General features: G+C 44.7%; 2 protein-coding genes across 2 annotated transcripts in view; both read right to left on the bottom strand.

Moving 5' to 3' along the window:
• LOC106546708 (serine/threonine-protein kinase pim-1) overlaps positions 1-3841 on the bottom strand; it is a 14183-nt gene extending 10342 nt beyond the window's left edge. The window contains exon 1 of the mRNA XM_087708718.1: positions 3677-3841. Within this exon, the coding sequence (XP_087564844.1) occupies positions 3677-3761 (85 nt within the window). The 5' untranslated portion in view covers positions 3762-3841. The remainder of the gene's footprint in view (positions 1-3676) is intronic.
• Positions 3842-74606: 70765 nt separating this feature from the next.
• On the bottom strand, positions 74607-140108 carry LOC106549253 (G protein-coupled receptor 22-like). Its single transcript, XM_014066852.2, has 2 exons — positions 139939-140108; positions 74607-78403 (listed from the first exon to the last, which is right to left on the bottom strand). Exon 2 carries the CDS (start codon positions 78331-78333, stop codon positions 77038-77040), a length of 1296 nt encoding a protein of 431 aa, XP_013922327.1. The 5' UTR covers positions 78334-78403; positions 139939-140108; the 3' UTR covers positions 74607-77037.
• Positions 140109-144179: the final 4071 nt, after the last annotated feature.

Here is a 144179-nt window from a genome sequence, read left to right as displayed (position 1 = left end):
TCAAAAAAAAAAACACAATGCAAACAAAACATATTTTTTTAAATTCTGGCAGATGTGAAAAGAAGGTAAAAATAGAATGAGATTTGTTTCCAGCAAGTTTTCTGTCAGTCAAGAGGATCTTGCAAAGACATTTGTTTACAATGCTTTACTCACAGACTTAAGCTTATAAGCTGGAAACATCAAAAGACGCACAGCAGCAAACATCTTTCTGCTGTCATCTGGCTTGGTGGCTTTGGATCAGGCACTATATCCCAACTCTAGTTCCCCTTTAACAGGAAAATAATTGCCATTCTATACAACCAATAATTGTAATAAAAATCTTTTTCTTCTTGATGAATGTATTTTATTCTTTTTATGTACACTGAGAGCATATGCACCAAAGACAAACTCCTTGTGTGTCCAATCACACTTGGCCAATAAATAATTCTATTCTACACTATGCTATTCTAATTTTTATGAGAATTATTGGTTTTTTAAAAATATTTGTTTTATATCCCATCTTATTTTCATAAATAACCCAAGGTGGTGAACACACAATCTTCCTTACTCCTCTTATTCTCCCCAACAACCCTGTGAGATGAGTTGGGCTGAGAGGGAGTGAATGGGCCAAAGAAGCTGTGGGACCCTGTGTTCCACGCCTGTCTTAGGCAAGAAAGCAGCTGGGTGACTTTGGGCTACTCATTCTCTCCCTCAGCACAACTTAATGCAATAAGCTAGCAGCCTAATGATGAAACTTAAACAGTGGCAAGATCTACATTTTTAACGGCACAGTAACATTAATAAACATGATATAGTGGGTTGGGTGAATGTACTGTCTATAAAATAACCTTACCCTTACAAGTACTATGTAATACAATATTTATTGGCTGCCCAGTTCCATAGGACTCTAGGTTTTAGCGTGACAAATCCTGTGCCTCTTTGTCTTAATTATTTTTTCCTCTGTAGCAAGTAGCTCTTTATCTGATAACCCATATTATTTTATGTATTTCAAGCCATTCTAGCAAAATCTATAGAGCCCAAATGCCCATCTAGCACCAAATCATAGCAATTGTATGGAATGCTTTAAAGGAGAAGAGGGTTTTTTTTTAAGGACATCTATTTATAAACAAATTGGTTGGCAACAAGTGGCATTCAAGGAGATGGAAGAGGGCAAAGTTTGCATCTGGGCAGGTAAGGCATGATTGGAACCCTGCCCCGCTTGGAAATATATTTATCCACCCCAGACAAACAATCCAGCAGAAAACAATTCCCTAATCAAAGGACTACTAAAGAAAAAAAATGTACTCCCACTAATACCAGCAGGGCAAACTACTGTATGTAAACAGGGAGCAAAACCCATACTCACTAACACAAATGATATTACTTAGTTGGGTAATGAAACATCTGCAAGGAAAGACCAAGAAAACACCAAAAACTCCACAGTTCAATTCAGGTTCTCTTCTATAAATATGGTTATGTTGCACACATACAAAAAGGACAAGATTTTAGTATCTCCATCTTTCTCCTGAAAAGCCTGCCTGTATACATCTCAGTAAACTGTAATTTATTTATTTTTTTACAATTGCCACTAATGCCAGAAAATAGGTGCTTTTTTTGAGTCAAGGATATATTTGGAATTTTGGAAGCATTTGCAAAATAGCTACCATGGGATCTTTGTCTATTAATGAAATCAGTGACATGATGGACATGACCATTTATAACAGAAGGAGAACCAGTCCCAAGGAGGTTCTCCAATGGGGTATTTGCAGATTCCAAAGGTATTGGTGCAAATAAACACAATGGTACAGATTTTTATTTGCATTCCGGTATAAAATTATAACCGAACTTGCGGGAATACCATCCCAAAAATACACCAAGATGAGAGAGGATAAGATATAAACACAATAACAGAAAAGGAAAGGAAGAGAGGAGAAGAGAGGGAAGGAGAGGGAAGGGAGAAAGAGGAAAGAAGAAGAAGGCTGGAAGGGATAGAAAGAGAAGGAGAGAGGGTAGGAAGGGGAAGAGAGGAGTAGGGGAAAGGTAAGGGAAGAAGGAAAAGGAAAGGAGAGGAGGAAGGAAGGAAGAAAGTAGAGGAGAGGGAAGGAGAAAAGAAAGGAAAAGTAGGGTGGGTGATAATATAAAATAGGTGCATGGGATGGTAAGCAAAGTAACCCCGAATGTATATTTTAATTTTTTATATGGAAAAATAAAAGTGATAAAGTGATAAATCTAAATAAGAATAATAGCTATGTAAATGTATACCTATAATTGTATGTAGGAGACTAAAAAATAAAAAAAAACTTTTTTTTTTTTAAAAAAAAGGATTTTTATTTGTATTCCCCATCCCAATATCCTGTTTCATTTTAAACCATTAAAAGATTAAAATCAAATAGTAGCAAGATTCCCAACACAGAAAGAGTCCAAGGGCATATTTTGTATATACTTCTGCTCTGGCCACTCAATTCATTGAGCTTTGAAAACCTGCTGCTACTTACATATATTTTAACTAATCCAAACCTAATCTGAATTTAAACCAGATTTAATAGCCAGCTAGAGAGATCACAACCCTCATCCCCAGCCACTCCTGTTGGCTTTGAGGGATGTGAATTGTAGTCCAATACTAGTTTAGAGAAAGTTAACCATAAACCTTAAAGGAGGTAGGCTAAAAAGCTTGCAAAGCTGGCAGCTGCTGACAGGAGTCAGCACTGAGCTAGAATAGCAGAGTCTCCTTTACATTTGGCAACAAGCAACCTGACGGAAATATTTCAGCACTGGTCTTCAAACTTTGTTAAGAACAGTGGTAGTCCAGTCCAGGAAAAAAAACCACTATTAAAATGAACCATATTCAGGCATCAAATACAGCTTGCACTCGAAATCCTTAGCAAGTATATGAGAAGTTGGGGTGAAAGAAAAGATAGAAGAGGGGGAATTTACACAAATCATAATCAGATGTAAATGCTTGGGGGAGGGGAATACCATGGCCTCCAGATTGTTGATATTTAAGACACACAATCCACCCAGTCCTCCCCAACTTGTTTTGAGACCACAACTACCAGAAAGTCTACCCTTGTTGGCTAACAAGTTGAGGAAGGAGGCTCTTCAGTTGCCATTATATATCTACAGCTGCAGCCTCTGGTGGTCACCAAGCTCCCATCTGAAGCACTTGGCTAGGGGGTGGTGGTCTCCAGAGACACATCTACTTACTACCTGGGTTTAAAAGACATCCCATCTCCCCACGGAAGCTTGGAAACGTAGTTCACTTTGGGGGGAGGGTGTCAGCCCTCCTGGACAAACTACAGGTCCTAAAACTGCAGGGGAAATCCTGACAGCTAAATTAAGGCCAGTACAAGGTCGTGGTGCGGATACGATAAGCCCCCCCTCCCTTGATCACAATAACGCCCCCTCCGAACATGCAGAACTTTTGGTGGAAGCCCCCCACCCCCAATCCCACAACCAATGGACAATTTGAAGGGACTCGGACGAAAGTGGTGGTCGAGCGTCCACCACAAGGAAGGATCGAGCCTGCCTTTGCCTCCTGAGCTAATGATCGGATCGAAACGATCCATATGCAGACTTTTGTGCATACCCCCAAACTACCCAGGTTTTTGGGGGGGTAAAATATCCCCCAAGCAAGCAAGCCATCCCTCGCCCCTCGCGATCCCCCCCCCCCACGGCAAATCTCTCCTGGGACGCTTACCCTGAGTCGGTTCATCTTTGAGGCATCCCGAGTTAAGCATGCTGTGATGAATCTTGGGAGGATACAGAACCTTCACAGAGGACATCGCGGCCCCTTCGACCCCCGGGGTGATCGACGAGCAAAACTCTGGCGAACCAGAAGCAACGAAACGCAACTCTAACGACCTCCCCCCCGCTTTCCCGGAGCGGAGACTGGAATCCCAGCGAAGCCTCCAGGATTGGGAAAGCGATCTCCGCTCCGCCCCCCGTGCGGTGAAGCCCCTCCCAGCTGTAGCTCCAGGCCGGGCTCTTCCCTTCCCGTTCCTTTCTTGGCGTAGTCTCGGGTCGTCTCTTTGCGAGAAAAGACCCAACAATCCTCACTTTTGCTGCCCTTTTGATGACCAGCAAGATATTTGCTGGTCGGAGAGGGGGTGGGGGGGGCGGGGGTGTCAAGCTATTTTCCAAAGCACCTGAAGGCCAGACAAGGAATAATGAACAAGGAGAGATTCGATCTGGAAATAAGGAGACATTTTCTGCCCGTGAGAACCATCAACCAATGGAACAGCTTTGCCTTCGGAAGTTGTGGGAGCTTCATCACTGGAAGCTTTCAAGAAGAGATTGGGCTGCCATCTGTCAGAAATGGTGTAGGGTCTCCTGCTCGGGCAGAGGGTTGGACTAGATGACCTACAAGGTCCCTTCCAACTCATCTGTTAATCCTATTAACTTCCCCTGCTCTTTCCTTTTCTGGATTCTGCTGCTGCTTCCCAGATGAAGAAACGTCTGTACAACAGAGAGAAGGGAGCATCCTGTATTCCCTTTGCTTCTCTGCTTAAGGTCCCGGGAAAGACACTTTTACTCCATAGTGTTGCCTAGAAGCAGAGACTGACTACAGGTTACCCTCGATTTACCACAGTTCATTTAATGGCTGTTCAGAATTACAATGGCACTGAAAAAATGTGATCCGACCATTTTTCACACACCGTTAAGAATATCCTCATAGCCACTGACTCATATTTATGATGATGGTTGCTGTGTGCCGGGGCCATGTGATCAACCTTTGTGCCCTTCTTACAAAGTTTTATAGATTTATTTAACAACTGCAGTGGTTCAGTTATCAACCGCGGCAAGAAACATCATAAAATGAGACAAAATTCACTTAAATGTTTCACTTAGCAACAAAAATTTTGGACTCAATTGTGGTTGCAAATTGAGGACTACCTGTAGTTTTAATATAGTTGGCACATTTATGCCTTAAAAAAACAAAATGAAAACCCGCCAGTTTGTATTTGTATTTGTATTTGTTTATTATTTATAGGCCGCCCTTTTCCCTGAGGGGACTCAGGGCGGCTTACAATTTATGGGGAGGGGAATACAAGACAAGACATGAGACAGTACATAAGTAAAAATAGAACACAACATTCATTCATCATTCGGGTGGGGACGGGTTAGAATCTTTATCCCCAGGCCTGACGGGATAGCCAGGTCTTGAGGGCTGTGCGGAAGGTCTGGACGGTGGTGAGGGTGCGAATCTCTACGGGGAGATCGTTCCAGAGGGTCGGAGCTACTACTGAAAAGGCTCTCCTCCACGTAGTTGCCAGTTGACACTGACTGGCAGATGGAACTTGGAGGAGGCCTAATCTGTGTGATCTAATAGGTTGTAGGGAGGTAATTGGCAGGAGGCGGTCTCTCAAGTAGTTCTGGTTATCCAACAAACCATGGATAAGCAAACGATAGCATAGTGATGTGCATTAGCAAAGTGAGTAGACAGCTTCCTTCCTTTGTTTGTTATCATATGTTCTTGGGAGCTGCCATATTTGAGGCTGCCATATATGTCCTTCTGAAGCCAATTTCTCACTAATGATTTACAGGTAGTCCTTGACTTCATTTAGTGACTGTGGAAACTTACCAGCAGCACTAAAACAAGTGACGTATGATTGGTTCTCCCGCTTATGGCCATTGATATACAATCACAAAGACTTACGATGGAAATTCTGGACCCAATTTTAGTCATATGTCAAGGACTACCTGTATTAGTGCTATGGTTTAAGGTGCTTTGCTGTTGTCTCAGGATCTGAATGATTCAACCACCATTGAAGTACAGTGTTTTGCACCACAGCTTTCTGCAGGAGGATATCAGGCCATTAGCTGAAGCAACAAGACAATAATCCCCAAACATTCAAATCTACAAGGCATCACGGCTGAGAGGTTTCATATCGGAACCAGGGGTTTGGGGGCAAAAGAGAGCCATCACACATTTTTTGCATTAGCTGCCTCCCAAGGGCAGCAAATAAATCCAGTCAAATATCTGTTAACAGGCAGGAAGAAAGAGCCTAGTGTTTGAATACTGGAGCATAAACTTGACATAAATGCTCTTTACTTTTCAATGACAAATCAACATTTGCATTTAAGGATCCATTCTTACTGGCAATTCGTTTTCTGACCTAGTCCCGCCATGTGTGAATCTTCAGAATTAAATGTTTGGAGAAACTGAGATTTTCTATCAACCCAAGTCTGACAAGACATGGTGAAGAAGAAGAAGAAGAAGAAGAAGAAGAAGAAGAAGAAGAAGAAGAAGAAGAAGAAGAAGAAGAAGAAGAAGAAGAAGAAGAAGGAAGAAGAAGAAGAAGAACAACAACAACAACAACAACAACAACAACAACAACACAGATGTTCTGGATGATAGACCCTATAGCTATTCTGTTGTTGTTGTTTTTTATGCTACCCATCTCCTCCTCCATGAGATGAACTCTTGGGTGGCTTACATGTTGTATGGTTGTGCTTGCCCATGGCAGGGGTGTCAAACTCACATTGTCACGGCAGCATCACATGATGTATTGGGGCTTTTTCCCACTTTGCTAAACCGGGCATGGGCATGGCCAGCATGTGACACATCTGGCCTGTGAGTTGGGAGTTTGACAGCCCTGGCCTATGGCTACCAAGAAGCATGAACAAAGACTTTAGATTGCGGGAAGTTGTCTATTCTTCAGCAGTGAGCTTTAATGAGCAAATACTGAGGCATAGTTAGAATCGGACTTGCAAGATTCTGTTAGTACAAACAGTCTCAATCAAAGTACTTTTAGTCTTTCTATGGAGTTATTTTCTTGGTCTGGGCTATTTAGCGGGGCTAACAGTGTTAAAGATTACAGGATGCTGGTTTGCTTTCCTTTGTTCTCATTCAATTTTGTCATCCTATACCTTTACCCTTCTTTTTGTCTGTTTTTCTTGTTTTTATAAACTAGCTGATAACCCAGCATTGTCCATGTATTTATTTATAGGGGGGAAATGTCTGGACCTAACGTAATTTCTAATGTTGGATTTTCCCCCTTACCAGAGGGAGCACCTTTGTGGAGTACTGTGAAGCTGTCACCATGACAACTCCACCGTGCTGTACAGTAGAATCCATTTTACAGCAGTACAGAATAAGCCATTTGAAGGCACAACAGGCTGTATCGTAACAGAACACACACCCTGAGGGGTGTTAGGGGTGTCTTACCACCACAGTATTTGTTTCTGGAGAATAGGTCATCTGTGTACCAAGTTTGGTTGAAATTGCTTGAGGACCTCCAGAGTTATGCTGGAACACACACACACACACGCACACAGACACATTTTTATATATATGGATTCATCCTATGGGATGTCTCAGGACTTGATGATGCCTGGTCTGCATTGAATGAAGTGTCTTGGATGTATTTTCTATACATAGAAAATATATAAAATAGTAAAAAAAATCCAGACAAACAAAAAAACAATCACCATATAACAATGTTCATATCCCATGGGGCCATATTACTAGTTGTTCACATGTGTCTTGTAGGCTGCATTTTGTGGTAAGGATCTAGAATGAGAGAGAAAATTTTCAAATATTCTTGACTTGAAGTAGTTGGCGAAAAAGAAATGGGCCAGAATTCCTCCCCATGAAAATGAGAAGCAGATCACCCATCCAGGAAGTGTTTCCTTGCTGTGACTGCAAGTTAAAAGTGGTGAAACCAGTTAATGAATCTCGAAGGGCAATCACTTTTTTACACTGACCCACTGCAGGCTGACTGATGTTGTTTATGAAATAAATAAATAAATATAAAAAAGAACTGGCACCAGGTGTTGGTGCTGTTTGTTCGCTCATCTTGTATATATCAATGGTTTTACAGGGATCCCTGATACTATTCAGTGACAGAGATGTACAAACATATGGAAAACTCAAACGAGGAAAATACACGTAGCCTATGACTTCCAACAGATCATTTAGTGAACCATTCAAAGTTACAACGGCACTGAAAAAAAATGACTTATAGCCTCTTCTCACACTGATGACAGTTGCAGCGTCACATGATCAAACTGGCATTTATTTATGACCGTTGCAGTGTCCTGGGGTCATGTGATCACCTTTTGTGACCTTCTGACAAACAGAGTCAGAGAAAACCAAAAGCTCACTTCCAAACCTCTCAGTTTGCTTTCTCAAACAGTCATTATATCCTCCAAAGAATACATTTTTAGCATTGTTGGTCATTATAGGTAGTCCTTGACCAGTGGTGGGTTTCAAAATTTTTTAGAACCTCTTCTGTAGGTGTGGCTTGCTTTGTGGGAGTGGCTTGTCAGCCATGTGACTGGGTGGGCATGGCCAACTTGTAAAATGTGAAACTCACTTAACAATGCTCTTGCTTAGCAACCAAAAAGTTGGCTCAGAAACTCTGGCATTTGAAGCATGCAAGTCTTAAAGCTGTCAAGTTACAAGACCTTTGCACCCGTAACCCTTTAGGAAAAAAAACCCCAAGGGTGTTCAAACTTGGCAGCTTTAAGACTTGTGGACTTCAACTCCCAGAATTCCTCCTCCAGTCATGTTGGCTCAGGAACTCTGGCACTGAAGTGTCCAAGTCTTAAAGCTGTCAAGTTACAAGACCCTTGAACCCCTAACCCTTTAGAAAAAAAACCCCAGGGGTGTTCAAACTTGAGAGTTTTAAGACTTGTGGACTTCAACTCCCAGAATTCCTCCTCTCACTCTTCATCTTGATGATGTGCGGATGGGCGGGGGGAGGGAGCTGGAACCGGTTCTAAATGGCATTGTAGATTTGTGGAACCTCTTCTATAGAAGAGGTTAGAATTGGCAGGAACCCACCCCTGTCCTCGACTTACAACCATTTGTTTCATGACCAAAGTTACAGCCAAAAAGTGACATGATCGTTTTTTCATCCTTTGCAGCATCTCCATGGTCATGTCAGAGGTGGTATTCAGCCAGTTCTCTCCAGTTCAGGCAAACCAGTAACAGTGGCTGTGGGAGACTCTGCCCACCCTCCCCGATGTAATGTGAGAGCACTACGCGTGCACAGAAGGCAGTGCGCATGCGCAAATGCAGCACATGTGAGCGAAGCAAGCGCATGCGCACACTCACATTTACGAACAGGTAGGGAAGGTAAGTGAATCGCACCGCTGGGTCATGTGATCAAAATTCAGATGCTTGGGAACTGACTCATATTTACGATGGTTGCAGTGTCCCTAGGTCATGGGATCAGCTTCTGCGAACTTCTTGCAAGCAAAGTCAATGGAGAAACCAGATCCACTTAACGACCGTCTTACTAACAACAACTGCAGTGATTCAGTTAACAACTGCGGCAGGAAAAGTTTTAAAATGGGACAAAACTTATTTAACAATTGCGTTGCTTAGCAGCAGAAATTCTGAGCTCAAGGGCTACCTGTACGCTTTCATAGAACTTAAAGCTCATTATTATCAACCCAACTCAAGATGGTTAAATGATACTGACTTGGATTCTTTGATGACTGTTTGCCATTCCCTTGCAGTACCAGTTGAGAAGAAAAATCACATTCCTCCCCGCTACTCATCCTCCTTTGTGGTTTTGATTAGCCAGGCTATTTTTAGATGCAGGTTTAGCACCCTTTCAAAAGAGGGCTATACTTGTGTTCAGAAATAGCCTAATGGATCAACAGCCATGAAGGAGGGATTGCACCAAGCAGGAAAACTGGGGCCATCTTATCCATTTCATCCTGTACACCCCTCTGCACTTATGGATCTGTTAGTTGAGCAACTTGACAAGTGACTAAATCTGTTGTTCTGTGCAATGGCCAACTTGCTCAGTCTCATTCCATCCTGGGTTAAGGAGAAGATAGTTATTTTCTTGCCAATAGATTGGAGAGGGGAAATAATTGGATAAAATCTTTTTTCTAGACTTTGTCTGCTAAGATGCATAAGGTCAGCACCCTTTGTCAGCCTTGTTAGAATTAGAATTAATGCTGGCATATTTTTTGGCCAGCTCAGAGACTGATGGATGGCACTTTAAATGAGGCCATCTGGAAAAGCTGTATAAGATGCTACAAATCACTGCTAATCACCAGGTGTCATTAAGGTGTATGACTGGGCCCAACTAAAACTGGAGGAAACTGTTCTGTTTCATTCACCTTTGTGACTGGATGAAAATGTGGAATAAAAAACAGGTTGCTATTCCACATTACTGGATATGAACTCACACATCTGTTACTGCCACAAGCAAAGACCATGCTCTCTGGTGACGTTTAACGGATACTTAAAATTGTAGTTATTTCCCTAAGCAAAGGAATAAAAGTGGATTTTATTGGAGCAATTTATGGCTGGAATGCTAAGCACCTGTGAGACTTCCTGATCCTTTATTAGAAGACCTGTAAATCAAGCAACGGTGTGCAGTTTAAATCAATGTTATCTCAAAGTGGCTTCTATCAAATGTGAGTGTGAATTCTTACTCAGCCAGGATATTGAGGATGGTATAGTATCGTTAATTTTCCTTGCAAATGTACAAGGAAAACATGGGGCTACCCTTGAAAAGCGTTCGGAGACTACAGCTAGTCCAGAATGCAGCCGCGCGAGCGATATTGGGTGTACCGAGATACACCTATATTACACCTGTCCTCCGCGAGCTGCACTGGCTGCCAATTGGTCTCCGGATGCAATTCAAGGTGTTGATTATTACCTTTAAAGCCCTACATGGCTTAGGACCAGCCTATCTGCGAGACCGCCTACTGCCACACACCTCCCAACGGCCGATATGATCCCACAGGGTGGGCCTCCTTCGGATACCGTCAGCCGGGCAGTGTCGGCTGGCGGGCCCCCGGAGGAGAGCCTTCTCTGTGGCTGCTCCGACCCTGTGGAATCAGCTACCCCCAGAGGTCCGGACCATACCCAATCTCATGGCCTTCAGGAAATCCGTTAAAACCTGGCTGTTCCGGCAGGCCTGGGGCTGTTGACCTTAGTGTTAAGGTCCAGCCCCGATTAAAACGTATGTGTGTTGTGAATTTTAAACTATCTTTTATTTTTTGCTTTTCTTCTTTTTTCTTCTTTGTTGTAAGCCGCCTGGAGTCCTCCAGGATTGGGCGGCCTATAAATTTAATAAATGAAATGAATAAATGAAAATCTCTTAAAATTAATCCTTGATATTTCAGAAGGACTCAAATGTTTTTTGAATCTCATCTACTGATGTCTGATTTTTCTTCTCAACCAAAAACAAATTATAGTAATAGAAGAGATACTTATTTGGTGATGCATTAAGCTGAAGGTCATTTTTAACCAGGGGTAAATGTTTGATAACTGGCCGGCTCCCCACCAAAGAGCTGATTGGAGCACTAGGAGTCAGGACTCTCAGTCGCTTACAAAACTCCATAAATCTTTAACACTAGGTTTTCACAAGCTGTATGAGCCAGGTTTAGTACACCACTGTTTTTAATTCTTTATTAGTAGATATGAATTAATTCTTTCTTTAGACTGGTAATCAAGGCGTTGTCTGGATATTTATTTATAGGGGGGAAATGTCCGGACCAAATGTAATTTCTAATGCTGGATTTCTCCCTTACCAGCAGAAGCCCCCTTGTGGAGTACTGTGGAGCTGTTACCATGGCAACTCCACTGCGCTGTACAGTAGAAGTCATTTAATGGCAGTACAGTAGAAGCCATTTGAAGGCACAACAGGCTGTATCATAACAGAACACACACCCCGAGACGTATTAAGGGTTACTTACCCCCACAATATTTGTTTCCAGAGAGTAAGTCAACTGTGTATCACATTTGGTTGAAATTGCTTGAGGAATTCCAGAGTTATGCTGGAACACATACACACACACACACACACACACACACACACACACACACAGACACACACACACACACACACACACTTTTTTATATATAGAGGTAAGGTGCTCAGAGTCTTTGGGAATAGTGTGGCATAGAAATCACAAACGCACATACATACCTTTTGGTAGCACAGCCGTTTCCCCAGGAGCACTATCCTCTGACATTCTCTGACCTCCAAATACCTTTCTCCAGCCCAGAAGTGAGCCGGCCTTAAATTGTGCTTAGAAGTATCAGTGTTAGAATAGTATTTTTTCTCTCATACTGAAACTATCCAAGGGTTGGATGTCACTAGATTATGCCACCTGGGAGGGAAGTCAAGTGATTGGGGACAAAGATACAAGAGGGATCATTGAGGGAAACAACTAATGTTATGCCAGCATACAGTATTTTTCTGCAGATCCAAGAATGAGTAATGGAGGAAGGCTCAGGGAATCACTAACCCAACACCATCCAGTAGATTTTCATGGCCATCAGTGAACCTCAACCTGGATATCTTTGATCTTAGTTTAATGCCTTAACCCCAACAATTGGCTGGGTTTACACAACAGACTAAGCCATAAATATTGGCTTACTAAACAGTTTATGTATACAAACCATAGTAGGTAAAGGCCAACAGACCACACTGTGGCTTAATGCAATGTATGAAACACAGTCATTACATTGTTGGCAACTTTTATCATCTATGCTTCATTAAGCATATAGAATAGAATAGAATAATAGAGTTGGAAGGGACCTTAGAGGTCTTCTAGTCCAACCCCCAGCCTAGACAGGAAACCATTTCTGTTTTTTAAAGGTAATAATGTTTAATAAAAATTATATTAAAAAAAAAAACTCAGTTTCATTGAGGGGCGCATCAGGGTTGCATTTGACCGTCGGGGAGCAGGAGGGGCGTGGCCAGCTCAACATCACTTGTGTCGGGGGCACTTGTGGTGTCCCGACCACTTTGCCAGAGAAAACGGGCTTTCAAGCTCCATTTTCGGCTGTGATGGCCTCCTACAACCAGAGGTGGGTTCCTGCCAGTTCTCACCAGTTTGGTAGAACCGGTTCGTCAAATCTACCGAACCAGTTAGGTTCCACCAGTGGACCCAGAAAGCGGGCCACACCTACAGAAGAGGTTCCAAAATGTTTTGAAACCCACCGCTGATACACACACACACACACACACACACACACACACACACACACACACACACACACACAGAGAGAGACTCACACACAGAGAGAAAGACAAAGAAAGGAAGAAAGAAAGAAAGAAAAAAGAAAAAAAGAAAGAAAAAGTGAGAGAGAGATGAAAGGAAAAAGGGACAAAGAGACAAAAGGAAGGAGAGAGAGAGAGAGAGAGAGAGAGAGAGAGAGAGAGAGAGAGAGAGAGAAAACATGGCCGGCAAGCCTCTCCCACCAGGTCACATGGCCGCCAAGCCACTCCCACAAAGGAGGCCACACCCACAGAGTAGGTTCAAATTTTTTTTGAAACCCACCACTGCCTACAACTCTCCCCGAGCTCCGTTTTCACTGGCAGAGGCACGGCGGGCTGGTCCTTCGCAGTTTCCAGGGTAGCCCTGCAGGTCACATCTAAGCACCCCTGGGCCTTGAGTTTGACACTCCTGGGCTAGGAAATTATGGGAACTGAAGCTAGCATATCTACAGAGCTTCTATTTGGACCTTGCAGCTGCTGAAAGAAAGCTATCCCATCTCTTTCTTTAATTAATCAAAGTTAATTTGATTAACTTTATAACTGGCAAAGCAAACATAAAATTGATCATTGTTGGTGTCTTAGGAAGAACAAGTTTACATTTTTAACTAAATGGGGACCAAGAGAAATTCCTGGGGCAAGGGCCTTTGTTTGGGGCTAAAGATACACGAATGGGAGCCAACTGTGGCCCTCTAGGGAAGATGTTGCATAAGCCAAGATGACCTTCTTTCCTGCAAGCTAGTGAGGGAAAGGCCCACTCATGTATGATACAAATTCACAGGCAATAGCACTATTGGTAACATTTATTACTTAGCATATGGTGTTGGTATATTAGCCAGGAGACTACAGTGTTAATGCAAAGTAATTGTTTGGCTTCCTAAGACTGCTAATCCGTTCAGCTCACCCTCACCCGCTGTTTAGAAGTGCACCACAGGAGGTGAATAAATTCCTCACTCTCAATGGCTAATGGCGTTCTGCAGCGTCATCCAGGACATTTTCCCTCCTCCATTGTTGCCTCGCGTTCAAGTATCGTATTTAGACAGGTCTGGCACCAGTTGGGTTTGTCCTTCCTCACAAAGCGCTGTCATTTTTTTCCTACCGAAGTGGTGGCACCTAGTTATCTACTCGCATGTGGCATGTGTCAGGCCTGCAATTATATTCCTTTTAGAATTTTGGCCTGCCACACTTTCTCTTATTTCAATATGCTGTTTCATTAGTATAGTTGATGGGAGGGGGGAATAGACAGGAGTGAGATTGTGGAATGTATTGTTTTCATTCTTTACTAGAAGCCAAGGTCATCCTTTGTCTCCGCACCAGTACACCTGACCGGAAGCAGCTGGGTGTGGATGCCAGCGTGGAAGAAGAAGATTGGACCACGTGATGGATTGTGGGTGTGGGGACAAGATCATGAACTTTTAACTGGGTGGAATTCTGATGTCATTTCCAGTATTGGGATTAACACAGATGTGCTAAAATGTCTGCTTTATTAAAGTGGAACTTTAAGGATCGTTTTGCCTTTGATTCTGATTTAATTCTACATGATACTTGGAATGCTGATATTATACTGTTGAAGTGCTAGGTTGGCAGATGCCAGGGCAAGCGATGGGGGCTCACTCCATCACGTGGTGCTCGGACTTGAACCACCGGTATACAAATCATCTCGGGCATCGTTAAGCCACTGAGCTACTGTGCCTCTTTATTAGTAACATAAAGGATAATAATGGAATGTTCATCTATGACAGTGATGGCAAACCTTTTCAGCACTGAGTGCCCAAACCGGAAGATGTGTATGTGTGTGTGCAGGCGCACCGGAGCACCAGAAACCTGAAGACCACCTGGCCATGTTCATGCGTGCGCCACACACCTGATTTTCAGGTTTCTGGCACATGCATGCACACCAGCCAGCTGGTCTTCGTGCACGCTGGAGCACCAGAAACCCGAAGACCAGGTGGCCAGCGCATGGATGGCAGCTTGTCTTCAGGTTTCTGGCACTCCAACATGGCCAAAGACTAGCTGGCATGCTGGAAACCGGAAGAGCAGCTGGCGACAGCGCGCATGCCCACAGAGAGGGTTCTGCATGTCACTTCTGGCACACATGTCATAGGTTCACCATCACGGATCTATGAAGTCAATATCAGTTAACCACTTGTATTACAGGTAATCCTCAACACAATTGGGAACAGAATTCCCCTTGCTAAGCAAGGTGGCTGTCACATCCAATTTTGCGACCTTTGTTGCCACAGTTGTTAAGTGAATCACTGCAGTTTTTTTTAATGAATCACACTGTCATTAAGTGAATCTGACTTCACCCATTGACTTTATTGGAAGCCGTCTGGGAATGTCTCAAATGGCCACGGAATGCTTCAATCCTCAATACCCACCAGTTGCCAAGGGCCTGAATTGTGATCACATGACCGAGGGGGTGCTATGACGGTAGTACGTGCGAGGACTAGTTGTAAATCCCTTTTTTCAGTGCCTTTGTAACTTCAAGGGGTCATTAAACAAACAGTTGTAAATCAAGGACTACCTATGTTTATGTACATTCAAGAATTGGCTCCAATATAGTATAGGTAGTCCTCAAGTTACAACCACAATTGAGCCCAGAATTTATGTTGCTAAGTGAGAAATTTGTTAAGTGAATCTTGCCCCATTTTATGACCTTTCTTGCAACATTTGTTAACTGAATCATGGCAGTTGTTAAATTAGTAACACTGTTGTTAAGTGAATCTGGCTTCCTCATTGACTTTGCTTGTCTGAAGGTCGCAAAAGGGGCTCATATGGAGATTGCAACCATCATAAATACAAGCTACTTGTCAAGCACCCAAATGTAAGTCATGTGACCACAGGGATGCTTTAACAGTAGTAAGTGTGAAAAATGGTCATGAGTCACTTTTTTCAGTGCCGTTGTAACTTCAAATGGTCATTAACAGTCCTTGTTGTAAGTCAAGAACCACCGGTATAGACTTTGATTAGGAGATACAGCTTCAAATCCTCCTTAACCATAAAGTCAGTGGTGGGATTCAAATAATTTAGCAACCGGTTCTCTGCCCTAATGATTTCTTACAACAACCAGTTCCCCAAACTGCTCAGAAAGTTAACAACCGGTTCTCCCAAAGTGGTGCGAACCGGCTGAATCCCACCACTGCATAAAGTTCACTGTATCCAACTTGGAACAGCTTAATCAACCTTACAAGGTTGTTGCAAAAATAAAATAGAATGAACTTTTAGAAGAACAGCTGAGATCAACACAAAAGTCATTAGATTTTTTTCTTTCTTTCTGTTTTCACCGCTATGCAAGTCCCCAGGCCAATGTGGTGATCTTTGCTCTCTTCTAAGGGACTGTTTATTGTGACATTCGTTGGGTTCACTGACACCGGAGAGTCAACAATGCCTAAGGATTTCTGAACGAACCTGATGGCATGCTTCCTTTCGGATCTGCATAAATAGAGATTGAGCTGCTGTAATTCAGAAAAAAATCGCTTTAGTGCTTGCTGCGACCCAAAACAAAATCCCTTGGGCCAAATTTAGGATAGAAAATTACAGGTAGTCCTTACTTTACTGCTCACAACGGGGACCAGAGTTTCCGTTCTAAGCAAGGCGATTTTTATGTGAGTCATGTCTGACTTTGCAACATTTTTGCCATTGTTGTTAACCAAATCACTGCAGTTGTTAAGACAATCACGCCATCTTTAAGCAAATCCGACTTCTCCTACTGACTGCTTGTGAGAAACCAGTAGGGAAGATCTCAAATGGTGATCATGTGATCCCGGGACACAGCAGCCGTCGTAAATACAGGCCGGTTGCCAATCGCTTGAATTTTTGATCATGTGACGGTGGCAATGCTGCAATAATTGTAAGCGCTTGGATCAGTCTCTTTTCAGTGCCATTTGAAAGATCACAAAACGAATGGTTGTAAGTTGAGAACTACCTGTGCTGTTTCCAGTGCTAGTAGTAGAGCGAGAGAAGGAGCAGTGGAAGAACTCCCTTATTATTAAGAACAATTTTGTCTGCTCTCCTAGTTTTGCTCTTCCTGGATCAGGTGGAACTCACTACAGTGATCTAAATCTAAATGTTAATCTCTTATGTGGAAGTTACCTTTTAAAAGTGTTTGGAAAGTAAAACTAAACAAAATGTGATATCTAATCTTTGCACGAGAAACACTATTTTCTGTTTCACTTCGTCCCATAAATGTTGTTTGCCACTCTTCCAACTGCCTTTTTAAAAAATTAATCATAAGGAAAAAAAAAACCTTGTCAATAGATTGTAAGAATAGAATAGAATAGAATAGAATAGAATAGAATAGAATTTTTATTGACCAAGTGTGATTGGACACACAAGGAATTTGTGTTTGGAATTTGTCTTTGGTGCATATGCTCTCAGTGTACATAAAAGGAAAAAAAAGGAAAAATATACATTCATCAAGAATCATAAGATACAACAGTGATAGTCATAGGTTACTAATATGCAATCAAATCATACTAGGAAACAAACAGAACAATATAAATTGTAAAAATACAAGCAATATGGTTATAGTCATGAGTGGAAGGAAATAGGTAATCATAAGACACAACACTTATTGATAGTCATAGGTTACTAATAAGCAGTCAAATCATACTAGGAAACAAACAGAACAATATAAATCATAAAAATACAAGCAACATGGTTATAGTCATAAGTGGGAGGAGATAGGTAATAGGAAGGATGAGAAGAAAAATAGTAATACACTTAGTAAATAGTTTCACAGTGTTGTGGGGATTAATTGTTTAGCAGAGTGATGGCATTCGGGGGAAAACTGTCCTTGTGTCTAGTTGTTCTGGGTGTGCAGTGCCCTATAGCGTCGTTTTGAGGGCAGAAGTTGAAACAATTTGTGTCCAGAATGTGAGGCAGGGGTGGGTCCCTGCCAGTTCTAATCTCTTCTATAGAAGAGGTTCCACAAATCTACAGTGCCATTTAGAACCAGTTCCAGCTCCCTCCTCCCGCCCGTCCGCACATCATCCAGATGAAGAGTGAGAGGAGGAATTCTGTGAGTTGAAGTCCACAAGTCTTAAAGCTGTCAAGTTTGAACACCCCTGGGTTTTTTTTTCTAAAGGGTTAGGGGTGTGAGGGTCTTGTAATTTGACAGCTTTAAGACTTGCGTGCTTCAAATGCCAGAGTTTCTGAGCCAACATTTTGGTTGCTAAGCAAGAGTGTTGTTAAGTGAGTTTCACCACATTTTACAAGTTGGCCACGCCCACCAGTCACATGACTGCCAAGCCACCGCCACTCGGTCACATGGCTGACAAGCCACTCCCACCCGGTCACATGGCTGACAAGCCACTCCCACCCGGTCACATGGCTGGCAAGCCACTCCCACAAAGCAGGCCACACCTACAGAAGAGGTTCTAAAAAATTTTGAAACCCACCACTGATATGAGGGGTCTGTAGATATTTTCACAGCCCAATTTTTGACTTGGGCAGTATACAGGTCCTCAGTGGAAAGCAGGTTGGTAACAATTGTTTTTTCTGCAGTTCTAATTATCCTTATAACAATGTGCATTGCTATAGGTCAGTGATGGGCAACCTTTTTGGCGTGGTGTGTCAAAAATCGGCAAAAAATCGAGCATAACTCGCGTTGTGTGTCACTTCGACAAAAACATAATTTTGCGCAACTTACAGTTTAAACTACAAAAATGTATAATTGCAATATATAATTGTATTTAATAAACCAAAAACAAATTATTTAACATACCTGCTTAGTAACTTCTTTGTTCATCAGTCGATTTCGTATGTTGCCCTTGATATTATTGAACTTGTTTGGGGTGCCGTGAACCAGGGCTGTGGAGTCGGCTGCTTCCAGCTCCACGTCCTCATCAACATGCTGCTCCAGCCCGCCCCTGCTATGAATATTCCTAGTGACGCGAGCGGCATGTTGATGAGGACGTGGAGCTGGAAGCAGCAGACTCCACAGCCCTGCCGTGAACTGAGATAAGTGAGGGGGAGGGCGAATTCTTTAACTAACCAGGAGTAGACTCTCTGTGCCAGCCTGACTGGAGAGAGGTGCGCACTGTTCCCGCGCTCCTCTCCTGCGGGTCCTCCCTCGCCGCGCTGATGATGTGAGTGCGCATGGCACGCACGCCTTACCAGCAGCCCCTGCGCTCAGAAAGGGGCGGCGGCGATACAGTAAGTGAGTGTGGGCGGGGGAGATCACACGTCCCGCCCCCCCGTTCCTCCAGCACAGATTCTTTCATCCTCGGCGGCCGTGCAGGAGCCGAGGATGAATCGCATGAAATCCTGTGCGTGTCACCCCAAATGGCTACGCATGTCAGCACTGACACGCGTGTCATAGGTTCGCCATCACTGCTATAGGTAGTCCTCAACTTGCAACCACAATTACGACCAGAATTTCTGTTGCTAAGCAAAGAGGTTCGTAAGTGAAGTGTGCTCATTTTAAGATCTTTCGCACCATGGTTGCTAAATGAATCACTGCAGTTGTTAAGTGAATCATGGGGTCGTTAAGTAAATCCGGCTCTCCACATTGTCTTTGCTTGTTGGAAGTCTACTGGAAATGTTTCCATCACATGATTTCGGGACTGTGCTACTGTTGGAAATGCATACTGGTTGCCAAGCACACAACACAAATTTTGATCATGTGCTCATGGAGATGCTACAATGGCTATAAGCGCAAGGACCAATTGTAAGTCACTGTTTTCAATGCATTGCAACTTTGGTCATTAAACAAATGGTTATTTTTTTCATCACCATCATAATTGCAAACAGTTGCTAAACAAGACAGTCACTGAATGTGGACTACCCGTACATCTACCTAATACAGATACTCCTCAACATATGAAAAGTGAACTCAAAATTTCTTTTAAGTGAGACATTTGTTAAGTGAGTTTTGCCCCATTTTATGACTTTTCTTGCCACAGTTGTTAAGAGGTAGTAGTTGTTACGTTAGTAACCCGGTTGTTAAGTGAATCTGGATTCTCCATTGACTTGGCTTGTCAGAAGGTTGCAAAAGGTGAACACATAACTTTGGGACACCGCAACGTTCGTAAATATGAACCAGTTGCCAATTTTGATCACATGATCATGGGGATGCTGCAAAGGTCATAACTGTGAAAAACAATCCTAAATCACATTTTTCAGTGCCATTGTAACTTTGAACAGTCACTAAACGAACTGTTGTAAGTCGAGGACTACCTGTAGCTTGATGACTGGAGCAGCATAAGCCTGGTAAAAGAGAATACATGCAAGCAAAGCAAATCACTGATTAAATAAAGGCCTGTTGAACCCAGGTCTGAGGTCTCCTACACAAAACTGATGTTCTGAGAATTACCGTATTTTTTGGAGTATAAGATGCACCTCCCCCCCCCTAAAAGAGCATGGAAATGTTGGTGCGTCTTATACACCGAATACAGCTACACTATATTGCCAAAAGTATTTGCTCACCTGCCTTTACTCGCATATGAACTTACTGTAAGTGACATCCCATTCCTAATCCGTAGGGTTCAATATGACGTCGGTCCACTCTTTGCAGCTATAACAGCCCTCAACTCTTCTGGGAAGGCTGTCCACAAGGTTCAGGAGTGTGTTTATGGCAATTTTTGACCATTCTTCCAGAAGCGCTTTTGTGAGGTCACACACTGATGTTGGACGAGTTTACGTGGCCTACCACTTTGTGACTGAGTTGCTATCGTTTCCAAACACTTCCACATTCTTATAATACAGCTGACAGTTGGCTGTGGAATATTTAGGAGCGAGGAAATGTCACGACTGGATTTGTTGCACAGGTGGCAACCTATCACAGTTCCACGCTGGAATTCACTGAGCTCCTGAGAGCAACCCATTCTTTCACAAATGTTTGTAAAAACAGTCTGCATGCCTAGGTACTTGATTTTATACACCTGTGGCCATGGAAGTGATCGGAACACCTGAGTCTGATTATTTGGATGAGTGAGCGAATACTTTTGGCAATATAGTGTATTTTTGGCTTCCCGAAGCTCCGCCCCTGCATCCTATTTTTGTGAAAAATGGGTCATTTTTTGCAAAAATTGGGGGCGGGTTTGCCTTCCTCCCCCACCCAGAAGCACTCTGCAGGCTTCAGCAGGGCTGAGGAAAGGGAAAAATACCCCCGTTTTGGTGAAAAATGGGGGCATTTTTGCCTTCCCTGCTGAAGCCTGCTGTGTGCTCCTGGGGGCCGGGCAGGACAAAAACTTTTTTTCCTGACTTACTTCTTTGAAATCTTGGTGCGTCTTATACACCGGTGCGTCTTATAGTGTGAAAATACGGTAGCCACTTATTAAATTATCTCTTGCACCCCTTCCTCAACTTTTAAACGGATTCGGAAGGTTCGGTATTGGTAGATATAAAAGGAAACCCAACTAAACATCAACTCTTTGTGCCCTTAATCCACGGTGGCCTTTATCACAAAATACTCGGCGTGCGAAAAAGTCACATGCCGAACTTTTTTTTTTTTAAGGTGACCTCCAAGGTCTGCCTGCATAACAGTAGCAAAGCCAGAAATAGCACCCTCCCAGCCTTTCAAGTCAGGATGTGATAATTTCATGTCACCAGACCTGATGAGGAGAGTGAGAACAGGGCTTCCTGAGGCCAAGGTACAGCTGCTGGTGGACTTAAGGAATCTCTGTCAGGGCCACAGAGTCGAAAGAATTCAAGATGGGCGCAACTGTGCAGTCAAAGTCCACCTTTTGCCTGTATATAAAAAAAAAGAAAAAAGAAAAGGAGGGGCAGGTCTTTGATACCAAAGAGATGACCGGCCTCTTGACTTTTTTGACTCCCTTGCAGGCACTCTTGAGTCTCCTGTAACTGAAGGGCCTTAAAGGATAATTTTCACAATTATTTGCAGCAAAAATAATACCGAGCCTTCTTTCTTCCCTAAGCGATCCTTAGCGCAACAATGAATGCAGATTTTCCCACGCTGCAGCATATTAGAGGCATTTTATTACTAGAGCACATAAAAATAAGCTGCTAAATTCCCTGTTATATCATTCCCATCCAATGTGAATATAGTAGGAAAAAAATGGCTTTTCTCCTCTATTATGAAATCAGAGAGGCGGGGAAGGGGAGGGCAATGTTCAGGAGGAAGTGTTAAATTTAGAATCAAAGAAACCACAGAATTGGACATACCTACAAAGATAATCTAATCAAACTCCTTTCCCTTAACCTTCTAGAAATCTTTTTTTCCCCTTCCTGGTCCAGGATCACTCAGCAGACTTCATGCTCAAGCAGGAGTAGAACTCCCCTCTCCCAGTCTCTAGCTTGATGTCTTCTCTACTACACTCAGAGGTGGGGTGCTGCTGGTTTGCACCGGTTCAAGCGAACCAGTAGTAAAGATTCTGTGCAGTTTGGCGAACTGGCAAATCCTACCACTGGCTGGCCACGCCACTGCTCATTTTTCGGCCTGTTTTCCAGGCTGTTTTGGGCTGCTTTTCGGGCCAAAAATGGCTGGGAAACCGCCCCCAAACAGGCAGAAATAGGGCACGGATGGGGCCAGCCAGTGGTGGGATTAGCCCCTCCCTTTAAAAAGTGGCTGGGGGCTGGGTGTGATGAGTGATGTCACCCTCCCAGTCACATGATCAACCGGCCATGCCTACCCAGCCAGAGAACCGGTTGTTAAGTTATTCAAGTCCCACCACTACGCCAAGCTGGCTCTAGAAACCAAATAGTCTAGAAACAAGTCAGAATTCTTCTGGAAGGTTTTACAGTGTATGTATGTGTATATGTATGTGTGTGTGTGTGTGTGTGTGTATGTATGTGTATATATTTATATATGTGTGTGTGTGTGTGTGTGTGTGTGTTGTATTTGTGCTGATAAATAAATAAAGGGAGACTAGTATAAATCTATTTCAAGCTATTTAGCTCTCATCATGTATGTATGTATGTATGTATGTATGTATGTATGTATGTATGTGTTTGTGTGTGTGTGTGTGTGTGTATATAAAATCTTCGTAAATATTCCCACAGTTGCTCCATTTCTTGGATTTTAATTTTTTCTGTTTTTCATATCTCATATTTTTGTAGTAATATCAACCACAATATCAGTTGAATTAATGAGTAAATTTTAAATCCCTCCATTGTTATTCCTGACCATAATATTTCATCCCACCATCCGTCAATCAAGCTCCGGAATTTTATTTCATTTCAGATCATTCTCCCTTTACCTTTGCCTCAATCTACTCAAGAATATAGTGGGGAAATAATTTCAATGCAAAACTGTTTGGTAGTTCTTAAAAAGTCAGTTCCATGTTACAACAGTTCCTTAGAAGAACATTTCTCAACTTTGACAACTTTAAGAAGTGCGAATTTCACTTTCTAGAATTCTCTAGCCAGAATGAAGTCCACACATCTTCAAGCTGCTAAGATCAAGAAACACTGCCTTGGAGAAATTCCATATGGTCTCTTTTCTTCTGCTACCCCATTGCCATAAAAGATTAAGCAGTGTTTGACCTTGAGCGGTTCTCTTACTGTTTTGTTTAATGTTCACCAGCCAACCTGGTGTTGATCCACATTTTAAGCTGTCTTTGGGAACAATAGATGTGCCATCCACGTAAAAAAGAAACTGGCTGCTGAAAATGAATCCTTGAACCATAAGGAAACCGTGACCCATCAAAACCGCGGAGGACAAAATTGCGCTCGACGAAAGGGCGCATGTGATGTCATCACAGCGCGACGAAAAAAATTAAAAATTGAAATAAAATTAAAATTAAAGCAAGCTGATTCACATAAAGGTAAGGGTTAGGGTTAGGTTTAGGTTAAGGGTTAGGGTTAGGTTTAGAGCGTTAGGGTTACGTTTAGCGTTAGGTTAAGGGTTAGCGTTAGGTTTAGCGTTACGTTAACTGTTAGGTTTAGGGTTAGATTTAGGGTTAGGTTAAGCGTTAGGTTTAGGGTTAGGTTTGGGGGGGTTAGGGTAAGGTTTTCGCTTTATTTTTACATTTTTCAATCACAGCGCGATGTTTTCGTTGCGCTGTGATGACGTCAAATGCGCGCTTTCGTCGAGCGCAATTTTGTCCTCCGCGGTTTTGTGGTGGAACCAAGGAAACCCAACTTTCATGCTACACTATTGAGTCTTATGGAAATGAACGAGATAACTAATGAGAATCTGAAGGAGAATGGGGCAACCAAGGGTGCTTGAGACCCTACATCAGTGGTTCTCAAGAATGATGGGTTGCCAATATTTTTACTACCCGTTTGGGTGCACTCCCGCATGTGCAGAAGCGTCCGGGCAGGTGGGCAGAGCATCTCGCCACCGCTACTACCGGTTCGCCCGATCTGGGCCAAACCGGAAGCAAACCCACCTCTGGTTCTCAACCTGTGGTCCTCGAACACTTGAGGGCCACGATGTCACAGACACATGAAGAAATGTTATGATTTAAATCTTGAATTAAATCTGAGTGGTGCATGGCCATGGTCTGTGGCCATAAGAGGTATTTAAAGAAGGTCTGTGATGAAGAACAATTGCCCTACATGACATAAAAGACTGGGCCATTAATCACAGCTGCCATCTTTTTTTTGATTCCCTTTCTCCATTGATGTCTCTGGGAGTATGGAAATTTGTGTCCTGTATTTTTAAATTACTTTGGAATCTTTTAAAAAAAAACCTTTGTAGGTAGTCCTCGGCTTATTAAGGAAACCGTTGGGACAGTTTGCCCCATTTTACAACCTTTCTTGCCATCGTTATTAAGTGGATCACTGCAGTTACGTTAGCAGACAAATTAGTGGCACGGTTGTTAAGTGAATCTGGCTTCCCCATTGATTTTGCTTGCCTGAAAGTCAAAAAAGTTGACCACAAGACCCCTTGTCTCAGTCATACGTTTCTTTCTTCAGTGCCGTTGTAACTTTGAACGGTCCCTAAACAAATGTTGTAAGTCAAGGACTACCATGTAATCGCTCCTCTGCTTCGTGTTGGCATTGCCCTATCTGCAGGCATGAGAAAGAGTGGATTCCTTGTAGCTCATGTCACGGTACAGCACAGTGGTGAAATTCAATTTTTTTTTGCTACCGTTTCTGTGGATGCGGCTTGGTGGGCGTGGCAGGTGAAGGATACTGCAAAATCCCCATTCTCTCCTCACTCCTGGGGGAAAGATATTACAAAATCTCCATTCCCACCCCACTCTTGGGCCAGCCAGAGGTGGTATTTGCTGGTTCTCTGAACTACTTAAAATTTCCACTACTGGTTCTCCAGAAACTGTCAGAACCTGCTGAATTTCACCCCTGGTACAGCACCAATATGGCAAATATGGGAATAGCATTTCTCTAAAATGCCCGTGAGGTAAATTGCAGCAGAGAAATATACAGCTCTGAAAAAGCATATATACACACACAGTTCTCAGGAAGAGCAAAGATTTCCCTCAGTGGAAAGAAGATGGTATCTGTATTTAATCATATCCAAGAGGTGTCATATTGCCACCCACGTGGATGATTACAAGGTCTTTGAATTCTTCCTTTTTCAACCTTTGCTTCTGGTTTCTTACCCTGGAATCTGGCCCAGGTTTATGAAAAACTGTCATAAGATGCTCTGGTCCAAAGGCCATTTGAGTTACACTGAAACATTTCCTTCTACAGACCTAGTTCGAACACTTTGTTCCTCCAGACTTCACGGGAAAAAGGTATTTATTATCTGGCAATAACTACAGTAAATTATGGTAAATTCATGATATGAACTTGCTCAAAAGAGGCTCATGAATTAACGGGCTTTCCCAAGCAAACCTATGCCTATGCAACAACACTGGCCATTCTAAAAGGACCCCAAAACTAGAACCTCATCTCCTCCTAATTTAATTGCTTTTCACTTCAAAGAAAAAAAGAAAAAGACACAGCATGACCAGTGATGGGTTGCAAATCCCGTTCCAACTGGAACAGGGCTGGCACCGTTCTTATGGATGTGCTCAGCATGCACATGCGTTCAAGCGCCTCCATGATGCTCCAGCTGCTCCGCGGAGCATCACGCAGATGCCGTACGCCCCATGCGCCTGCATGGAAGCGCAAAAGCTTTTAAACTCCGGTAAGGCCCTCGGATGGGCGGGTGGGCTCTCTGGAGCACTGTATTGGAATGGTATCTGGTGCTCCGGGCTGGCGGGGTGTACCACCTGCAACCCACCACTGAGCATGACCATTTCATTCATGAGAATGAAAGGACCTTTCTTTGGATGTGAAATTTGGCTTCATCGTCTCCTGGGTTAAGAAGGTTGTTCAAACACATTTTCTTCAGTTAGCTTTTAATAGCAGTAGCAACAGCACTTAGACTTATATACCACTTCGTAGTGCTTTTACAGCCCTCTCTAAGCAATTTACAGAATCAGCCTATTGCCCCCAAAAATCTGGGTCCTCATTTTACCCATCTCAGAAGGATGGAAGCAATGGTGGGATTCAGCCAGTTCGGATCGGTTCAGGTGAACTGGATGCTAATTTTACATCTGGTTCGCCGAATCAGTAGTTGAAAGGACTGGCTGGCCCCACCCAACCCGTTCCACCTCTTCCAGGAGTCTCCACGCGACCCATTTTGGATGCCAGGTAAGTGCAGCGCCCATATGGAGGCTCGGGGAGGGCGAAAAACAGGCCTTCCGAAAGTCTGGAAACAGGCCCATTTCTGGCCCCTGGAGCCTGTGGGAGGCCATTTTTGCCCTTGCAGAGGCTCAAGGAAAGCCTCTGGAACCTGGGGAGGGTGAAAATGCCCCCCCCGGCCGCCATGGTGCAGGAGATCCAGTAGCCCATGCCCACCAGCAACCAGGTAGAGAACCGGTTACTATTTTTCAATCCCACCCCTGGATGGAAAGCTGACCCAACCTTGAGCCTGGTGAGATTTGAACTGCCATATTGTAGGTAGCTGGCAGTCAACAGAATTAGCCTGCAGTTCTGCATTCTAACCACTGCACCACCGCAACTCTTTAGTACTTGCTTTAGAGTAAAGTAGCAAGTTGCTGTGCGCAACGTTGTTTGTCTGCCTTTGAAGCAGGGCCAATGATAAAGTGGCAATTTTAAGATGTATGGACCTCAACTCCCAGCATCTTAAAAGTTCTTCAGTCCAAACACTGATGTAGATGTTAAAGAGCAGAGGGGAAAAAACATATGAGGAACGGTTGCAGGAACTGGGTATGTCTAGTTTAATAGAAAGAAGGACTAGGGGAGACATGATAGCAGTGTTCCAATATCTCAAGACTTGTCACAAAGAAGAGGGAATCAAATTATTCTCCAAGGCACCTGAGGGTAGAACAAGAAGCAATGGGTGGAAACTAATCAAAGAGAGAAGCAACTTAGAACTGAGGAGGAATTTCCTGGCAGTTAGAACAATTAATCAGTGGAACAGCTTGCCTCCAGAAGTTGTGAATGCCCAACACTGGAAGTCTTTAAGAAGATGTTGGATAGCAACAACTTACCTTATGTGCGGCCAAAACGGAAAAATAACATTTAACCCAGCACTGTACTTAAACAAAATGGTTCGGTTGAGATCTGCATATGTGGAACTGATTGGGGTAGATTGCAGGGTTGACACCGAAATATTATTTTATCATATTTTATCTAAATCTTAAATTATTGTATTCTGTTCCAATTTCATTTTAGACTATTTTTTCCAATTCCATTTTAAATCATATTTTATTCCAATTCCATTTTAAATTGTATTTTATCAAATTCCATTTTATATTGCTTTTATCAAATTGTAGTAATAGTTTATTTCTGGAACTTTGCACTTTGATATGGCCCAAGGGCTAGTCAATAAAGACTCTTTAATTAATTTATTGTATATTTGGAGTTTAGGGTTTTTGATCATAAATGATAATGATAATCAACAATGATAATAATTACTCCCACTGTAGTTAACAGGGTTTATTCTGAAAGGTTTCAATACAAGTAGTCCTTGACTTATGACCACAACTGAGCCCAGCATTTCTGTTGTTGAGCGAGACATGGGTTAAGCAACCTTTCTTGCCACAGTTGTTAAGTGAATCATTGCAGTTGATAAGGTAATTGCATAATTGTTAAGCAAATTTGCTTCCCTGTGGACTTTGCTTGTCAAAAAGTTGCAAAAGCAGATCACATGACCTTTGGACTCAGCAATGGTCATAAGTATGAATCAGTTGCCAAGCATCTGAATTTTGATCACAATCAACATGGGGACGCTACAAGGGTTGTAACTTTGAAAAATGGTCATAAGTCCCTTTTTTCAGTGCAATTGTAACTTTGGTCACTAAATGAACTATTGTAAGTCAAGGACTATCTGTACTGTGCATTTTGTAAGGGAATAAGTCTTGCTGAATACTTTGGCGCTTACTTGTAAGGAAAAATATAAGAAGGATCAGAAGTACTAATGAATTTGAAACATGAATACTCTGGTTCAGTGCTAAAAAAATATGTGTGTATAATGCAAAAACAGACAGGTTTCATTCACGCTATTTTTACAAGAATTCCCTTATAAAAATTCAGTTGTCATCCCAAGCCAAGTGGAGAGCAACAAATTAGGGACATCTGCTTTTAATAAATCATAAATTAAATTTGTCAATAGGGTGGTTGCTTTAGAGGCCAATTGGGAGTGCCCTTTATTGCTTTATAATTTTGGTGAATTTGTAACAATTAAGTAGATAAATGATTTACTTATCTTTTGCCAAAGAGGCTCATAAAAGAGGAGGCTAACAAATCCCACACTGTTTCTCTACTGTAGTGCAGAGCTTCTGAACCTTGGTAATTTTTAAGATGTGTGGGCTTCAACTCCCAGAATTCCCCAGCCAGCAGGTTGGCTGGGGAATTCTGGGAGTTGAAGTCCACACATCTTAAAAATTGCCAAGGTTAAGAAGCACTGACCTAAAGGTAACGTTGGTCTATCTACAGCTCTGAAATTGCAACATGGTAGGGAATGCAAATACTTTGACCAAACTCAAATACTTTGGCAATCCTAATGAGAAGGAAGGACTCCCAGGAGAAGAGCCTAATGCTGGGGAAGATTGAGGGCAAAAGAAGAAAAAGACGACAGAGAATGAGGTGGCTGGATGGAATCCCTGAAGCAGTAAGCGTGAGCTTAAATGGACTCCAGAGGATGGTAGAGCACAGGAAGGCCTGGAGGAACGTTGTCCATGGGGTCATGATGGGTCAGACAAGACTTTGCAACTAACAACAACAACAACAACAACAACAACAACAACAACAAGAAGGAAACACAAGATCTGGTGCTGTGGATTTCAGCTCACTTGCAACAGGCCAAGTCTTGATGGCTGCAATCAAAACTACACGGAGCAACGATTCAGCAGAGGTTGTTGTTAAAGTGAGGTGTGTTTTTGTCTTGGGCTGTGCTGCTGGAAACAGCAATCTAAAAATAGCCTCTGTGCACTTGCGCGCAGGTAGTCAGCCACTTGATGGAAAAGATGAGTCTGCCGATGTTTACACGGCCGCATGAGCAGACACTGTTCTGCTGATAGCTGCTGCTTTTCTGCTCTCCGGATTGAAAAGAATTTGTCCGGACACATTCCGGTCTCTTTTGTGGTTAAGGGACTAAATGTACTGGGGGTGGGGAGGTGGGGGAGTGGGGAATAGTTTGGGGGGTGGGGTGGGGGGAACCAGAGGTTGGTTGCTCCCCTTTCGGCCCAGATCGGGCAAACCAGTAGTAGCGGTGGTGGGAGGTTCTGCCTACCTGCCCGGACACTTCTGCGTATGTGGTAGTAAAAAAATTAGCAACCCACCACTGGAACCTGCTCTTTCCCAAATATTTTTCAGGGCTTGGAGTAATCTGCTGAAATAAGATGGCAAGGATCTTTGTACTTATCTAATTAGCAGCTTTGGAACAGATTAGAACAGGGGCGTCAAACTTGATTTCATTGAGGGACGCATCAGGGTTGTGTTTAACCTCCGGGGGCAGGGGTGGGCGCGGCCAGCTCGACGTCTCTCGTGTCAGGGACATCTGTGGTGGCCCAAGCACTCTGCCAGCAAAAATGGGCTTCCGAGCTCCATTTTCGGTTGCCACAGCCTCCTGCAACCCCCTGTCAGGGAAAACAGAATTCGGGGGGGGGCACGTGGCCCTCCCAACTCCCTTTTCACTGGCAGAAGCACTCCACTCCTTTGCTGTTTCCCAGGCGGTCCTGCAGGCCGGTTTTAAGTCTCCCGTGGGCTGGATCCGGCCCCCAATTCTTGAGTTTGATGGATTAGAAGAAGCATTAGTAGCAGCAATAACAATAACATTTAGGCTTATACAGGTAGGTAATCATCGGGTTACAACCACAATTGAGCCCAAAGCTTATGTTGCTAAGTGAGAAAGTGGTTAAGTGAATTCGCCCCATTTTGCAACCTTGCTTGCCACAGTTGTTAAGTGAATCACTGCCGTTGTTAAGTTAGTAACACGGTGATTAAATGAATCTGGCTTCCCCATTGCCTTGGCTTATCAAAAGGTGGTGAAAGGTGACCACGGGACCCTGGGACCCTTAGAACCGTCATAAATATGAACCAGTTGCCAATTATCCAAATTTTGATCATGTGACCATGGGAATGCTGCCACAGTTGTACGTGTGAAAAACAGTCAAGTCACTTTTTTCAGTGATGTTGTAGCTTCGAACTGTCACTAAATGAACTGTTGTAAGTCAAGGACTACCTGTATACCACCCCTTAGCACTTTATAGCACTCTCTGGGTAGCTGACAACGTAGAAGCAGTATTTGCATATAAGGGCCCTAACAATCTGAGTCCTCGTTACACCGACCTTGGAAGGATACCTTGAGCTCTGTGAGGATCGAACTCCTGGCAGTGGGCAGAGTTAGCTTGCAATACTGCATTCTAACCACTGCGCCACCAGAAATCTAAGTAAGGGATGGAAGGGGTCTTAAAGAGATCTATTCCAGCACGATGGCTGATGCAGGAATCCACAATGATTCTACACTAATCCTCGAATTGCAACCATTCATTTAGTGACCGAAGTTAAAATGGTACTGAAAAAAGTGACTTATGACCATTTTCCCCACTTATGACCATTGCAGCATCCCTGTGGTCATGTGATCAAAATTCAGCAGCTTGGCAACTGGCTCGTATTCATGGCCATTGCAGTGTCCCAGGGTCATGTGATCACCCCTTGTGACCTTCTGACAAGCAAAGACCAATGGGGAAGCCAGATTCACTTAACAACTGTCCTATTACCTTAACCACTGCAATGATTCACTTAGCAACCACGGCCAGAAAGATCGTAAAATGGGGCAAAACCCTCTTAAGAACTGTCTCACTTAGAAATTCAGGCTCAATGGTGGCCATAAGTCGAGGAGGGCTACCTGTAGTAGGTATGCCATTAGAAGTTGCCAAGGTTGAAAGTCCCAGCTCTAAAGGAAGCACAGGCGGAGACTCTTTCTTTCTTGATTTTTTGAATTTCTCTTGAAGTAAAATCAGGAAGATGCCACAAAGATAAACTTTGGGGAGGGAACTCATTAAGGCCCTTTGGACGCCTCCAAATCTGGGTCTACGACAGTGGTGCGAGTTATGAGGAATCAGGATGCAGGCCAACTTCATTCAGTGACCACAGTTGGAACCGGCAACTCAGTCCTTAAGTGAAGCAGTCCCTAAGTGAAAGCACGCATGTTCATAATCTTATTTCAGCTTTCCTTTCTTTTATAGACCTGTGTGTGGGTCGTAAATGTGAGGATTGGTCGCAACGTTGCTTTTTCATCCCCATCATAACTGCCAACAGTCACTGTCCAAGACAGTCAGTAAACAAGGACTATCTGTGCTGCTTTTATCATTTCAGCAATAACCAAGAAAGCCCTTAAGCCTGGATGTGACACTGTTTAGGCCTGTGACACTGTTTAGGCCTGCATCCCTCTGTCTCCTGCCTTGGGCTTCTGGATGTCCCCCATTTCAGAAGACTATAACCCCATATCGAGGCATCCTACACAACCCATCTGAAGAGCAGCAGCAGCGGGCCCCGGAGTGGGTCTGTTTCATAGTTAACTCATTACGCAATTGCCGTAGAAGCCGGTAACCTTTATTTGCCATTTGTAAAAGCCAACCTCCAGGATCGAAACGGGGGTTGCCGACAGGCCTTGGCAAGCCAAATCCTGCAGATTCAAAGGCCGAGCAAGAGGAGAACAAATGCTTTGCCACCAGCACGTGCCGATTTGGATTCTGGCCCAGCGGAGTCTGGAGTGCGGGAAAGGTCACCTATTTATAGAAAGGGGGGCTCCAGCCTGGCACGGGGCTTGCTTAACGGCCCGAGTGAGTCACTGGCCCAGTACAACAAACCCACCGATTTGCAAGGCTCCCCTGCCCTTATCTGGCTCTGAGATAAACAATGGCATTTGTGGGAGAGAGCAGGGCCCCCCTCTGACCGAAGAGCTTCACATCCATCGCAGGGGCAGAGCTTAAAATGAAGCCATGCCTTGCATTGTGTGGTGTGTAGGGCTTTCTGCGTTCTAGGGCCAAGCATGGGCTGGCACACGTGGGCTGCAAAAGATGCCATAGGCAGATTCCTTCTCTTCTAAATCCGAGATACAGTTTTCCAAGCTAGCCCCCACCGCCGTTCGGGTACAGCACGTAAAGAGATTTTGGACTGGACTGAAGTCCCCACCTGACTCCAAAAGGGTCATTCCCCTCTCAGAATTCTCAACCCGAAGAGACTTCCTTTAATGACTGACAGGCTCTCTGCCTCATCTAATTTTATGTTTTAAAAAGGGAGTTTGTTATACTGCACTGTATTAACTTAGCTGTTTCTTTTTGTTAGTTTTATATATGTATTGCATGTATATATGCACGCATGCAATTATGCATATATATAAAATAAAGCTAATAAAAAGAAACAAGTGTTTTCACTTTTTTTTATTTTAAAGGTAAAATAGAAAGCAAGTTTTCTGCAAAGCGTGGGCCTTCAACATCATCTTCATTCTAAGAATGGCTAGGGTAGTGATGGATAACCTTTTTGTCAAGGAGTGCCAGAAGCGGGGGGAAGTGGGGGGGGGTTGCGCATGCGTGTGCCCAAACCCATAATGCAATGCCCTCCCCCGCACATGTGCGCACAACCCCCCACGCATGCGCACAGGCCACACTGAAGCCTCCAGACTTCCGGGAGGCGTGTTGGGCCGTTTTTCTCCCTCCGGAGGCTTCAGGAGGTTTCCCTGAAGCCTCTGGAGGGCAAAAAAACAGCCCAAGGTGCAAACCGGAAGTCAGTTCCCGAACTTCAGAAACCCTCCGGAGGGCAAAAAACGCCCGAAAATTAAGGCCGAAAACCATCTTGCCAGCGTGCACATGCGCGCTGTAGCTGAAAGGGCAACACCTTGCGTGCCCTCAGAAATAGCTCCACATGCCACCTGTGGCACACGTGCCATAGGTTTGCCATCATGGGGCTAGAGCCTCCGTGATAAAACCAACAAAGGACTGGACCTTTTCTAAGAAAATGAATATTTGGTGGGAAAGCAATTTCACTCTGCCCATGTCCAGTGATGCTAACTACACCACACATTTTTGAGGCAACACCGGCCTTTCAAAACACAAACATTGCTTCAATGGAAGAGTGAACATTTTACTGGTAATTGCCGTTTCGCTGAATACAAATTCAAGCATGATTTTGGACTAGCTTGGAGTCTAAATCAGTGTTTTTTAAAATTTTTGGCAACTTTAAAAAGAGTGGGCTTCAGTTTCCAGAATATTCCCAGGCAGATGGTCCAAATCAATTGCCATTCGGGAGGTAAAATATTTGATTGGGACCATTTACAGACTTTTTTTCCTTAACAACTAGTACCAAAACAGGCTTACTGTCTGCCATTGGTTCACAACTGTGGTTGGTCCAGGCTAGGGTGTTTCATTTGCAAATATGTTTGCATTCACAGATGGAAGAGCTGAACACTTACATTATCATGAAGCTCTCAGAGCATTCTGAAATTTGAATAGGTTTGGACGTTTTTAAACAGCATTGAGACTGGTAAATGGGTGGCTGCCGAGGGGTTAAAATGGCATGTGATGAAGGTTTGGGAGCATTATTAATTAATTCATTCATTCATTTAATCCCCTACTTACAACCACAATTGAGCCAAAAAATTCCTATTGCTAAGCGAGACAGTTGTTAAGTGAGTTTTGACCCACTTTACGACTTTTCTTGTTCCACTTGTTAACAGAATCACTGCAGTTCTTAAGTTAGTAACATGGTTGTTAAGTGAATTTGGTTTCCCCGTTAACCTTATTTGTCAGATGATTGCAAAACATCACTTGAGGACACTGCAACCGTCATAAATATGAGTCAGTTGCCAAGCTTCTGAATTTTGATAAGGTGACCACGGGGATACTGTAAGTGTGAAAAACTTCATAAGTAGCTTTTTTCAGTGCCGTTGTGACTTTGAACAGTCAATAAATGAACTGTTTTCAACATTTCAACATTTTTCCATAATATAACAGGAAACAGCAATTGGATGCAGAAAGTTCTATGTTCCAAGAACTGGGCAAGTCTTCATATAATTCCATGCCATCCAGACGTCTCTCTGTAGCTGTTATTTGAATTTTACAAATAGAAGAGAAAAGCTCCCTTAGAGCCACATAGACACACTGATGTGAATTGTGTAAAGGTATCCATTCTTCAACTGATTCAAATGACGTCCTTTGCTTAATTTGCAATGTAACACTGTGATACCTACAATGCAGTGGTGGGTTTCAAAAATTTTTAGAACCTTTTCTGTAGGTGTGGCCTGCTTTGTGGGAGTGGCTTGCCGGCTATGTGACCAGGTGGGAGTAGCTTGGCAGTCATGTGCCTGGGTGGGCATGGCCAACTTGTAAAATGTGGTGAAACTCACTTAACAACGCTCTTGCTTAGCAACCAAAATGTTGGCTCAGAAACTCTGGCATTGAAGCGTGCAAGTCTTAAAGCTGTCAAGTTACAAGACCCTTGCATCCCTAAACCTTTAGGGAAAAAAACCCAGGGGTATTCAAACTTGACAGCTTTAAGACTTGTGGACTTCAAATCCCAGAATTCCTCCTCTCGCTCTTCATCTTGATGATGTGCGGACGGGCGGGGGGAGGGAGCTGGAACCGATTCTAAACGGCACTGTAGATTTGTAGAACCTCTTCTATAGAAGAGATTAGAACTGGCAGGGATCCACCCCTGCTACAAGGTTATAGCGGTTTGTATCCGGCATCTACGTGGAGAGCCCATTTCATCTCAAGTGACTTACAGCATCTTCAAGTGCATCAGTGCTTGATATAGATATACTGTAAGAAGGATATAGGGTTTACATTGCCCTGGAGATGGCAGGGCAATGTTGGAAGATGGTATCGGTGGCATTTAAGAGAAAGCACGTCTTAAGTTTTGGCAACAAAAATGCTTGAACCGTCAATGCAAACAGCCAGCTCTTTATCAGCTAAACTATTAAGTTGACTTCTGACACATTTTATGTTTTTATTGGCTAAAGAGGTTTGGAAGCAAACTCTGTCTAAAACTGTGTTTGGGTTGTTTTGAAAAAATGTAAAACTGAGTAGTGCGCTGATTTTTAATCACGTAGAAATGTTGTCTTCATCAGCTCATTAGCCCACTCAGCTGCTACCACTTTGCCTCTCCTCTGCGGTTAAGTGCATTTAGTTGTATTCTCTCAGAGTGAAATGGATCCAACAAGCAGCAGATATCTATTTCGGCACTTGACCCAGAAATAACGATGTGATTCTAACTGATAACAGGAGCAATCCTGGAGGTTATGTGGCCTTCTGTTTATTTACTACTAAATGCATGAAATAAATAGCCAGTCGCCGTTATCAGCAAAAGCCTGCCCAAGGATTTTGTGTGGGATAATCCCAAATAATAGTAAAACAAAAATAATTTGCAAACATCTGTTTGAAGCAATACAAAAATCTGAAACAAAACTGCACTTAAAAATCATTTTCTAAAAACTAAAATAATAATAATAATTCTGCCTCCATGACAGATTGTGAGCCACAGAATAACAGAGTTGAAAAGGACCTTGGATGTCTTCTAGTTGAACCCTGTGCCACTTCAGACAAATGGTTGGCCATTTGTCCAGTGACATCCAGTGATGGAGTGCTCACAATTTTTGGAGGTAAGTCGCTCCACTGATGAATTGTTTTCACTGTCAGGAAATTTCTCCTTGGTTCTAGGCTCTAGAAATGAAAGAGTACTCAGTATCTTTTGGGTGATCACTTCAGAATTTTCCCTGTCTATAGGTGTATTGAGAGAAGGGATAATCCTTATAAAATAGGTTCTTCCAGCCTCCAGCATGTAAAGAGCAAGATCCTGAAGATACTGTACAATCATATAAATTTCTCTAAACTAGTTCACTTCTAAGGGTTGTTAGCCGTAACATTCCTGACTGCCATCCCCTTGGCTTTATAACTTCCAGGTTAAATATAGTAAGGGGAAGAAATAGTCCAAGCATTTTAAACAGGAAAAATGCTTTAGCATTGGCTGGAGAAGACTACCCATGATGTTAGTCCTCAGCAGGGAGCATATTCCAAGGTTTAAGAAGATTCATAAAAAGGGCCCATATTGTTGAAAAATGAAGGAATAACATTTTTGTTTGAATGTATGACGTACAAGGACAATAATGGATATAAGGATACTCGATGGATGATTGCTGGGATTATACATAATTGAAAATAGTGATATATAAATATAAACAGTTGGTAAATTCTTTTATACTGTAAAAATATTTAGAATGGGATAAGTGATTATATAAAGGTATATGGTTATTAAACAGACAATCAAGAATGTAAGGGAATTAGGTTTATTGAAAAGAAAGAAATATTAATCGTAATTGAATATAAGTTGTACAATGAAAGTGAGGTATCTAGTTATATTAGATGGAAAATCTGTGATTGTATATGTAATTGAGAATATGGATGCAAAAACACTTGTAACCAAACGACATGCTGTATGTAATGGATGAGAATATTTTTTTATGTTGTTTTTTATGTCTAAAAATAAAAAAAGGCCCAAATTGGGTGGGAAGCAGTGGGGAAATTCAATTGTTTTTACTACCAGTTCTGTGGGTGTGGCTTGGTAGGTGTGGCAGGGGAGGGTTATTGCAAAATCTCCATTCCCACCCCGCTCTGGGGCCAGCTAGAGGTGGTAATTGCTGGTTCTCCAGACTACTCAAAATTTCTGCCACTGGTTCTCCAGAACCTGTAAGAGCCTGCTGGATTTCACCCCTGGTGGGAAGTCTAAATGATAATCCCAGTATATCTGGAGAAAGGAAAAGATTCAAGAATGTAGTTGCATTTAATTTTCATATACAGATAGTCCTTGACTTACAACAATTCACTTAATGACCGTTCAAATAGCAATAGCAATAGCAGTTAGACTTATATACCGCTTCATAGGGCTTTCAGCCCTCTCTAAGCGGTTTACAGAGTCAGCATATCGCCCCCAACAACAATCCGGGTCCTCATTTTACCCACCTCGGAAGGATGGAAGGCTGAGTCAACCCTGAGCCGGTGAGATTTGAACAGCTGAACTGCTGAACTGCAGTCAGCTGAAGTAGCCTGCAGTGCTGCATTTAAACACTGCACCATCTCGGCTCTAGTTATAATGGCACTGGATAAAGCGACCTATGACCATTTTTCACAGTTACAACCTTTGCAAGCATCCCCCTGGTCATATGATCAAAATTCAAATGCTTGGCAATGGTTTATATTTATGACAGTTGCTGTGCCTGGAATCATGTGATTACTCTTCTGACAAGCGAAGTCAATGGGGAAGCCAGATTCACTCAACAAACGGATTGCTAACTTAATTAAAACTTCAGTGATTCACTTAACAAGACATTGGCAAGAAAGGTCATAAAATGGGGCAAAGCTCACTCAACAAACATCTCCCTTAACAACAGAAATGTGTACTGTTTTGAATTTCTAACTAGAAAAACACAATATATTTTGTACGATTGCATCTGTGTTGCAGATGCATGTATGATCTTGTACGTACTGATAGAACATCTCCGCTCTCAGACCACTGGAACATTTTAATTTTGTGAGATCCCTTTCTTTTAATCACAAACCATGAAAGGAAAAACAATGTGTAGCAACAAAGCCCGGTCTGGGGTAAGGTCAAAGGGCTATCTGAAAAGATTCTTTGCGATCTGACAAACATGTAAATAATGTGACTGAAAGCCAATAAAATCAATAGGATGTAGCTGTTGACATCGGCACACAGGATGTGAACTTTGACCAATGTTATTTTCTAAACGCCTTCCATCCTCCCAGTTTCTTTCTTGTTTGTGAAGAAAGTGGGTTGTGGCAGCCAGCCTTCCCCCTCTTTGGCTCTTCTTCGTGTTCACAAACCATAGTGAATGCTAATGTTCATGCTTCTCCATTTATAGATAGAACTGCAAGTTGACCCAGATTTGTGACGTAGATACTAATGGATGGACAATCTTCCAAGAATCTGAGATAAAAGGTTGCTTCCGACTATCACGCGTAGCCATGTTGATCAAAAAGTGGAGACTCTAGAAAGAGTGCAGAGAAGAGCAACAAAGATGATTAGGGGACTGGAGACTAAAACATATGAAGAACGGTTGCAGGAACTGGGTGTGTCTAGCTTAATGAAAAGAAGGACTAGGGGATACATGATAGCAGTGTTCCAATGTCTCAGGGGTTGCCACAAAGAAGAGGGAGTCAAACTATTCTCCAAGGCACCTGAGGGTAGAACAAGAAGCAATGGGTGGAAACTAATCAAGGAGAGAAGCAACTTGGAACTGAGGAGAAATTTCCTGACAATTAGAACAATTAATCAGTGGAACAGCTTGCCTCCAGAAGTTGTGAATGCCCCAACACTGGAAGTCTTTAAGAAGACGTTGGATAGCCATTTATCTGAAACAGTATAAGGTTTCCTGCATAGGCAGGGGGTTGGACTAGAAGACCTCCAAGGTCCCTTCCAACTCTGCTATTGTATTGTGTTATAAAAAGCCAATGGTTTTAACCTTCACCTTCTACATTTGCAGTTGCACATTAGCCGTTTGAATCCTCATTTTTCATTCTTGTGACATGACGTCGAAACGGGAATGTGGCAGGACAGAAAGCTTAATGTTTGGCCGCTGTGCTGTGTGGTGAGCATTTTTCGAAATACACTTTTGCAGAGTGGAAATGGAGAGTCTATTTTGACTTCTCAACGTAAAAAGTATGATTTGATTATTCAGAAAACATCTTGAAAAGTGGGGAGGCACTAGCTTAACAGAGGTATTGTTCCCTTTTCTTTTTGTTAGACAGAAAGGAACAGCAATTCGTTGAAGATTATGCTAGGAGGGCATACAGATGACCAAGGAGCAAATAATGCCTTTTGCTTTGTAGGGACAGAATGATGGTTCTATACAGGCAACCTGCACTAGGCCATCTGTTGAAATTGACTTGAATGCTGGATTGATTTTACTGTGATTGAGAAACAAACACTTTCAACTTTAGCAAACTGAATCCCCTCACCCCTGCAAAACTCAGAATATATGCACTGGATACATGGAGGCTAAGGTATAAGATGCAGGCAGGAACAGCATAAATTGAAGAGCACAACCAAGTAGCTGGCATTATGCGCAGGAACATCTATGCAGTGTATGGGCCTAGAATCTAGACACCCATAATGCAATGCGCCCTACCCCCGTACATGCACTTGTCTATTTTTGGGAGGTTTTCCCCTCTCTTGAATGAGGTCCAGCCCCACTATGGTTGAGTGTGTGTTGTGTTTTAACCTGCTTTGTCTTCTACTTTTTTTAACTTTTTAGTACTTCTTAAATTGTCTTTTATGTAAGCTGCCCGGAATCCTCCGGGATTCGGCGGCATATAAATTTATTAAACTTAAACTTAACTCTCCCTCCCCGCCCCACCTTCATAGGAGTCCCAAATTTTTTTGCCACATGGCTTGGGGGTGGTGGTCATGTGACTGAGTGTGCATGAGTGATGTCAAGTTGGCCATACCTGCCCGGTCACATGACTGCCAAGCCACGCCCACAAAATAGGCCACACCCACAAAATACGTTCTAAAAAAATTGAAACCCACCACTGATGCACGCATGACACCCCACGCTCCTCCCAGCCCCCACACATGTGCGTGATCCCTCCTGTGCCCCCCCCCCCGAGCATGAGTGTGACCTACCGGCATCCCATTTTGGCCTAGCAGGCCTCCCTGAAGCCTCCTGAAACCAAAAACTGGGCACAGGGAGGTGCCCCCCATGCTTCCCTCTACCCCTGCACATGTGCACGTGACCCCCCCTGCGTATGCACGTACGTCTCCCACATGCACAGTGGAGACCAAAAAATCAGCTGCCTAGCAGGAGGCCTTATGCATGCGTGGTGGACAGCTCGCATGCCTGCCGAGAGGCCTCCGTGTGCCATAGTTTCGCCATCACAGGTCTAGACCCTCCCAAGTCCAGATGGGAGATTTCATACAAGGTCCTGGAGAATAAAAGGGTTAAGATCCTCTGGGACTTACAGATCCAGATGGACAGGCAGGTAGTGTCTGCTGCCTGCCGGCTGCCTGCAATTTGACAGTTTGAGTCTCACCGGCTCAAGGTTGACTCAGCCTTCCATCCTTCCGAGGTGGGTAAAATGAGGACCCAGATTGTTGGGGGCAAGAGGCTGACTCTGTAAACCACTTAGGGAGGGCTGTAAAGCACTGTGAAGCAACATATAAGTCTAAGTGCTATTGCTGTTGCTAGTGGCCAATCAACCAAATATGGTGGCAATAGACAAGGAGCAGAAGACAGCAATGGTGATAGATGTAGTGGTGCAAGTGACAGCAACACCAGGAAGAAGGAATATGGGAAGCTGGAGAAGTACCAGGGCCTGAAGAAGGAACTGGAGAGAATATGGAAAGTAAAGTACAGGAGCATTCAAGGAGCATTTAATGCTGTGACTCCTGAGCTTGGAAAATGGTACCAACAGATGACAAGAACTACTTCACAGCTCTCTGTTCAGAAGAGTGCAGTGCTAGGAAGGACAAAGATACTGCACAGAACTGTCAAAGCTTCCAGGCCTCTGGTAGAGAGCCCAAGACTGAGGAAGACAGAGACCATTTGTGGTGTGAAAAGTGACTTTGTTTTTTTTTTAAAATGTTCCTTATTGTGTAAAGGTCTATTTCTGGAAGGACTAATAAACATGGCCCAGAGGACTGGGATTCTTAGATGACAAATGGAAGCCATCTCCTTAGACCAGGCAACCGGATCTAGCCTGGGGTTGCTGAGATCCCGCCCGTGGGACCACCCTGGAAATAACGAAGGACCATCCCGGGGTGTCTCTGCCAGTGAAAATGGGCTGGTGAGCTCCGTTTTGGGCTGCTGGTTTTCCCTGGCAGAGGGTTGCAGGAGGCCATCGCAGTTGAAAGCGGAGCTTGCCAGCCAGTGGTGGGTTCCGGAGTCACCAACATGCACGCGCATGTGTTATAGCATCAAATGATGTTTCTGAAAACCTCCGCAACACTCTAGCTGCTTGGCGGAGCATCGCGCAGGTGCCATATGCGCCATGCACATGCGCAGAACCGCCAAAAGCTTAAAGCATAGGTAAGGAGCTTAGGCAGGTGGGTGGGCCCTCTGGAGCACCATACCGGAATGGTATCTGGTGCTCCAGGCAGGATCCGGTACATCTATACCAGGGTGTACCGCCTGCAATCCACCACTGTCGCCAGCCCATTTTCGCTGGCAGAGCCCTTGGGCCACCACAGGTGTCCCTGACACGAGTGACGTTGAGCTGGCTGCGCCTATCCCGGCCATGCCCACTCCGGCCCCCTGAGGTCAAACACAACCCTGATGCGGCTCTCAATGAAATTGAGTTTGACACCTCTGCCTTAGACGGAATTCCCTTTCTGTTTGTAAGCAGCATGCTCCCTCTCTTGTCTTCAGTGGCTCAGCTTGATTGCTTTGCAGAGAAAAGGGGTTAATTTTCCCTTTCTGGAGGAAAACCCAAGTCCCTTTTTCTGGCCATCCCTGACCCAGAAAAGCCGTCCCCGCTGGACGTTCTGCTGGGATAGTCTCAGCATTCCAGCCTTAGGTTTTTTGCATCCAAAGAATGCAGAGCTGGATGGCTCCTGGATTATATCTGAAATGGAGAGAACAAGGTGGAATGGACGAGGATCATAAGGTCGCGCTGCTAAAAATAGGGCCAGGGGCTGGGAAGGGGAAAGTAAGCAGCAGGCGACGCTGCCCCCTCCCTTCCCACTGGCTCCCCCTATCTAGAGCATTCACAGGCAACCTAGCACCGTGCCCTGCCCCCCTCCTCTTATTGGATTAAATAACAAGACGTTGGAGACATCCAATGCCACTGAAATACCAAGGAGAGGTTACCAAGTTGGCAACTGGGATAGAGGTTGCATTTTGTTGATAAGGAACAGGGAACACATGGAAGGGGTTCCTAGCACTGAGTCAATGCAGAGTTGGATGCTGCCTGAATTATTCCTTACCTTAGGCCAGTGATGGCAAACCTTTTCGGCACTGAGTGCCGAAAAGGGAGCGTGCGCATGTGCTCATCTGGGCCGCAACATGGAAGAGGACCTGCCAGGGGGCATGCGCATGATGGAAAGTGAACTTTAGGTTCATTTTGATTACTGGCACGCATGCACTCGTGACGATCAGCTAGCCAGGTCTTCTAGTTTCCGGCACAAAGGCCAGCTGATCACTGCACTCGTATGTGCGCCAGAAACCCGGAAGAGGAATGGGCGACGCCGCATGTACCATAGGCTCGGTGTCACGGCCTTAGGCTTTCTGTTTTTCTCTGTTTGCAACTTGAGTTTGCTGAGCCGGAGGATGTTGAAGAAGATCAACTTAGTATTATTTGACCCAAGTTTACTGAGCAATGGAATGGGCCCAGACCAGCATTTCTCAACTGTGGAAGCTTTATGCTGGCTGGGGAATTCTGGGAATCGAAGTCCACACACGCTTAAAGCTGTCGAGGTTGAGAAATGATGTTCTAGACTAGAGGCAGCCCAGGTGGATTTGGTTTCTTGGAATGAAAGATTATTGGGCAAATAAGCTCTGCGGATTGATTGAGGAATAAGTGCCCCCTGCCATCACTTGTGTTAATTTCTGAGCAAGCATCTTCGTGACTCTTCTCACATTTTTGATATCATATCAACAGCTGGGTATTCTGAAATTCCCCAGACAGGTAGCCAAGCAGCTCTGTCATGCTGTAACTCCAATCTTCACCTATCAGCCTTGGAGAATGGCCAGGCCGATATCTTTCAAACACCACAATACTTGGCAAGAATGCAGGAATGAACTAATTGTCTCCTTCAAACACCCCTCCCTTTTTGCTCCTCTTTTATTCCCTATGGGAGGGGCCATTCATCGTCCACCTGTGGCCTTACTCACAAGTCCACCCCTGTTCCTTAGCTATTCCCTTCGTCTGGCAACTCCGCTCATGTGCACACTGGGAACAGGCTCCAGCTGTTCCTCTACCTCACTGATGCCTGACTCTGAAGGCAGCTGATAACTGGCATACGGCCCTGGTCACCTCTCTGCCTCCGACACAGAGCCCTCCTCAGAGCCTTCCCCAGACTCCAGGACTGGCCCATGTTCCTCCCCAACTTCCTCCTCACTGTCTGAATCTGCTGCTAGCTCTGCTGGACACTGGCAAACCACAAAAATCACAGAGAGATCTGAATTCCAGCTACAGCCACATTGGAAAATGAGCAAGCCTTATTTTTTCATGGATTGTAGGAATTTGTCAGCAATTGAAAGCAGGGATCTGGGAAGGCTCTGGAGCTTTGGAACAGAAAGTGGCTCAGGCTTGACCTGGGTCTCAAACGAACTCGTTCTCCCGTGATTGTGATTTTCTGCTGCTGCAAACCTAAGGATGCTGAGTGCTGAATCTATCCTTGCCTTGGTGAATCAGAGGGCCCTTAGAAGGAGACTTCCAATAAGTCAACCATCAGCAGGAGTCCTTTCATTCCATTCACCCCTTCATTATTTTTGGTCACTGGGGAGCAGAGGTGGGTTCCTACCAGTTCGCACCTATTCGGTAGAACCGGTTTGTCAAATCTACTGAACCGGTTAGAAGAGGTTCCACCAGTGGACCTGGAAAGCAGGCCACACCTACAGAAGAGGTTCCAAAATTTTTCGAAACCCACCACTGGTCCTTGGATATGATTATTCTACACTATCATGCTCATATTTATAAAACTCAGCGCCTCTGTGAAAGGTAAGGATGACTACTGCGTTTGTGGTGCAATCAGAACATTGCGTGTGTTGAAGTTGTTTTAACGCAAACCAAAGATGCCTTTTAAAAAACAAGTTTACATCATATTCTTATGCATCCCAGTGCTGTGTGTGAGGTAATTTAAGGTGGTTCTGACAAGTGTCGGCGGCATCTTCATATCCGGTCACATGGGCGGCAAGCCACTCCCATCCGGTCACATGGGTGGCAAGCCACTCCCACAAAGGAGGCCACACCCACAGAGTAGGTTTGAACAATTTTTGAAACCCACCACTGCTGGGGAGAGAGGGACTTTGTTGAAACAAACATACAGGGAATGCTCAAATTTACAACCATTCACTTAGTGACCGTTCAGAGTTATACCAGCACTGAAAAAAGTGATTTATGACTGACACACACACACAATCGTCACAACCTCGCCAAGGCCATGTAAACAAGGAATAATGGATGGAAACTGAACAAGGAGAGATTCAACCTGGAAATAAGGAGAAATTTTCTGACAATGAGAACAATCAACCCATGGAACAGCTTTGCCTTCAGGAGTTGTAGGGGCTTCATCACTGGAGGCTTTCAAGAAGAGACTGGGCTCTCATCTGTCATGAATGGTGTAGGGCCGGGATGGCAAACCTATGGCACGCATGCGCCCACTGGCTAGCTGAGTTTAGCCTTTTTTAAAGCCATTTTTTGCCCTCCCCAGGCTCCAGAGGCTTTATAGGAGGCTGGGGAGGGCGAAAAGAGCCTCCCCTGCCTCTCACGGAAGCCCTCCCCAGGCTTCAGGATCTTCCCTGAAGCCTCCGGAGCGCAAAACCCCTGGCCCTACGGGCAAACCGGAAGTTCAGGAACAGACTTCCGGTTTGCTCGTTGGGTCGATTTAAGCCCTCCGGAGGCTTCAGGGACCTTCAGGAGGCTTCCCTGATGCCTCTGGAGCTCATAGGGTCCTTTTTAGTCCTCCGGAGGCTTCAGGGAAGCCTTCTGAAGATCCCTGAAGCCTCCGGAGGGCCTCTAGGGGGGGTGGGGAGGCTGTTTTTGCCCTCCCCAGGCTCCTATAAAGACTCTGGAGCTTGGGGAGGGCGAAAAAAGCATGCAAAAAATGGGGGGGAGCATCTCTCATGCACATATGCGCACTGGGGGGTCACACATTGCATTATGGGTGTGCGGCATGCCCACGCACGACCCCCCTGTGCTCCCCCCCTTATGGCACACAAGCCAAAAAAGGTTTGCCATCGCTGGTGTACGGTCTCCTGCTGGGGCGGTTGGACTAGATGACCTACAAGGTCCCTTCCAACTTTGTTAATCTGAAAAAAAGGTCAGGCACTTGGCAATCAGCATGTATTTTACGATGGTGGCAATGTCTTGGGCGCATGTGATCACCCTTTCCAGCTGGCTTCCAACAACCAAAGTCTGGAGGGGGGGGAAGCAGGATTTACTTAACGCTCGCATGATTCACTTAACAACTGCAGTATTCATTTAACAACTGTGGCAAAGATGGTACAATCCGGCACAACTTGCTCAACAACCGGCTTGCTTAGGAACAGAAATTCTGGTCTCAGTTTTGGTACGAGGGGGCCACGATGCACCTGAGCCTTTCTGGAAGAAGGCTATTTCTGCAACAGAGTGGTGCTGTTTCACCCATCTGGTGGTTCCAGCTGCAGAAAGAAGCTCCCGCAGGTGCAAAGGCAGAGGTGGTATTCAGCCGGTTTGGATAGGTGGACCTGAACCGGTAGCGGAAATCGCAGGTCCCCCCCCCCCCCAGCTCTATGTCATTCTATTTAGACACGTTTTTGAGGCTGGGCACATGCGTGGAAAGCACATGTGCGAGCAAATTGCATGCTCAGAAGGCTGGCCGCAGGTGCAGAAGGCGCACCGGCGCACAAAGTGGGCAGGTGCACGCTGGGCAAACCAGTGGTAACGAAATGTGCAACCCACCACTATGCATAGGCCTTGCCTTCTGGCCTCTAGAACTGCTTGGTGCCACACGAGAGAGCTATGGGAGCTATGCACCCCCATTTCGGAAGCAGGGGCTCTGCATTGCTTTGTAGAAGCGCTTCAAAGGGATTTCGCACGGATCTCTGTTGAAATAACCTTTGAAGCTTGTCACAATCCTAGTGCATACATGATGGTCCTCTCACGTGTAGGTATTCTGGAGAGGTGGGAGGGAAAGGAAATAGTTGCAGGGTTTTTATCAGAGAGTTATGTGGATGTTATCTTATTCTGGCGATGATGGGCATCATTAAGGTTTATGGACTACTAGATTAAAAGCATGCCAGAAGCAGCTTTGTGCACTGTTGTCAATACCCAGGATGGGGTTGAGGAGTACATAGTGGGCACTTAGGGGTCAGGACTTCCTGTGCCAACGTTGTTTCCACCCAGGGTCTGGATATGAAGGAGGGAGCAGGATTTGCCCACAGGCAGGTCACTAGCAAGCAGGAGAAGCACACATGTGTGAGGTTGTAAGGGGACACCCAGCTTCCTAAAGATAGGCTCTGACAGCTGCAACTTGGGCCAAGCTTGGGAGGAAAAGTTCCTTTGCTTTGGCAGCTGCTCCGCCAGCAGTGTGCCTGGTCCCTTACTCACCCAGCGTGACAGCTGGTCCAGAGGCACCTGCTTCGGAGCAGGTTGCCCCTGCAGCAACCCAGAGCTTGATCAGAGCTGGTAAGATTCAGAATGATCTTGCCACTCGGTCAAGCCAAAGGGTTCATTAATCTGGCATTTTATTCACAGGGGCAACCAGTTTGCAAAAGATTCATAGTGGGGTGCAGGAAGTTCGGGTTTAATCCTGAGCAGGGGGACTGAGGTGTCACAGAAAGCGTCAGCCAGGCCATGTAGAAAATACTTGACCAATATGGCTTAAGGACCAGTGCTCAGTTGCAGCTACTGCTGCAAAACTCCTTTCCTTGTGTTTAAAAGTGGCTATTTCTGAGGGCACATCTACATAATTTTAGCCTGGAGATGCTTCATGTTTTTGGGGGTTGTGTAGCTGAACTGATAATGCCAAGAGAGGCAGCTGTAGAATCATATCAGTGGAGAAACTGGTAGATCAGGATCTCTCTAAAGCAGAGTTTCCTAACTTTGACAACTTTTACAATATCTAGCCAGCATACTAAAAAGCAGAGACATCACCTTGCCAACAGAAGTCTGTATAGTTGCAATGTATGCCTATGAAAGTTGGACCATAGGAAAGGCTGAGTGCCAAAGAATTGAGGCCTTTGAACTATGGTGCTGGAGAAGACTCCTGCGAGTCCCTTGGACTGCAAGGCGATCAAACCGGTCAGTCCTAGAGGAGATCAACCCTGACTGCTCTTTAGAAGGCCGGATCCTGAAGATGGAACTCAAATCCTTTGGCCACCTAATGAGAAGGAAGGACTCACTGGAGAAGAGCCTAATGCAGATTGAGGACAAAAGAAGAAGGGGACGACAGAGAATGAGGTGGCTGGATGGAGTCACTGAAGCAGTAGGCGTGAGCTTAAGTGAACTCCAGAGGATGGTAAAGGACAGGAAGACCTGGAGGAATGTTGTCTATGGGGTCGCGATGGGTCGGGCACGATTTTGCAATTAACAACAACAACAATATCTAGATTTCAACTTCCAGACTTCCCTGGTCAGTCACAGAATTCTGGAAGTTGAAAGTTGGAACATCTTAAACGTTGCCAAAATTAGGAGACGCTGCTCTAAAGCATCCTGACTAGTTGTATTAGCCACCAGTTGTGTTAAACTGGTCCTCTTAACATTTTCTCAAGAGATCTTAATGCTCTTTTAAGGTAACAACTGGCGCAGCTGCAGAACCCTCTAAAAGATCCACCCTTCCAGTTGGGGAATTTTTCCCCCCAGGTGGGTCTGACGAACAGTTTGTCCCAAGATTGTGAGAAGGGTATTATGTGCAAAGGCCCGACAGATACTAACCCTGCTCTATCCCTCAGCTGAAATCCAAGTTAGATCAATTGTTTTATGAAGCTCAATGGTCAAAATATTAACAAGAACAAACCTCTAAAATAAAATTAACGTCATAAAATTAGTGGCATGAGTCAGACTGATACATTTGGAAATTCTAGAAAGAGGAGGAACAAAGATGATATGGGGACTGAAGGCTAAACCAATAGGAACTTGGAAAAGCTACTCTAAAGAAGAGAAGGACTAGGAGTGGCATGGTTAGCGGTCCTCCAATATTTCAATGGCTGTCACAGAAAAGTGGGGAGGGTCAATCTATTTTCCAAAGCACTCGAGGGCAAGAGAAGAAGCAATGGATGGAAATTAAATCAAGGAGAGAAGCAACCTAGAACTCGGGAGAAATTTTCCAACGGTGGGAACAATTAACCAGCTGAACAGCTTGCCTTCAGAAGTTGTGGGTGCTCCAGTGTTGAAGGTTTTTAAGAAGAGATTGGACGGCTATTTGTCCATAATGGTACAGGGTCTCCTGCTTGAGTAGGGAGTTGGACTAGAGGACCTCCAAGCACCCTTCCAACTCTGTTATTCTGAATTCTTTCTGCTGTGGATTTTAATAAGAACTTTGGAAGAACCCTGGTGGATCAGGCCAATGGCTTCTTCCAACAGTCTTATTACACTCTGGTCAAGATGCCTCTATGAAATTCACAAAGTCATCACGACGGGGCTTGTTTGTGTGGATAGTAAGTCAAGTGGGGTACACAAACTTTGTGGATGGAGTGCTGATGGTCAGCAAGTCCTCCTAGGTCAAGCACTCACACGTCAACTCACGGACTGTTTGTCTGGGACTCTTGGTCCCGTTTACACTGTCAACAAGATCAAAGAGCCTAGTGTTTGGCAAGTGGAAGGAGAGGACAGAGCAGAAAAACATGTTCTTTCATCTTTTCCTCTACTTCACAGCCAGGTTAAAAGAGCAAAATGTGAGTGAAGAGACAGAAAGACGAGAGCAAGATCAGAAAACACCATCAAAACAATACAACAGAACCAACCGAGCCTCAAAATATATCTGGACACATAGACGTTCCTGCCAGCCTCCTGCAGTGTAGTAGGTATAGTTTTAAAAGTTGGATTTCTCTCCCAGTTTGTGTTTTTCCATGCTGGGAGAAAAGCCCTATTAAAAATACAAATTTTCTGGAAAGAAGAGCCTCACGGCTATTTCATAAGGGATGTAAAAAGCTGCCCCGGGCCTTTTTAAAATAAAAATAAAAAAATATCCAAAACAACAGATGAAACTTCTTCCCTCCAGCATGACCTCATCTTAAATCTAGGTGGAAAAACAACAACACGTGTTTTTATGTAGCCTCCAGAATTATCTCCTTCATAAATGTTAATAATTGGGTGATACAGTTTCTCAACATTTTGAGACAGGAAAAACTTGAAAACTACAAAACAAAACAAAACCCCAACATACCACAAATCTAATATTTGAAAACATAGAGGGGGAAAACATCCTAAAGTATTGTAAATACCCAGGGATGGGCTGCTACAGGTTCGCCCGGGTTTGGGAAAACCCGTAGCTAACGTTATGGCCGGTTCAGAGAACAGCCCCTGGCTGGCCCCTCCCACCCCACTTCGCCCCTCCCACCCCACTTTGCCCCTCCCACCCCACTCCGGCCTCCCAGCGGCCCGTTTTGGATGTGACGTAAGTGTAGGGCCTACATGGAGACTCCAGGAGAGGAAAAATGAGCCTCCTGGAAGTTCTGGAAGGCCTCCACAGGGCCTCTGGAGCCTGGGGGAAGCAGTTTTCGTCCTCCCGGAGGCTTGTGGAAAGCCTCCAGAACCTGGGGAAGGTGAAAATTCCCACCCACCCCCGCCGCCGTGGTGCAGGAGGCTGACTAGGCCACACCCACCCAGCAACCAGGCTGAGAACCCGTTGCTGAAATTTTTGAAGCCCACCCCTATAAATACCCCTAGCAGGCCTACAGGCACGAAGTGACTGAATATATTGTTATTGTGACTCGTTCCGTGTGGCCTTCAGGCACCAGAGGTTTGCCAATCTCTGTTCTAGATCAAGGGGTGGGTGGCATCATCTTTTTCAATGGATGGCAAAATGCAAAGCCCCTTTTGGGTGCCTTCACCCGGTACTATGGATTTTAGGGACATTTCCAACACCTCGGAAAATGACTTTGTTGTTTTTCTTCTTCAGTTGTCCCAATGTGGTGGCTCAGCTTGCCCTGTCATCACAATCTCTGTTTACACGATTTGTTGTCTGGTGTCAACCTGCCCTATTCCCCCCCCCCCCCCAATCCTATGTGTCATTTTTGGCTAGGAACCGGCGCGAAGGACAGGTAAATTGCAAATGAGGGAAAGGGAAAATCCTCATCATTCTTCTAAATGGTTTGGATAGATCTTTGTCTAGACAAGAAGCAGAGAAAAAAAAGTTAAGTTTTGGCTAAGTTTTAAACAGAGGGGGAAACATAGTTTTGTAGGAGAGCTGATTGTTTTTTGATTGGTTTCAAACAAACAGTGACTTGGTTCCATAGGTTCCACAACCATTGACCATATTTTTCGGAGTATAAGACACACCGGAGTATAAGATGCACCAAGGTTTTGAAGAGGCAAATTTTAAAAAAAGGAGGTAGGTAAAGGGATAGAGAGGGAGAGAAAGAAAGAGAAATGCAGTAGGTAGGTAGGTGGGGTAGGTAGGTAGGTAGGTAGAGTAGAGTAGTTAGTTAGTTAGGTAGGTAGCTAGGTAGATAAAGGGATAGAGAGAGAGAGAAATACATATACATATACATATACATGCATACATACATACATACATACACACACACACACACACACACACACAGAGTAGGTAGGTAGGGAGAGAGAGTGTGTAGGTAGAGGGATAGAGAGAGAGAGAAATAGTAAGCGACAGAGAGAAATACAGTAGATAGGTAGGGAGAGTAGGTAGGTAGATAGAGGGATAGAGAGAGAGAGAGAAATACAGTAGGTAGGTAGGTAGGTAGGTAGGTAGGTAGGTAGGTAGGTAGGTAGGTAGAGTGTGTGTGTAGGTAGGTAGGTAGAGGGATAGAGAGAGAGAAATAGAAAGAGAGAGAGAGAGAAATACAGTAGATAGGTAGGGAGAGAGAGAGAGTAGTTAGGTAGATAGAGGGATATATATAGAGAGAAATACAATAGGTAGTTAGGGAGAGAGAGAGTAGGTAGGTAGGTAGATGTTTCCAGGTGTATTTATCCATGTGCTGAAGAAGGAAATTGCTGACAAATCTTAAGACTTTGTTTCTGCTGGCACAGCACTTGATCAATGTAATTCTCATCAGTTAAAGAGCTTTCCAAAAGGAAAGAAAATGTTTTTGCACTCTGCAACCTCCAAAAAATGGCCCGTTTTTCTCGAAAAAGGTCCAGTTTTTTTCAAATAAAAGGCATGAATAGCCTTGGAGGGGCTTGCAGAGTCCCCGGGGGGGGGGGGGGAGCAAAAAATGGGCCGTTTTTCACAAAAACGGGCCTGTTTTTTGTCAAAAATAATTGCATGCATAGCCTTATGGAGGCTTATAGAGTGCTGCTGGGGGAGGCAAAAAAGGCCCATTTTTGCTCATTTCTGCCCTCCCCATTCCCCAGGAGCTCTCTGAAAGCCTTCATAAAGTTATGCACGGCCATTTTGGTGAAGGGACAGGGCTTCGGGAGGCAAAAAATGCTGTATTTGATGTATAAGACGCACCCACATTTTCAGCCTCTTTTTTGAGGAAAAAAGGTGCATCTTATACTCAGAAAAATACGGTAAATATGAGCCAGCAGTGTACAGCAACTGCCAAAAAAGCCAACACCATTCTAGGCTGCATAAACAGAGGGATAGAATCAAGATCATGTGAAGTGTTCATACCACTTTATAATGCCTTGGTAAGGCCACACTTGGAATACTGCATTCAGTTTTGGTTGTCACAATGTAGAAAAGATGTGGAGACTCTAGGAAGAGTGCAGAGAAGAGCAACAAAGATGATTAGGGGACTGGAGGCTGAAACATATGAGGAACGGTTGCTGGAACTGGGTATGTCTAGTTTAATGAAAAGGAGGACTAGGGGAGACATGATAGCACTCTTCCAATATCTCAGGGGTTGCCACAAAGAAGAGGGAGTCAAACTATTCTACAAAGCACCTGAGGGCAGGACAAGAGGCAATGGGTGGAAATTAATCAAGGAGAGAAGCAACTTAGAACTGAGGAGAAATTTCCTGACAGTTAGAACAATTAATCAGTGGAACAACTTGCCTCCAGAAGTTGTGAATGCTCCAACACTGGAAGTTTCAAAGAAGATGTTGGATAACGATTTGTCTGAAGTGGTGTATGGTTTCCTGCCTAAGCAGGGCGTTGGACTAGAAGACTTCCAAGGTCCCTTCCAACTCTGTTATTCTATTGTATTGTATTGTGTTCTATTCTTTTATTTTCTTTTCTATTCTAATTCTAATTCTTATTCTATTCTACTCTATAATCTAATGTCTAATCTAATCTTATTTATTTAATCTGTTCTGTTCTATTCTATTCTAAATATATTTCTCCTTTGGGGAAACAAATCTTTCTTAATAGCCCACAGCAGATGCCAACACTTGAAGAGATAACGAGCTTGACAGAGGAAGCCAACTATCTAGATAGTTCCATTCATAAGCAAAGCTGATAGTGCTGGCAGAAGTCCATTCAAGACAGGATATTTCGAAACCCCTTACAGCAAAGTTTGACAGCTAACAAAAGCCGAGTAATAGGGTTACAACAAGTAGCACCTCACCTAAAACCCAGCACAGGACATAAGCCATCAGCCACAATGGGAATTGCCCAACACCCTCTTTAGAAACACCACCAAGCCCATATTGCACAAACCCCAAACTTCAAAAACACAGAGCCATATAAGAATCCTTCCTCTCACTCAGCTAGTTGTTCGGCTGTCCCAGAACTTCACACTGTTCTTTGTGTGTGGTTCTGTTCATCAATAAATTTTCTTTCTGGTCGGCCTCCATGTTGTTTCCATGCATCTCTCTTTCAGCTTGGAACGGAACCAGATGGATTTTCCTTCCAACACAAGCAAGCAATGGGCAATATTAAAGCAGTCTGAATTTGTAATGGATGTTATCTATTGGCCCGGTGGAAAGTAATGAGTAAGAGGAAATGATGACCTGTGTCACAACGTCATGACATCACTTAAGGCTTACATCAGACATGGTGATGCAAGAACCTTCGTTCTTTGCATGGTGATGTGGCTTTGCATTTCCCCTAAATAGGTACTTTTTCTGTCTCCCTGCCCAGGAGACTTTGCTGCTTTAAATCTACATATCCCAAACACGCAAGGTGCTTCTTATACAAAGTTTGTTACACCAGGTACATGAGCAAAATGAAACTGCAATGTTTGCAGTGCCTCAGTATCTTTAACCGGACCCACCAAAAATAGGATCACCGAATGGCTAAATTTTCAAATGTTTAGAAACTTTTAATCAGATTATCCCAGGCCTTTGGAGCGACCTAATTCAAGAATTCCTGAAAACGTGCATGATCTTTTATAACGTTTTCATTGATGATCATAAAACTATTTCCAAAATAATCTGGTTTTTTAAAAAATCTTGAACTCTACACCAGCCCCCAACCCCACCCCAACCTTTTGGGACCAGGGATTAGTTCTAGGGAGAGATATTTTTCTGCAGACTGGAAGGGGTGTGGTTTGGTGTGCTGCCTACATCCCGCGGATGGGGCTTCACTTGTTGAGTCTGTTACTATTCTGTTATTATTATTTTATTGTTGAATCTTTTATTATTATGAGTCTATTATTGAGTCTGTCATCTGCACCTCCATAACTGTCTGGTTTGGCTCCGCAACCAAACAAGACAAACACAGAATTCCAACGGATAATTAGAACTGCGGGGAAAAAAATTGTTACCAACCTGCTTTCCATTGAGGACCTGTATACTGCACAAGTCAAAAAGAGGGCTGTGAAAATATCTACAGACCCCTCGCATCCAGGACATAAATTGTTTCAACTTCTGCCCTCAAAATGACGCTATAGGGCACTGCACACCAGAACAACTAGACACAAGGACAGTTTTTTCACCAAATGCCATCGCTCTGCTAAGCAACTAATTCCCACAACACTGTCAAATAATTTACTAAGACTGTATTACTATTCTTCTTCTGTTCCTTCCTAGTGTCTATCTCTTCCCACTTATGACTATAACCATGTTGCTTGTATCTTTAAAATTTATATTGTTTTTATTTGTTTCCACTGTTTGATAGTTTATTAGTAACCTTGACTATCACTAAGGGTTGTATCTCTTTATTCTTGATGAATGTATTTTTATTTTCCTTGGTACACTGAGAGCATATGCACCAGAGACAAATTCCTTGTGTGTCCAACCACACTTGGCCAATAAAGAATTCTATCTGCATATGGGATGGTAATCTAGGCTGGAAGTCTGCAGTCTCAACAGCAAATGAGATAGCTGGGCCTGGCACTGACCTGTCTTTCAATCAGGCAGCATTGCCCTCTAGTGGCAAAGGCCCACTGTGGAGTCCTTGGTGTTCTCTCAGCTGGGTTGTTTGCTTGCAGACCTCTCATTACCAGACTAGGTAACATCTTCAGTGCTAGCAGGACACAGGATTTCCTTTCAGTTTATATACAGTGGCTTGCTTTGGCAATGTTGGTGGGGTGATGTTTTCTCCTGGGTAGTTCCTTGATTAGGGTATTCATTATTGCTGGTTTGCTGGGTGTTAATCCCTGCTTTTCTGGGTATTGATAGCTGGCAAGGAGGATTTTTCTCCTTTGGTTTCCTTTTTAGCTTTTTTATTTTCTCTTTTGACTGGTGTGTTTGTCTCTATGTTTTGCTCTGTGTCTGTCACACACACACACAGGGATGGGAAGTAGTTACAAAGTAGAGATGAGCAGAATCTCTGCTGTCCTTCCCCACCCCACCCTCCAATCCAGCATTATCTACTGTTGAGACACAACCCATTAATCACTCTCCTAAATGTGTGGTGAGCCAAAATTTAGAGATTCTAGACCCTTTATTAACCCTAATAAACATAGATATAGTTATAGATCAGTGGTCACCAACTGGTGGTCTATGGACCACTGATGGTCCAGGAGAAAATTCTGGTGGTCTGCAGAAAAATTATTTGCATTTTTTTTATATTGCACTAAATACTATTCATCTTTTTAAAACATTCATATTAGTGGTCTACGGGATTTAAAATTATGAATTTAATGGTCCCTGAAAGGTTGGTGGCCCCTGTTATAGATATTGATAAGTACAGATATATTGGAGAGAGATTTTATCGATTATAGAAAGAGAAAAAGCTTAGATCCTTCCCTCCTTCCCTCTCTTCTTGCTAAGAGCATTTTAATCTCTTTGTCATCAGAAATATTGGACACCAGAATTCCCACAGAAAAACAGAAACCATCTTTCAAAGCTGCTTCCTTGAGGCAGCCACAAAGGCTCTCCCTCCACAGCTTCCTTGCTCCCTCCCTGCTTCCATGCTGAGCTGAATTCCATGTCTCAGTGGCCACCAACTGGGGGCCCCTGACTTCCTCCCCACCTTCAAATCTGTCGATTTGAAACAGAATCTAAAAATGGAGGAGGCGCTGAAAGAATAAAGAAGAAACCACTGATTCTATATTGCAGAGACTGGATTGGCTGGGGCAGTCCCGCCCACTGCAATTTTGGCTTTGCTGTCCCTGCCACCTCCTCAGGTGGATGTAAGAGAGGGGAAGTGTGATCACAAGGGTCTGAATCTATTTCTATTGTCTTGATTGACAGGACAGTCAAACCACACACATGTGTGCAGCAGTCATAACTTCCTTGGACTTCCTTGAAGGGTTATAAGTAACCTTTTTGCAGCTGTTTGTAACTTTGAAAACCATTAAGCGATCAGTCATTAAGCAAGGACTATTTGTACATGGTCACTAGGAATTGAAAATGATTTGATGACACTTAATCCATCCATCCATCCATCCATCCATCCATCCATCCATCCATCCATCCATCCATCCATCCATCCATCCATCCATCTCTTCTCTTATTTGTACTCTCATCTTTACATCACAACCTTTCCCATATCTCACTGAATATAGGCAAAGATAGGACTGAAGCAGTGGTGGGATTCACATTTTTTTTACTACCGGTTCTGTGGGCGTGGTGTGGCTTGGTGGGCGTGGCAGGGGAAGGATAAGGCAAAATCCCCATTTCCTCCTGATCAGCTGGGACTCTGGAGGCAGAGAATAGATGGGGGCGGGGCCAGGCAGAGGTGGTATTTACCGGTTCTCTGAAGTACTCAAAATTTCTGGTTCTCCAGAACTGGTCAGAATCTGCTGAATACCGCCTCTGGACTGAAGCCTTTGAAAAAATCTCAGATTTGATGACATGACTTTTCAATAATAGCAGTAGCTATAACACTTACACTTATATAACCGCTTTACAGTGCTTCTACAGCCCTCTCTAAGAGGTTTATAGAGTCAGCCTATTGCCCCCAACAATCTGGGTCCTCATTTTACCAATCTCAAAAGGATGGGAGGCTGAATCAACCTTGAGCCAGGGAGAATTGAACTGCTGGCAGTCGGCAGGGTTAGCCTGCAATACTGCATTCTAACCACTGCACCATCATGGCTCATCAATGCCATACTATATCATGTTGTTCTGTGGATTTAGAGTGTATTATGATAAGTATACCCGGAAGTGGGCATCCTTTGGGAATATCTTTATTTGCCAAGTTCCTGTGACTACTTCTTGTCAAAGCCCATACATAAGACAGCCTTAAACTGTATTTAGATGTAGCAGTGCCATACCGGTGTTTCAAGGTGTATAAAATCTGATATTATCTGATTTGCCAACCATTTTTTCCGCTTGAAGGAGAAATTATGTTGTGGCCCACCAGCAGCCAGCAGAGCTGGCAGCAGATTCGGACAGTGAGGAGGTGGGGAAGGAACATGGGCCAGTCCTGGAGTCTGGGGAAGGCTCTGATGAGGGCTCTGTGTCGGAGGCAGAGAGGGGGCCAGGGCTGTATGCCAGTTATCAGCTGCCTTCAGAGTCAGACATCAGTGAGGCAGATGAACAGCTGGAGCCTGTTCCTAGTGTGCGCGTGTGCAGAGTTGCCAGACGAAGGGAACAGCTAAAGAACAGGAGTTGACTTGGAAGTAAGGCCACAGGTGGACGATGAATGACCCCTCCCAGAGGAAATAAAAGAAGAGCGAAAGGGGAGTGGAATTTGCAGGAGACAATTTGTTCGCTTAATTGATTAGGGACTCTCTGAGACTCCTTACCAAGTTTTGAAGATATCGGCCTGGCAGCTGTCCAAGCCTGATAAGGTCTGTGACTGTAAATCTTCCCTTAAAAGACTTTGCTCGATGTGGATGAGCAGAATTCACAATACATTAATAAAAGGGTTTTTTGTTGGGACAAGGAGTTTGTTTCATGCTCTTGGGAAGCCTCGGTCAGAACAAGTTGGTTTCTTCCGTGCTGATAACCACCTTAAGAGAGATTTCCAGAATATAACATTTCACTAGAGGCAAACTTGTATTGAAGTCGCAGATAAACAGAGAAGCAGCAACATTAGACACAACAATGGCCAGAATATGAACAGAACAATTCACATATTCAGAATACAGCTGTGAACGCTTCAAAATGACTTGGAGGAAATACTTCAAATGTCAGGCCGTTAAGAGTCACATTAATTTTAATGAGCTGGCTCCATAAAGAAGTCACAGCAATATTTTATGCCCCCTGCAGAAACCTGAAAAAGGTCTGGTGGCAGGAGAGAGGTGCAGTTCCTCCTCATTGTTTTTGAAGGATGCTGCTCAGCTTTCATTCGTAACTTTCCACGTCCGGAAATTTCCGATCAAGCTGTTAAATCTACAGAAATTTAAGCCCCTCTTAGACATCACCGGCGTTCCCTTACAAAGGTCACATTCAGCCATGTGTCTTGATATCACCGAATTATTTCTGGCTCTGCTTTCGACAGTGCAGGCAACTATAGAACTCTACAGTAGAAAGATGCAGTCTTGGGAAGAATGAAAACGGACTCTCGTCTTGATCACATAAAGCAGGGGTGTCAAACTCAATTTCATTGAAGGCTGAATCAGGGGGTGGGGTGGGGATGGCCAGGTTGGGAGTGGCCAGTTCAATGTTACTTGTATTGGGGGCACGCGGCCCTCCCGAGCTCCGTTTTCACTGGCAGAGGGCTGCAGGAGGCTGTCGTGCCAGAAACAGAGCCCAGGAGGTCTGCGTCGGGTCCGAGCTAGTTTTTGCTGGCAGAGGCACCGCGGGCCGGTCCTTTCCTGTTTCCAGGGTGGACCAGTGAGCCAGATCTAAGCACCTTGCGGCCTGGATGCAGCCCGCGGGCCTTGAGTTTGACACCCCTGATATAAAGGGAAGAACATCAGAAGGGTGGAGAAAGTCCACCTTTCCTAAATATCTATGGAGATTCTCAGTCATCCAGGTCATGGTGGTCCCAAAGGTGCTTTTTCAAGAGGCAACTGGACTTTCTGTTTTTTTTTCTTTGAAGAGGTTTCGCTTCTCATCCAAGAAGCTTCTTCAGCTAAACAACTTCATGTTCTGACCCAATCTTAGAAGAACCAAGAAACAGACCTCTTCTCCCTTGACCCCCTCTTTATTTAGCTACTGTGAATTCATGGCATTGACACACAAAAAAGTCCAGGCAATAATTCTTCCAAGCAGTGGTGAAATTCAATTTTTTTTTACTACCAGTTCTGTCGTTGTGGCTTAGTGGGTTTGACAGGGAAAGGATACTGCAAAATCCCCACTCCCTCCCCACTCCTGGGGGAAGGATATTGCAAAATCTCCATTTCCACCCCATTCTGAGGCCAGCCAGAGGTGGTATTTGCCAGTTCTCCAAACTACTCAAAATTTCTGCTACCGGTTCGTCAGAACCTGCTGAATTTCACCACTGCTTCCAAGGATTAATTGTAGTAACAGACCTTATCAGTCCTTGGATAATTGCCAGGCTGAGAGCTTCTAGTCGCAAAGCTGTAAATACCTGGCAAGCAGTCTTTGAGGCATGAACCATGATAAGCAAATCTTCCAAAAGAAATACGAACTGTTGTCTCCTGCAACCACCACTCCCTTTTTGCTTCTATTTATTACCCAGCCAGGGAGGGGCCATTCAGCATCCATGTATGCCTTTCTTCCCGAGTCGGCTCCTGTTCCTCAGTTGTTCTCCTCTCCTGACAGCTCTGCACATACGTGCATTTGGAACAGGCCCCAGCTGTTCTTCTTCCCCACTTATCTCCAAGTCTGTACACAGATGGGACATGTTGGATGGCCCTGGCTCTCTCTCTCTGCTTCCGACGCAGAGCATCCATCAGGCCCTGCCCAAGTTCCTCCTAAACAGGGGTGGGATTCTACCGGTTCGGGGTGAACTGGTAGCTCTGACAATCAATTGGGAGCGAACTGATTTGCTCCAACGATCAAGTGGGCCCGCCCCTGCGCTATACTGAGCTACATTCTCTTTTCTGAAGCCCAGTTGATAGGCGCGGCAGAGCGGATTGCTGCGCCTCAGCTGTTTTGCACCGAGGCTACAGTAGAAGGCAAGTTTTCAAATGCACTGCATGCGCAGGGAGCAAACCGGTTGTTATACCCACCACTGCTCCCCAACCTCCTCATCGTCCAAGTCTACCACCAGCTCTGCTGGCAGCTGGCGTGCCACAACACTTCAAAGCAGGGGTGGGTTTCGGCCGGCTTTACTGCCGGTTCACTTGTGCACATGCTTTGCGCGCATGTGCAGTTCAATTAAAATTTGCATGCACAGAAGTAAAAAACAAGATGGCGATGGTGGAGGCAACCAAGGAACGGTTCGGTGGCATGGCAGGTCTGGGCTGCTGCCAGTTCCAATGACCCAGGCCACCATACCACTACCAGTTCGACTGAAGCGGGCCGAACCGGTAGGAACCCACCACTGCTTTAAAGAAAATAAACCAGAAAGTCCAGTTGCCTCTTTGGGTCCATCTTTCCTAGAAAAGGGATTCAAGTAGTCTTTGACTTATAATTGTTTGTTTAGTGACTGTTCCAAAGGGGGCACCCCGCGCATGTGCACATGGTCCCATGCATGCAGGCGCATCTCCAGCATGCACTTTGTCACCGCGCATGCGTGGCAGACCAGAAAATCAGCTGATCGGCACGAGGCACGTGCGCATCCGCAATGGAGCTGAGCCGGGGGCGACAGCTTGCATGCCCTCACGGAGGGCTCTGTGTGCCACCTGTGGCATGGGTGCCATAGATTCGCTTCTCCAATGAACCCATACAGCCTTTTAAGAGGTTTGGAGGAATCTTAAGCCATTGTTTTTAGCTCCACAGCTCCTACACACATCGGAGCCTTTTGTGTGGCTTTGTTTCCACTCTGCTTGGGATGCCTCTGCCAAAGGGTCAGAGAGGGTCAACAGTGGGCGCCAGCACTGGCCAGCCTCCGCTGAGGGACTTCCTGACGCCGTTTCTCTTTTGTTTTGAGGAACATGGAGGGGAAATGCCATGGCTAAGATACCCAGGCATAGGGCTAGAGGGGAAATTCCTGCAAGGTAGCAACGCATCTGCTCAGGGCTGGCTAACAATTAGACACTCGATGACACGAGACTGTGAATAATCTATCGTAAGGCGAGCCTTTATAAACATCCTTCTGTTCCAATTCTGGCCACTTTTATCTACTTCCTGCAAAAACAAGGGCAAATCTATCATGTCTGTCTGTCTGTCTTTCTTTCTCCCCATCCATCCCTCGATCGATCCATCGATCCATCATCTAGCTATATCTATCTGTCTGTCACCCCTCCCTCCAGCCAACCAGCCAGCATCTAATAGCTTTCAGCTGCACCTATTTTTCACTGGTGTCTCTTCCTGCTACTTTTCACCACTATCAAGAGAGCCTAACTTTTAGTACCGTGTTTCTCAACCTTAGCAATTGTAAGATATGTGAACTTTAACTCCCAGAATTCCCCAGCCAGTTTTAGGGAATTGAGAGCCACCTTTGTTTTTCCCCCAGCATTATGGTAAAAGCTGAACTCCAAGAAGTAAGTAGGACCAAGCACCAACCAAATTTAATTTCAATTTCATTGATATTGAATTAAGCACAACTTGTACTCTTGATGGCATACATTTTATAACCTTTAGCGATTTCTATCACACTGAAAGCAGGGGTGGGCTTCAAAAATTTTAGCAAGGGGTTCTCTGCCTGATTGTTGGGTGGGCGTGGCCATGGTGGGCGTGGCCTAGTCGGCCTCCTGCACCACAGCAACGGGGTGGGGGAGTTTGCCCTCCCCGGGCTTCAGAGGCTTTCCTTGAGTCTCCGGGATCCCCAGGCTCCGGAGGCCGGAAATGGGCCCATTTCTGGACTTCCCAAACTTCCTATAGGGACGTTTTTCGCCCTCCCCGAGCCTCCGCACACGCCCTGCACTTACCTGCATCCAAAACGGGCCGCGTGGGAATTCCTGGGAAGGGCAGGGTGGAGTGGGCGAGACCAGCCAGGAGTGGGATTATTTGGGGGTTCTCCAAACTGCACAGAATCCTAGCTAGAGGTCTGAAAGACGTATGAGTTTGGTGATAACTTTGCAGTGGCTTTGTGCCCTAGCTTTGACTTTTGCCATTTCCCAACCTGCACTGAGGCATCAGCTGGCATCTCTCGGCCTTGTAATCTCCCGAGTGCAGTGAGCACCTAATGCTATTGGCTTTCACTTAACCATGATATGAATGGATCGGGAGGGGGAAAGTGATTGCTTGAAACATTCTGAGCAGTCTGGAAACTCTGGCCAGCATGGGACGTTTTCGGCTGTTCCTGCCAAGGGAGAATGAAACATTGGCTCAAGTACCTCATCCTTAAATTAATGGCCTGAAAAAATGCCTAGCCTTGGCTTTTTGATATTCTAGAAGTTAAGAAGTGGAATCCATAATATGCGTGAGTCAATGCTAATTTCATAATGCAATGCTTATAGATACGGATTGTGTTGCGTGTTGTCTGAGCTCCTAATGATCTTGTAAGACCCGACAGAATTGCAATTAGTCAGCACTGGAATTGCTCCTATATATCAAAAGGGCAAAACCTGTGTTTATAATCAATAATATTTCGATTATATAAACAAGGTTTACAGCATTAAAAAAAAAACCTCTCACAAAACGGATGAAGAGAAAAATACACTGATAACCGTTATCAAAGAATTTGTCTTAAAGTGGTTCAGAACTCACTGACTTGAACAATTAACATAGGCTAATTGCAGTGTGTGTGTGTGTATGTATGTATGTGTGTGTCTGTGTGTTAATTGCCAACTAGTTATGTGTAGATATGACTTCTTTTGTGCAAGAAACAGGTTCAGGAGATAAACTTCTTGTTTTAGGATCCACCACCGTGGGTTTTTTAGGATCCACCATTGTGGATTCTTTAAAAATGCAATTTAAATATAGTACAAGGAACAATTATACTAATACAAGCTCCCCACTATCAGTGGATATATGTCCTCTCTTGTTGACTTTACTTCAATAATACAGAATAATAGAGTTATGGAAGGGACCTTGGAGATCAAGCAGGAGACCTTATACCGTTTCAGACAAATGGCTATCCAACATTTTCTTAAAGATTTTCAGTGTTGGGGCATTTACAACTTCTGGAGGCAAGTTGTTCCACTGATTAATTGTTCTAACTGTCAGGAAATTCCTCCTCAGTTCTAAGTTGCTTCTCTCCTTGATTAGTTTCTTTTCATTAGAAGATGAAACAGGAAGATGCATTCTCCATCAGACATCCTAATTAGGCTCATCTGTGGGAAGGGCAAAAATGGTTGGGGACAGCTGTCCCTGCATGATGGAAGTCCAGCCTTCTCTTTGCTTTTGATCAACCCCTAAGAACGCCCCTGCCTCCTGTGTAGTGAAATGGAGCAGGGGTCTCCCAACGGGGGTGGGTTGCTGCCAGCGTTATTGCTGGTTCGCAACCCGTGTGCAATGTGGGCATGCGCTTCGCACACGTGCGCTTTTCAAGGTAAATTGTTCTGTGTGCAAGCGCAGTCACCGAAATCCAAAATGGTGACGGCCAAGCAGCATCAAGGGAACCAGTTTGGGGGTGTGGCCGGCCTGGGTCGTTGCCACTTCTGTGACCCAGGCCTAAATTCCACTACCGGTTTGGCCAAACTGGCAGCAACCGACTTCTGGTCTCCAACCGTGGCAACTTTAAGCCTGGAGGACTTCAATTCCCAGAATTCCCCAGCTGGGGAATTCTGGGAATTGAAGTCCTCCAGGCTTAAAGTTTCCAAGGTTGGAGACCCCTGAAATGGAGGTTCTCTTCAGTATTATTCAGAAGCAGAGCAAGTCCTTGCTTTACAAAATAACCTTTGTTTTATGATATACTGTTTGTTTGTTTATATATCAAATTTCCTAACCGCCCATCTCCCTCATAGAAGGGGTTCAGTTGTTTTATAGCAATAGCAATAGCAGTAGACTTATATACCGCTTCATAGGCCTTTCAGGCCTCTCTAAGCGGTTTACAGAGAGTCAGCATATTGCCCCCAACAATCTGGGTCCTCATTTTACCCACCTCGGAAGGATGGAAGGCTGAGTCAACCCTGAGCCGGTGAGATTTGAACCGCTGAACTGCTGATCTAGCAGTAGCCTGCAGTGCTGCATTTAACCACTGCGCCACCTTGTTACATTCTCTTGATTCTCCTTGCTATCCTGGCTGGTTAATTAAAGATGCAGATAGTTAAAGTGGTGGGCAGAGGACATGCCGATGAATTGAGGAGTATCCAAAGATGTAACTTCTCCTGTCTGAGGTTCAGACCTCTTCCTTGGGAATCTCTTGATTGTTTATCAAAGCGGGTTGGGTATTATATAGATTATACCTTCCTAAAAGAAGAAGGTCACATATATCAGGGCTCGGTGTCAGATAAAGCAGGGGAAACTGACGTTTATCCAAAAAAAATCAATATGAGCTAGGAATGAGTTATGGCTACCACTATATGATTAAGGAAGAACATTGGCCTTGCCAAGACGTTCTGGCAACTTTGCAAACAACAAATGAGAAAAGGACCAAAGCAAAGACACAGAAATTCTCTTTAGCAAGGAGCTCTCATGGTTTCCTTCCTTCCTTCCTTCCTTCCTTCCTTCCTTCCTTCCTTCCTTCCTTCCTTCCTTCCTTCCTTCCTTCCTTCCTTCCTTCCCTCCCTCCCTCCCTCCCTCCCTCCCTCCCTTTGACTTTGAGTCAGTGCTGATGCTTAGCAACTGCCTGAATTAGTCCCCACACTGGGATTAAAACAAATACCTACACTTAGACATTTTATCAATAGCACTTAGACTTATATACCGCTTCAGCCTGGTGAGATTCGAACTGCTAAACTGCTGGCAGCCAGTGATCAGCAGAAGTAGCCTGCAGTACTCTAGCCACCATGGCTCTTTTAATTAATTTTAATTAATTAATTTTACTGTGTACTTTTTCTGCACCAGCTGCCAGGTAGGTTTTCTTGGCATTTCACTAAAAAAAATGTCAGAAGCAGCACCACCAAAAAATAGCAATCGCACTTAGACTTATATACCGCTTCATAGTGCTTTACAGCCCTCTCTAAGCGGTTTACAGAGTCAGCCTATTGCCCCCAACAATCAAGGTCCTCATTTTACCCATCTCGGAAGGATGGGAGGCTGAGTCAACTTTCAGCCGGTCAGGATCGAACTGCTGGCAGTTGCCAGAATTAGCCTGCAATGCTGCATTCTAACCACTGCACAACTATGGCTCATGAGAGCAGCTGGAAAGAGCATTCTGAGGTCATGTGATCACCATTTGTGACCTACCAATGGTTGAAGCTGAGTTCACTTAATGACTGCATGATTCATTTAGCAAGTGCAGTGACTCGCTTAACAACCATGATTGTAAATTCAGACACGGCTCACTTAGCAATCACCTCACTTAGCAATGAAAATTCTGGCCCCAATTATAATCTTCAGTCAAGGACTACCTGTAAGGTGAAGGTGGAGGGACAACTAGATCGATGGGGGGACGTTATTCCAAAGGGGAGGTGTAGCCATGCTCCCATTTTCCAGGTAAAAGCTACTTGCATAAGGCTTCCCTGTTTGAAATGCGCACTCCTGTGCCCATAAGAAGGGCACCTACCTTCTGACCTGGAAGGAATCACTCAAGAAACGCGAATTAGTCTCTTCCCTTAAAAATACTGAGCCTTTTAAATATGACTTCAGATTTGTATCCAGCTTCTGCTTGCCCAACTAATGTTGTTTAACATCTATCTAAAGGTGGTGATGGGGGGAAGCCTATAGGTCAGTGATGGGTAACCTTTTTGTCATTGTGTGCCAAAAGCGTACATGCGCACAAAAGTGTGAGCACCCCTGCACCCATAATGCAATGCGTATGAGACCCCCTCGTGCTTTCCCTGATCCCTCGCACATGCGCACGTGACCCCCAGTGCTCCCCAGCCCCCCTGTGCATGCGCGCAACACCCCTCGCTCCCCTGTTTTGGGCCTAGTAGGCCTCCCTGCAGCCTTCTGGGAGCAAAAACAGGCTGCAGAGGGGGGGGGGTCCACCTTCCAAAAGACATCTGGGATGCAAATTTTGGGAAAGCTGGAAGCTTGAACAACCTGAGCAAGGTTGTGTCTCTAATAAAGCCTCAGGCCAAAGTAAATGGGCTGTCTTGTTGTTAATCGGATGAGATATCCATCAGCGTTCTCCTTCATCCAAAGTCCTGGTTAGAAATGTATCTGGAAAGAAGGGATAGGAAACCTTGTCTTGGCTGGTGGAACTTGGGGGTGTCTGTTGTTTGCAGGACTGAACTTACCTTCCCCCTCTTGGATGGTCCTCCTCCTTGTAATTGGGAAGTTAAACAGAAGCTAGACAGAAATGAATCAAAATGTAATTTAGGATTTTGTAACTCATCCCCTCCTCCACACTTTTGGGGAATCTCCAAAGTTCAAAATAATGCAAAGGGAGATATAAGGGAAGATGATGTATGGCTATTTTCAGTTGCTTAAAATATTGAATGTTGCCAAACAAGTTTAAATTCAGACGCTATAATTAAGGCATAGCAGGAGACATCAGAGCAGAGTTAGGGCTACAGAGATGGGAGAAGACTTTGCAAAATCATGCAAATTGTCTTTGGGTCCTCTAAAAATCAAGAGGACCAGTTGCCAAGAAAGGTCTCTGATTTCAGTGGGGGAGAGGAATGATTGAAAGTCACGAATGCAGCAGAACTGGGAAATAAGAAGTGCCCAAGTTTGATGGCCTTCGTTATTGTCAGGGTTCCCTCAATGAAGGAAAAACAATCAAGACTATTGCATCTGAAGGTATAGACTGCCTGCGGATACAAGAGTTGCACAAATATAGCCTCTTGTTTCCAGAATAAAGTATGGTAGTTTGCTAGTTTCTCCAATCTCTGATTGAAAGCCCATTGAGAAGTTGATTGTCCAAAAGGGGAGGGGGTGAGGAACAGGAAAGGACTTTAAGAAACAAACCACTGATTGGAGAAGGTAAATCCCAGGGGAAAAAAAGGCTGGATAAAGATTGACTAGTGATTAGGAAAGTGTGTGTCCAACGTTCTCCCCAAAACATCCAGCCCCATTTACAATAGGCCACTGACTACACCTACAAGAGAATGGGTGGGAAAGCGTTAAGAGATTTTCATGTACCTTGAAGCTGTGAAATGACATCGTTAGATTGAAGAGATCTACTACAACTGGTAGGAAAAAGTCCCATTTGCGAGTTTCACCTGGCAGGACCTGGGAAAAGAGGTTTTTTTTTCCTGCAGTGGTGCCTACCCCTTGGAATATCGTATCTCACTGGAACGTAGATTGGGTCCAATCTGGTCTTTATGAAGGCCGTGAAGAAAATGGCTCTGCCACCATGCTTGGAGGTCCAGGAATGGTGAGGAGATTTTACAACAATAGTGTTGAGTTGATGTTGAGCTAGTTTGGTCTAGTGTGGGAGTGGAAAATTATGGCCAAGAAGTCTGGGAGTTGAAGTCCACAAATCATAAACTGGAAGACTGGGAGTTCTAGTCCCACCTTAGACATGAAGGCAACTGGGTGACTTTGAGTCAATCACCTCACAGGGTTCTCGTCGTGGGCAAAATAGGAGGAGGAAGGAGCATTACATATGTTCATTGCCTTCATTGCGTTATTTATAAAGTAATAAAGGTGGAACAGAAAGGTTTGGTATGTTTGTGTGTTGATATAACAGGCTATGGCAATAACCTTGAGAGGCAGGAGGAAGAGCTCCAGCCCAGACAACAGTCCGATCAATGAAATCTGAGCTCAAGACGGAAACGTCATTTTGAGAAAGCATCTCAGAACTGGCCAGTTGAGTTGCATAGATGAGATGAGCAGCCATACAAATTGAATCAATAAATTAATATAATGAGAATACAGGTAGCCCTCAACTTACAACCGCAGTTGAGCCCAAAATTTATGTTGCTAAGTGAAGACTCCTGCGAGTCCCTTGGACTGCAGCCAGTCCTAGAGGAGATCAACCCTGACTGCTCTTTGGAAGGCCAGATCCTGAAGAGGAAACTCAAATACTTTGGCCACCTAATGAGAAGGAAGGACTCACTGGAGAAGAGCTTAATGCTGGGAACGACTGGGGGCAAAAGAAGAAAGGGAGGACAGAGAATGAAGTCGCTGGATGGAGTCACCGAAGCAGTAGGCATGATCTTAAATGGACTCCAGAGGATGGTAGAGGACAGGGAGGCCTAGAGGAATGCTGTCCATGGGGTCGCGATGGATCGGACACGACTTCTCAACTAATAACAAGTGGGGACATTTGTTGAGTGAGTTTTGCTCCATTTTACGACCTTTCTTGCCCCAAGTACAGAATCACTGCACTCGTTAAATTAGTAATATGGTTGCTAAGTGAACCTGGCTTCCCCATTGACTTTGCTTGTCAGTAGGTTGCAAAAGGTGATCAGATGACCCCAGGACATTGCAACCATTGTGAATATGAGTAGTTGCCTAGCATCTTAATTTTGATCCCATGACCATGGGGTTATTATAAACGTGAAAAACGGTCATAAGTCACTTTTTCAGTGATGTCGTAACTTCGAACGATCACTAAACGCACTGTTGTAAGCTGAGGGCTACCTGTGTAAGGCTGCAACTCAACAGCCTGGAGGAACATTATCGATGGAGTCGCAGTGTGTCGGACACGACTTTGCAACTAACAACAAGTGGGGACATTTATTGAGTGATTTTGCCCCATTTTACGACCTCTCTGGCCCCAAGTACAGAAATGGCGTGAGAAATGAGGCTAACTAACATAGCACAAGGTAACAACATGGTAAAGGTGGGCAGCCTCAGTTATGAGGGCATCATGGTTCCCTATCGAACTGCATGAGACACAGGCTTAGCAGGTGAAAAAGAAATCATTGGCAATGGTTCCATGTGGCATCTTAAATAAATATCATTGGTTGTTCAAAGGGCCAATCAGCATTCTGTGTCCATTTATGGCGCTCAAAGCTAAACTATGGTAGCTTATAACAATCCCTTTGAACAATCAAGCTGAAGTATTGGAAGGGCAGGGTTCAGTGCTTAGAATCCAGGTTTATCTATGGTTATCTTGTGATTTATGGTTTTAAATTTTCATTTACATTGCTACTGAGGATGCTTAATCTTGTCTGCTTTTAACCCAGGTTAGGGATTTGAAAAGCTGATCAATTGTTTTGACTGGAATAGCTCACAAGTTCTATGTAAAACCCTATATCCTCTGAATTGTTTACTGAGGGACGTTGCCAATTTCCTTTTGGTTTAGAAAGCCACGTTTCTTTTTTGTACAAATCTGGCAGACAAAGCAAAAATCACCCATGTTTGAAATTAAACTGTAAAAAAAAAAATCCAGAATTTTCCTTTAATACAGTAGGTTTTAATAAAGGTGTTGTAAGATGCAGGTAGAGTATTGTTTTTGCCCCATGTTGTTTATCCAGTTTGTGGTAGTTTGACTGCAGGGGAAACTTAAAGTCACATTATTATTATTATTATTCTTTTAAGAAGAGACTAAGTGGCTCAGTGGCTAAGACACTGAGCTTGTTGATCTGAAAGTTTGGCAATTTGGCAGTTCGAATCCCTAGTACAGGTCTCCTGTGTGAGCAGGGGGTTGGACTAGATGACCCCGAAGGTCCCTTCCAACTCTATTACTGTTACTTACTTAGATTGGATAGCCATTTGTCGTGAACGGTATAGCATCTTCTGCTTGAGAAGGGAGGGTTGGACTAGAAGACCTCCAAGGTCCCTTCCAACTCTTGTTATTCTGCAATGCCTTAAATGCCAAACTGATCCCCCGTCTTATGTGCTCTGCTAAAAATTAAGCTTCCCCTTCACGGAATGCGTTTGAGGGTCGTTCCTTCCAGGGCTCACTAGAGGGCGCCAATGCTTCATTTAGCCTAAGACATTGCCCCAATTTTTCCAAGCTATCCCCCAGAGTTCTCCCGCTGAAACAGAAGTAATTGTAGTCTCATCAATAATGGAAGGAAGTAGCTTTTGTCGTTATCTTGCCCTTTCATTGCAAGAACGTTATGGCATTTCTGACTTGCTACAAGGCACAGTCAGACATCCCCCCCCACCCCGCCACCTCCCACCAGCTTAGCGCCTCACTAAATTGACACCACAGCCATAGAACATTGCTATTTTAAAATGTTTATTTATCTCGTTGAGTAAAGTTTTGGATGTCTGAGTGGGACGAGTGAAAGGTGGTATTTACAGTGGGGTGGGGGGGACCGCTTGGACATGTCCAGGGGAAAAAGTGCCCACACGTCCTAGTTTGCAGAGGATTGTCTTCTATTTAAAGCATCCTCTGCTGGAAGAATTGTCCAGACCGAGCCAGGTGGAAAAGAGAAAACCAGAAGGAGATGCAGAGACCCTTGAAGGTGACTGTCAGCCATTAGCATTTGCACATCTTATTCAAAGCAGGGCTTTCTGATGAATTCACTTTCTGAAATCACCCCTCTGGGAATGTCATTGTCGCTCATCATTGTTGCTTCCATCCAAAAGGCATATTCTATGTGTTCCTTCCACACGCTGCCAAATGCTGTAAAAGGAGGGAGTCGGACTACAGAACCAAGAGAGCAGGACAAGCACGTTAACTCTCTTCCCAATGACCACAGAAACCCTGGAAGGCAGCTTGTCTCAACCATCTCCCTTGACTCCAGAACAGGGAGTCCTCGACTTATGACTTGGGATTGAACCTGGAATTTACACTTGTAAAGTATGTTGGTCATTAAGTAGGTCATCATGTGATGTGACCGATTTTATTTATTTATTTGCCGTGGTCATTAAGCAAATAGGGCAGGAAACACATTGTCCACAAGGGTTGTTTTTTTGCTGGGAACGGGAAGAAAATGCCAGTTTCCAGCAAAAAAAAAATGTCATAAAAGGTTGACAATGCTGCAAATGGCAATAAATGCGAAATGGTTGTCGAGTATCAAAAATTCAATCACGTAATTGCAGGGTTCCCATCCATTGGAACTATCTGGCTCATAAGTATTTTTTTGGAGAGCGCGGGGAAGATCCATTGTAACTTTTAACTAAACATATGTCCCAAATATAAATATGCAGTGAGGTATTGGAAATAACACAGGTTTTATTAAACCATTACCAAATGGAAAGTAAGGGTGTTTTTTTTCCTTCCTAAAATTTACCTGTGAATTGTTGGGAACAGACATATGTACCGATTATGAATAGAAACTAATCAAGGAGAGAAGGAACCTAGAACTAAGAAGAAATTTCCTGACAGATCAATTAGCCAGTGGAACAACTTGTCTCCAGAAGTTGTGAATGCTCCAACACTGGAAGTTTTAAAGAAGATGTTGGATAACCATTTGTCTGAAGGGGTATAGGGTCTCCTGCTTGAGCAGGTGGTTGGATTAGAAGACCTCCAAGCTCCCTTCCAACTCTGTTATTCTATTTTAACATTTGCTGACCAACTGGTGGTAAATCAAATGCTACCAATTCAGCTGAGCAAAATGGTGTCCCCCTATTCCTGTTCCACCAGTTCTGTCTCTTTACCCATTTCCTAGTCAAATGAAGTTCTACTTTCTTCCTTGCTAAGCCCTAAGAATCTTTTGGCCTGCAGTGTCTGCCTTCCCGAAATTGTATTTATTTGTCTTGTATGCCGCCCACTCCCGAAGGACTCCGGGCGGCTCACAATAGACAAGGGAAGGGGGAAGACTAGACAAAGACAACACTTTAAAAACAAAACCGCAACATTCACAATTTCCGCGGGGCTGGATGTTTCACAGGCCCCCCGGCCTGCTGGAGCAGCCAGGACTTGGTGGCTTTGCAGAAAGCCAGGAAGGTCGTAAGGGTCCGGATCTCGACAGGGAGATCATTCCAGAGGGCTGGAGCTGCAACAGAGAAGGCTCTCCCCCGGGGGGTCGCCAGCCGACATTGGCTGGCGGATGGAATCCGGAGGAGACCTAACCTGTGAGATCTGATCGGTCTATGGGAGGTAATTGGCAGGAGGCGGTCTCTCAGGTACCCAGGTCCGATGCCATGTAGGGCTTTATAGGTAGCGACCAGCACCTTGAAGCGGATTCGGAGACTAATGGGTAGCCAGTGCAGCTCACAGAGGATAGGTGTGACGTGGGTGTACCTGGGTGCACCCACAATCGCTCGCGCGGCTGCGTTCTGGACTAACTGAAGTCTTCGAACACTCTTCAAGGGCAGCCCCATGTAGAGCGCATTACAATAATCCAGTCTTGAGGTCACAAGGGCGTGAGTGACTGTCTGAAGGGCCTCCCGATCCAGGTAGGGTCGCAATTGGTGCACCAGGCGAACCTGGGCAAAGGTCCCCCTGGTCACAGCCGACAAATGGTGTTTTAAAGTCAGCTGGGGAAATGATGAATACCTGAGACCAGAAGCCCTCCCACCCCTCCACCTGAGAGACTTGCTCTTTAGCTTCTCTCTCCTTCATCTCCTTTGATGAAAATAGGGACAGCAGGACACAGCGGAAAGCATTATGTGCCACCTACAACAGGTGGGTCCTTAGGGGAGAGATCAACCTTAAAACTGTATCTCCCCTACAGTATTTTACACTAGCTCAGAGCTCCCCAAACCTTTTTGCTGATCAGGTTGGGCTGGGGGGGGGAGTTGATTGTTCCACATGGGCAGCTGGCAAGCATGCACAGGTCCATTTGTGTAAGCAGTGGGCATCCTTGTCTGTTGCTCATGCAAATGGAGTGCACACACTCACCTGCTGCTCGCACATATGGAGGCGCTCATTCACTACTCACACAAGTGGGGATGGGCACGCTCACTCACCACTGCTGCGGCCTGGTTCCAAAGGGCTCACGGCCCAGTAGTGGGCCGCAGCCTGGGTGAAGGGGACTCCTGCTCTAGATAATCTTTGAAAAAGCAAATGAGAAGGGAGGGAGCATGTAGTACGGAAAAGATGAACAACAGGGTAATTATTATTATCCTAATGCCACTTTACCCCACAAAGACGAATGGCGGATGATTCAGGCCGTTGGAAAAATAGCTTAACACCTAAGCTAAGGAAAGTGTGGGATTTGTTGCCTCCCGCTGTAGAGGTGGCTAATGTAAAGAGCTTTAGGAGATGTAATTCAGCTGTTGGTGGCTATGAGCTCTGATGACTGTTTATCAAAGAGACAGCAAGACACCTCTGGATACCTGTTGCTAAACATAGAAGAGTTATCGTTGCCCTTTGGGCTTCACAAAGGCCTGCTGGCCACGGTGAGAAACAAGATACAGCAGCCCCAGACTTTGGTCTGACCCCAGCAGGGCTCTGCCTATGATTTCCTCCTCCTTCCCATCCCCATCTCTGCCCTTCCAGGTGCAGAGTGCGGATGAATTTGACTCAAATGACTACTAGAGCTGCAGGAGCAGTTAATTCTGCTGCAGTTGCGCTCAGAACTCAGAAGGGAAGGCATCAGGATAGAAACCAGGAGACCAGGAATTCTAGTCCTGCCTTAAGAGGCAAAGTCAGCTGGGTGACCCTTGGGCACTGGCTCTTAGCTTTAAGAAGAAGGCAAGGATAAACATTTCCAAAAATATTGCTAATAAAAGTGCATGCATTTGTCCAAGCAGTTGCCAGGAGTCAAAACTAACTCAAGGATGCGCTCACACACACACACACATACATCTTTCCTTTCGAAAGTCTCCTGAGGTCTTTCCCCCAAAGCTTTAGAGATGATGTGTGTATCTGGGGGCTTTGGGGATCCATCTTGGCCTCAAAGAACTGACTAACAGACTGACATCTGTCTTTGTAGAGGCTGAATCCATAGTGCCAGTCAAATGCCTGGAAGGAACGGAATACAAGCCCATTCACTCAGATGCAGAAAGCGCACAGCTCCAAATTACAATAACCTGTTCCCACTTTCTTTCCTTAAACAAGAAACCTTTGCAAGCCTCTCCATTTGGAACTTCATAATGAGCTGTCCAAAGCGACACGGACTAATAGAGCCGAGGTGGCGCAGTGGTTAAATGTAGCACTGCAGGCTACTTCAGCTGACTGCAGTTCTGCAGTTCGGCGGTTCAAATCTCACCGGCTCAAGGTTGACTCAGCCTTCCATCCTTCCGAGGTGGGTGAAATGAGGACCCAGACTGTGGGGGCGATATGCTGACTGTAAACCGCTTAGAGAGGGCTGAAAGCCCTATGAAGCGGTATAGAAGTCTAACTGCTATTGCTATTAATAATCTGCAGTCTCAAAACCAGGTGGCTAAGAAGAAGGAAGAGCCCACCCGATGAGATGGGAAATGTCTCACAAGCAATTTCTAGGACATCAATTTGAAGACCAAGATTGTTAGAACTAAAAGGAAGAAATATAAAATGGGTTTATTTAAGCAAAGTTAAAATTGATATATTGTTGTCTCTGGTAACCCCTTAATAGACTTTTCCTGATATCAGGCACTGAAATGAGGGTTCTATTTGTTTATAAATAAGAGATGGGCTATAGGAGGAAGAGAACATTTGTTGTACTTTAAAAGGTGGCAATTTACTAAAATGGTTAATTTTATATTTTCATGAAGGGGAAAGTCACTTTTTTATATATTACTTTCTTTACTATATTCTTATTTTTCTTTTCTATTTTTCTCCCCTCTCTTTTGCACCTTCTATTGTTTCTTTTTATTCTTTCATGTTTTGAGCTTGTATTAGTTTTTATTGCAAATTGTAATCTTTATTAAAACTACTATATACACTGTAAAAAGAAAAAATATATATCTGTATTTTAGAACGTTTCACAAAGATGATATTTTCAGTGAAGATTTAAGAGCGGGAAGGAAAACAGAAGCCTTCAAAATAAAAAGGCATCAAGTTAAATCTTCAGACTTTGAAAAGCTTTGCATCACCTCCGAAAGATTCAAGGATTTATTTTTCTCTGGTGGAAAGGAATAAATGGGGTCATCCACCATGCTTGGCCCGCTTATACACAAAGGGAGCTTAGAGAGGATTTTCATCTATCAGTGGAATATAGCAGAAAAGTAGAGAGGTGAGAGGGCTTGATAATTGTTTCTGCTACTTTCTTCCTGTGCAACTCTCCCTGAGCAATTGTTAAAAATAATCCATGATTACCAAACTGATTATGTCCTATCAGGATAAATCAATATATTTCAACTTTATCCACAGTGGCAGCGACTAATTCACATGGCAGCATCTGGTTCTTTCTCCAGAAGTTCCCTTTGGTTTGGACAAATTCAAAGATTTAATTTAGCAACTACAGTCACGTTACAGCTACGCACGGAGAGAGAGAGAGAGAAAGAGAAAGAGAAAGAGAGAGAGAAGCATTGCATCATCTTCAAACTCTTGACAGCAGAAATACAGATGCACTGGAAGGGTAGGACATTATAAGTAGTTGTTTCCAAAATGTAATATTGCAATTTGCTTTATGTAGGGCTGCTTGTGAAGATAATTTGGAAATCTCTACCATGTGGTGATAAGAGCAACTGGCTATCGGTTCGTTACTAGGCTTAATGCTAGTTCACTGAATCGTGTGAGGTAGGGCCTTCTCAGCAAATCCAGTTAAAAGAATTCCTTCTACCTGGTTTCTGTTAGCCTCTCTATCAACCTGTACATAACCCCGGATGTAGTTTCTGTCATTCACAACCATTTCCGTTAGTAACAGTACACTTCCCTTAAGTATCACATAGAACAGTGTTTTTCAAACTTGGCAGCTTTAAGACGTGTGGACTTCAACTCCAGAATCACACAGTCAGCCATGCTTGAAAAACACTGACAGAGAATCTTCCAACTTTCCATTGTGTATGCCACATTGTGAAGCTTTGCCCTGAAAAGCGGCTTATAAACATTTTCAGTGAATAATTATTTCTGACATAATCTTTGTCAGATGCATATATCCAGTATGTCTAAAGGGAGACCTTTGTAAGGAGACGGACTTCTACTAGTGAATATGTATGCCCATGTGGAAGATTGCTATAGTCTACAGTGCTTTTCAGATATGGTAGAATGACTGCTCTGAATATTTCTACCTGAAGGGTGCCAAAGGAAAGGAAGACTCATCTAGAGAATATTAAGCTCAAACCAAAAGAACTGTCCTAAGCACCCATTGACCCATCATGACTGAAACCATCACTGGTTCTTAAAAGAGGTTCTCAGAGCTCTTCTGAAGGATGACCTTGAAAGAACAGAGTTGTCTGTTGGGTGACCTTATTATTATTACTTATTATTACTTACTACTGAAGCACTTTCGGTTACCTGTTCAGGGTACTCTTTTCTTCTCCTACTTCTACCCCAGTAGGCCATCTTCATGCAGATGAAGTAGCTGTGAGGGTACCTATCACTCGGGCTCCCTGGCAAGGCTGAGATTTTGAAAACAAAAAGCCTGCAAGTGCCATCTTAGGTATGTTTCCCCTAGGTCCTGGGTGAGATTTACTCCTTATGGCTGCAGCCTACATCTACTAAGTGTTTGAGGAAGCCCAGACAAAAATGGCAATGAAGGATGGGCCTCCTTTGGAAAAAAGCTACCCTTTTCCTCTGAGAAAATTCTCATGGTAATCCAGTTCTCTTCTTACTCAGCTAAAATCTAAATATTGCAAAATCATTGGAGCGGATCCAATTTTATGATTTTTTTTGAGACGGTCATTAAGCAAACACGACAGTCATTAAGCAAACCCATTATTCATTATGGGATGCTTTTTGCTGGAAACTTGGAAGTAAATGTGGGTTGTATCATGACAAAAAAAAAACCATCATAAATTGGGGTCACATGACTGTGAGGCCCTGCAAACAGCCATAAACGTGGACCAGTTGCTGACATCCAAAATGCAGACATGTGACCAGGGGAACTTGGAAACTGGGTCTCAGGCAGTGGTGGGATTCAAGTAATTTAACAACCGTTTCTCTGCCCTAATGATTTCTTCCAACAACCAGTTCCCCAAACTGCTCAGAAAGTTAACAACTGGTTCTCCCAAAGTGGCGCGAACTGGCTGAATCCCACCACTGGACCTAGGTACCTTTTGGGGGAATCTATTGTAATTGTAACCAGTTGCTAAATGACTGGTGGTAAGCTAAGGATTACCTGTAAGGCAAAGAACTCTAAAAAGTTATGCTATCCCAGCCTTTCCAAACCTGCCTTTCTAACACATTTTCTTGGCCTTCTCTAAGATGGAGAGCTTATTTTAGCCACCTTGGACTTACTCAGCATTGCAATGTCTTCTGGAGTGCTGACTCGTTTAGTGTTGACTTAAACTTAATGCCTTTCCCCAACACGTGTAAGCACTCATCTGCTTGTTACAACTCTTGGCATTAAGTAATTAAATAGTTGTCGTAATTCTAGTGGTCTTAGTGCAGCCAACAGGCCAATGTCAAGAGAAGGTTTAAGCCTTCGTATTTTACCTCAGATAGGTAGGAGGTTTTGCCATTGGCTAGGTGGAGGCTTTGTGAGGAGTCAGTATCACACCCTAGATGGAAATGGTTATTTCTACAAGGTGTTGATGGTTGCCTCTCTCTGCTCGCTGCAATACCGCTCACCTCTACTTTGCACTTCGGTCAGAGGGTTAGCACCAAGCTGTAGTTTCTGGTGATTTTAATAAGGGTCCTGTATCTGCCTCTCATTCTTCATTGATTTCAGTGTTTGGCACTCACCAGATTCGCTATGCAGTGGGTTGATACCACCCATCCCAGCTTTCTTGGCACCTAGTCTGAAATTTACCCCTACCCTTTACTCTTTTGTGGCCTCCGTCAGGCAGTGCTCAGCCCCATCGCTACCCCGTGGCCGCCCCTTGCAGCCTTTCCGTGGTGGCTCCACCCAGGAATTGTGGATGATTGTGCCACCAGGTGCGGGATCGACTTGCAGCGCTGACACCACTCGTTTCTTCAGCTTGCTGCGGAGTACGTTGCGCAGTTTCTGGCGGGTAAAGGCATAAAGGAGTGGGTGGAAGATGGTTGTACCATAGGCCATGGCCAGGAAGCAGATGCGCAGCTTGCCCAGCAAGGGGCTAGGCCCGAGGCACAGAATGAGCAGGTTGACAATGGACAGAGGTGCCCAGCACAACAGGAACGTTGAGATGATTAGCAGGGACATGCGGAAAACACGCCGCTGGCGCTCCCTCCGGTCACGGTGGCGCTTCACCGCCCGACGCAGTGCGATGATCACAGAGACAGAAGCCTGTACACCCATCGGGGGCGGAGCTGGGAGCGTGGGCATTGGCTGGGACAGCCTCTTGGTTTCTCCAGCACTGATCATGCTGCTGCTGCTACTCAGCTCTACTGCTTTCCGTCGCTTCCTCTTTTTTGTCTTGCGACGCTGGCTGCGCTTAAAGGTGCTGCCAATGCTGATATTGAGAGCTTGCAGGATCTTGGCGTAGGTCACCAGCATGACCGCCATGGCTGCAAAGAAAGTGGGGATCTGGATGGCAAGGTGGTAGGAGGTGCCGAGCTCAGCGTGGAACTCTTCTGGGCCAACACACAGCACAGTACGGTTTTGCCACACGCTGGCGTGTCCAAACTCGCCTTCAAGGAAGGGTATAAAAAATACAGTCAGGGATAGCACCCAGACTCCAGCCAGGAGTAGAATTGCACGGGCTGGAGTGAGCACACGCTGTGCGGGACGAACCGAAATGTCGTAACGGTCCAAGCTGATCACCAGGACGTTGGTGGCTGTTGCCACGCTGCTGAAGGTGATGCAGGCCTCGTGGAAGCAGCAGAAGAGGGTGGCAGCACGATCGGGCGGCACCAATATGACCACCATGGTGAGAGGTGCACACACCACGCAGATGAGCACATCTAGTACATGCAGGTTCATGGTCACCATGTTGCTGACTGAGTCAACCAGGCCAGCTTGCAGGCAGTAGAGAACCAATACTGTGAGGTTGCTGCTGACCCCAAGGACAATTTCCAGCATCAGGAAGCCTGTCAGGGACACCTGGAAGCCCAGTGGATAGGACAGGGACCAACTGTGGTCAGGGGTTACCCCGTCTGTTGTCTCCAGGATGGTGTCAAACATGGGACTCTCCATGGTTGAAACAGGCAGAAGCACGTGGGCATAGTCCTTGGACTGAACTGAGCGTTACAGACAGCAACCTTACCTATGAAGGGGGGAGAGAGAGAGAGAGGGAGGGAGGGAGGGAGGGAGGGAGGGAGGGGGAGAGAGAGAAACCATCAAGAACCGTAAACGTAGCAATATTTATTTTTTCAACAACGGACCTTGCACTAAACCCACAAACCTGCCTTGAAAATATAATCTCAAAGCATCACAAGGAGGCCACGTTCAGGCAAGATTTTATTCCTGGTTGTGGTATTGATTCATTTTCTGACTTCCTAGGATACATGAAGCCCCAAGATGGATTGGGTTTGCACGGTGTACTCAATAATGGAAGAAGAAACAAACACCCAATATTAAAACTAATGAAGCTTAGCCTGTTGTACACACGTGGTTGCTAAGGCCTAACAGCCTGCTTCAATTTCTCGTGTGAATCGAACCAATTAATCCTGCAGAAAGGTGAAATTTTTTTTAAAACAAAAATCTGAAACATTTCAGCACCATCATTTGAAAAGAAGATGCAATCTGTGCATGTATTTTTCACTGCACATGTATGCCTTTTCTGCAGAAAAACAGGACAGGATCAAGCATTTTTAAGTTTTTAAGTTTCTCTATCATTCGGGATAACTTGAGCTCTTTTTTCAAGGAAGAGGCTTTCCTCTTCCCGTTTTCCTTAGCAAGACTTCACCTACTAGTTTGCACTCACAACCAGCGAACTAATGTGTTGAAGCTGACTAGACTGTTTGCTAAGGACACCAGCCAGATGAACCCCAATGAATGCTGGCAGGCAGAGGCAGATTTTTTTTTTCTTATTTTCCTCCCCCAAAACTAAGGTGCGTCTTATACTACAGAGCATCTTATACTGTGAAAAATATGGTATATTCTTTTGGAATATTTTTTATAAACCTATTTGGGTAACCTTAATATTTATCCCTTCCTCCTAGGTCAGTATCTATTCAGTAATCTTGACTCACACAATCCTGTCATTGACGAGAGAGAGGGGGGAAGGAGGGAGATGAAGGGAGGGAGAGAGAGGGAGGGAGGAAGGGAGAGGGGGGAGGGAGGGAGAGAGAAGGGGGAGAGAGAGAGAACAGGGGGAGGAAGGGGAGGGAGAGTGGGAGGGAGGGAGAGAGTGGGAGGGAGAGAGAGGGGGGAGAAAGGGGGAGGGAGAGAGAGGGAGGGAGGGGGAGGGAGGGAGAGATGGAAGGGAGAGAGAGAAAAGCACTACTTATTCTTAAGTAATCCAAGTGGGTTGAAACCTTGAGAACCTTACTGAACTTAATTAACATTAACATTACTAATTTATTATTACTGAATCTTATTAAAGGTCAGCATGTCAGCTTGTACAAGTTTTATTTATTTATTCCAGCCCTGAGGCCAGATACAAACAAGATATTGAATAAAAGAAGTATTACATCTATGTATATCTGTTTAGGGGAGAAAAAGAATAAGTATCAAGGAGTCTAACAATAATTAAAACATAATTACTAAAATCAATCAAAATAAAATACTGTTATAAGAAACCCCCATCCTAAATAAGGGTACGGTGTATAATACAAATGGTGGCACAGAACTCGGCGACTTGAGAGGTTATTTTCAAGTATTTGTCTGAGACAAGGAGCATTACATAGAAATCACACTCCTTACTTGGACATTTGTTCAGGACACGACATAAAAAGAGTATGGGTAGCCAGACAGGTACTCCTCGACTTACAACCATTCATTTAGTAGCCAAGGTTACAATGGTACTGGAAAAAGTGACTTACAACTGTTCCTCGCACTTACGACAGTCAGAGCAAGCCTGTAGTCATGTGATCAAAATTCAGGCCCTCCACAACCAGCATCGACTTATAATAGTAGCAGCTTTCCGGGTGTCAAGTAATTGCCATTTGAGGCCTTCCCAGCCAGCTTCCGGCAAGCAAAGTCAATGGGGGAAGCCTGATTTGGTTAACAACCTCACGGTTCACTAAACAACTGCAGTGATTCATTTAACAACCATGGCAAAAAAAAAGGTGTTAAAATGAGGTGTGCCTTATTTAACAACCTCCTTGCTTAGCGATAGGAATTCTGGTCTGAACTGTAGTCACCTGTACTGTATTTGCGATATGGCCAGTGAATATAAACCATTTAGTGCAGGGGACTCCAATCTTGGCAACTTTAAGCCTGGCAGACTTCAACTCCCAGCTTTGCTGGCTGGGGAATTCTGGGAGTTGAAGTCTGCCAGGCTTAAAGTTGCCAAGGTTGGAGACCCCTGATTTAGTGTACTTGGCCCCTAGGCCCTGGCTGATTTCTCCACCTATACTAGCCACTCTGGATCAATTCAGCTTGCTGTGAATCTTTTCTTACAAGGGCAAGTTCAAAAATTTACCTGCCTGGGGACATCTCATAGGTTTTTTTATGTTCTTAGTAGCGAGTAATAACTGAGGAGGCAGAGGATTCAACTAACTGTTTATTAACACTCAACTGTAAACTAGTAGAACAGAACAGAGAACAAACCCCGCCTGACAGATATTTATACTTGGAGCTGTCAGGCGGAGGACCAATGGGAGGGCTGTTTTTTTACTGCTGGCCGGCAGGCGCGCCTGTACCAATCAGGGCTTCTTTCTGGTTCTTCGGCAGCTGCCGGTCAACTCTCCAAGGACACAACACCCCTTTCCCCCGGATTGCGCATGCGTAGTCCCAAAGGTATCCTGGGCGTCTGCGCATGCGCTGAGATTGCCTTTCAATGGGTGTGCCCGTTGCCGGAGGAAGAGTGCCGGATTGGTCGCGCGGTCAAATAGGCAAGGAGGACCGCACTGGAGGCCCTTCCTTGAACATGGCGCCAGCTCTTAAAGGTAAGGCAGCTGTCGAGATCGCAATGGGCGACGGTCGGTTAGTCTTGGTATTTTGTGGAGCTTCTGGCCGGCAGGCGGCGTCTGGAGAACCAACTAGGGCAGGCGCGGCTGGTCGGATAGGGGACCTCTCTGTCTCGCAACGGCGGAGTTGGGTTATATGGCGGTGCCAATGTCTCCCATCATCGAGTTGGACCCTGTAAGAACAGGGCCCCGTTATCTCTATAATGTGCCCGGGCAGCCATTTGGAGTCACCCAAAAAATTCTGCGTGAACACCCCCTCCCCCACCAGAAAGGATCTGGGGTGCTCTTGAAAACAGAAAGTGGAAGCGGCATAAGAGGGGTGAAGGCGATCCAATGTTGTGCGTAGTCTACGACCCATTAATAGCTCCACAGGGCTTTTGCCCGACACCGGGCATGGCGTGGAATGTTGAGCCCGAAGATAGGTTAAAATTTTGGTAGACCAGGGAAGAGGTCCCATGCCGCTGAGGGCTTCCTTAGCAGAACGAACAGCACGTTTGGCTAAGCCGTTTCCCAAAGGGTGGAACGGGACGACCGGAACATGGCGAATTCCGAGACTAGCCAAATAAGTTTGGAACTCTTCAGAGGTAAACTGCAGATCATTATCCAAGACCAGAACGTCCAGAAGGTCGTGTGTGGTGAACAGGGCGTCCAAAACTTGAATGGTGGCCCCTGAGGTTGTGCTTCGCATTGAGAAAAGCTCGACCCATTTTGACCAAGCGTCAATGACAATAAAGAAGGTTTGGCCGGCAATTGGACCCAAAAAGTCCATGTGGAGATGGCTCCACGGTGCCATGGGCATTTCCCTTTCCCTGTGCAGAATGGAGGGAGGTGCTGGCCGCACGCTTTGGCACTGTATGCAGTGCTGAACCCAGCTAGCAATGTCGTTATCCATGGAGAGCCACCAGACATAGCTGCAGCCGAGGCTTTTCATACGCACAATGCCTGGGTGCCCCTCATGGAGGTGGGTCAAGATAGAATGGCGGAGAGCGGAGGGAACAACTACACAGGAGCCCCAGAGGAAGCAACCTTGAAGGACTGACAGTTTGTCAAGGCGGTGGAAGTAAGGCAGGAATTGGACATCCCTGGGGTCAGATGTCCAAGCTCTGTGGACCGCGTCTAGAACTTTGGAGAGGACAGGGTCTTGTAGAGAGAACTGTGCAATGTCAGTGGCTGACATGGGAAGGCGTAGGTCGTCAATAAGACAAATAGAATTTGTTGGGGCGGGGTCAGAGACCATGATGGGCAGCGGGCAGCGGCTTAAAGCGTCCGCATGACCCATGTGTTTTCCTGGCTTATAAACTATAGTGTACGAGTAAGCAGCCAGGAACTCAGCCCATTGGGCCATCCGTGGAGAGATGATGGGGGGGGGGTAGGCCGATCCCCCGCAAGGATCCCCAGAAGGGGTTTATGATCAGCTAGGAGTGTGAAGGGCCGGCCATATAAATAGTGGTGGAACCATTTTACTCCCGCTACGGCGGCCAGTGCCTCCTTATCCAACTGGCTGTAGTTACGTTCAGGCTTAGATAAGGTGCGGGAGTAAAACGCTATAGGGGCGTCTGACCTGTCGGGGTATGAGTGACTTAAAACTGCCCCAACTCCAAAAGGAGAGGTGTCACAGGCCAATACTAGGGGTAGGTGTTCATTATATTGCGCCAAGATGGGAGCGGAAGTCAATAATTTTTTGACAGCCGCGAGCGCATGCGCCTCACAGCTTGTCCAGGTCCACTGTGTGGAGCTGTCCAACAACCTGTGGAGTGGCTCCGCCAGGAACGCCTTATGAGGGATAAAGGAGGAATAGAAATTTAGGAGGCCTAAAAAAGGCCTGCAACTCAGTCTTATTAGTGGGAGTTGGCGCGGAGAGTATGGCGTCGATCTTAGTTGGAGTTGGGTGAATGTCATACTGGTCGATCAAGTAGCCTAAAAATACCACCGTGGGAACCCCTAGTTGACATTTTGAGCATTTCAAATGGAGGCCGGACGCCCGTAAACACGTCAAGACAGCCCAAAGAATTTTGGCGAGTCCCGATCGGTCAGCTGCAGCGATCAGGACATCATCAAAATAAGGGATGACCCTGGGAATACCATGGAGCAATCGTTCCATGAATCCCTGGAAAATGCCTGGAGCTACACTAATACTGAATTGTAAGCGCCAGCATTTAAAAGCACCGCTGTAAGTGACGATAGTCTGCGCAGCCACAGTGTCATCATCAACGGGAAGTTGCTGGTATGCCTGGGTGAGATCTAACTTTGCAAAAATTTTGCCTTGGCCTAAAGAGTGTAAAACGTGTTGCACCATGGGCACAGGGTATGGATGTGCCTGCAACGCCCTATTCACGGTCGACTTATAGTCTGCGCAGATCCTAATGGATCTGTCGGACTTAAGTGGGGCCGCGATAGGGGTCTCCCACCGGGAATGGTCTACTGGTTCCAAAACCCCTTGGGCCAGCAGCTTTTTGAGCTCGGCGTCAACTTTTTCCTTCAATGCGAGTGGCAACCTCCTGGCTTTAAGGTGAATAGGTGCCACCTTAGGATCAAGATTTAAAGAAAGAGGGGTGCCAGTGTAACACCCTAAGGCTGGGTCAAATACGTCAGCAAATTCGGAGACTAAGGATTCAAAATCATTTGCCAATTGAGTTGAATGAATGCCTGAGATGGACAGACCTAGGGCCTTGAACCAGTTGAGCCCCAGTAAAGAGGCTAGGGGGTTCTTCACAATTATAAGAGGCAGGAGCCCCTTGAATTTGCCATACTGAATTAGAAAACGGCCACATCCTACAAGTGGACTGGGGTTTCCCTGATAGTCCCTCAAACGACAGGTGGAGGGTGCCAGCTGGTGCCGGTGGAGATGCCGCAGAAGGGAGTGCATGATATCCCATGACATGATGGACCTTGCTGAACCCATGTCCAGTTCCATTGAGCAGGGCTGGCCTTCAACCAAGATCAGGAGGTGTAGCTTACCACGACCTCCCATAGAAGTTGAGGCAGAGTCAATGACCCACTCGGGGCTGGCGTCATCAGCATCCCCAATGGTGAAGCAATTTTGATGCCTGGCAGAGGCTGGTGCAGCGGGGCGTCGGACTGACGTGGCTAGGTCAGGTCCCCGAGGATCAGGAAACCCAGAACTGCAGACGGCCGCTATGTGGCCTTACTTCGGAACGGAACCTGCAGGTGGAACGTAAGTGCCTTCCCCCGCAGCTGAGGCAGCTTCTTCCGTCTTTGTGAGAGAGTAAGTTAAGGCGGTCTATGGTCAGGTCTAACTCAGATTTGTAGTCATCAGAGTCTTGTTTATGGTGAACAGATGAGGCAGGAAATGGCGCAGCAGGTGTCTGAGGAAACCTGCGGAGGTCGGGGATGGACTGCTCGGCCATTTCGGAGACACGAGCTTCGTCCACAGCAATCTTTAAACTCAGTTCTGACCGGGAGAGAATCCGCTGGTGGAGATTTATGTCCTTGAGACCATAAATGAATTGTTCAAGCAGCGCCTCATGCAAATCAGCGAACTCGCAATGGATGGCAGCGGCTCTGAGAGCTGCTATGTAGTGGCTGATGGACTCCCCCTCAGCCTGAATACATCGACGAAAAAATTGTTGGTGAACGAAACGGGAAGGTGTACGCTCGTAATGGGTTTTTAGCCTTGTGAAAAGCAGATCCCAGGGCATAATGTGGACAGGCGTAGGCAAGGATAGCACCTGAGCTGTGGCAAACATCTCGGGGCCACAGTAATTTAGGAAAAAACCCCGTTTCCTGACAAGGGAGAGCTCAGTGAGGTCGTGAGCCTGAAGAAAACATTCAAAGCGATCACGGAACGTGTCCCAGGATTCTGCCTCAGGGTGAAAAGTGGTGAAAATCGTGGTGGTAACCATAGCCGGCACTTGATTCGGGTCCGTTTCACACGCCCTCGTCACCAGTTTTATGTTCTTAGTAGCGAGTAATAAGTGAGAAGGCAGAGGATTCAACTAACTGTTTATTAACACTCAACTGCAAACTAGTAGAACAGAACAGAGAACAAACCCCGCCTGACAGCTATTTATTCTTGGAGCTGTCAGGCGGAGGACCAATGGGAGGGTTGGTTTTTTCCCGCCGGCCGGCCGGCGCACCTGAACCAATTAGGGCTTCTTCCTGGTTCTTCGGCAGTTGCCAGTCGACTCTCCAAGGACACAACAGATTTGGTATTGAATGCACCTCACATGTGCACGGAGGGGAAACCTTTTAGCACCACAATAAGGTCCTCTTAAACGGAGATCAGGGATAGCGGATCAGACAAGACGCCTCCAAGATTCCTTCACCCTCCTTTTCCCCTTGGTTTTCAAATGCACTGCCTGTACATATTCAGCAATTATGTCTTCAGTGACCATGAAAGCCCAGATTTGTAGGAATTGAAATTCTACACACACCTCAATAAACTCTGAAATGACACTTGAAGGAAGAAGTGAGAGACAGAAAAACACGTAGCCTGCAGCCTGAAGTAAGAGAATGTGTGGATTTAGAAAGCGCTTGGCTACAAGTGCTTTCTAAAATAAAATCTGCCCATTGTGTGGAATGTGTGTCCCTGTGTCTGTGTGTGAGAGAGAGAAAGGGGGGGAATTATTTCATAAGAGAGGAGCAATGATAATTCAATGTGGGCAGAAAAATCTATCCTGGCCCCATAAATCAGGAAGTGCAGAGAAAACTCAATTAACCAGCAGTCTCACCACCAAGGGGATTTATTTTAACCCCCATTCCTTGATCTTTCTACAGCACAGGCACACAAGACTTCATGGATTTTTAAACTATTTTTTCAATCACCAAGGTATGCAAAAGAGAGAGAACGTGATAATATGAATGAAAGAGATTATGCTTGCATTTCACCCCATTTTATGATTTCCCGAGGAAAGTTTTTTTTTTTTACTAAAATAGATGCATATTTATTATTATTATGTGATTAATCTTTGGTGAGATTCACAGCCTTTGGGGCTGGTTGGTAGCTCGACAGCTTGAGTCCTAACCAAGGACCTAGGAAATGTTAAGGTAACGTCGGAGGATATAAGCTGTTCCAGGTAGGGTGGTTTTTTTGTAGAATCAGAATGTTCAAGTCTGATAAATTTAAAATTTCCAAATAGCAAGGTAGCCCTTTAGGTACTGCTCCAAGGGCTCCAATTACAATCGGGACAACACACGATTTCTTTTTCCACAGTCGCTCAACTTCAATTTGCAAGTCCCAGTACTTTGTGATTTTTTTTCTTGCTGTTTATCTTCAATTTGTGCATCTCCAGGTATTGCAATGTCAATGAACCATACTTTTTTCTTTTCAACTATTGTTATGTCAGGTGTGTTGTGGGCCAAGTGCCTGTCAGTCCGAATTCTGAAGTCCCACAAGATCTTGACTTTCTCATTCTCTAAAACCTTCTGAACCTGATGTTCCCAGTGGTTTTTGCTGTACTCAAATCCAAACGTTTGGCACAATTATTATTATTGCTATTATTATTGTTGTTGCTGCTGTTGCTGCTGCTGCTGCTGTTGTTATTATAGAAACTCCAGAAGCTACAATTATGGTAACATAATGAGTAACGGGGTTTGAAAGAACTAGATGGGAACATAGGAGATGTGGGCATTTTACAGCCCCCTTTGGCTGTCCCAGTCCAGCCTACATGAGATCAATCGGAAATTACAAATCATATATACATAACTGTATGCCATGCTTTTATTTTGAAGGTGGCTGGTATTTTTTTAAAAAAGTACGTATGCGCCTATGATCATGCTTGTGCACCTTCATAGCCCTATTGGTTCGGTCCTCCACAACAGTCCCAGTTTCTCATGTGGCCTATTGGGCAAATTAATTAAAATAATTAATTAAAATAATTAACTCAACTCTGGAATACAGAGTTGAAAGGATGGACCTTTGGCTGGGGTAGAGGTGGGGAAGAAGTAGGATGACAGTGCAGGTATGGGAAAAATTCAGCACACAGAGAGATCCATTTGCCACTTTCTGCTAAAAAATCTCCTTCTCCTGAGCGAGCACAAAGAAGCTGCCATTGTAATTTAAATACACAATTTTTTTTGGCTCCCTGAAAAAGGAGAGGAAGGGAAAAAAAAGCGGGGGGAACTGTTGATGCAATCTGCCATCTACTAAAAAAAAACACTTCAGCATGAAACATTCATACAGATCCTGAATCACAGCTTCTGCCAACATATTGTGTGACTATTGATTAGCGTTACTCCAGAAGGGGAAAGAAAAGAAAGAACCACAACACAAGGGAAAAATTAGCACAAACTGGGGGAGATGCCAAATGACACCAATTCCTAGCTATTTTTTAAATGAACGTGAGCCAAATCATTCAAATCAACATTGTAAACGAACTAATGGAGAACCATTAAGGCTAAACACTTCCAATGGAAGAATGAAAACAACAGATGAATCTGTCTTAGAAACCAGACCCAAATAGTTATCGAGGCCATTCTCTGGTAGAAATAAACATAGGTAAAGGTAAAAGTTCTCCTCGCACATATGTGCTAGTCATTCCTGACTCTAGGGTGCGGTGCTCATCTCCATTTCAAAGTCGAAGAGTCAGCGCTGTCTGAAGACGTCTCCGTGGTCATGTGGCCGGCATGACTAAATGCCGGAGGCGCACAGAATGCTGTTACCTTCTCACCAAAGGTGGTTCCTATTTTTCTACTTGCATTTTTACATGCTTTTGAACTGCTAGGTCGGCAAAAGCTGCGACAAGTAACAGGAGCTCACTCCATTACGCGGTGCTAGGGATTCGAACTGCCTAACTGCTGACTTTTCTGATCGACAAGCTCAGAGTCTTAGCCACTGAGCCAACCTAGGAACCGGTAGTTGTTGTAGAAGAAGATGGCCCATCCTGTTTAGTTTTTTCTATACTAGGGACTGGTTGGAATGACAATGTAGGTAGTCCCTGATTTACAACTATTCATTTAATGACCATTCAAAGTTACAATGGCACTGAAAAAAGGGACTTAGGATCATTTTCACATGGCTGTTGCAGCATTCCCATGGTCATGTGATCAAAATTCAGATGATTGGCCACTGGCATGTATTTATGATGGTTGCAATGTCATATGATCACCTTTTGAGACAAGCAAAATCAATGAGGAAGCCACATTCACTCAACAACCATGTTACTAACAACTGCAGTGATTCATTTAACAACTGTGGCAAGAAAGGGTCAGAAAATAGAACAAAACTCCCTTTACGACTGTTTTGCTTAGTATTTGGGGCTCAATTCTGGTAGTTAGTGAGGAATACCTGTAAGCAATTTTGGAATTTAGAGAATATTATGGTCTTTCTTACCAGAATGGAAAATGGTTGCTTCCCACAACCTTCTCTAGTCTTCCACCATGCTCTCTAACAGCTTCCCTTACCTTCGTCCTCTTTTTCTGGTTAACTGGGCATATTCCATAGGAGTCCTGGTGGCACAGTGGTTAGAGTGCAGTATTGCAGGCAAACTCTTTCCACAGCCAGGAATTCGATCCTGACTGGCTCAAGTTCGACTCAGCCTTCCATCCTTCTGAGATTGCAAAATGGAGACCCAGATTTTTTGGGGCAATATGCTGACTCTGTAAACCACTCAGAGTGGGTTGTAAAGCACTATGGGGAGATATATAAATCTAAACGCTATTGCTATTCCCAAATTAATGTAGTCTATCTAAGAATGCCTATTTATATCTATGAATGCCTTGGGCTGCTTCTGGAGAACCCAGAAGCTTTCTCAGAAATAAAGATTATGCTTGAATGTACCCTGTTCCCTCGAAAATAAGATCTCCCCAGATAATAAGCCCAATCGGGCTTTTGAGGGCATGCGCTAAAATAAGCCCTCCCTGAAAATATTGCAACATAGCAGCAGTCGTGAGGCGACCACGCTCGCTGTCTCCTACACCTCAAAAATAATAAGACTTCCCCGAAAATAAGACCAAGTGGTTATTTTGGGGGTCAAAAGAAAATAAGACCCTGTCTTATTTTCGGGAAAACACGGTAGTGCTTTTTGTTACATGCTACTTTCCCATTTTTAAAAATGTATAAAAGAAAATTAGATGAAACTTGGACAAGGAACAGATGGGGTCCCATGGATGTCATGTTAGAAACCTGGATTCTACACTGACCCAACTTTAGAGCCTTTCAAATTTGAGTTCTTCGTAATATTACAGATATTCCTCAACTTACAACAGTTCATTTAATGACCATTCAAAGTTACAATGGCATTGAAAAAATAACTTATGACCGTTTTTCACACGTACGATCGTTGCAGCATCCCCACAGTCATGATGAAAATTCGGATGTTTGGCAACTGGCATGTACTTATGACGGTTGCAGTGTCCCAGGGTCACATGATACCTTTTGGGATCTTCTGACAGGCAAGGTCAACGGGGAAGCCAGATTCACTTAACAAATGTGGCAAGAAAAGTCATAAAATGAGGCAAAATTCACTTAATGTCTCACTTAGCAACAGAAGGTTTCGGCTCAATTGCGGTCGTAAGTCAAGGATTAGGTACTTGGAGAAGACAAAGTGAACCTGGGTCCTTGACGATGACAAGGATGCACTTCACTACTGGGATACTCACACGACCAGGCAGCTTTCACAATAAAAGCAAGTTGAGAAAGGCTGAAGTAATAATAAAGTAGACTGCTAAAGACACTTTCCCATAGCTCTTGTGCTGATAGCAATAGCAATAGCACTCTTAGACTTATATACCGCTTCATAGTGCTTTTACAGCCCTCTCTAAGCGGTTTACAGAGTCAGCCTATTGCCCCCAACAATCTGGGTCCTCATTTTACCCACCTCGGAAGGAAGAAAGGCTGAGTCAACCTTGAGCCTGGTGAGATTTGAACTGCCAAATTGGAGGCAACCGGCAGTCAGCAGAAGTAGCCTGCAGTACTGCCTTCTGACCCCTGTGCCACTGCAACTCTTACCGATGATTTCAGTATGGTAATAATAATGTTTGCATCTCAAAAAACCTAGCTCAAGGAACTCCAGACATAGAGTTCGGCTCAATTATTAGAGGAGAGATGAAAGGTGGTAAAAAAATTGAGAATCTGCCAATCAGGCAGGGAGGAAAAGTCAAGTAGGGAACTAGCCTTAAGCCTTTTCCCAGCCGCAAGAGGCAATCCAAGGAACCCGATTTCCTCCCCTCCCCCCTCCAAAAAAGTTCCATGGAACATGATTTGAGTGTTCCCAAGGGAAGACAAGCAGGTTGGGGAAATTCTTGCAATATAAGTAAAACGCAATAAAGCTGCCGACAGGACTTTTCATCAGTGGGTCTAGTTGCTTGCACCCGACAAGAAGTTTAACATTGACAGAATCCGTGGCACGACAAAACCACGAAGCCCTTATCCGTGGAGACATAAGCGCGTCGCTAAAGCCGCGACGTCATCATCGCGCGTCATCACCGCCGCAACAACAGTGCAGCAACAGAAGGGTGCTTTAAGACGGCGCCGCGGCAGAAAGCCGATTTTCATTAAGGTAAGGGTTAGGATTAGGTTTAGGGGTTTGTTTTAGGTTTAGGATTAGGGTTAGGGTTAGGTTTAGGGTTAGGTTTAGGGTACTGAGTGCTTGGGAATGCGCGGATTTGCCCTCCGCGATTATGTCATTGCGGTAGGGTCGCGTTTTTCCTTAGCGCTTTGAATGGCGCGAATTAGTCTTCGCGCTTATGTCTCCGCGGATAAGGGCTTCACGGATTTGTGGTGGAACCGACAGAATCTGTCAGGGTTCCAAGTAATATACCCATAGCAAACAGAATTCTGAGGCAGGTAAATTCCTTAAAGAATAGTTTTATTGGATATATCATATCGGCACGGACTGCTGAAAACATTCTTAATGGTTCCCGCGGTTTTCACCTAATTAAAAGTAAAAGTTTTCCCCCCTTTTCCCAAACAATCAATCACATGGTCCAATCAAAATGCTGCCCGGTTGCTTGGTAACTTCACTCCTCCTGTCTCCTGTTACCTGTGGGAATGTCCTTGGTTCCCAGAGGAAACTATTTTGACTTGGCTACAAGCTTGCCTAGCGATCTCTATTCCCCTCTCCCTCACCCTCATCTCCATTGTGGCAATGCTGAAGCCTCAAAGGTGGCCTCAGTCAGGCCAGCTTCAGAGTAACTGAACCCACTCAACCTTCTCCTTGTCATATGCTCAGCGATTGCTCTTATCCTCTTTATTTCTGACCACCGTCCTTGCATTTTTGTCCTTGATTATCTGTTCTGGGCTGTTTCTGAGTGTGGTGAAGTGATTAGAGTGCTCCCTTGATAGCGGAAAGAGGGAGAAATACTGTAGCTTACCTACAGAGCTCACCAGGTGACCTTAGACCGCACATTTTCTGTCTAAAGTATTTCATGGGCTTAAAGTGAAGGTAATGAAGAGAGACAATTATGATGCATGCCATCCTTAATTCCTTGGCTAAAGAATGGGTTAAAAGGAGAACGAGCCCCTTTCTATCATCTGCTCTTCATTCTCTGGGTGATTGCCACCGTCTAGTTCCAACTTCAGCCCCACTCCAGACTGTCATTTGGGAAAGGAGGGAAACAAGAGAGGGGGATAAAAATAAATGTGAATTAGGTTGCTAAGCAACTGCAGGAACACTTCCTAGCCACTCCAGTTGGCCTGCCCTCCTCCTCCAATAGTTCCTTGATGCTCACATTCAGGAATGGCTGAGAAGACCATTCACAGAGCAGACTAGATTTACAAGGAAAATTGGGGTTGCCTAACTTTAGGATCAACAGCATTCTGATCCTGTGCCAGATTGGGTCGATTGTGCTGAGTAAGGTTGTTCAAGCAAAATATCCAAATAGTTACGGGTAGAAAGCAAGGCCAGGGGGTCAGAAGTCCATCAGTAGACCTCCAAAAAGCCAGTTATTTTCTGACCCACTCTAAAAGCCTCCATTATCATAGTTGATTCTTCTGGCCCTAAAAAAAAGTAGCATTGACTGCACTATGGCTCTTCGCATGTCTGATTCCGACACACACAATGTGTCTTTCTTGAACTATCGCTGCCCTCTTGGGATCAGACCCTCTTGGGCTCACACCTTTTCTTTTGGGCCAAGTGGACAGCTTTTGCAGCTTTTCCGTTTAAGTTTACCCTACATTTTTTCTGGATCTACCAGATAAGATCACCAAAGTTAAACTACCATATTTTTCACAGTATAAGACGCACCTTCCCCCCCTAAAAGAGCATGGAAATATTGGTGCGTCTTATACACCGAATGCAGCCATTTTTGGCCTCCTGAAGCCCCGCCCCTGCATCCTGTTTTTGTGAAAAATGTGCTGTTTTTCGCAAAAACTGAGGCGTTTTTGCCTTCCCCCAGCCCCCAGAAGCACTCTGCAGCCTTTAGTAGGGCTGGGGAAAGGCAAAAGTCCCCCCATTTTTGTGAAGAATGGCCTGTTATCTGCCCGTTTTTCACAAAAATGAGCGTGTTTTTGCCTTCCTCCAGCCCTGCTGAAGCCTGCAGAGTGCTCCTGGGGCTCAGAAAGGACAAAAACTTTTTTTTCTTACTTACCTCTTTGAAAACTTGGTGTGTCTTATACATCGGTGCGTCTATAGTCCAAAAAATACAGTAACTTAACTATGCTAAGTGTCAAGTGAATTTATCCTGCATGTTTTTAAGCCGAATAAGCAATGGGTAGCATTGAACTTGGAACAGACGAACAGGAAAGTCTATACTTTTTCTTACTATTTTCTTGATAAAATTCCCTTTCATATAGCTGCACCGGGAGGACAGGAACCATTGCTGAAGGAATTAATGAGTTTCCTTCCAGTAGAAACAATAGCAATTAAAAAAAACTGGCAGAGTTGATCTCCCTCTCTTTGCTCTTCTCTGTCTCAATCTTGTCACAGCAGCTATTTTTAAAAATGCAAACTGTTCCTTACCTGCATAAAAAGTGCTCCTGCTTTGCACTCCAGCTAACATTGCTGAGAGCAGTTTGGTGGTGCAGGAAATGTGTGCCAGCTTGAGCAAGTCAAAAAAAGGTATAGTATGTACTCCAAACGTGGTACACCATAATCTGCCCAGTTTTCCAAGCATAGCTCAAAGCAATGGCCACAAGCTATGAAACATTAAATTATTTAAAAATAAGAGTCCAACTAGAAGAATCCAAGGACCATCCTATATAATTTTTATTGCTCTGCCTTTTTGACGATGCAGATAGGTTTCTGCATTGTCTGCCTGTTTGTCCGTCTCTACCTACCTACCTACCTACCTACCTACCTACCTACCTACCTATCTACCTACCTATTCTTCAAGTTTAGATACTGCTCATTTTACTCAAAGAGCGACTCGTTAATGCACTTTTCGATAAAACATTTCTGCCAAAGTGAGAAAGAATCTTGTTGGAGAAAATATTTGATTTTTCCTGGGCATACATGCTAGGCAGGGGTGTGATTGAAATAATTTAACAACTGGTTCTCTGTCCTAATGACCAGCTGGGTAGGCGTGGCTCGGGGGGTGTCATGTGACTGGTAGGCGTGGCCAACTCAAAGTCCCTCACGTCGATGGGCACTTCGCCTTAGGTGTTATAATAAGGGTTAACCAGAGAGGCAGTTTCTGTAAGCAGGGCAATAGGCTAGAAACAACACCAGAATGTTTCCTTCCTGCCTTCCTTACAGGATTAGCCCTGTAAAGTGGGAAAAAACAAAATGAGATTTCTTCCAAGAACTGGTTCTCTGAACTGCTTAGAAAATTAACAACTGGTTCTCCCGAATAAGTGTGAACTGGCTAAATCCCACCACTGATGCTAGGTCTCTATATACATGGAGCTATCTGAGTAGGGTTTGGAAAGGAACATGAAAATACATTTTTTCCCATCTGCAGTCTGAATCAGTCCATTTTACTGAAAAGTGAATCATGTGATTCTTCCACCAAGGTAAGTGGGCTGTGAAATCTTCTAAAATCCATCAGGACAAATTGCAGAAGATGTCACAACTAGTTTAGATATTATTTTGCTCTAGTGTAATAGCTTTTTCTATTTTTGTCTTTCCCATTTCCGGAATAAATGTGTTGCAATTCAAACCCTCATGCCTTCTGATAATATTATATTTCAAGACATTTGACAGGCTATAAACGTGTTCGGCAATATTATGTGAAGATTTGGTGCCCTATGACCCAATACAAAGATGTATATTTTGCCTTTTCTTTTATTATTAACAATATGTTTAACAGAGTGAATATGGTATGCCGGGAAACCTTTTCTCTGGAAAGCTTAAGCAAAATTTTGAACGTACAACAATTTACCACAATTATCCCTAAAGAGAAATCTGTATTTCTCATTTTATGGATGTGTGATTGCAGCAAAGGAAATCCTTGTTCCCACATGATTCTTCCAGAATATCCTGGAGAACCCTTAGATATCTTTATTTATGTTATTATGCCTTCTACTTTTTGCTCTACAAACAATTTCAAAAGCATTTATTTAAAATTCAACTACCAGTAGGAATAAACCAACACACTAAGAAAGGCATGATGCTGAAATGATTTTTTTTAAAAAATAGTGGAATAATAAGCTGAAGAAGCAGCTTAATAGCTCATTAAATATTGGCCGGCCTTAAATGGAGTGAATCTATAAATTGCCTTTGCCAGGACCCCAGTACTAAAAGGGAATGGGGGGGGGGAATTATATTACTCCTTTTTATAAGAATGGGGGAGGCCCACAATCTCAGCCCCCCACAACAGATGAGGCCTTTTCTTCCATTGGTTCTCTACCTGCAGACAAATCTGGACCTCAGAGAGAATTAATAGTTTGTTTCCCAGAATTGTGGATGTTCCATTGCTGAAAGTTTTCAAGAAAAGATTGGACAACCATTTCTCCAGGATTTAATAAGATCTCTTGCCTGAGGGAGGAGATTGGACTAGAAAACCTCCAAGATCCCTTCCAGCTCTATGATTCTATAAATTAAGTTATATAGGTAGGATGAAAACAGAATCACTCGTACACATTAAAAATCTGAATCACTCTGCAATATCCAAGATGCTCTCCAGACCAGCGGTCACCAACTGGTGCTCTGTGAGAAAATTTTGGTGGTCTGCAGAAAAATCTTTGCATTTTTGCATTTTTTTATATTATACTAAATCAGGGATCCTCAAATTATGGCCTCTGGGCTGGATACAGCCCGCCAAAGCAATTACTCCCGCTCGCTGATGGGATGGGGTCCTTCAGGCACTTAGCTTGGCTGCTTGTTTAGTAGCTTCAGCTCTTCCCTCCCTGGGAGTCCAGGCGCTTCAGTGAGGGTGTGCGAAACTTCAGCCGGGCTCCTCAAAAGACAGAGTTTGCAGGGGCCGATCTAGCACCTGGGCTGGCTACAAGACAAACATTCACTTTTGGCTGTATTTGAGATTCCTAGCTGCAATGGACAGCAAACGTAAGGTTGACCCCGGGCACTTCTGCCCGCTAACAGGCGGCCAAGCTAAGTGCCTGAAGGACCCCATCCCGTCACTAATTCATATTAGTGGTCCACGAGATTGAAAATTATGAATTTAGTGGTCCCTGAGGTCTGAAAGGTTGGTGTCCCCTGCTCCAGACAAAGGTACAATCCCAGAATCACAGCAAGATCAACTCCCCACTCCCCATCCTCCTGGTAACTGCAAAAAGTTGTAGCTTGGAGTTTACACTGAAAGTAATTTCTGTATCTTCTAATGTTTGAAGGGCTGGTATGAACCAACCAGGCCATTCTGTTTCAAGATACAGAATGCCACCTCAGAAATGAAGGGAAACAAAAGGCTTGTTTCCAAAAGGAAGTTTGTGATCTGATTGAAGGGAATTCTACTTTCTGGGGTTGCAGTTTGGAGCTAGTATGACTCCATTATTAAATAGTAAAGTAGTTTGAACAGACGATCAATCATAAATAAAGCCCAAACCAGTGCACCATCACTAGGAATTCTGAAGGACATGGAAATTTAATGGCTAAAACATACAAAGAACGGTTACAGGAATGGAGTATGTCTAGTCTAATGGGAAAAAAAAAAGACTAGGGGTGACATGATAATAGTTGACCTACAAAAACAAGGGACTCAAAACTATTTTCCAAAGCACCAAAAGATAAGACAAAAAACAATGGATGAAAACTAATCAAGGACAGAAGCACCCTAGAGTTAAGGAGAAATTTCCTAACCGTGAGAGCAATCAACTATTGGAATAGCTTGCCTTAAGACATTGTGGGTGCTCCAACCTGGAGGCTTTCAAAGAGGAGACAACCGTTTGTCTGAAATGGTATAGGGAATCCTGCTCGAGTAGAGGGTTGGACTAGAAGACCGCCGAGGTTCCTTCCAATTCTATTGTTCTACATTCTGTGTATTCTCTTATGTTTGTGAAAATGGGGAAAAGATACGTATAGAGAAGGACACAATACTCACTTATGGCACAGCAAGGGTGGCAATTATTTGCACTCGGCTATTGGCCAAGTGAAGCAAGTATTGATTGACTGGTGGGTACCCATAAGCATTGTAGATTCCCAATCATGTAAACAAGTCGTGTGCTCTTGGCATCTTGATGCCTGAGAATAATCAAATCACAATCTCAAATCCATTTTAAACTTGATTTAGAAGATTTGGGAGACAAAAACTAAACTGGCTGAAGTCTGTTCTTTCTGGTCATATTTCAGCAGCGCTTATCAAAGAGGACAGAGATCCCAAGGTTAGAATTACGGTACTAAGATGCAGCCAGTTAGCAAATAGAGCTGCACTCCCTCTCTTGCCCTTCACTTGAAAATCTAATCTGGAAACTGTCAATCACATTTTAATTCATGACGGCTAATTGTGTTTAATGTCTGGGAGGACAAGCCACCAACTACATCTGTAAGGTACAATTGCTCTTTATCTTGTGTGTGTAAAAATAACAATGTTTGTGTGCTTCACTGATTGCCCCCCTAAAAGGAAAATAATACCTCCCCATAACTTTTGACGACAACATTAATGGAAAAAGAAAAAAAAAACACAATCTCATCAACCATCTTTCCATCTCTTTACCACAGCACATAAACAAACTGGTATCCTCTTAATATAAGTAGGAGGAACACGGCAATGTGCAAAATTATTGTTTAAGATTTCTCCCCCTCATACAATACTACAACTTGAGAGATGCAGTGCATCAGGCAGACTCCAGATATGAGGAACCTATTGTCCTCCAGCTGTTGAACTATAACTTCCAGTACCCTCTCACCACTGGCCAAATTAGCTTAAACAAAGTTCAAGAAACTCTGAAGGACTGCTGGTTTATAAAACCAAACTACAATGTTGGAGTTGCTGTAACAATGCAACTATTATGGCAGTCACTAAATTTAGCAGGATGTCAGACCTATTAATACAAGATACATTTATGTCATCTTCCTAAAGAGGTAGGTCAGGAGTAGGTGATCTCAGAACCACTGAATCATATTTTTCAAAGATCCTGGACTATCGGGGAACTACCAGATGACTGGAAAATGTGGTTTCCATCTTCAAAAAAAAAAGGGGGGGGGAATGGTTCAATGTGTCATCCTGACATCAATACCTGGGAAGATTCTGGAAAAGATAACCAAACAATGAATTTGCAAACACCTAGAAACAAACAAGGTTATAACCAGAGGCCAACATGGGTTTGTCAAAAACAGATCATGCCAGACAAATCTTATTGCGTTCTTAGACAATTAGTGGATCAGTGAATGCTATGGCTTAGTTTACTTGCTTATACCGTAATTTACATTTGATAAAGTAGACCACAACCTACTATTTGATAAGATAGAAAAATTGGATCCCACAACATGCTAAGTATGATTATTTCAAATCTCAATTTGCTTATTTTGCAGCTGAGCAAGTTTGCAAACCTCATTTGTATGGTTAATTTTTGGTTCAATTTACTCTGCAAATCCATAAAATGATTTAATTCAGTAACTGGGTTAAGCATGACCTGCAAATGCGAGCACAGTGTCCTCTGGCACAGAGAACCGTTTTCTGGGCTGCAATGCTCGTAAGTTATTTTAAAAAAACTAACACAATTTAGCTCTCTAGGGTTTATCAGCTGTTCCAGGTCCCCTGCCAGCATCTGCCCTTTGAGGAGGTCTGCCAAATGGCATGACTGGACTTACCTCCTGCACCAAAGATGCTGCGTTTTAGGGCTGGTCTCAGAGAGAGAAAAAACATTTTCTTCCATGAAAATTAATCAGTCTAGCAGAACAATTGAACAATCTATGCTTCTCCCTCTCACCACTGGGAAACTCCTCACCCCACCCCTCCATGTAATTCTTTGTTGTCGGTCACCAACCAATGTGTTTCAGATGCAAAACTATTTTGATGAAATTTTTAGAATGCAGTTAAAAAAAAAAAAAAAAAAAAAAAAAACAGAGGCACCTCTTAGGAAGGATAAATCCTGCCTAAAGCACCAGGGACTCAAATCAACGCCGATCCAGCTTATGACTTGTAAATGCATGGAAGCTGCAAAGCTCGCATCGCACACAGGCAAATATTATACTGCAGCTTTATGCAACAGGGTGTTGTTTAAACACGTTGGATTACACCTCCCACCGCACACTGGCACACTGTCGTTATTGCCATCGGAAGGGAACAGATCAAGGAACAGGAGGTTTGCTATTAAGAAATCTACATTGATTCTCACACTCCTATTCTTTAAGCTAAGTCATTGAATGGGGAACTTTTGTTCCCCATTCTATATAATGAAATGTTAAATTAAAATATACAGAGTAAGCCCTAGGGGTGTGTGTGTGAGAGAGAGAGAGGGAGGGAGGGAGGGAGGGAGGGTAGGAGGGAGGGAGGGAGGGAGGAAAGAGAGAAGTGGAGAGAGAGGGAGAGATTTTAAACATATAAAAAGAAAATTGAGTTTTCAGTGCATTAAAGAAGAAAGCCTTCTAATGTTCCACACTTTTTCTTCCATTTAATCATATCATTCTTGGAGGTTGCCTGGACAAGTCCCTGCAATTTTCTTGGCAAGTGGTTTGCCATTGCTTCCTACCTAGGGCTGAGAGACCATAACTGGCTCAAAGTCACCCAGCTAGCTTTGTGCCTCAGATGGGACTATAATTCATGGTCCCCCATTTCTAGCCTGATGCCTTCACTGTTTCACCACTACACCAAACTGACTGCCTCCATTTAAGAAGCCATTACTTAGATATCGTCCCACCCTAATGTAAAATTAATGCTGGAAAAGTTCTCCTGACAGCCTTATCCAAATCCTTCTATTTCAGGGGCACAAAGTCTGAAAACCAAGCTTTGGCAAGTAACTATGTAGTCAGATCCCCCCCCCCCCCGAAATCAATTCCGCTGACATGTAGCTTGCAATTTACCTTTCTGGAAGCAAGAATCTTTGTTAATTGGCCTCCCATGATATGTTCAGCAAGTCTGGGTGTGTATGTGTGTGTGATTGTGTGTGTGTGCACAGCATTAAAAAAGCACAGCTAAGATGCATTTGCATTGTTTCCATATCCTATCCAAGACCTGTTGCTAACCAAGCACACACACACACACACACACATTACTTCCAGGTAGTAGTTGTTAAGGCTCTAATGAAGTTTCATTAGTAGAGGTGGTGTCAAGTCCAGGAAATCAGAGTCCAGGCATGTAAGAGTCATGGTGGCGCAGTGGTTAGAACGCAGTACTGCAAGTTGCATCTGCTGCCTGCCAGCTGCTTACAATTCGGCAGTTCAGATCTCGCCAGGCTCAAGGTTGGCTCATCCTTCCATCCTTCCAAGGTGAGTAAAATGAGGACCCAGATTGTTGGGGGCAATAGGCTGACTCTGTAAACCACTTAGAGAGAACTGTAAAAGCACTATGAAGTGGTATATAAGTCTAAAGGCTATTGCTATTATATACTAATGCTCTCTCTATAAGAATCTGAACTATAGGCAGTCCTCAACGTTCGGCCAGAAACTGAGCCCAAAATTTATGTTGTTAAGTGAGAAATTTGCTAAGTGAGTTTTACCCCATTTTACGACTTTTCTTGCCAAAGTTGTTAAGTGAACCACTGAAGTTGTTAACACTAGTAACACCGTTGTTAAGTGAATTTGGCTTCTCCATTGACTTTGCTTGTCAGAAGGTTGCAAAAGGGGATCACATGACCCCGGAATGTTGCAACGGTTCGCAAATATGAACCTGTTGCCAAGAATCCAAATGTAAATCATGGAGAGGCTGCAACGATCGTAAGTATGAAAAACGGTCATAAATCTTTTTTTTTCAGTGCTGTTGTAACTTTGAACGGTCAATAAACCAACTGTTGTACTTCGAGGGCTACTTGTACTAATGATCATAGCAAAAAAGGAAAGGAAGGACTAGGGGAGACATGATAGCAGCCTTCCAATATCTCAGGGGTTGCCACAAAGAAGAGGGAGTCAAACTAGTCTCCAAGGCATCTGAGGGTAGAACAAGAAGCAATGGATGGAAACTAATCAAGGAGGGAAGCAACTTGGAACTGAGGAGAAATTTCCTGACAATTAGAACAATTAATCAGTGGAACAGCTTGCCTCCAGAAGTTGTGAATGCCCCAACACTGGAAGTCTTTAAGAAGATGTTGGATAGCCATCTGTCTGAAACGGTATAGGGTTTCCTGCCTAGGCAGGGGGTTGGACTAGAAGACCTCCAAGGTTCCTTCCAACTCTGCTATTGTATTGTGTTGTGTTGTGTTGTGTTGTGTTGTGTTCTATTCTATTCTATTCTATTCTATTCTATTCTATTCTATTCTATTCCCTGCTCTTGTAGTGATAAGGAGAGCCTGTTCTACCATTAGGCAGAGAAATAATTACCTCAGGAGAAAGATGCCAATGTTCTCATCTCTTGCTCCCGATCCTGTGGCCATTCCTCCTTCTTAAAGGGTAAGATGTGTGTCCATACACTGGGAGCCTAATGATCTTGGATGTAGTGGAGGACTTTTTCTCACAGCTTGGTTTGAAGAGGAATTGCCTGTTACACAATCTGTGTCTGTAACCAACACAGAGCTGAAGGGGGCAAGTAGGACCAATTTGTCCTTTGACAGGCTGCGAAATGGCTTGGGACAGCCTTAATATCAAATGAAATCCTTTATATTGTGGTACCCACCCTTGATACTTAATAGTGCCTTTATTCTACTACTGCTCTTTTGAGTTTGGTTTTCAATAAATGTTTTTGTTGTTGTTGTAGAAACACTCGTTATCTACTATATCTGAACAGAAATCCCTTCCCTAACTCATGTTGTGATTTCTCTTCGTCTTCTCTTCTCTTCCATCATATTGTCTCACTTATCACCCTGCATTCCTTATGGGGCATTTATCGCTTTAATTTGCAATGCAACTCATGAGCTGGGTATCATCCATCATTCCCATTTACAGGGAGGGGGTGGGTGGGGAGACTGAAACTAGAAGTGACTCATTGAGCCTAGCAGAGAGCATGGAAATGGATTGAGACATCAGGAGAGACTCCATCTCATTCTCAGAGGTAGTAAACTAAGGAAGCTTGGGGCAAAACCCAAAGACAGCTGGGGAGGAAATCTTGCTCTCTTGTATATTTTGTAGGAGCCTTATTATTAGATTAGAAGAAGCATCTGAGAGCCAAAGTGGTGCAGTGGTTAGAGTACAGTACTGCAGGCTACTTCACCTGACTGCTAGCCGAAGTTCGGCAGATCAAATCTCACCAGGCTCAAGGTTGACTCAGCCTTCCATCCTTCCGAGGTGGGTAAAATGAGGACCCAGATTGTTGGGGGCAATAAGGTAACTCTATAAACCACTTAGCGATGGCTGTAAAGCATCGTGAAGCGGTATATAAGTCTAAGTGCTATTGCTATCTGATTGTGACGCATAGCTGGGGAAATTGGTTTGCTGCTAAATGGCCTTCCACTAGAGGTAAAATTAATAACGATACTATGATGCCCATGGAAAAGTTATCACTGGAATAGCTGTCAAATCGATAGGCCTCATCATCAAGCCTGGAGTAAGCTTGACCTAACATCTTATGCTTGCTTAGGAGTTCTACCTAGCGTCGTGTCTGTGAAGGCTGTGGTGAGAGTGAAAAATTCCCATCTGTCAAGTATCATCTTCCCACCTCCAACTACAGCAGTCAGAACAATATAAATCTCATGTCTATGGAAATCTACAGATATATTTCTCCAATATATCATTCGCGAGATCATTCGGCGGCACGGGATAAGATATCATCAATATGCGGACGATACCCAGTTGTATCTGTCCGCCCCGTGCCAACTCAATGAAGCGGTGGACGTGATGAACCGGGGCCTTGAAGCTGTTAGGGACTGGATGAGGGCTAATAAGCTTGTGCTCAACCCGGATAAGACCGAGTGGCTGTTGTGTTTCCCTCCCACTAATCTGGCAAGTGTTCCATCTCTCAGGCTGGGGGGTCAAATACTACACCCCTCAGACAGGGTTCGCAACTTGGGAGTCCTCCTGGACTCACAGCTGACCTTTGACCACCATTTGTCAGCTGTGACCAGGGGGGCATTTGCCCAGGTTCGCCTGGTGCGCCAGTTGCGACCCTACCTGAACCGGGAGGCCCTCACAACAGTCACTCGTGCCCTTGTGACCTCTAGGCTGGAATACTGCAACGTGCTCTACATGGGGTTGCCCTTGAAGAGCATCCGGCGACTTCAGCTAGTCCAGAATGCGGCCGCGCGAGCGATTGTGGGTGCACCTCGGTTCACCCACATAACACCTATCCTCCGCAAGCTGCGCTGGCTACCTGTCGATCTCCGGGTGCACTTCAAGGTGCTACTTGCCACCCATAAAGCCCTTCATGGTAGTGGATCTGGATACTTGAGAGACCGCCTCCTGCCAATTACCTCCTCGCGACCAATTAGATCACATAGATTAGGCCTCCTCCGGATTCCATCTGCCAGTCAGTGTCGACTGGCAACCATGCGGAGGAGAGCCTTCTCGGTAGTAGCTCCGACCCTTTGGAACGATCTCCCCGTGGAGATTCGTACCCTCACCACCTTCCAGACCTTCCGCGCAGCCCTTAAAATCTGGCTATCCCGTCAGGCCTGGGGCTAAAGATTGTAATCCATCCCCACCCGAATGGTATGAATGTTGTGTTCTTTTTAATTATGTATTGTGCCTATGTGACATTGTTTGTATCCCCTTTCCCTATGAGTTGTAAGCCGCCCTGAGTCCCCCCAGGGAAAAGGGCGGCCTATAAATAAACTTTTCCAATGTCCAATTTCCAACTTTTCCAAATCCTTGTATGGTGATCTGGAATGATATGAGTGAAGTTCTAGCAGTATTCACACATGATGATATATAACAGTACCGTGCAACTCAATTTCAATTGAATTGTATTTATTTTGAGAAAGAAGGGAGGGAGGGAGGGAGGGAGGGAGGGAGGGAGGGAGGGAGGGAGGAAGGAAGGAAGGAAGGAAGGAAGGAAGGAAGGAAGGAAGGAAGGAAGGAAGGAAGGAAGGAAGACAATGCAATAAGATCTCATTTCAGTTGTCAACTTTCAGTTCAGGACAGAGAATCTACATAGGAAATACTTTTCACAGATGGCTATCCAGCCACCACATCTAATGCAGAGGAACTCATAATCTCACTGTATAATTGTTAAAATAAATATGTCTTGAGTTAGCTTGACTGCCAGAAACTATATAGACACATTTATTTATTTATGAAATTCATTCCCAGGGCCTCCAGACTCCAGAGCAACTCTGGATGGTTACATATTTAAAAAGGGAAAAATGTCAAGGCATTGGGAGAAGTTACGTATTTATACAGTTTGTGGAATACCAAGCTTGAATATTGTATCCTGACTCACCAGCTGAGAATTATTTTAAACAACATGGAATTCGGCGACTTCAGCTTGTCCAGAATGCAGCCGCGCAAGCGATTGTGGGTACACCTTGGTACACCCACGTAACACCTATCCTCCGCGAGCTGCACTGGCTGCCTATTGGTCTCCGGATACGCTTCAAGGCGCTAGTCGTCACTTATAAAGCCCTTCATGGTATTGGACCTGGGTACTTGAGAGACCGCCTGCTGCCAATTACCTCCACTAGACCGATTAGATCGCACAGATTAGGCCTCCTCCGAATTCCATCCGTCGGCCAGTGTCGACGGGCGACTACTCGGAGGAGAGCCTTCTCTGTGGCTGCTCCGACCCTCTGGAACGAACTCCCGTGGAGATTCGAACCCTCACCACCCTCCAGGCCTTCTGCAAAGCCCTTAAAACCTGGCTGTTCCGACAGTCCTGGGGCTAAAGAACTGTAGCCCCCGTCTCGAATTGGTATGACTGTTGTGTTTTAATCATGCATTGTTTTTTATGTCGTTTTAAATTCTTGTTTGTATCCCCCTTCCCTGGTTGAGTTGTGAGCCGCCCTGAGTCCCCTTCGGGGGAAAAGGGCGGCATATAAATAAAATCAACATAACATCTGTTTCCCAAGACAACATCCAAAAACCCTATAAATATTGGATACTGGAGAACAATAGCACATGTTGCTACAATGATCTTGCAGTCAGAGATGTTATTTCAGATGGAATATTAACTCATATGATTTGGTCTTGTTCTATCCATACTTTTCACAGACTCTGGGAATTGGTAATAGGGTCCCAGATTGATCATTGTACAAATTTTAGGTTGCCTTTTTCAACAAAGAAGCAAGGAGGAATATTTTTGAGTAATATGGCCCATTTGGAGGAGCTATATAGTTTTCCTATCCAATGTTTTATTATCATGATTATTAATTTTGAAATTGTATTAATTAATAATGTGATGTGAATATATATATATATATATATATATATATATATATATATATATATATATATATATATATATATATTATTTTAATTAGTTTAATACAGATGTACAAACAAAAAATAATGTGTCGGCTTTATGATTGTTTCTCTTCTGAATATTGTGATTTGCCTTGATAAACATATTAAAGATCCATTCAGGATTTTCACAGAGCTCGTGAAAGATTCACTATGGTCTTTAGGATGTTGGTAATTTAGAGCTTCTGTACCCATTTGTTTGATGTGGTTTTCCTTTTTAAATTGGGTTCAGAATATAGTGTAAGTTTACATGATGTGAAATTATCTGACCACATCAAATTATGAGTACATCTGGATATTACAAGTATTTCCTAGTTGATGAGATGCAGTCAGCAGCTGCTAGCTTACAAATTAGTATTTAAATTAGATAGTTTTATCTAGCTTAGAATATTCCATGAGTAGAACTGGGCTTTGACTGCACTTGTGACGTATTTGCAAAAAAAGTATCTGAAGTGACTAGAATTGTGCAACGATAGATAAAACAGAATATTGTGGATGATGTGGGCATGTAGAAGGCTGGGACTTTATTTAAAAGCCATTAATAAGGCTCTAAGAAGGGCAATGGAGATCAGTATTTCTGGACCCACCTGGTAAGGGTTGATAGCGAATGAAAGCTGCAACTTGGAGTAGAAAAGGAATACATGGCAAAATTAAGAATTAACAAATGAAATGAAAAGAATAAAAATAGATACGTTGAGTATTTCTGAAAATAAGAGAAAGAGAAAAGCTTTAAGAGATCTGAATGATAGTGGCCTGATCTTTTGTCAAATGAAACTGATAAATATGTGCATAGAAGTGAAGGTTAAGCTTTAATTATGAATGTTAGGCTTAAATGGATGCCAGAAAGGGTAGGTTGGTGACACTTAATATTGCTGTGAGTGTGAATAAAAATAGGAATTCATGAAATGGTTATAGTTGTATGTTACACTCCACTGAATAGTGATAATTAAAGATTCACATTTTGGCAGAAAAGTGTGCAACATGCTGAATGAATGAAGCCCAAGAGAACAATTATTCTAGTAGATTATTATCAATGGATAGTTGGAAACAAGACAGAAGAGTATAGAAAAATATGTTTGGCCCATTCAGAGAAACAAGAATAAATGGGAATAGTGATTTGAGGGTATTTCATTTTTTATTTTTGTAAAAGGTTGCTTGTTTCAAATAAGTGGTATCTTATGTTTGTAAGCTGCCCAGAGTCTCCTGTGGATGAAATGGGCAGCACGTAAGTCCAATTGATAAACTAAATAAACATAAGCCTATTCATAGTTGCCACGTGATTTGTTTGACTAGTGTGTCACCTGAGCCTGACCTCATGGGCTGAGAGAGAGTGATGGCACACAAATTTACTGTCTCCCAGTTTCTAGTTTGGTGCCTTAACTGCTTGCCAGGTGCAAGCAACCAGAGCCACTCATGAATAGCAAAAGCCAATAACTTTATTTTTTTACCACCTGTGATATAAGAGTCTCACCAGGTTGCTTGCCTTCCCCTGGGAACAAGCAGATAAGGTTTCATGGATCTTGGGGGAAGTCAACCTTGAGGCTACGCAAGGACTCCAAGCTAGGCCCTTGCTTGACTCTTCCTTCCAGTCCAGCCGGCAATTTTCTCAACATCACTAGACCAATCTGGGCCTCAGTATTAAGAATGGACCCTCGGGAAAAACTGACACGGAAGAAAAGAAAAGAGCTGACCGAAACTAGGTGAATTTAGAATGACTGCGGAAAGAGAAAATTATGAGTTGTTTAAATGAAAAATGTTATGAAATAAGATTAATCCCCTATAAAATGAATAAAAAGTGTGTACCATGATATATTTAATGATTTATATCTTCAACTCTCCTTCAGAAGATGGCATACATAGGCTCTCCCATTTTCTCCCACAACTTTCTTATGAGGTAAGCAGGGAGGTGACATGGGGCTGGATCCAGGCGGTTGTTATCGCCTCCCTTCGGGAGGGGTTCTTTCCCCCCACTTTAAAGGCGGCGGTGGTGAGACCCCTCCTGAAGAAGCCATCTTTGGATCCAGCCGTTTTAAATAACTATCGTCCAGTCTCCAACCTCCCCTTTGTGGGGAAGGTTGTTGAGAAAGTGGTGGCCTCTCAGCTCCGGGGGTCCTTGGAGGAAACCGATTATCTAGATCCCTTTCAGTCGGGATTTAGGCCTGGCTACAGCCCGGAAACCGCTTTGGTCACACTGACCGATGATCTCTGGAGAGCCAGGGATGGGGGTCATGCCTCCGTCCTAGTGCTCCTTGACCTCTCAGCAGCCTTCGATACCATCGACCATGGCATCCTTCTGCGACGACTGCGGGAGGTGGGGGTGGGAGGCACTGTTCTACGGTGGTTCTCCTCTTACCTCTCGGACAGGTCGCAGTCGGTGTTGGTCGGAGGGCAGAGATCGACCCCTAGGCCCCTGAATTATGGGGTGCCGCAGGGTTCGGTCCTGTCCCCCCTCCTGTTTAATATCTACATGAAGCCGCTGGGTGAGATCATTCGACGGCACGGGATAAAATACCATCAGTATGCAGACGATACACAGCTGTATCTGTCCGCCCCGTGCCAACTCAGTGAAGCGGTTGACGTGATGTGTCAGTGCCTCGAGGCTGTTAGGGTCTGGATGGGGGTTAACAAGCTTGCACTCAATCCGGATAAGACCGAGTGGCTGGTGTGTTTCCCTCCCACTAATTAGCCAAGTTTTCCATCTCTCGGGCTGGGGGGGTCAAACAGTACGCCCCTCAGACAGGGTTCGCAATTTGGGAGTCCTGGACCCACAGCTGACTTTTGAACACCACTTGTCAGCTATGACCAGGGGGGCATTTGCCCAGGTTCGCCTGGTGCACCAGTTGCGTCCCTACCTGAACCGGGAGGCCCTCACAACAGTCACTCGTGCCCTTGTGACCTCAAGACTGGACTACTGCAATGTGCTCTACATGGGGCAGCCCTTGAAGAGCATTCGGAGACTCCAGCTTGTCCAGAATGCAGCCGCGCGAGCGATTGTGGGTACACCTCGGTACACCCACGTTACACCTATCCTCAGCGAGCTGCACTGGCTGCCTATTGGTCTTCGGATACGCTTCAAGGCGCTAGTCGTCACTTATAAAGCCCTTCATGGTATTGGACCTGGGTACTTGAGAGACCGCCTGCTGCCAATTACCTCCAATAGACCGATTAGATCCCACAGATTAGGCCTCCTCCGAATTCCATCCACTGGCCAATGCCGACTGGTGACCACCCGGAGGAGGGCCTTCTCTGTGGCTGCTCCGGCCCTTTGGAACGAGCTCCCCGTGGAGATTCGGACCCTTACCACCCTCCAGGCCTTCCGCAAAGCCCTTAAAACCTGGCTGTTCCGACAGGCCTGGGGTTAATGAGTTTTTGTCCCCCCTCGAATGGTATGGTTGTTGAGTGTTTTAAATTGTGGTATTGTTTTGTTCGTGTTCTTTTTTCTTATTTGTAACCCCCCCCCCCCGACTTAGGTTGTGAGCCGCCCTGAGTCCCCTCGGGGAAAAGGGCGGCATAGAAATATAATAAATAAAATAAAAAATAAATAAATAAATGAGGTAGCCTTAGCTGCAAGAGAACTTGAATCTCGGTCTCCTTGATGCCTTTTTAGCATCTTAAAACCTACGACACAAAGAGAATAGTTGCTGCAAAATAAGGTTAGGAAAAAGTTATTGTATCAGAAGAAAATAGGAATAGGAATATTGTCAAAGAGGACTTTGAACAATTACATTTTTTTTTTTAAAAAAAGAGAGTGTGCAGAGTATTTTGGAAATTTAAAAAAGTAGTTTTGGAAATAGATGAAAAGGACCACAGGATCTAAGATAAGAATTTAAAAACAAAAGTGATGACATTATTTAGGAAAAATATGAAGTGAGAGAACCTTGGAAGGAATATTTTACAAACATATGAAAGTGCTCATTCATTCAGGTCATGGTTGTCCGAAAGGTGCTTTTATTTTAAAGGCAATCGAACTTTTTCTATTTTTCTTTAAGAGTATTTTACAGATTTTCAGAGGAATGACTGTGCTCTGTTGAATAGGAGAATTGAGATGAACGACTGTTAATGTACAAGAAAAAAACTGATGGAATGGGAATAATAAATGCTGTGAGAATGCTGAAAACTTGTAAGGCTTCAGAAACAAAATGTTAAGCTTGAAACATGAACAGTATATGGTTTGCTGATGGAATAGCTGTATGGCTTCTTTAATGTGTGTGTGACAACTGTACATGTGCCTGAAAATTATTATTCCCTACTATGCATGAAAAAGTAACAAGAGAAAAATAAAAATAATTACAAAACAACAACAGGAGCCCTGATCTGTTCAGATTGCATGGAAGGATCCTTTCTTGAAGCAACCTAGGAGGAATTTCTTGACAGAACAATAAACCAATGGAACAACTTGCCTCCAGAAGTTGTGGGTGCTCCAATATTGCAGATTTTTAAGAAGAGATTGGACAGCCACTTGTCCGAAATGATATCAGGTTTCCTGACTGAGCAGGGGGTTGGACTAGAAGACCTCCAAGGTCCCTTCCAACTCTCTGGAAGGCATCAAAAACTATAGTTTTCAGCTAGATTTTGGCTCCTAGGAGTAAACAATCCTTTAGTTATATTGTTAGTTATTATAATTTATTTTAATCTGGTTTGATGAGTTATTTCTGTTGCTAGTTTTTGATTGATGGCTTTATTGCATGCTACCCAAAATTAGTTGATTTGGGCAGCACAGAAAGGTTATAAATGAATGAATGAACAAATAAATAATTCATAATTATTTATGAATTCCAGTATCGAGTAAGTAATTGGTAAATCGGGGCAGGTCTTTCATGCAGGCATAATGTCATTTTGGATCTTACGCTAGTTTGCAGTTTAATTAGTGCATTTTATATTTTTTTCAACCTCTACCATTTTCAAGGGCAGCTCCACACAGAAGGGAATGTAATAACACAAGCACATCTCTCTGCCTCCAAATTAGACTAGTTCAAGATGGATCAATCCAGAGATGCTATATAGGTTCTCTATATCTGCCGTTTTCAGGAAAATGCATCTCCATCCCCCTTGTCTTGATTGAATGCCAGCTTCTCCTCCTTCACCCAGCTCATTATTAAAGGTAAGCAGCATTTAAAGATATTTATGGCTTCCTTGGATCCAGATGGTATGGAACAATTCAGCTGGATGCTATCTTTGGGATGGCACTCCAACCCAAAACTCCAGATGGTCTCACAGTCGTTTCGTATAGATGTTGAACCAAAGAAGGGAGGGGCTAGGGCCCCATGGGACACATAGAACAATGACTCATATCTTGAGAAGTTATCTCCTAGCATCACAGTCCAGACATAATCCAGGCGGATCAGATGGTTAAGGTTGCCAACCTTGACAGATGATATCAAAAGGCTCAAGACTCAGCTAGGTATGTGCAGTAGGTGCCACTGTCCTGTTACCAGCATTAAATCTTTTCTCCAGCCAGCTTCTACTATATGCGGTTAAGTCATCTTGTCCTTCTGGGAAACTATAATGTCTTAGGCCCGAGATATAATTATTCCAGCTTCTTAATGAAAAATCACAGCTGGAAGATTCTACAGAGTGTTAGCACAAACATTTATTTCATGGGGATAAGAAAAGGATAAAATTTGGTTCATGGTTTCCAGAGAGAAGTCAAGAGGACACTGGCTGTGAAGTACTGCTACTCAGACCAAGCGTAAAGGGTCTATTAGTTTTATTTTCCCCCCATTCTGCTCTTATATTAGAAATGATTATCTCAGGATGCTATACATAAAATTATGAGAGAGGGGGGAGAGAGAGGGAGGGAGGGAGGGAGAGAGAGAGAGAATCATAAACTTGGCTTGCTTGTGCTATATTTATGGAGAAAATGTCTTGCTACAATCTTGTTTCCATTACGGGAAGGCAAAACATTGCATTCACTCAATTAAAATGACAACAATAATTTTTCATTCTTGTAACTAAAGCAATTGAGAGTTCTTCTACTCCAAAGCCACAAATAAGTAAAAATAAAACCAATGCTAATCAAAACATAATTTAATGATATATACTATACATTTAATTTCTGTGGATATCAACAACTCCCAAGTCTGAGACGTAAACAAGGCAGCAATCAAATCTTAAAAATGCTCACATCACATCATATGACCTGCAATTAAGATGGCAATTCCTGAATCAGTGAAATAAATAAAGCTAGTATTAAATTTAGAATGCTGCAAAAAAATTTTTTGTTGCATTGGCAAGTTATTCTGCAACAGTGATGTGTAGGAAATTAAAACAAGCTCACACCTACTAGTAACAAAATAATGGTAAACTAAAGGCAGAATAAAACATATTTTCAAACCTGTAGCTACATCACTAGATAGAATGAGTGCCATCAGGATAAATGGGGAGAAATCTTTTTTGTGAGTTCAATAGAATCTCAATGGTATTAACTGAAGTCATAAGCTTGAAAAAGGGAAGTGTCCAAACTTCTGGAAAAAGTTTCTGGATCTCATGACTGATTTACCCAGGCTGAACTTAGTGCTGTCCTACTTCTCTCCCTTCCAACCCCATCAATGTCTTAAAATAGCTGGGATTAGAGATTGCACAATAATGTTTTTTGATGTGCAGCTTGGGTTAAGGAAGAAGAAGAAGATGACAACATCATCACACCACATTGCCTTTAGCTGATGGCAAAAGACATCTTAAACATCAGATCTGACCCATCTGGACTGTATTCCTAGCATTACCCTGACAGATTCCAGAGCAATCTATCTCCTTAAGATTTTGGCAACAACCTACCTGTCTTCTTCTGCAAATAAAGTGACTTTGACATTAACCCAGAGGGGAATCTAATTTCTTAGTCATGTAACAGCAGGAAGTGATGGAGGCAATCAAGCAAGGTAGGCTACCACAGAGCCATCTCCCTGGGATACTTAATTGCAGAAGGACATTGGATTTCATTGCCAAACGACCTGGGCTAAAAATTGGGACTAAAGGCATTTCCATGTAATGTATATGACATATTCCTTTGAGGAAAGGGGCATCATTCATAATTTTTTGGATCCTGTGATGAGGTCCCCAAAAATGTCCACTCACATAACATTCTTCAGCAGCTAGATTTGTTAAGAACAAGATTTTTAGGATTTGTCTCGGGATTTCCTTTAATTTGGCATTAAAGGTAAAAGTAAAGATTCCCCTCGCACATATGTGCTAGTCGTTCCCAACTCTACGGGGCGGCGCTCAACTCCGTTTCAAAGCCGAAGAGCCAGTGCTGTCCGAAGACGTCTCTGTGGTCATATCCCCAGCATGACTAAATGGCAAAGGCGCATGAAACGCTGTTACCTTCCCACCAAAGGTGGTCCCTATTTTTTCTACTTGCATTTTTATGTGCTTTCGAACTGCTAGGTTGGCAGAAGCTGAGACAAGTAACGGGAGCTCACTCTGTTACGCAGCACTAGGGATTCAAACCACTGAACTGCCGACCTTTCTGATCGACAAGCTCAGTGTCTTAGCCACCGAGCCACCATGTCCCTATAATTTGGCATTGAGAGATGTCTATTAAAACCTGGCAAAACTGAATCTATCTCAATAAGTTCCATATTGGTCTTTCCCATCTCAAGAGTCTTCTAAATGTGTGATACTTCAACTCTCACAATTCTCACCCATCTTCATGCAAAACTATCAATAGTGCTCTAAGACCAACACTGATTGAAATAAATCTTTACAAATCCATGAAAACAATCATGAACTCAATCAGTAACAAACAAGGCAAAACAAAGTGAGGTAGATTAGAATGGTTGGAAAAATATATATGACATTACAGAAAACTCAATTGTGTTTTTATAACATCCCATTTCAGTCTAGGCGTGCTGGGCAAGTCCAGAAAATTGAATGAGCTGAATAAACTCTGATGCAGTTAATCATGTAATCAAGAGGAAAATGTCAAGCAAAGGCAACCAGTGAATTAAAATTCGAAATATTCCAGCAGATTTCCACAAACCAAAGACAAAAGAGCATGCAAGTAGTCCTCATCACTAATAAGACAAACTAAGCATCAAGCCAAACCCTTATTGTCTCCTAGCTAATCCTTGGAATGGGGCAGAGATGTAGGACCAATTGAACTGTCCATTGAAGAAGACAGTTGCAATTGCAGGCCTGCCATCAGTTCACACCCTGCTGAGGAAAGCCCAGACATCCTGGGAAGACCATGTTGCAAGGACGCCAGACCATCGCATCCCCAAACAGCTCCTCTATGGTGAGTTGTCTCAAGGAGAGCGATTCCACGGGGGACAAAGGAAGCGATACAAAGACACATTGAAAGCCTCCTTCAAGTTCCTGGATATCAACACCACCTCCTGGGAAACCCTGGCACAAGATCGATCGACATGGCACACCCTGATCCACCAAGGCTGCCAGACATCAGAGGACAGAAGGACAACCAGAGCACAAGAGAAGCGAGCCCTCCACAAAGCCAGAGCTTCAAATGCTGCAACAATGGTGCCCACATGTTTGCCCGACATGTGGCAGAACATTTCATGCCTGTATAGCTCTTACCAGCCACCTGCGGACACACCGTGGACAGCCCACAACTTGTTAGATGTCAAGGTCCTCTTCAAACACAATGGACGAACATCATCAACATCAATTGAAGAAGAGGACTGGAGGGGGAAGCTTTTAAAATAAGGCCAAGATTGAATGGATAATTGTGTGGCTTTACAGAAAGAGAGATATAAAAAGATTGCTTAATATCTGAATCAGTTTTTGATGTTGAGTATTTAAGAAGAGGAAAACTGCAGAGACCAGTCACAAGAATGCAAAATAAACTGTCGGGTGGCTTACTTCCAATACTGTACTGTGCAAATAGAGATGATGTTTAGCCAAAATTGTATGGAAAAGTAGGTCACTGTTGGAAATCAGCCACCCAACTCAGTCAAAGGATCCACAAGGATTTGGCTTATAAGAGACTCCAAAAGACTATCCTTGATCCTATTGAATTCTATAGAGACTCCAAGAAAAATGTAAATAAAGGCTCTGAGCTGTGAATGGGTTTCTTAATTGCATCATCTGCAAAAACTATTATTGAATGTATTCCACACCTTTCTGTTTATGCCAATACTCAGGAGCAGCTTACAACTACTTTAAATACTTTTCCTAGATGCAGGAGGAGGATGGGAAGGAGGATCTCTGTTTTCTCTTCACCTTCATCAAATTGTGTCCTGAGGTTTTCTGCCCCAATCTTATTTTGAAGGCCATACCAATGAAATTAGAATTTGTCTTTAATAGTTAGATTTGCTCAGGTAAAATTCCTAAATTCCTAAAGCCTATGGTTGAATTTCCTGAAGCCTATGGTTCTCCCAGTTGCTATATGGCTGTGAATGTTGGACCATAAGGGAGGCTGAGCGCCAAAGAATGGAGGCCTTTGAACTATGGTGCTGGAGAAGAGAGTCGATCAAACCGGCCAGTCCTCGAGGAGATCAACCCTGACTGCTTTTTGGAAGGCCATATCCTGAAGATGAAACTCAAATATTTTGGCCACCTAATGAGAAGGAAGGACTCACTGGAGAAGAGCCTAATGCTGGGAAAGATTGAGGGCAAAAGAAGAAGGGAACGACAGAGAATGAGGTGGCTGGATGAGGTGGAGTCACTGAAGCACTAGGCGTGAGTTTAAATGGGCTCCAGGGGATGGTAGAGGACAAGAAGGCCCGGAGGAATGTTGTCCATAGTGTTGTGATGGGTCAGACTAACAACAACAACGGTTGAATATGTCCATATGAAGGAAAATCTACCTCTTCTATTGGTAATTGTTTCTGGGGTCAAACAACTCTTATTGTTCAACAGTTTTTACTACATTTTGTTGGAACCTGCCTTTCTATAACTCAGTGTTTTATTGCATGTTCTTCACTCTGAAATGAGTGTGAACAGATTTTAACCTTTTATTGGGCAAGCTTAGAGGTCTTTAAAGAATTGTTTCATAGCTCCTTCAAAGCTAAATGTTTCCTTTCATCTTCCTTCACAAGGCTTATAAGTTAGAAATGTCTATGGAGATTCTTAGTCGTCTGGGTCATAGTTGTCCCAAAGATGCTTTTTCAAGAGTCAACTGGACTTCTTTGTCTTTCTTTGAAGAAGTTTTGCTTCTCATCCAAGAAGCTGAGAAATGAAACGTCTTCAAGGAAAAACAAAGAAGTCCAGTTGACTCTTGGGGAAAAAAAAGAGACCTTTAGAAGTTAGAAAGGAAGGAAAACTGTTTTGACCCTGCCCAACCAAGTACGATTATTTAGAAGAAAGCTCCACAAAACTGTTGGGTTGCTATTAACCTAGAAACTGTTCTAGGGGCAAGAGCAAAAGAAAATCATTTCCCAGATTAAAGGCCAACGAATTCATTTGGAATCATGGAGAATCCTGTGGAATCCATGAGAACATCAGCCTTAATTGCTAGATCCTATTTAAGGGATAATGTATCTAATTAATGCTAATGGGGTATTTCATCTTAGCGGAGTGATTCATACTTTGCACATTTTCATTTTCAACATTATTTTATAAATGTTGCTGTTTTTCCATAACTTATCATCACAAAACCATATGTTCTTATTACTGCTGCTCACTTTATGTTAAGCCACACTTACTATGTTCCAAAATTATTGAATTGACAAGGGAACTGGTGGATAACACCCAAGGCTCAACAAAGATTTATTAAGAGCAAGGAGGTTATTTGAGTGAGTAGAGTTCAAGACATATAGATTTGTGGTTCTAGTCTTAGAGAGAGAAAACTGGCATGCCCCTATGACTTCAGAGATGATTATAACTCCCCCTTAAGCTATTTGCTATTCCTTCTCCTTCTAACATAGAAGATAAATGGATGAAGAGCTAAGTCAAATGGAAAGTTCTTCATAATTGTAATCAAAGTTGAAAAACTTTGTAATTTGAATTCATCGACACTGTGGACGAAAACTCGTGCAAACCACAGCTCCCTCCACAGCTGATGAGCACTTGTATGGTCCAATGTACCCTTTCTGGAATTATCTCTGATGACCAACTTTCTCCAGTCAACAAGTCAGCATAAAAGATCAAGCTGGGCTTGAAAATAAAAATAGTACAATTATTCCCCTTGGACAAGAGGCAGGATGAATACAATCAGCTTAGTCTGTTCTTTTGGACACCAGGGGCCGGTTCCATGTAGAGAGGTTTTTCCATTGACTGGAGGGGTGTCATGTAATGTGCTGCCTGCATCCCACAAATAGGGATGCTGACTTCTGGCTGCTAACAGTTTTGAGTCTCACCAGGCTCAAGTTTGACTCATCCTTCCATCCTTCCGAGGTGGGTAAAATGGGGACCCAGATTGTTGAGAGGCAATAGGCTGACTCTGTAAACCTCTTAGAGAGAACTGTAAAGCACTGTGAAGCGGTAAATAAGTCTAAGTGCTATTGCTATTATTATTGATATTTACAGAAACTTTGTGAGGTACAATGGGCTAAAACAGTGACTGGTCCAAAATGAGGCAGGGAGTTCCATGATTGAATGAGGACTTGAATTTGGATCTCACCTGCCCAGTTCCATCCCTTTTAAGTTATTAAACTTCATGGCTCTCTAGCTTTGTCCAGTTAGCATGCTGTATATTCAAGTTGGCAAGAACTTTTAGAGACATATGTGGGAGGATGTCTTTTCCCTCATGCTTGAGGCTTAGAAGTAGAATTGAATTTGTGGCCGGGGCATGCCACACATCCAGTGATGGGATCCTGCTGGTTTAACAACTCGTTCAGTGACCGTGTGCTTCACTCCGCGCATGTGCTTACCTTCCACGTTACTTTTGGGGAGCAACACAGCTGAGGCAAAGGCAATCCACTCTGCCACATGAATCAGCTGAGAGGATATCAGTTATCATTAAGTAAAGTGCAGGGACAGGGCTACCTAAATCAGAGTGAACTAGTTTACTCCCCAGTTGATCGTTGTAGCTACCAGTTTGCCCGAACCGGTCTCAACTGGCTGAATCCCACCTCTGCACACATCTAATTGTGACTTGCCCTGCAATGTGCTTCTGCCAGATTCCCTATGCTCACATAGACATGTTTCATAGATGATGTGTACAATCGTCCAAGTAGCACCTATTAAAAATGGAATATGGCTGTCTTCAACCCTCCCTCCCCTCTATTAATTTTATTTCACATGTTGCTAGGAAGACTTACTAGGAAAAGCTTTCCTACATGTCAACTTGTCTTGGGGCTCAATTCATTTGCTGTAGCCCCAAAGGTGCTTTTTTCAAGAGGCAACTGGACTTTTGGGGTTTTCTTTTGAAGACGTTTCACTTCTCATGCAAGAAGCTTCTTTGGCTCTGGCTGGATGGTGGGGAATGGAAAGATTTATACTCCTTGCAGACAGCTGGTAATCTGCATTCTTTTAAAGCCACTTGGAGGTTTATCTGAGTCATCGGGATCACCTGAGTACTGCAAATGGATGTGGAGCCTTCTTGGAACTGTTGAAAGGACAGTGTTGTAGACTGGAGATATATAATTTTGTATCCCTCCCCTCTGTCAGGTTGTTTAATTTTGACATAGATTGCCTCTTTCACCCCTCTCTCAAACCAATGGTCCTCTCTTCCAGAATGTAGACTTCGTTGTGTTCAAAAGAGTGGCATTTATCTTTTAAATGCAGATAGACTGCTGAATCTAGTCCTGAGAGGTTTCTTCTATGTTGTGCCATGCGTTTATGAAGTGGTTGTTTTGTTTCCCCAATGTATGACCTGGATGACTGAGAATCTCCATAGACTTTTACTGTAGGGATATTAAAGATATAAATCTCCACAGAGCTAAGTGAGATGCAGGCAGTAGTGGTTATGGGCCACTAGAAATGCTCATAGACTCATACATGGCAGCATGGAACAAGGAGAGGGGCTGAAAGTTGGGGGTTGCCGAGGGAAGAACAGGCCCATGGCTTCAGACATAGAAAGGAACAATTGCACAGCTATTGGAGAGAGGTACCTTCTCAATCACCCCAAGAACAAAAAAGGGTGGAGGAAGCCTCTTCTGGGGGAAATGAGAATAACTTGTACATCAGAGGTGGGTTGCTGCCGGTTTGGCCTGGTTCGGCTGAAACAGTAGTGGAAGTCAGGCCTGGGTCGCAGAACGGGTAATGAACAAGGCCTGCCACGCCCCCGAACCGGTTCCCTCGCAACCGCTAGTCCACCGCTATTTTTTATTTCAGTGACTGCACATGCACAGTTCACTGTAAATTGTTCTGCGCATGCACACAGAACAATTTTCATTGAATAGCGCATGCGCGCACGCAAGTTGCGAACCGGCAGCAACCCACCCCTGTTGTACATGGTCCCAGAAGAGACTGTTCTTAAGTTGCTGCCTTCCAACTATTGGACAATCACTCCCATAATTCCCAGCCAATTCAAATATTGGAGGTGATAGTTTGGGATTAATAGCAGTTGAAATCCAACACGTATGGGGATCAGGCCAAGAAAAGTTGACTTTCTTTTCAACGTCTACCCTGAAACTTATTTTCAACACTTTAAATTCACAGCTGTATCCAAAGAATCAAAAAAAATGTAGCTAGAAGAAAGAATGCATGCATTAATTATTGTTATTCATAGGTCCCTTCACAGAAATGCAGAGCCCACGTCAAGGAAAAATGTCTATTAAATGAATTTGTCTGTAGAACAATCTTCTCTTGTAAAATTTAGGGAACAGCTCTGTCTGCTTCCGGAATAGAAAAATCCCTGCTCTCATAATCAAATAAGATATGCTACTTGCATCTTGCAGCCTTGGATGGAACAAGAACAAGAGAGGCAAGATCCAGATAAGACAAGTGTCTGATTTAATGCTTCATTCCCACCACAATTCCAGTTTGTGTGAACTCCTTCCCCCATAAACCTCCAGAGCAATAAACCTCCCGTTCTTGCCATTTGATACGAAATGCTGTGGAGAGGAAAATTTTGATGGGAGACGTGGGCAGGGAGTGAGGAATCATTCCTTCTCTCTCTGCATCTTGGTTGCAGGCACACGGGCTATTTATTTTAGAATTAAAAATCAGGAGTTGGCTTCTATTTTCCACAGCTTTCACTTTTCCAAAGACTTCCAGTGACTTTCAGGCATTGGCCCTTTATCTTACTAGCATCTTGTCATGCAAAAAGTAAGCAGCTTGCGGAAAATAGGAAATGACTTCCACAGTCTGAGCCCAATAGCCACCCAATCTGTATTTGCTCCATCTCTGGAACACAGCTGTCCTCTGATCAATAATTGAAGGAAGGAGAAAGGGAAGGAGGGCTCAGGATAAGAGGATAAAAGCAGCTTTCTAGTTCCCCCATCCTAGCTCTTGAGAGCAGAGTTCCACCAATACTTTTAGATATGGCAGTTTATACAACACTCAAGGAGACTCTCACCCTGTTTCTTCCACGACCCAATTAAATAGAGATGGAAATGGGCTGAAATTCTTGCTCCGCCATTAATTTATAGCTTGAATTTACATGAATAAGCCATTTTCTCTCCCTGAGTTTGCATTTCCTGTCTGGAGTGGCTATTTTCACATAATGTATTAACCCTCGGTTTACTGAACAAGGTTTACTAAATGAAACCAATTGCCTGGATCTTATGATACATAGGCCAGTTACACCTTTGCGTAACAACTTGGACTAAAATGTGGAAGCTTAATTTTGTGGTTCAAAGTGTGATATTGATGCAATCCATGATGCGTGGTCAGAATTTCCCATCTGGTTTTTTAAGTTAGTGGTGATTCGTTGCGTCATTCGGTTGTTATAGCAATAGCAATATAGCAGTTCGACTTACATACCGCTTCATAGGGCTTTCAGCCCTCTCTAAGCGGTTTACAGAGTCAGCATATTGCCCCCATAGTCTGGGTCCTCATTTTACCCACTGTTGAATACTAGCGCGGGAAATACGAACGCGTGTATAAAGGACTCCTCTCCTGATTGGTTCCCGGGCAGAGCCGGTTCAATCTTCACCCTGATTGGTCGAGCTACTCGACGCCCCATTGGCTCCTCGTTCAAACCCGGGGGTATAAATGTTTGGCGCGAACCACGCCACGTTGAATCGCAGTTTACTATGAGCTGAATAAAGTCACTTCCTCATACTTTCTTGTCGCGTCCTTCCCTTCGCTCCAAGATACAAAACTGGCGACGAAGGTGGGATTCCGATTCCCGCGACCACGGAGAAGAACAGCCAGCTGCCATCGCGTCTGAACCAGCTCGAACGCTATCTCAGACTGAGAACCCCGGCAGCGAACGCGAAATTTTCTCCGCCGTTTCTCTCTCTCTCTCCGCCTCCACACCACGATGGCATCGTCGCTTCCTCCTTTCGCGCCATTCGGCATAGCCACCGGAGAATCATGGGACGGGTTCATGGAGCGGTTCGAGTGTTACCTGATCGCCTCGAAGAACCAGGCTCAGACCGACGAGGAGAAATGCAGCTTTTTCCTGTCCTGCTGTGAGCCTTCCATGTTCGCCTCTGCGAGAGCCCTGGCCGCCCCGAGGCCAGCCTACAAACTTGGGTGGGACGAGCTGATGTCCAGGCTGAGGAACCACTACGCTCCCTCACCCTCTCTATTTGCACGCCGTTTCGCTTTCCGCCGCCGAGTGCAAAAGCCCAATGAATCCATCAGCCAGTTCCTGGAGGCCTTGCGCACTGTGGCCGCCCAGTGTGATTTTGCAGACCTGGAGGAGAACCTCGCGGAGCAGTTTGTGTGCGGGGTCCGCGACGTGCAATTGCGCAGCCGCATGCTCCGGAATCACAAAATCACCCTGTTGCAAGCCGTGGAGACAGCACGAGCAGCCGAACTGTCCGAACAATCCACGGCCGACATGGAACGCCTCCAGCTGAACCCCCCCGCACAAGCCGCCGCGGGGCCGTCCACCCAGACGCACCTCGTCGACGACCTCTCCCCTGCCGAAGACGAGGAGGAGGAGGAGGAAGAAATCGTCGGACAAATGAGGACGCAGCCGAAGCGGAGGCCACCCCAGCAACCACCGACGCCCGCTCAGCCAGCCGCAAGCGCACCTTGCCGCGGATGCGGCGGCCGCCACAGCCGCGCAGCCTGCCCGTTCCGTTCTGCCGTCTGCCGCCGCTGCCGAGGAGAAGGGCACCTCGCCAGGGTCTGCCGGGCTCTCCTGCCAGCCCCATCGTTTATGCAGCCCAGCGACCAGCGCCAGGCATCGCAACCGCCACGCCGCCTACAGCCACGTTCCGCGAGGCGAACTGAGGACTGCCATTCAACCTACCAGCCCTCCAGCGCCGACTGCGTGGTCTACCAGGCATCCCACGTTCCCGCTGGTAGCCGCAAGATAAGCACCGCCGTCCGACTCGAAGGTCAGCTTTGCCAAATGGAGGTGGACTCCGGGTCTTCCCGTTCTCTCCTATCTTGGGCTTTGTTTTCCCGCCTTTGTCCCGGGGTTCCCCAGAGCAGATTGCGCCCCGTCGGGGTCTCCCTCCTAGACTACCAGGGAAATGGGATTCCCACAGCTGGGATATTCCACATCCGGGTGGAATACGGGAATTTTAAGGGGAAACTCCCAGTCCTAATCGTCAGGAACGACCTGCCCGCTCTCCTGGGGTTGGAATGGTTTCCCGCCTTGGGCCTCACCATAGAAGGGGTGCACAGGGTAGTTCCCCTCTCCGCAGATAGCGTCCTAGACGAGTTCGCGAATGTGTTCGATGGGAGATTGGGTTGTTACAAGGGCACCCCCATTTCCCTCTGCCTTGATCCCCAGGTCGCTCCCGTTAGGCTGAAGGCACGCAGGGTCCCTTTCGCATTGAGAGCAAAGGTAGACGCTGAACTGGATAAACTTATCGAGCAGGGGGTACTCGAGCCCGTAGATCACGCCCGTTGGGAAACCCCCATAGTCCTCCCGGTCAAACCCGACGGATCGGTGAGGATATGTGCCGACTACAAGTCGACCATCAATTTGGCCCTGCAGGCAAACCCGTATCCGGTTCCCGTAGTGCAGCACCTACTCCACTCTTTAGGACAGGGCCGCATTTTCGCCAAGCTAGACATGGCACAGGCCTACCAGCAGCTTCCCGTAGACGACGATGCGGCTACAGCCCAGACCATCGTCACCCACCGCGGGGCCTTCCGTTGCCGCCGCCTACAATTCGGCGTCTCGGTCGCCCCTGGGATTTTCCAGAGCCTCATGGAGCGGCTGCTCCATGGGCTCCCAGGCGTCGTTCCCTACTTCGACGACGTCCTGGTCGCAGCCCCCAGTCACTCGGAACTCCTGAAAACACTGCGGGAGGTCCTCACACGTTTTAGGGAGGCAGGACTGAAATTAAAGCGCAGCAAATGCGAAATTGCTGTTCCTAAAGTCGAATTCTTGGGGTTCCTCATTGATGCACAAGGCATCCACCCCACTCCTTCCAAAGTTGCTGCCATCAAAAACGCACCCGCACCCACCTCTAGGGCGGAATTACAGGCCTTCCTGGGGCTTTTAAACTTCTACGCCCCTTTTATCCCCCACAAGGCGTCACTAGCTGAGCCGCTACACCGACTACTGGACCGGTCAGCGGCCTGGAAATGGGGTAGCCGTGAAGCACACGCGTTCGCGGCTATAAAGGATATTTTAACTTCATCGGCAGTCCTAATCCAGTACAGCGATAGGATGCCCCTAATTCTGACTTGCGACGCCTCCCCCTATGGCGTAGGGGCGGTTCTGAGCCACATCCTCCCGAACGGCTCAGAAGCCCCCATAGCTTTCTATTCCCGGACACTCTCCTCCACGGAGCGGAACTACAGCCAAATCGATAAAGAGGCCCTGGCTGCAGTCTCCGGCATTAAGCGGTTCCATGACTACCTCTACGGTAGGAATTTCACCCTGGTCACGGATCACAAGCCCCTCCTGGGGCTACTGGCGGGCGACAAGCCAACTCCCCCCATTTTGTCCCCCCGCATGACTCGGTGGACGGAGTTCCTAACAGCGTATTCGTATACGCTGTTATACCGTCCGGGCAAACAGCTAGGGCACGCAGACGCTCTAAGCCGTTGCCCTCTGCCAGAGACGGACACAGCCCACGTGCCCGCGCTCTCTGTTCTGTCCATCGCCGAATCCGACCTCCCCGTCTCGGCCGCGGACGTTGCAGCCTGCACAAAGGCTGACCCCGTCCTATCTCAGGTTGCTTCATGGGTTTTGAGGGGGTGGCCCACGGAAAGGGTAGCGGAAGAATTCCGTCCATTTAAAGTGCGACAAGCCGAACTCGCCCTTCACGGGGGGTGTCTTGTCTGGGGGGATAGGGTAGTGATCCCCACAGCCCTGCGGGCACGAATCCTGCCTGCACTCCATAAAAACCACCCAGGCATAGCGCGAATGAAAGCGTTAGCCCGTAGCTATGTGTGGTGGCCCTTGCTAGATTCCGAAATCGCAGATTATGTAGGCCGATGTAGAATATGCCAAAATTCTAGGCCGAATCCCCCCACAGCCGCTCCTCGCGAGTGGGAAATCCCTAGAGGCCCATGGTCCCGTTTACATATTGATTTCGCCGGTCCCTTTCACGGCCGAAACTTTATGATAGTGGTAGATGCTTACTCTAAGTGGGTGGAGCTGGTAATCATGACCTCCACCACAGCGGAGAGTACAGTGAGGGCCCTGCGTAAGATGTTCGCTACCCATGGGTTACCGGATGTGATAGTTTCCGATAACGGGCCCCAGTTTACCTCCACCACGTTCCAAGAATTCCTGGCCGAGCAAGGAATCAGACACGCGGCCACAGCCCCCTATCACCCAGCTAGTAATGGCCGGGCGGAGCGCGCAGTTCGCTCAGCGAAAGAAGCCTTGGGCCGCATGGGCCAGGGCGACTGGCAAGAAAGAGTGGCGGCTTACCTCTTGAGCCAGCACTCCATACCCTGCCCAACGACTAATAAAAGTCCCGCGGAGCTCTTGATGGGTAGGAGATTGCGAACATCCTTAGACAGACTCCATCCACTTTACGCAGGGGAGCTGCCGAGCAACCTGGGGGCCCTCCCTTCCCACGCGTTTAAGTTAGGGGATCCTGTATGGGCCCGTTCTTTTTCTGGGGATCCACGGTGGGTTCCCGCAACCATCACAGCCCTGACTGGCCCCTGTTCCTTCAGGGTCGGCCTGGCCGACGGAATACAATGGAGGCGCCACGTGGACCAATTAAGGCGTCGTCTTCCCGCGGAAACAGACGGCCCAAGTTCCCCAGACACCCGCTCTCAGCCGGAGCCACCTTCGTTGACTCTTTTCCCTACGGACCGTTTCCAACCGGGGAACGGGAGACAAGCCGATGCGAACTTTCCGAACAGGCGCACCTCACCCGGCTAGTCCCTTCCTCGAACCCCTTATCGAGACTCTGAACCTACACCCCTACCGGACTGCACGGAGCCGCTACCGGACACTCCGGCCGCCACGGAAACACCGCCCCGGACAGATGGACTTCGGGCACGGGGCCCGGGGCCAGCGCTTTCTCACGGGACCGCACCGCAGGTTCACCGCCCCACCACAGACACGCCTCCGCCGGCGGCTTCCCCCCCGTCGACGGCCGCCGGGGAGCCACGAAGATCGGGACGAGAACGCCACCGTCCCGCCTACCTACAAGACTATGTTTGCCCTTCCTAAAGGAACTCTTTGACTGGGGGGGGAGGGGTGTTGAATACTAGCGCGGGAAATACGAACGCGTGTATAAAGGACTCCTCTCCTGATTGGTTCCCGGGCAGAGCCGGTTCAATCTTCACCCTGATTGGTCGAGCTACTCGACGCCCCATTGGCTCCTCGTTCAAACCCGGGGGTATAAATGTTTGGCGCGAACCACGCCACGTTGAATCGCAGTTTACTATGAGCTGAATAAAGTCACTTCCTCATACTTTCTTGTCGCGTCCTTCCCTTCGCTCCAAGATACAAAACCCACCTTGGAAGGATGGAAGGCTGAGTCAACCTTTGAGCCGGTGAGATTTGAACCACTGAACTGCAGTTAGCAGTCAGCTCAAGTGGCCTGCAGTACTGCACTCTAACCACTGCGCCACCTCGGCTCTTGTTCTCAACCAGGGGTGGGTTCTGGCAGGCACTATTGCTGATTTGCTTGTGTGCATGCTGTGCGCTTGATGCATACTGTGTGCACATACGCAGTGCAGTTAAAATTGTTCTGCGCATGCACAAAACTGAAAAACAAGATGGCGGCACCTATGGTGCTGCCCGGAGAACCAGTTCAGGGGCATGGCAGGCCTAGGTCATTGCCTGTTCCAGTGACCAGGCCGCCAAACTACTCTACCAGTTCAGATGAACCGGTCCGAGCTGATAGGAACCCACCACTGTTCTCAACTCTTAGTGACCACATAGATTTTTGTCCATGACAATCTGTCCCTCCTAAATTTGCTCTTTTGAGTGACATTGAGAGAAATTAAACGGAGAATGGGAGGATCTTTAAAAGCTTTTGAATCCTTCTCTTCAATTCTGTGTAAATTGGTCCTAAAATGGCTAGTTACTAGGTGGACAGGTATATATTTAAATAGAGGGATCTTGTAGATTTATTTCGCTGGGCTATCGTTGAGCTAAAAGTTGGACTGCCTTTTTGCATTTACAGAGAACCATAGGTGAAGCATTTCACAGCAGTGGTTTCACACCGTGCATTGTTAGCAGTGGCTGGGTGAAAAGCCGGTGCCCCTTAATGAGGGATTACAAAGCATTATATGTATTTAAAAGGTGTTAAAGAAAAACACCCCAAGTCAGAGATGATGGATGAGGAGATAAAACTGAGCTGCTAAAAATGAAACCTATAACCCCTGTCCCTATTTAATCATACATAAATCCGTAAGACTCAGCAACTTACTTCCTAGCATCAGAGCCCAATCCTAGAAATTGGGCTACCAGATCTGCCATGCAAAAATTCAGGTGATCACTAGTTGGCAGCAAAGAGGTGCAGAAAACTTAATTCTTTATTGTTATGTGGTGGTTTGCAAACTAGAACTGGTAGCTTTATTACAAATCGTAACTCATTCCAGGTGAAATTGGCTGTTGTCAAGATCAGTTGGAATAGCAATCTCTAGTGGCTCATTATTCTTGCTTCTTTTACATGCCAAATTCTTATCTCATATTTTTAATCTAGGGTGTTGTTTTTTTTACTACAGATAATTTTTTTTAAAGACAATGTAAAAAACAAACAAACAAAAATGATACAATTTCTGGAATTTCTAATGCATTTACAGTTACCTGCATACCCACTTAGCATATATTTTACCTAAGCAAGACTATGCAAAGAGAAATAAATAGTTATAGTTAGTCTTGTATGCCGCCCACTCCCGGAGGACTCCGGGCGGCTTACAATAAAAAGGGGAAAGGGAATAAATAAGACAAACAACAATTTAAAATACAACAACATTCATAGTTACCGTGGGGCTGGATACTTCAACAGCCCCCGGCCTGCCGGAGCAGCCAAGACTTAGTGGCTTTACGGAAGGCCGTAAATATAGTTTGGCTTTTAAATATAGTTAAAATTGCTTTAGGCCAAGAACATGCATGTTGAGTAGTACTAGATACTTTTCTTCTCTTGTAAACACTCCTTTGTTTTTAGGACATTCGTACGCTGCTTCATATATTCTCTCTTATTCTATAAACCTTTCTCTTTTTTTTTTCAGGATCTCATCTGCTCCATCTAACCACATTTTTCTTCTCTTTCTCTATCTTCCCCTTCTTTTCTACCTGTTCACTCAACCATTGTATATTTGTTTGGTGATTCAGTTCTCATTCATTATTCTTTATGTTAGCCATTTCAGTACATTTCTTTCATATCAAACCCTCACTTCTCTATTGTATCCATGTTCATTCACTGCCTAGTCATTCTTAATCTTATTTCCTGCTTTACATTTTCCTAAGTAGCCAACTCTCACTGTGAATTCAACTTAAACTTCATTTTAGCTTGTTTGAACGAGCATTCATTCCTTGCGATAGTCTGTGTACTACTCACAACTCTGCTACCAGCATTATGGTGTCTAAAATTTATTTGTCCACATTCTCAACTTTATTAAACATTCTACGAAAGTATGCACCATTTAGTTTTTATGCCATTTATATATGACTACCGGAACTTGTTAGAATAAAATAGAATATGCAAGCAAGGTATTAAACTAGGATATTAAACAAAGATAATTAGAGGACCATATGCTAAAATATATAAAGAACGGTTGCTGAAATTGTGTATGTCTAGTCTGATGAAAAGAAGGACTAGGGGAGACATGATAGCAGTGTTCCAATATCTCAGGGGTTGCCACAAAGAAGAGGGAGTCAAACTATTCTCTAAAGCACCTGAGGACAGAACAAGAAGCAATGGATGGAAACTAATCAAGCACAGAAGCAACTTAGAACTAAGGAGAAATTTCCTGACAGTGAGAACAGTTGATCAGTGGAACAACTTGCCTCCAGAAGTTGTGAATGCTCCAACACTGGAAGTCTTTAAGAAGAGATTGGATCACCATTTGTCTGAAATGGTATAGGATTTCCTGCCTAAGCAAGGGGTTGGACTAGAAGACCTCCAAGATCCCTTCCAACTCTACTATTCTATTCTATTCTATTCTATTCTAGTCTAGTCTAGTCTAGTCTAGTCTAGTCTAGAATAGTCTAATCCATTCCATAGGGAATCTTGCAAACCAACTTGTTGTTGCCTCCTCTCCTCTAACTAGGAGGCATATAAAATGTACAGAAACAGACTTTTTTTAAACCAACCCCCCCCCTCCCAAAAAACCAGATAGTTCTTCTCCCACGGCCATTTGAAGATTGGTGACTGGAGAATTTCACAGTCCCCCCCCCCCCAATCAGCATCACAAACCTCCTTTACTTAAAGGTCAAAGAAATCACGTCCCAGCTGCTTAGCCATCCTCACACCCACTTTGGTAACTTACTAGTGCACCACACACCCTCCCATATGTGTTTGCATGTAAATTAATACAGGCTTTTAAGAGCCCGACATCACAGCAACCCGCTATCGAAGCTAATGAAGCAATGTCAACTGTCTGCTCCGAGGCTAATGAGCTCGGTGGGTGCTCTTGAATCCAGGCAGGCCATTAGGACACAGATGCTTCAGAGGCTGGGCAAATAAAGCAGGACAGTGGGCTGGAAGAAAGCGGGGAATTACTGTTTATTCTTGACACCCTTCCCCTTCTTGGAAAGAACCAGAAATAAGGGAAATTGCTGCTTGCATTATCTTGGTCAGTCTCGGTTTCTCAGCAGATGATGAGAATTAAAGAAGACTGCAGAGATTGTAGCTATTTAGGGTGGCTATGGACAGACTCTGCTAACATAAGGCAGAGTGAGAAGATGAACTCAGGCAGCAGATGCCAGGCAGTGAAGTACTCTTGGCCTCCTTGCTGTGTTCGTCCCACAATCCCAGCTTAGAGGTCAGCGAGAGGAACACTCGGTCCTTCTCTCCATTTAACAGTAATAAATTAAAGTTTGCTGGCTGGTCACACCTGGAAAATCACATCCAATTTTGGTCACCATGATGTAAAAAATATGTGGAGCAGGGGTGAAATTCAGCAGGTTCTGACAGGTTCTGGAGAACCGGTAGCGGAATTTTTGAGTAGTTCAGAGAACCGGCAAATATCACCTCTGGCTGACCCCCGAGTGGGGAGGGAATGGGGATTTTGAAGTAGTCTTCCCCTGGCACGTCTACCAAGCCGCGCCCACAGAACCAGTAGTAAAAAAATTGAATTTCACCACTAATGTGGAGACTCTAGAAAAAGCGCAGAGAAGAGCAACAAAGATGATTAGGGGACTGGAGGCTGAAACATATGAAGAACGCTTGCAGGAACTGGGTATGTCTAGTTTAAGAAAAAGAAGGACTTGGGGAGACATGATAGGAATGTTCCAATATCTCAGGTGTTGCCACAAAGAAGAGGGAGTCAAACTATTCTCCAAGGCACCTGAGGATGGAACAAGAAGCAATGGGTGGAAACTAATCAAGGAGAGAGCAAACTTAGAACTAAGGAGAAGTTTCCTGACAGTGAGAAAAAATTCATCAGTAGAACAGTTTGCCTCCAGAACTTGTAAATACTCCATGGCTGGAGAGTTTTAAGAGGCTGAACAGTCATTTCTCTGAAATGGTATAGGGCCATGATGGCGAACCCTTGGCACTTGTGCCAGAAGTGGCACGCAGAGCCCTCTCTGCTGGCACACACGCCATCGCTCCAGGTCAGATCTCCATGGTGTTTCTTTTGTGAGCATCTCAAAAGCTCATGAAAGAAAAAGATCTCACCTCTTGCCGCACTGCTGGTGTTGGGATCCCCCACCTCCCCCTGCCCAGATGGTCTTCAGGTCTCTGCTACACATGTCTATGCATGCACGCATTCGTGTGTGCGCATGCACCTTTCAGTTTGGGCATGCGTGCATAGGCGGTTTGGACACTTGATGTCTAAAAAGTTTGCCATCACTGGTATAGGGTCTTCTATTTGAGCAAGGGTTGCATACCTCCAAGGTCCATTCCAACTCGGTTATTCTGTCACAACTTCCCAAACAAGGTAAGGTATAGAGGAAAGGGAGGCAGAATTACAGTAATTACCCCACTTGAATAACATGGTTTTGCCTAAGCTAGAATTCCAATTCCTATTGGTTTAGGAGCTACCTTTTTCTTGCTTTTAAGAGCGTGGCCAGAGCCATACTCCCAAAACAAAGAACATGTTTTACTGGAAGATCCCATTCTGGGACCCACAGACTCTGCCCCTCATTTAGATCCCAGGACTGCAGTGCAGACGAACGAGAGGCCAAATAAACTGAAGACAGATTGAGCTAAGTGAGTTGCAGTCTGATAGGACTCACGACACGTCTCACAAACAAATAAATCTAACTTGTAAAATAAAGTGGATGTGACTGAAGTCGCTCATCATTGAAACATTTTGTCCTAATATTTCTTAAAGGTCTAATTCTCTGTTCTATAAATTTTTCATAAATCCATTTATTTCAGCCATCTCTGATCTGGCACCCACTGCATCTGTTACTGTGGTTCCCCCAAAATAAGATAGAGCCTTATTTTCTTTTGACCCCTGAAATAAGTGCTTGGCCTTATTTTCGGGGAGGTCTTGTTATTATTTTTGAGGCGAAGGAGGCGGTGAGCATGGTCACCTGATGGCTGCTGCTGTGTTGCAATATTTTGGGGAGGGCTTATTTTCGGGGGAGGGCTCGATTGGGCTTATTATCATGGGGAGGTTTTGTTTTCAGGAAAACAGGGTAGAACTACAGTCTTCAGCATTCCCTGGCAGCTTGGCTGATTCTAACAAATGGGACCTAGATGACGACAATTCTGAGAAGGTTTGTTTCTTGTCCAGACCGAAGTTACATCAACCTCATTTTGATTTGGGGCAATAATTTTTCTGTATGTTTGTGCCATACTTTGAACCCAAACCAACGAACCAACAAAATTTTAGTCTAGTGTGTTACATTCCTCCAACCAGTGAGATTGGTTGGTTTATGGCTCGATGTAGCATAAAAATCCAAAATTGAGAAAAATCAATGGACAGTTATCAAACTATAACGGGCCATCAAAGCCAACTCTCCATTTGGTGAAGGACTCCCTGAAGCAACTTTTATTTATTTGTACAATTTATCAGCTGCGAATCTTGCGGCACGATAACTGGGTGGCTGACAGTATTAAATTATAAATCTGTATAATTTATAATAATATAAATACAGTACTATAAAACCAGCCTAGCTAAACAGATGGGGGGAGGAAGAATGATGACAAGGGGAGGGGGTCGCTGTTCTGACCTGTGCTTCCTTAAAAAGCAAGAAGCAGAGTCTTGGTACTGGCAAAACCTCTTTTATTTACACAACTGTAAATTCCTTTCATTCACAGTCAGCAAGGCTTGGCAAACAGTCTTTCAGAGGAATATTTATCAACATGAACCTTATCTCACATGGCGATCTGCCAGATAACTAGTTTCCAAACACTGGGCAAGGCAACACTTGACACAGAGTCTCTTATAATCACAGAACTTTCCATTCTTGAAACAACTGAAGGAATGAACTGTTTCCTGCAAAAGCCCCCTCCTCGTTTGCTCCTCTTTTGTTTCCTATGGGAGGGGCCAATCACCTCCAAGGTGTGGCTTTATTCTAAAGTTGACCCTGCTTTCTTAGTTGTTCTTGTCTTCTGGCAGCTCTGCACATGTGCACACTAGGAATAGGCTCCAACTGTTCCTCTGCCTCACTGCTCTCTGGCTCCCTCTATGCCTCCAACACAGAGCTTTCCTCAGCCCCCCAGAACTGGCCCATGTTCTTCCACAGCCTCCTCACTGTCCGATTCTGCTGCCAGAGTCTCTGCTGGCTGCCGGCGGGCCACAAAAGTGGGATCTGTTGTTAATCTATCAAAACATCCCCATTGTGAAAACCCTTCATTGGACCCCCCCAAGGCAGCTGGTAGAGCCAGGTCTTTAAGCTCTTGAGGAAGGTCAGAGATGACCTTACTTTGGTCAGGGGCAACAGCAGAGAAGGCTCTTCTGGACCCCACCAGCTGGCATTCCCTGGTGGATGGAGTCCACAGTATGCCTCCTCTGCGGACACAGATGGGGCAAGCCAATCCTAATGGGATGAGATGGCCCCTCAAGTAGCCTGGGCCCATGCCACAACAGGCTTTAAATGTGATTACCAACACCTTGAATTCCACCCGGAAGGCGGCTGCCAGCCAATGCAGCTTGTGAAGCAGTGGTGTTACATAAGCCACTCTTGGGGCCCCAAGAACTGCCCGTACTGCTGGGCTCTGCATCAGCTATAGCTCCCAAGCACTCTTCAAGAGTAGCCTCATGTAGAGAGCATTGCAATAGTCCAGCCATGAGATGATTAGGGTGTTTCCCTGAAACTAAGACAGGGTCTTATTTTCTTTTGAGCCCTGAAATAAGAGCATGGCCTTATTTTTGGGGAGGTCTTATTTTTGAGGTGCAGGAGTCAGCTAGCATGGTCACCTCATGGTTGCTGCTATGTTGCAATATTTTCAGGACGGGCTTATTTTCAGGGTTTATTTTAGTGCATGCTCTCAAAAGCCTGATTAGGCTTATTATCCGGGGAGGTCTTATTTTGGGGGAAATAGGATAGGGATTGAGTGACTGTGTTTGATAGTTGATTGCTCAGTTAACCAGGAGTAAGAATGTTCTTCAAACACAGACCAGGCATTCATTATTCTCACCACTTTATGTCACCCTTATGGAAAGAGAAAGGTGTGCCCTCTCCAAAAAGATCTAAATATTGCAATGCTTTGTATGAATCCATAAAATTATCTGGCCTGGAGCACGACGAATATTCGTGATATGAAAATGTACTTCTTTCTCAACAGCTACTGCAGATGATACTACTGGTTTTCTGTTAAAAACAGTATGTAAACATTACTTTTAAAAAAGAACACCAATAGTATACTTCAGTGTTCATTTTTCTCACCTTCTAAAACATCTATCAGTTCTTTGTGTTATAGAACTTGACAGAAACAGTATATGCAATGCAATGCAATGAGGGAGGGAAGCGAATGGTATTTTAATTCAACTAAAGTAATTATGCATAAAAAGATTTCATCAGTAATGGCTTTTTTAAAATACTTCAAACTAGGGGGAGTACTCTATTTCTTTGTGAGATAAAAACGTTCCTTTATGCAGTGCCAAGGTCATCTTGTTTGATACACCACATCTCCAAGAAAAGAGTCAGTAAGTGATCAAAATTTGCTGCAAGGCTTGCTATGAATGGAACTATGAAGAGTAGAACGGGGAATTCATCATAGCTGCTAAGCTGAGCTGTGAACACGTCAGCTCTCCCAGGTAAAACCAGGCGGGAAAACACAACTCGATGAATTAATTCTACTTCTTAGGATGGCATTAACAGAACCTTGCAAGTTTGAAAGTATAAACTTCCCGCCACCACTTTTAAATGCTTCATCTGTTAGGGTGGGTCCTTCCTAAGTTTCTTTCTCTGGCTGGAAAGCCACTAGGGGCGCCCTGCCTCTCTTGTCTGATTGCTTCCTAGGCCAGGGGCCATCAACCTTTCAGACCTCAGGGACCACTAAATTCATAATTTTAAATCCCACGGACCACTAATATGAATTAATGGCGGGATGGGGTCCTTCAGGCACTTAGCTTGGCCGCCTGTTGGCGGAGAGAAGCGCCTGGGGTCAACCCTAGGTTTGCTGTCCGTTGCAGCTAGGAATCTCAAATATGGCCAAGAATGAATGTTTGTCTTGTAGCCAGCCTGCGCGCTAGATCGCCCCCCTGCAAACTCTTTCAAGGAGCCAGGCCAAAGTTTCTTGCACCACTCACTAAGGTACCTGGTCTCCCATGGAGCTACTAAAGAGGCAGACAAGCTAAGTGCCTGAAGGACCCCATCATGTCAGCGAGCGGGAGCAAATGCTTCTGCAGGGCATATCCAGCCCAGGGGCCATCATTTGAGGATCCCTGATTTAGTGCAATATAAAAAATGCAAAGATTTTTCTGTGGACCACCAACATTTTCTCATGGACCACCAATTGGTGACCGCTGTCCTCGGCAGCATCTCTTCCCCAAGGCCATCTACACATCCCATTATAGAACAGTTGGATGTGTGCAGATGCATAAACTTTTATTGTCCAGATGTGGAGTAACACTTTACAGAAAGCTGCACATTGTGGATACACCATGATTGTTCTTTTTCTCCCCAACTTTATTTTGTAAAAAATCCAATGTATGGAATATCCATGTCCAAGATACTACTATATTACATTTTCACACAATAAGTGCCCTATCAAAACCCTTGAGATTCACATTAAACACGTTTTTCCCAACTTCCTGATCTCCAAATGTGTTGTATTTCAATACCTGCAACAGCAGGTTCATGATTCTTTGGAGAGGGGTTCTGTGAATTGCAGTATAAACCTTGGAAGAGGTTGGGATCAACCATTAAGAAATCACTAAGCTATGTAATGCAAATTCCCCCCAAAATCTATTGTGTGTTAAAAAAAAATTAACATTAGCTTGAAGAAAAAAGAGCACTGGATAATATGCTGAAAGACCTTGGGCATAGAAACACTTGTTTAAAAAAAAAAGGCCACCAAGCACTACTTTCTACACTTCATTTCTTCCATAAACTGAATCATACTCAAAGATCACAGTTTTCAGAGAACTGAATTTACCACAATCTTGGTAAATCCAAATTTACTTCTGGGTTATTATCAAGGGCCTTTCTTGATTCCCCGTTATTTAACAAAAAAATACTAAAAGTGGGATATAAATCCTTAAAGTACAGGCAGTCCTCGAGTTATGACCATTGAGCCAGGCCTTTATGGTCATATGTCACTACAACAGTAAAGCAGGTCACCCTGTAGCTGGACCTGATTTTACTATGGAGGGCAGACTAACATGGGGATTTTGAACCTGGGTCGTAAGTAGCTTTTTGGATGCTAAGTTACCAATTGTAGTAAGACTCCATGTATTAAAAAGAAAGCATAGTGAAACATTGTGTAAAAGGACTACATGCTTAGTGTTAAAAAATTCGTTAGTAGAGGATGTGCTCAGAGTCATCTTTCTCTTTAATTTTAAGTATTTGTCCTCTAAACTTCATTAAGTGCAAGAACTGTAATAAGGTGTAAAGCACAATGAAAACAGTAGAACTGAGATACTTAAGTTTTGCCCACGATGGTCTTGGACTTTTACCAACATGGCAGTTCAGCCCTTCATCATCCCATATAGCATCTCTTTTCACTTTGTAAAAAACTAGTATCAAGTATAGGTTCCACCTGGATTTCATAGCCTCAACTTCCAAAATTTTGAGCCATGCGATTACTTCCTTCGATAGGACCAATTTTCATCCTAATGAACACTGCAGCAACCCCACAATCACATGATCAAAATTCAGATGATTGACAACTGGGATCACCTTTTGCAACCTTCTGACAAGCAAAGCCAATGGGGAAGGCAGATTCCCTTCACAACTATGTAGCTAACTTAACGACTGCAGTGATTCACTTAACAACATGGCATAGGTTCTTCCGCTTGAGCAGGAGGCTGGACTAGAAGACCTCCAAGGTCCCTTCCAGCTCTATTCCTCTTCCTCTTCCTCTCCTCTCCTATCTGTGGAAGGACGGGTAATAAAATGGGGCAAAACTCATTTAATAACGGTCTCACTTAGCAACAGAATATTTTTGGCTCAACTGTGATCGTAAGTCGAGGACTACCTGTACTAAAGCCTAGGTAAACCTCCATTTAGACATGAGGTCTCTGAGATTAGTAACCTCCTTAAAGGAAGGCAAGGCATGAATGCAATGAACAAGCGATGGTCTCTAGGTCTTGCACAAAATGGTGGCCTCATTGAAGATTGTCTTTGGCTCTCCTCTCCATTCGTGTTCGGTTTTTGAGCATTGCATTCCCATTATTTTCTAATGGAAAATTTACATGCGTGAATGCTCGCTACCCTCTCCAAGATAATACATTTCTGTGCAAGGAAATGATCACCAGCGTTTGCACAAAAAAAAGATGCTGATGCTGAATTTCCCCCTGAATATTAAGAAAGGAAAGAAATAATGAAAGCAATTCTGGTCATGGAAATCACAGTTGAACAGAAGGGCAGTTGTTCACACACCAAGCAAGGAGAGCAGTAATTATTCCCTCATATTTATTCTCAGCTGCTATCCATTCACATCCACCCTGGTCTCAGGACACTCAACATATTCAGGATCCTCTAGGAATTTGACTTATTCCTCCTTTAAAGCTATCCAGATCAGGAACAGTAAACACATTTTGTAACCCAGAATTTCACTGGCTGACTATGTACTCCTTAAAGACCTTCATTTAACCTGGTTTGAATCTCCAAGCACAAATCTGTTGAATGCCCTGGGTTCTAATTTCATGAGTAAAGAAGAACCAAAAACTTCAATCCACTGTTTTAATGCAAAATGTTTGGAGGTAAAGAATAATTCTTGTCATCAACCCTTTCCCCCAAACTTTAAGTAAGTTTGTTTTCATCTCGCACGTAAAAATAACTATAGTTCCTGGATCCTTTACATTGCCTTTTTTAAACCCTTTCCATCAATATAGATTTCCAAGGAAAGATCACTTCACTTGTTTCAGATGTTCAGTAGATAATTGAATATGTGATAAGAATATAGGCTATGTTTCAAGAATGATGGTGGTCCATCAGTCAGACATCCCTTGTCCCAACAGAGAAATATTTGTAGCTCAGGGTTCAACTGTTGAGTCCTTGGTGCTCTCTGAGCTTGGTTGTTTTAACAGATTAACAGAGTTGGAAAGGACCATATAGGTCATCTAGTCTAACCCCCCGCTCAAGCAGGAGACCCTACACCATTTCTGACAAATGGCCATCCAATCTCTTCTTGAAAGCTTCCAAGGGATGAAGCTCCCACAACTCCCGAAGGCAAGCTGTTCCATTGGTTGATTGTTCTTCTCACTGTCAGAAAGTTCCTCCTTATTTCCAGGTTGAATCTCTCCTTGGTCAGTGTCCATCCATTATTCCTAGTGTGGCCTTCAGGTGCTTTGGAGAATAGCTTGACCCCTTCCTCTCTGTGGCAGTCCCTCAAATTTTGGAACACTGCTATCATGTCTCCCCTGGTCCTTCTCTTCACTAGACTAGCCATGCCCAGTTCCTGTAACCGTTCTTCATATCTTTTAGTCTCCAGTCCCCTAATCATCCTGGTTGCTCTCCTCTGCACTTTTTTTAGAGTCTCAACATCTTTTTTATAGTGTGGTGACCAAAACTGGACGCATTATTCTAGGTGTGGTTGAGTAATGAAATGTCTGCAAAAAAACAACCAAGCTCAGAGAGCACCAAGGACCTGTAATTGCTTGGTCACTTATTCCCAAACTTATTTTAATTTTTAATATCTCCACCTCAACTGGAAGAGTATTTCTAGAGGTAATAAAAATCCACAATACAGATTGTGCACTTTGAGGACAGAAAAGGGAATCATAAAATCCAGCCTTCTTTTCAAGGTGAAACCCTCCACAAATTAATATTCCCTCTCTCATTTCCATTCACAGGTGTGAGCCAAAGGACAGAAGGTTTGATGGAGAAGGGTAACAATTTAGCCAGCTAACCTAACTCTTGAAGTCCCCAACATCAATGCTAACATTGTTTCTGGGCACCTCACCACCCATCATTTATCCTCCCAGGCTCTGCAATTTGGCAAAGAGACATTGCTGTCTTCATTTTATAAGTGAAGCAGGAAAGAGACTGACTTAGCTACAGTCAAGGCATGAGTCTGTTTAGAGTTGTTAGCAATAATAAATCAAAGGCAGACAATCTAAGGAAAAACACAGACATTCTCATGGGACCACACTTCATCCACAGTAGACTAGGATAACTAATTTCCTCGATTTAAAACCCTCCTGCCAATTCATTATTTCATGTCATTATTTCCTAAGTCCATTGCTGTCAATCGTTTTTTTTAAAGATTCCAATCTTGTAGCAAGATGAAGGTATAAATATATGTCAGCCCCCCACCCCCCCCCCCAAAAAACCCAACTCTGTCCTCTCTACCGTTTCTGGCCTAAAGCCCACTAAACAGATTTTGGATGCTCTACACTCACATCTGAGTACTTAATTTCCATGCAGAAAGTAAAGGGAAGACTTCTCGCATTGCCCAGGGTAAGAAGGAAAAAAGACAAATATAGATCACTAACAATTCAATTGTGCATTTTGGTTGTGGGAACTCTTAGATGACTTAGATAAGGGTAAAGGTTCCCCTCGCACATAAGTGCTAGCCGTTCCCGACTCTAGGGGGCAGTGCTTATCTTCGTTTCAAAGCCGAAGAGCCAGCGCCGTCTGAAGACATCTCTGTGGTCATGTAGTCGGCATGACTAAATGCCGAAGGCGCACAGAACCCGTTGCCTTCCCACCAAAGGTGGTCCCTATTTTTCTATTTGCATTTTTTATGTGCTTTTGAACTGCTAGGTTGGCAGAAGCTGGGACAAGTAACGGGAGCTCACTCCATTACACGGAGCTAGGGATTCGAACAGCCGAACTGCTGACCTTTCTAATCGACAAGCTCAGCGTCTTCGCCACTGAGCCACCACTCAGAGTCATGCATAATTGAGTGGCAAAAGGTTCATCAAGTCTCCTTAATAGGTGTGTGACACTGTGTATGCCAAGGACATGTGTTGCACTCACAGCCTTCCATTAAGATGTCCTCTTAAAATTACTAAATGGAACCACGTACATTTGTAAGCTGTTTTCCAGCAAAAAAATCCCCTAAAGTTATAGTAAAAATATATTAAACATCCAGTTATGGGTCCAGAAATAGCAAACCCCAAAACAACCAAGTCCAGCAAGCTGTGCCACAATATCATGTATACAAGCACAACAAATGATGCCCCAGACAACTTATCTGGGTATATATTGGCTATCCCAGTATTCCTCAACCTTGGCATCTTGAAGGTATGTGGACTTCAACTCCCAGAATTCCCCACTCCAACACATCTTCAAGCTCCCAAGGTTGACAAACGTTGGGCTAGACTGAGGGCCACAGTCAAACTATCCCCCTTCTCAATACCTTTTTCACCAACAGTCAAATGGAGGGGAGAACCTGCAAGAGGAATTCTGGCAAAGAATATATCAATATTTAATGTAAGCCACGCTCTGCTTCTCATGGAAAAAGTGTTGGATACTAATCCTATTTTGTATTTGCGTCACTTCTTTTTCTTCCCTATAGTTCTTTGCAACACCCTGGGCAAAGAGTGAAATTTTTGCCATGGTGTGGAGGCGGTGGTGAGGAGGACAAAGACAGTGAAGCAGATTGTTGTGGGTGTCAGAGGAGGGCAGGCCACACTGTACACCCAGAAAAATGTGTCTTTTTTCTCTCCCCCCCCCCAATAAGATGGTTGGGCTGGAATTCTTAAGATTTCTGGCATTGGTCGGGCTCTGCAGTCCAATTGAGTGTTTGCCCTGTTCAGAAACCAAGCAACCCGGATCTCCTCCCTAAACAAATGCTGGGGGCCCTCGGCTCTGACCCCACCAGGAACCCTGATTCTATACCCCCCCCCTTTCTCAACCTGGGGCTTTAGGGGTGTTTTGTACTGCAATCCTCCCCTTTGCTGCTGGTTATGCTAACGAGCTGATGGGAGAAGGGGCCAGGTTGCCTACTTCGGCCCCAGATGCCCAATTCAGAAAACCCCAAGCTTCCCAAGAAAGGAGAAAGTGTGTACACACACACACACACACACACACAGCCACCGCAACCGCACAACCGTGACAACCTCCTACCACACAACCCCGTTGGGACGTCGAGCACGCTAGCCGGCCTTTCCCTGCTATCTCTTGGCCCGAGCGGGCAGCGCAGCGCGCTCCCCCCTCCCCCGTCGTCGGCTTCCCCAGCCTGAGCCCCTGCGGGTGGGCAGCCCAAGGTCAGCCAGAAGCCGAGGGCTGCCTCCCCGGCTCGGACCGCTGCTGCAACTGCGGGGTCCGGCCAGTCTACTTGGCCTCACACACATACACACACACACGCCCGAAACGGCAGACTTATTCATACAGGCCAGGCCGGGCGGAGAACGACCGAAACCCCAAGCCCCCGTCACAACTACCGTGCCTCCAGTCGCGGGTCGGGTCGGGTTCACACAACTACCGTGTGTGGGGCGCCTCGCCTCGGAGGCGCGGGGTAGGCTTCACACTTTTTTCCCCAGCTTGGCGTCCTCCTGACAGACGGCTTGGGCTCCAAGTCCCATCTTCTTCAGGCGGCTCTCTGAAAAGGCGCCGAGCGAGGGCCGGCAGTCACGAGGGTCTGCCTTCAAGCGCGAGGCGAGGCGCCCTCCCCCGCCCTCCCAGAGGACACCCCAAAACATTTCTCTCAATCGGGAAGACACCCCCCCCCACACACACACGCACACATGGAACCCCGGAGATAATGACCCGCGTCAACCGAGGCTGCCCAAAGGCGCCCCTCGAGGCTGCCGCTTACTCGTGCGGTGAGGGGTGGTGGTGGTAGGTGGGTTTCTCCTCGCCTCGCCGTCTAAAACTCCGTGGAAGCCGCAACCTGGCTTGGTTCACCTCAGAGGTTTCCCTGCTGTCCGCCGCCGTCTCCAGAACGAGGCGTGAGGAAGGGGAGCGCGGGCGGGCGGGGGGGAGGGAGGAAAGGACTACTCACCTGGGGCCGGTGCTTGGCGTTTCAGCGACGGTGGCAGCGGTAGCGGTGGTGGTGCGAGCCCGGCTGCCGCATTTCCTTGGAGCAGCAGCCCGGGGACTCCCGTTTGCCATTCTCCTCATCCTCAGCAGCAGCAGCAACAGCATCGCCGTCTTGCCGTCGCCTCCTCCGTCTCCTCCTCCTCCACCTCCTCCCGGCGCCACCTTCCAGTTCGTCGGGCTTCGTTGTTCCCGCTCGGTCCAGAGACAGACCTTGCAGCCAGAGACGGGCTCGTAGCCGCGCCGCGCGCCACTGCCTGCCTCCACATCTGGAACCTGGACGCGCGCGCACGGTTTCCAAAAAAAAAAAAAAAAGATAGAAAGGGAGGAAGAAGAAGAAGAAGGGTGGGGGGGGGGAGGGAGCGAAAGGCAGACCGGGAACCCGTCGCGCCTCGCAGGTGGAAGGACCCTGGGCGCCCCGTCGCGAATTGACCTCGCTCCTGCTTTTAACTGTGAGGAGGGGGCGACCGAAGCCCTGATTGGATAAGGATTCCAGCTACCCTGCAACCCTCACCTCTGTCATCTTCCCCCCTCCCCCCCACCGTTCAAGGAGCGAACAGGGAGCCGCTCCCCCACCCTAAAGAAATGCCCAGTGGATACATCTGGGGTATTTGAAGGATCTGGAGGGCTCCAGGATTGTGTGTACAGTTAGTCCTCGATGTACAACAGTTTATTTAGTGACTCTTCAAAGTTACAAGGAAGGACTCCCTGGAGAAGAGCCTAATGCTGGGAAAGATTGAGGGCAAAGGCGATCAAACCAATCAGTCCTAGGGGAGATCAACCCTGACTGCTCTTTAGAAGGCCAGATCCTGAAGATGAAACTCAAATACTTTGGCCACCTAATGAGAAGGAAGGACTCACTGGAGAAGAGCCTAATGCTGAGAAAGATTGAGGGCAAAAGAAGAAGGGGACGACAGAGAATGAGGTGGCTGGATGGAGTCACTGAAGCCTTAGGCGTGAGCTTAAATGGACTGCAGGGGATGATAGAGGACAGGAAGGCCTGGCGGAACATTGTCCATGGGTCAGACATGATTTTGCAACTAACAACAACAACAAAGTTACAATGGTACGTGACTTATGACAGTTGCAGCATCCCCTTGGCCATGTGATTTACATTCAGATGCTTGACAACTGACTCATATTTATGACGGTTGCAGTGTTCCTGTGTCATGGGATCCCCTTTTGCAGTCTTCTGGCAAGCAAAGCCAATGGAGTAACCAGATTCACTTAACAACCAGATTACTAATTTAACAACTGCAGCGGTTCACTTAACAAAGGTGGCAAGAAAAGTTGTAAAAGGGGGCAAAACTCACTGAAGAAATTTCTCACTTAGCAACATAAATTGGGGCTCAGTTGTGGTCATACGTTGAGGACTACCTGTATGAAGCAGCGTTTTCTGCCCCTATAAAAGCCGGGTCCACCACCAAATCTGTTGAGGACGGAAAGACCCAATTGTTGCGCAGGGTTTTGAGAAGTTTGGACTATGGAATTGACCCACTTCGATCCAGATCTGCTCAAGAAGCGAGCTGAGGCTCAGGATCTTTCAGCCTAAAAACCATTGCTATGTATTTACTATTGCAGATGATCCATAATTCCTCCTGCTACTGAAGTTTTGGTAAACCACAAAGTGCAGTTTGTGTGGATTGTTGCAGCACAGGCAGCTTCCACATTGTCTTGCATGTGTGCGTGGCAATTGGGGGGAGGTGCCCGGGCTTCACCCAGCCCCAGTCTTGGTTATCTCACAGTGATAGGGTTTGGGCATGATTGCATACAGGCCCCAAGACAGTACCTTCATGTTAAGCCATCCTACAGCAAGCACAGAATCAATAAGCTTAGAGTGTATTCTTCTGAAGGAAAAAGGGAGGATTACCACTTGGTATCGAACTGAAGGAGTGCAAAGGACCCTTTTGTGGCTGGTGGATGGATAGTTAATGGTGGAAATAATGTTTTGCTCCTCAGTTGCCCAGAAAAGGCAGTCTATCAGTTCTCAAGAGAAAAATGCCTGTTCTTTTTCTGTCCTGCTATTCTAAAGCATTGTCTTGCTTCACTTGGTGAGAGCAGAAAACATGGGTGGTTTAAAACAGTGGATGATCTGGAAGTGCCCTGTGCATTTTAACTCTCTAGAACAGTGATGGCAAACCTTTTATCCACTGAGTGCCCAAACTGTGTGTGCGCGCACATGCTCAAACTGAAAAGTGTTTGTGCACGCGAACACGCACATGTGTGGACATGTGCACATGCATGCATGGACGTGTGTGCATGCGCAGCAGAGACCCGAAGACCAGCTGGCTGGGTGGAAGCGGGGCATCCCAACATTGGCAGCGCAGCAAGAGATAAAATCTTTTTCTTTTGTGAGCTTCTCTTTTGTTCTTTGCAGGGAAACAGAAACTCATGAAAGAAATGCCACGGAGATCTGACCTGAAGATCTGAAGGAAAGTATTGTGGATCACAGAAATTACTTATAGGGTTGTGAACAGGTTGCACTTACTGGAAGTGCATACATCTTAAGCTTGCCAAAATTGAGAAACACGGTTCTAGAAGACCCGTGAGACAACTTTGCTAACCTTTTGTCCTCGGTTCTGAGGGGAAGATGTTTCCAGGAAAAAAAATTGTAATTGTGCAAATTGCCTTTACAGAATTTCACGGGAGTCCAAATAATCATTCCTTCCTTGCCCACTGCTTCTTCCCTTTCCTCTCTCCTTGTGATTGAATAATTGTTAAGGGTTGAGAAGGCAGAACAACCGTCTCTTGAGCAGCACAGGACTCATTACAACCAGAGCAAAAAGCAGGGAAGAAGAGGAACAGAACAGCTTTTGAGGGGGCCACAACAGAAAAACCATTTCTATCCCCTTTGACCAATTTGTTCCTTGCAGCATCTCCTGAAAGGATTGTGGAGCATCTCCTGAAAGGACTGCAGAGCAGTGGTCACCAATCACGAGAAAATTTTGGTGGGCCGCAGAAAATTTATTTGCATTTTTTATATTGCACTAAATACTATTTATCTTTTTTTAAATTAAAAAAAATATAGTGGTCAGCGGGATTTAAAACTATGAATTTAGTGGTTCCTGAGATCCAAAACATTGGTGACCCCTGATGTAGAGATTCTCAGCCATCCAGGTCAGGGTTGTCCCAAAGGTGCTTTTTCAGGAGGCAACTGGACTGTCTTGTTTTTTTCTTTTGAAGACGTTTCGTTTCTCATCCAAGAAGCCTCTTCAGCTTTGACAGGATAGTGGGGAATTGCAGGATTTATACTCCTTGCACAGACAGCTGGTCATTTGCATCCTTTTAGAGGGTCCTTGAAGCACTTGGAGGTTTATCTGTGTCTCCAGGGTCACTTGAGTGGTGCTCCTGGTTCCTGTAGTCTCCAATTTTGTTTTTGTTTTCCTTTAGAAATCCATTCCGACTCCCACACCATTCAAAGGGCTTTCATCCTAAATTGTATAGCTAAAAGTCTGCAGAGATTTTCAGTCATACAGGTCATGGTTGTCCCAAAGGTGCTTTTTCAGGAGGCAGCTGGACTTTGTTATTTTTTTCTTGTTTTTTCTTGATTCTCCACTATCCTGTCAGAACTGAAGAAGCTTCTTGGATGAGAAGCGAAACATCTTCAAAAGAAAAAAAACAAGTTGCCTCCTGAAAAAAAACAACACTTCAGGGTCTCAGAAAGGAGACGACAGCTGGAAACACCTGGATTCTAATCCCCCACTCGGCATGACCTCCCTTAGGTGAACAGTGCCCAAGTGAACTCTTAACAACAAACGGGCGTGGAAAGGTATGTGTGCCCCCTGGAAAGATATGAAATCATCTAACGAATGCAATTTGTAGGCAATGCTGTGTATTTCTGCTTGGTTGATATAATGGGCAGAAATAACACTGCTGCGGTTCTAATAAAAGCCAATCCCCTTAAATGTAATACATGAATTCTGGCTGTACTTCTCCAAGTAATGCCCTAGAAAGAATGGAGAATTTTTCTTTCTTAGGAAAATTGCTTCTTAATGGCTTCGTGGAATGTCTGGTTTATGTCTGTATTTCTTTATTGGGAGCTAATGATTTGGAAAGATGTGCAGCCATGTTGGACCGAAATGCTTGGGAGGGGAAACCCATCCATCTTTGGAAGGTGATGTATTTTCTTCTTTCCCAGCCCTTGCAATAAGCCTGGCATAGAACCGGGACTCTGCAAAGAAAGCAATTGTGGAAACAAATTAAAAA

This window comes from Thamnophis sirtalis, unplaced genomic scaffold (genome assembly GCF_051295495.1).
Source record: "Thamnophis sirtalis isolate CommonGarterSnake01/CBP01778 unplaced genomic scaffold, rThaSir2_p1.2 scaffold_3, whole genome shotgun sequence".
NCBI lineage: Eukaryota > Metazoa > Chordata > Lepidosauria > Squamata > Natricidae > Thamnophis > Thamnophis sirtalis.
This window is presented reverse-complemented; position numbering and strand designations above follow the sequence as displayed.

What these genes read in the sequence shown, in the direction of transcription:
- LOC106549253 (XM_014066852.2), bottom strand. Translation starts at nt 78,333, where the DNA reads ATGGAGAGTCCCATGTTTGACACCATCCTGGAGACAACAGACGGGGTA.